Source organism: Haemaphysalis longicornis, unplaced genomic scaffold, assembly GCF_048455015.1.
Source record: "Haemaphysalis longicornis isolate Haplotype H1 unplaced genomic scaffold, Haemaphysalis longicornis Haplotype H1 scaffold_12, whole genome shotgun sequence".
Taxonomy (NCBI): Eukaryota; Metazoa; Arthropoda; class Arachnida; order Ixodida; family Ixodidae; genus Haemaphysalis; species Haemaphysalis longicornis.
The window spans coordinates 86,195,888-86,340,066 of NW_027526225.1; the positions used below are offsets into that span (position 1 = coordinate 86,195,888).

At 48.4% G+C, this 144,179-nt stretch overlaps 3 protein-coding genes across 3 annotated transcripts; 1 reads left to right on the forward strand and 2 right to left on the reverse strand.

Annotated features, from left to right (window-relative positions):
• Positions 1-7,391: 7,391 nt before the first annotated feature.
• LOC144161716 (uncharacterized) lies at positions 7,392-9,942 on the reverse strand. The gene has a single exon (XM_077692332.1). The coding sequence runs from the start codon at positions 9,855-9,857 to the stop codon at positions 7,392-7,394; it is 2,466 nt and encodes an 821-aa protein (XP_077548458.1). The 5' UTR covers positions 9,858-9,942.
• A 23,484-nt stretch (positions 9,943-33,426) lies between these two features.
• On the reverse strand, positions 33,427-39,305 carry LOC144162054 (chymotrypsin-like elastase family member 2A). The gene is made up of 4 exons (XM_077692568.1): positions 39,169-39,305; positions 38,272-38,434; positions 34,575-34,726; positions 33,427-33,682 (listed from the first exon to the last, which is right to left on the reverse strand). Exons 2-4 carry the CDS (start codon positions 38,411-38,413, stop codon positions 33,497-33,499), a joined length of 480 nt encoding a protein of 159 aa, XP_077548694.1. The 5' UTR covers positions 38,414-38,434; positions 39,169-39,305; the 3' UTR covers positions 33,427-33,496.
• A 6,315-nt stretch (positions 39,306-45,620) lies between these two features.
• On the forward strand, positions 45,621-102,407 carry LOC144162919 (chymotrypsinogen A-like). The gene is made up of 11 exons (XM_077693645.1): positions 45,621-45,914; positions 58,045-58,223; positions 59,822-59,905; positions 61,948-62,089; positions 64,252-64,365; positions 68,765-68,895; positions 69,409-69,509; positions 78,224-78,326; positions 93,962-94,121; positions 98,639-98,790; positions 102,124-102,407. The coding sequence occupies exons 1-11, from the start codon at positions 45,872-45,874 to the stop codon at positions 102,307-102,309; spliced, it is 1,395 nt and encodes a 464-aa protein (XP_077549771.1). The 5' UTR covers positions 45,621-45,871; the 3' UTR covers positions 102,310-102,407.
• The last annotated feature ends 41,772 nt before the right edge of the window (positions 102,408-144,179 follow it).

A 144,179-nucleotide genomic window follows, 5' to 3' on the forward strand; every position in this document is an offset into this window, starting at 1 on the left:
CTTGAAGGTAGCGAAGCTTTACACTACCTTCACGAGCATCCCACTATTGCAGCCGATTCCTTCTTCTTCGCTGCCGCAACGACCTTGTTGCTACAAGCGTGAGTTTCCTTCATTTTTTATGGAAGTGATAATCATTGCTCATATCACCTTGGAGGGGCGTGCGCTATGACGTGTCTTCCTTGTTCCGAGCAAGTGTTGCCACTATTACGGCGAACGCTCGAGTCTTTCCCGTTCCAAAAAGTGTTGTCACGATTACGGCGAACGCTAGAGCTTGTTGGGGACAATCTTGGCCAATCTCCCTAATGGGGAAATTTGGCTTGACAAACGTGCCCAGGGGCTGCTGGGCGGTCGCCGCGAGGCATGCACACACGAGCACTCGGCACTTTCTTGGTTTTGTTCACTGCCGGGTTGCCTCGAGGCCCGCGCTCACGTGCGCGCTGGTCGATTTCTTGGTATTTTTAACTGCTAAACAGCTTCGCTAAACAGCTTCGCTGTAAAACGGTTCCCGCGGGCGGAATCATCTGGGTCGAATCGAGCCTAGGTTTCTCGCGTTATGAAGCCGGCGTTTTTCCCATTGCTCCATTTCGACATGGGCGACGTGGTTACGAAAACTCAGACGACAACCAAAGAATTCGCCACGAAAAGAATGGAGTTGACTCCGCATGCCGTAAGGCTGTTAGCCACAAGACGTTAGAACTCACTTCCCGATTCGAGGTTTAGGACGCTAGGCCTAACGTCCCAGCTTGGGGTTGAACACCACAAACCGGCACCCACACGAAAACATGCTAACTGAACGCCAAGCAGAAGGTACCGATTCACGCCGTACACCTTGGGGCCCCCACGGAGTGCACACCCGACAGTTGCGGTGGGTATTCTAGGAAGGCCGTGTCTGGAGCGCCGTCCGACGGTATTATAAGCACTCCACTATATCGACGTCCACCGGCGTTTTGTGACAAAAGTGCCGCGTCTGGCACTACATCGCTCTAGATAACGTAAAGCTAGGCAACCTAACCTAAACATAACATAAGATAACCTAACGAAAGCGGTGCGTATTTTCAAGTAGTTCACGCTCGCCGTGTTGAATTCGCCAACCAAGGAGTCCATCACGAGAAGCTGCGTGGTTCAACCGTTGTAGCCGTTACAGTGATGGGGGGCAAGACTTTTCTTATGGGGTAAATCTTATGAGGTAAAACGTGCCGCAACGTAGCGGAATCTGATAACTGACACACTAGCTATGCACTCAACAAATTTGCTTCTGTGGTTTGTCTTGCATGAGGGGTCTTCAGAGCTATTCGGCTTTGTCAATCGCCTGAGCTTTCCTAGCTTCTCGGGAGCAGAAGAAAACTACTTTTATGCTGGAGGGAGAAGCTATCTTCGAGGCTATGGGACAAGCTAGGCAGGTACGGGATCACTGCCACCTTGCTGTTTTCCTTAGGCTGCGTTGCGGCAAGGTTCACGTAGGGCAATCAGACCTGAATGACCGCTTAAAGGCGCATAGCTACAATGTTCGCAGTCAGAATGGGGGCTTCCTTGCTTCACATTGCAAAACGTGTTGCTGTTCTCTCTCCCCACCTCTTTGAGAAGTGTGCTGTTGTAGCACAGCACGGACACACCCTGACAAGCGAAATTTTAGAAGCGAAAGCCATCGCTGGTTTGGATGATCTTTGCGTTTCTAAACCGTCGGTAGCTCTCGGGACAAAAAAAAGTGTTTTTATGGCACACCCGTAATTATTTCGTCTGGAGTGTCTGTCTTTCGCGCATGCGCTCCATGCTTTTCCTTGCGTGCCTCTGGCAACTTTTGGTCTGTAAAGGTATTTATCGGTGTATTTGTATTGCCGTACCTTTATCGATTTGAGACAACGTTGAACTGCTACGCGGTTTTATTTGTGTTGTTGCGATATTTACTACACCCTGGTTGGATTAAATTAGGCGTGTTGCCTGATGAGGGCTGACATATGTGGTGGTTGGGTTTCTCTGTCGTTAAAGTTGGAAGTCAGCGCTCTCTGTGTCTTCTTCTGTGTTGTTGTCTCTCGTCTTGTGCTGCGCTGCGACAGTTCTCAAAGCTTTCCCTTCACGTGCTCCATGGGCGGGTTAGCCATTGTTACGCAGACGGACTCCGCCATTGCGGTTCCACTTACTTGTTTGAAAATCGTCCCTTTGTACGAAAAGTACGGGCTAGACCAGCAAAACTCCGATAGGCGGCATAACTCCTTGGCATTCAGGGGCGCCCTTTCTTTTAAAGGAGCCATGAAGACAAAATACAAGTTGGGTTTATTAGAAAGACTGCTTAGTCCCGATAACAATGATACCAATATCCTCGCAATCTTCGAACAAATAACGGATATATTCAAGAAAACGCGTGAATCAGTCGCGACCCCCAAGCCAATTTCCCGCAACTTTTCTTTGACGTCACGGAACCTTGTTTGTGCAATTGGCGGCCGCTAACTTAGCTGTCGCGACGACACATGACTGGACGTCTGTAATGGGGCCTCTAGTTCCATTTGACCCGCATCACTTGAATGCTAATGTGCAGTTTACGCACTGAAAATTATGTTTTATTGTTGGCCCGTATGACGTCATTCTTGCTCATAACACGTCACTGTGGCGCAAAATTTGACAGTTTTTAAATACTTCTTGCTTTTTTTTCGTTAAAAAACATCTTTTGTGGCTCTAATGGAGCTGAGTGAGATACTGAATCCTCGTTCTTTCAAATTAAACGAAGTTGTATTTTCTCTTCGTGGCTCCTTTAAGGCTGCGTCATTTTCGAGGGAATCACAGGCAGCGGATAGAGCCAATGCTACAGGGACATTGGTGAACAACGACATTCGTGCAGCGACCCAAAACTAACTATTTCGTAATGCAAGCGATACATCATGAAGCAATTTCGCACGAAATAAAGTGACTAGCGATACGAAAGCCTGCGAGGATCTGAAATAGATTCGAAGGTCAAGGTGCACACATCAGTGTCCTGTCCTTATAGCTGTTGGTACAATTCAGCATTTTCAATAAAAGGGGATAAAACTCAATAAATAAGGGAGGGAAATCAGTTGTCAAAAATTTGGTTTCAACGAGTTGATGTCGGTGCTTGAAAAAGAAGTACGGTACCACTACCAAACCGATTGTAACGTAGCGGCGGTTTTTTTATTGACTTCTATTCTGCAAACAGCTGTACCCGTTGTCTTCTAGCTGTAAACATTAAAAAGGCATGTTTGTGGAGGAACTGCTATCTGCAGTCGGTATGGCTCGCGTCCAGTATAACTGCATAGAGTACGTGATAGCTGCGTGCGTAAAGGGGCGAACTATCTGCATCAATTTCATATGTGAAAAAACCTGAACGTATCTCATTCGGAGAGCTTTCCACTTTGCGAGAATTTTGCCTCTTCCTCGACAAGCTATTCCGTCTAGCTGTCTGTAAATTGGCGACACAGCCGCTCAATACCATTGATATTCGGGGGGAGGGGGGCACGGAAAACGGTAAGAAACTGGCGATTGCCAGTTTCTCACTGACTGAAAACGGGGAAAGAATCATTGCGGGAAGCTGTGAACGGTCGAACGAAAAAAAAAAAACACAAGAAAAACCCTGCAGCACGTCGATATATTGCCACTTGAGCATTGCGACAGCTTAGGACAGGGTGCAATCACGACAAAGTTTGACGAGAGCCGTCTCCACTCGGCCGCGGGTTCTAGCGCGTGCTTTCGCGGTAAACTTCGGGAGAGATGTGAAAGGCTGCGGACAAAACGATTTGGGCCTGTCAGTCATGGAGAACTTTGAGCAACCAGTTCGGAAATCCATGTTAGGTGCAACAGCCGGGTCTACGACGAAGGGAGAGGGGCCGCAAGCTCTGCTGTTTCCCCAGCCTTGCACCCCTCGTGCAAGCTACGACAATGTTTACCAGCGGAGCTGTGGTTTCTGGCCGTAATGTGGGCGGTGTGCAGCATCTTTACAAAACCCCGGGTCATCCGGCCTCTTACCGCGCACATGAGCACGCCCCTCACAAGGAGCGCCCGGCGTCGTCCGTGATTGCTCGTGGAACTTACAAAAAATACCAAGAAAACAGTTCACGTGCGTGTGCGCCTCAAGGGGACAGCACAAGACAGTTTGAACTTCAGACGCCCAGTTCGCGAAGCTGGTTGTAGCCGGTTCTAGCGCGGGGCTGAAGCGTTCCACTTTGGGATGTGGGCCCGTCAGTGATGCGTGATGAAGACGGCGATATAGATGGATATGACGATTACTACCACAGTGAAAATCGACGAACATGTAAATAAACAATTTCAAACCTAATGCAATGGCGTGGTGGTGTGTCCTTCAGTGCTTGCATAGAAAGAACTCCTCCAGCTGCGCTATGGTTCAAGCCTTGCTCGACTTAGTGCAAGTTTTTTTTTTCGCAAGTTTTTTCTTTCTTCGCTCTTTCTCTATATATTTACCACTCCTCCTTCTCTCCCTTCACACCCCTTCTACTTCCCTTACCCCGCAATGGGTTGTATGCAGGTGAGCTCCCTGTTGAGCTCAATAATATTGCAGGGAGCAGACTCGGTTGGTGTGGCTGATGTGGTTTCCTACATTTATTTGGAGAGCGTAGAACGGGCCAGCAGTGGGAGCGGCGAAGACGAGCTACCGCCCGGCTGGACAGCCGTGTTCGATCTCGTGTGCGGAGCGTGGAACTGCTGACGCTGGCCAGGCACCACTGATGATGATTGCGGCCCTGATGATTGCGATGACGATGGTTTCGCTACAATATCAATGATAATATCTTGAGTGCTTTTCGTTTCCTTTCTTTCACTCAAACCCCAAAAACTCGTGCAATACGAACACCTCCAGAGATGAAATGTAACGACGGGTGCGAACAAAACGCTCGTGCCGGCGATTCGAGAGCCGAACGAGCTTTTTAGGGCGGGCTGGTGACGCTGTGACGGGCGCGGCCTCAAAGTTCAACAACAGATTAACAGGACGTCTCCTGGCGATGGCGAGGGAAAAGAATAAGTCCAGGGGGAGGTGTATGGATGGGTGCGGTCGTAAAGTTCGCCACAATGTTCAGCAGCGCACCAAGCGAAAATCCAATTAATCTTCTGCTTCCACACCCTTACAGAGATGCAAGCATCCCCCGTATTTTCGGCAAAGAAGCTGCGACGTTTCAAGAAAGGTCAACCTAGCCCTCAACACGTACACTATGCGCTGTCAGCATCATCATCATCCCCATCATCACGACGGAGACTTCTCCATACAACGGCTCATTACAGCGCAGCCCGAATTCACGTTTTGGCTGCTCTATTAAACGTTTATTCCGCCTCCTTATATTAAAATTTACCATTCCCTTTCTCCATCGAGTTAGGTATTCCAAAAGGCTCTGCCCTTACTACCCCAACTTCGAACCCCCATTGTGTGTCGCCATTTTATCGCTTAGCCGTCCGTTTACCCTGGTCATTCGCCTATTGTCCATTCTCAGGATTCCACGCCCAATTACTGTAGCGGGCTGCACTGCATGCTGGACCAGGCGGGCGAGGAATGCCTTCAGCATTCCTCCTGGGTAAGGCGGGGTAGAACTACTTGCCTCGCAAATGCCTCGCAATGATACCGTGATCGCCGTGAGGCGCACAGGGGGTAAGGAGGGTGGGGGAGCAGGGGGGCCTGCCGGGATACATCATGAAACTATTTCGGAAACTTCTTTACCTTCCAAAAGCTGTTTACTTTCAGCCCTGGGAAGAGGGGGGGGGGGCAAAAGCAGGCCGTTGTGGGGCACAAGTTTCACTAAAAATTCATTTTTTTTTATTTAATTGCGGAGCTCGGCCTCTTTCGACTTTTCCTCGTTAATAACGTGCGTAGCACCGAGTTGCAAAGCAGTTGTGTTGCAATTCTATGTCATTGAAATATGTAACCACTCCTCGTCTTTGCACTGCCTTCTGACCGTTAGGCCCTAATCGAGAACACTGCGCACGCCTATGGTGATGGTTACCATTATTACGCTACCATGCACAAATGGCTATTCTATTAGGTTTACACGGCACAAAATTCCCTCGCACTTCCCCGAGGGGGAGAGTGTGTAAGTGCGAATGCACGGTTGTTGATTGCGCGATTACGGTGGATATCGTGATCTTAATGAGTAGTCGAGAGATCACACACACGCACACAACTACAAAGAAAGATATTTCACTCGTTATTGCTGGTACCGTTGCCCGGTCCGCCATCATCGTTATCGAGATGCAGGACCAGCGACCGCTCTCGACGACGGCGCGCGCTCGACTAATACACTCCTTTAAGCGGGTGCATTAGCCCTTCTCACGCCCGATTCCTGGCCAATCCCCCACGTGGGTATGTGCCATGCATAGACACCTATTTGTGTTGTCGTTGTACTTGATTGCTAGAGCGGATCTCAGCTTTGAAATTTCGTGTCAGTACTCCTTTAAGCGGGTGCATTAGCCCTTCTCACGCCCGATTCCTGGCCAATCCCCCACGTGGGTATGTGCCATGTCAGCGGCCAGGCAGCGCGCGCCCATCTCCCCCCGTTGCCAAGGAAGACGAGGAGATTCCTGGCCAATCCCCCACGTGGGTATGTGTCATGTCAGCGGCCAGGCAGCGCGCGCCCATCTCCTCCCGTTGCAAAGGAAGACGAGGAGCGCGCGCACCCGCAGCTGTTGCTATGCGCACGGCGGCGGAATGCGGACGGCGGCGGACGCTTCAGGCTCGCTTAAGAAGTGCATTCGCACTTAAAAAACTAGACTGAAAGCAGCCAGACCCTTAATTTGTACGAGAGGCTTCTAGGGCAGTGCGTTGACCATCGCATAGCACAAACGGAAAGCACCCTGAAGTTGAATGGTAAAGCATTGTCCAGTAGCAATGCTGCAGTATGGTCAGTATATATTAAGTGCAATGCACTTCTTAAGCGACCCTGAACCTGCGTCCACCGGCGATGTCCGCATCACATACCCACTTGGGGGATTGGCCAGGAATCTCCTCGTCTTCCTTGGCAACGGGGGGAGATGGGCGCGCGCTGCCTGGCCGCTGACATGGCACATACCCACGTGGGGGATTGGCCAGGAATCGGGCGTGAGAAGGGCTCATGCACCCGCTTAAAGGAGTACTGACACGAAATTTCAAAGCTGAGATCCGCTCTAGCAATCAAGTACAACGACAACACAAATAGGTGTCTGTGAATAAATGCATCTTTCTTTGTAGTTGTGTGTGTGTGTGTGATCTCTCTTTCGCGAACATTACCGAACCGCGCAAATTCAACTCGTGCATTCGCACTTTAGCATTCTTCCCCTCGGGGAAATGCGGTGAATTTTTTGAAGATAGCTATTCAGACTACGTCAATACGATAAAAACTCCTCCCACGCCGAGCGCGCCTGAAAGGAATTAAGTGTGCGAGTAAGACGAGTCTGGTAGTTGGCATTCTTTAATCCCTTTTGAAGGCCGACGGCTTGCTGTCGTATCTGTAAACAGATCCATGAGAACGCATGCGCTGCGCCTGCTCGCCAAAGCTCCTTGATGGCGGCGTCGTAACGCCGCTGTCGCAGCCCTCCACCTCGCGGCCCAAATTCCTCGATGTCGAAATGGAGATGCTCGTTAACGCCGGCCTCGAGACGCCATTGCGCGCCGTCATCTCGCCGCCAAAATTTCGCGAACGGCTCCTCTCTTCGGTCCCGTACATCGGTAGCGTGTCTACGGTGTTCGTCGATGGCGGTCTGTTAAGACTCGCCTGTTCGCGCGTCCGTATACCCAGAAGGTTTAGGAGGGGGCAGCCGTTGCCACCCCGCGTGGAACTTAGGGATTTTACCACCGCCTCGCAATGCTTACGAATATTCTCCAGGTCCTTCTGCGCTTGTGATGACATCCGCCCGGTGACGCTTCGTTTAAACTCGACCCCTTCGCCTTTTTTCTTCCCCCGTCGAACGTCCGAAGATGAGCTGGAGGACGACGAGGAGGACTCTTTCTTCGCAGATTTGCCCTTCCCACGTCTTCGGCCACCCGAAGAGGAAGAGCTGGACGACGAAGGCGACCTTCTAGTCATAGATTTAGGCCGTCGTTTCGACCGAGACTTCAAGCTTTTGGTAGAATCATCCTTGCGCCACCGAGAGGTGCGCGAACGTCGCAATTTGTCGTCGGAGGATGAGGAAGTCGAAGACGACGACTCCTGCCGCCTCCTCGAGGGTTGTCTCCGTGGCGACGGACTTTTCCTCGGGACGTCGTAGTCGTCCCGAAAGCGCCGAGATCTTCTCGATTCAACTTCGTCGTCGCGGATGCCTCGCGGGGACGTAGTCCTCGGCGGCACACTGCCGACTCGGACCCGGCGTTCCTCTTGTTCATCAATTTCATACTCCGTGACTTCTCGGTGCATTTCATGGGACATGCCGTCCGCGCAATGCTCCTGGATGTCCTCCCGTATCTTGTGTAAGAGGTCCAACGCCGTTTTCGGCGAGTGCTGCTTTGGTGCGGCCCGCCCCGGCAACTCGCCTTCCCAGACGCTTCGCGAATTCTCACCAGGAAAAGCACGTCTTCCATAAGACCTCACATTTGCCGGTGGACCGTCGTAGAGATCTGGTGGACGGCCGTAGCGCTGTGGTGGACCGTAGTAGCGGTCATACTGACCGTAGTACCGGTCTGACGGACCGTCGTAGCGACCTAGTGGACCATCGTAACGATCTGGCGGACCGGCGTAATCGGGAGCCAGTCGCATCGGTGGGTCGTATCCAGGCATGGGCTGTCTTCCGAAGCCCCCGGCCGCATTCATCGGCCTTTCAAAAGTGCCTGGCGTTCTCATGGGCGGCCCGGCGTAGCCGCTGCCGGACTGTACCATTGGTCCCTCGTAATTTCGGGGAAGGTTGATAATGTCTTCCAAACGGCCTCCCCTGTCCATCAGTCTTTTGACTTCAGGCCGCAATTCGGCAAGCTCCGCAAATTTCAGCGCCGAGTGCATTTCCGCGAATTCCTTAAACCCCTCGCTGCTACGCTGCGCGGCCAAACTCGTGCCACTGGACGGTCGTTCTAAGGCTATGGGCTGGCCGTAGCCGCTGCCCATTGGCCTCCCGCCGTCGTAGCCGCCGTCCATTGGCTTGCCGGTGCCGTATCCGCAGGGTTGACCCGGTCCCATGCCCATTGCCGTGTTGTACCCGCACTCCGCTCCGGGCGCCATTTCCGGCACCATTCCCGGCGCCACTGTCCGCGTAGAAAACCTCTGCTCGGGCGGCACAGCATCCGCAGGCATGCTCTCGATGTACATCTTGCCCCGCAGAATGTTGGGCCCCATCTGCTGCTCGTACGCCTTTACCGCCGACAGGTACTCCTTCTTGGCAGACTCGGAAGGCACGCCTGGTACCATGTCTGCGGTGCCGGTTCCCTGCTGCGGCTGCGGCTGCTGGCTGGGCCCGCTCGTCGGTGGCGCGGGTGGCGGTGCAGCGTACTGCGGCGGTGGTTCGACGGGAAAGGCTTCCCGAGACGGCGTGGCCGAAGCCGGGCGGGCAGGACCGAGGGGTTGCCAAGTTGGCGGGGCCGAACCCAGGCGAGCAGGATCTGGGGGTTGCCCAGTTGGCGTGGCCGAAGCCGGGGGAGCAAGACCGGAGGGTTGCCAAGTTGGCGTGCCCGAACCCAAACGAGCCGGATCTGGGGGTTGCCAAGTTGGCGTGGCCGCCGCTGGGGGAGCAGGAGGGGGGAACTGCCGAGTCGGCGTTCCAGATGCTGGGAGGCCAGTGCCGGAGCCCCTCCGACTTCCTGTGACCGAAGCTGGGAGAATGGCACCAGGCGCACCTTGACCTGGCGATGCCGAGAGTGGAGGGAGACGCAAGCTCGGAGATTGTCCGAGTGGCGGAATCGGAGCCGCGTTTGGTAAACCGTCAAGACGTGGGCCTCGGGGAGCTCCAGCCATATTAAGCGGGTAGCAGGCGCGCGGCTTCGATTTTGAACGGTTCGAGGGAAAGGTGCCACAACTCGGCGCGACGCGCTGCCGTTGGGCGAGGAGGACACACAGCAGGGGTGCACCTGCAAGGTAGATATACCAGACGTGTCAAGGCGTAGAGCAAGTTTACTCATTACCTTTCTTCGCTCTTTTCATATTTCTTCCTAAATCCAAACCACTATACTAGTAAGCAGCAAGAGCGCTCGCAATGTTCGCTTTCTTTTATTGCGCCTTTTTGTCACAGGGCATAAAAGGAATGGAAAAACAAGTGCTCAAGTTTACACACAAGTCTACAGAAAGAAACAAAGTAGGGAAAACAAGTGACGGAATGCAGACGGCTTCATGAACTACAGAATACTGTTTAGGCCAGTCTCAGCCAGAAAGTCCAACAGTTGCTTGTAGAGAGGGCCGTGCGACACATGCTTGCGACAAAGAACGCCCATAGGGTAAGCGGTGAAGCACATCGCAGAGCACAGTGGCTGTAATCCTTGCATTAAATAGAAAACAAAATATCCAGTCGTGTCCTGTGTGTAGGCGTTAAATCGCGAAGTTTTTGAGACCATTAAAGCAGATTCACCGCCAGGGGGCAGACGTGGTAGTTCACACTCCACTTCGGCTCCCGTTTAATGTCTCACAATTTGTGAATCTTCGGCCCCAGCTTTCAACCGAACTCATCATCGAGCGCCCAACCACCTTCGGAGCGGATCGATACCTACATCAGCCAGGTGCGACCATCGGAACTCGATTAGTTCACCACGCCAACTTCGACACCTCGCCGGCAAAGCTAGGCCTCGTGCAGGCCTAGCGACACCGACGCACAATGGATGACGACGACGACGCTCACCCGCAGCCGCCGAGCCTGCCGGCTGCGCCTATGGACGCGGACGCTGCCGAGACGGGCTCGAGCGGATCCACCAACCCCTGGATTACCGTACTTCGCAAGCGCTGCAAGGAAACCGCCGACAACCGAACCAAGCCGCCCGCCGGCGTCCGCCCAAACTCGCCGCCGGCAAGACCGACAACCAAACCCGCCGTCCGAGAACCACCCGTCCGCCTACCTCCCAACAACTTCACGATTGTCTACCGCCCGCGCGAAGGCCTCCACGTAGCCACACTCACCACCCAAACCCTTACGTCGGCACTCGCAACGAAATGTGGCCTCTCTCTCCCGGAATTTTTCAAGCAAGTGACCATACTCCTGCAACCTACGCCCAATGTTATGGTGGCCAGCACCGCTGACCCGGAGCTCGCGATCACCCTCAGCGAAATTGAAAACCTTCAGTACGCCAACCGTCAGCTAGAATTCTGTACTTACATGAAACCGCCTCCCGGCACCAGTCGCGGAGTTGTACACGGACTAGACCCTGCCATAACAAGCACTAACCTCATGGAGTACCTTCAATCAAACGGCCCGACTCTTCTGCACGCTCGCTTCATGGGGCACACCAGTTCCGCCCTGCTCACCTTCCAAACGAAGTACGTGCCATTCTACGTGAAGGTGGGCAGCGTAATGCACCGCTGCCGCCCATTCCGACGAACTGTTCCAGTGTGCCGTGCGTGTGGTGACGTAGGACACCGGACGGACGTCTGCCCAACCCCAGAACATTCAAAGTGTGTAGACTGTGGTCTCGCTGACCCACCCACAGACCACTCGTGTGCACCCAAATGTCAGCTGTGTTCTCTCCCACATGCCACGGCGAGCAAGGACTGCCCGCGCCGCTATCTCCCCCAACCACCTACCCGCAAGACCAACACGCATACATCCCGACAGGTAAGCTGGTCTGCTGTTGCCGCGCGCTCCCCCGCTGCTCAACCCTACACTACCACCACCAAACCTACCGATCATTTCCCCCCATTACCATCGACCACGCCTCTACCACCTCCCCAACTAACCCAACCGCACAAAACCCCCGACCTAAATGAAATGATGTCCACATTCCAGGAGCAGATTTCCAAGCTCCTCTGCCGTGTCGAAGCACTTGAATTTGAACGCACCCAACCACCCCCCTCACCCCTCCTCCCCCCACTGCCGAAGGAGTTTACAAACGCCCAAATTGAAGCAATTGTCGACGCACGCTTGAACACAATCATCGACTGCCGTTTCCAGACTGTTCTCATCCCGCAAGTAGAAAAACATCAAGAGCAACTCACGACTAACCTCACCACTTCCATAACCGGCGCCATGGACCTTCTCCGTTCCCTCAACGAACGCATCGGACATATAGAGAGTATAATGCAATCAGACAACCCACCATTAATAAAAAAACAACGAACCCAAGATGGCCAATAGACCCCCCGCCCGCCCACCCTTAACGGTATACCAGTGGAACTGCCGCTCCTTCAAAAACAAAAAGGCCGCCCTCGAACTTTATCTCGCCTCACATCCAGCCGACATCATTGCACTGCAAGAAACCGACACCCCCCACCCCACCCTTCGAGGATTCGGTACATATACCAATCCCCCCAACACCCGTACGGCCATATTGGTATCCCAAACTCTTACCGCCCAAGTGATACCCTCCACGCTTCCTATCGACCACGTGCTCATCGAACTCATTCCCCAGCAACCCACCACCCCCAGCATCTATATACTAAACGTCTATAGCCCCCCGAAGCAACCCCTCACCGATATTGAAGCCCTCCTGAACGTCACAAGCAGCCATGCCAAAACGGACCCCTGCATCGTAATAGGTGACTTCAACGCCCCCCACATCACATGGGGATACCCGCAAGCCACACGGAAAGGCACGGCACTGCTCAACGCCATTCAGCACCACCAGTTCACATTACAGAATGACCTTACTCAACCCACCCGTATCGGCACCAGCGTCACCCGAAACACAATTCCCGACCTCACTTTTTCTCGCAACGTCGCAAATCCAACCTGGACCACGCAGTTAGACACCCTGGGTAGCGACCGCCTAATTATAAAAATTTCCATCCCCTCTCCCCATCACAAACACCGCATAGGTGTGGCCAAGCTAACAGATTGGGAGGCCTTCCGCGTGGACTCACTCCCCCACACCACTCCAGCAGAAGACCTGGACCGTTGGGCACGGAGCATAATCGACACCCAGGCTCGACACACCACAACCATCCACCTAACAGAGGATCTCCCAGCAGCTGACAACCATCTCAACCACATCTTGGAAGCACGACGAAGCCTCCTGAATCGCTGGCGCCGCAATCGACACAACCGCAACCTAAAACGCCGCATCGCTCAATTAACAGAATCGGCGCAGCAATATGCCAGAGAACTTCAACAACAGAACTGGCGCTCATTCTGTGATCAACTAGCGGGGGCTCTAACGACCAAACGGGCTTGGCACATCCTCCGCAAACTCATGGGCACATCCCCCTCCAAAACGGCCACCAACCAAGACATCGCACGTCTGATACACAACCAACGCAAACCCCCAGCGCAGCTTCTCTCCACGCTCCGCCAACGACTCTTCCCAACACCTGTCAAGCCACCCCATCACCCGGATTACCAAGGGGCCCAAAACCCGGACCTCGACGCACCTTTTACCAGCACGGAACTCCTTCAAGCCCTCGCTAAACTCACCCGCAATACCGCACCCGGACATGACCAAGTCACCTACAAACTTCTACGAAATCTCAACGACGAACATCTCGAGGCCCTCCTCAAATACTACAATGACCATTGGAGCCGCGGCACGTTACCACCACAATGGCGCCATGCAGATATCAGCCTTCTCCCAAAACCCAACAAGCCGATCAATTTAGACAATCTTCGGCCCATCGCCCTGACATCATGTATTGGCAAGCTACTGGAATGCCTGGTCACCCATCGGCTCACAGCCCACCTCGAAAGCACTGCCCAGCTCCCCCACACAATGTTCGGGTTCCGGGCCAACCTCTCCGCCCAGGACATACACCTCCAAATTAAAGAAGAAGTCATCGACAAACTGAGCAAGACCCACCCAAGCTCCATTCTAGCACTAGACATAAAGGGGGCCTTTGATAATGTAACTCACTCAGCGATTCTAACTCAGCTCCAACACACCGGATGCGGCGCCGCAACATACAACTATGCCCGAGCGTTCCTTTCGAACCGTACTGCTACCCTGAGCATCGGCCCACACAAAAGTGACTGCTTTCACACGTCAGCGCAGGGCACACCACAAGGCTCTGTCATATCGCCTCTACTCTTTAATATTGCCCTGGCAGGTCTCCCACCACTGCTATCCTCCATACCAGATGTCTCTCATGCATTTTATGCAGATGACATTACTCTCTGGATTCGCAAAGGCTCTCCTGGCTACCAGCAAGACCGGCTGCAAGAGGCCACAGACACTATCACGCACTACTTACGGAACTGTGGGCTCTGCTGTTCACCCAGCAAATCCGCTCTTCTAATACTACGTGACAGAACTAGCGGGCGCCGCCCACAGCCCACCCCCGACCCGACGGTTACCATCGACGCCCAGCCCATACCAACGGTCAGAACTCTACGCATCCTCGGCGTGCAATACCATCACACTGGCTCGGGGGCAGCCTTTCTCCCCAAAATCCGCACAACAGTATCCCAACTGACTCACCTCATCCAACGAGTATGCTCCCGTCGACACGGACTCCGAGAGGCAGACACCTGCCGGATCGTGCAATCCATGATCACGAGCCGCATTGTCTATGGCGCCCCATACCTCGCTCTAAAATCCCAAGAGATCGCCAAACTCGACACACTAATACGAAGGTCGTATAAGGCAGCCCTTGGGCTTCCCAACTTCACTTCGATGGAACGCCTCCTTCGGCTGGGCATCTATAATACCGTTCCAGAGCTTATTGAAGCACACCTTGCAAGTCAACGCCAGCGGCTACAAGCTACCTCCAGTGGCCGCCACCTCCTAACCCGCCTCGGTTACCCCTCCAACCCCACTCCCGAAACCTTCTGCACCCTCCCCCCCACAACCCACGCTGCCATCCAAGTGCTCCCAATACCAAAGCACATGCACCCCATCTACAACAAGGGGCGCCGCTCACACCGCACACTACTACTTAAACGTTATAGCACAGACCCCACCGCCTACTACACAGACGCCGCCCCAAAGAGCACACACCCTGCACACGCCATCGCAATCATACACTCAACAGGCAACACCACCACTACAGCCACCATACGCACCACATCTATTGACACTGCAGAGGAGGCGGCCATTGCACTCACCATTGCACACATGCCTGCTACGCACATCACCATCCTGACTGATTCCCAATCCGCCTGCCGTCGCTACGCTATGGGTCGCATCACCAACCTCTCCCTTTCCATCCTCACCCAGCGACCCACACTACCGGACATCCGTCTCGTATGGATCCCAGGGCATTCGTCTCTTCCCGGGAATGAGGTGGCTCACGCCACTGCCCGCGCCTTAACCTACCGGGCATTGCCGGAGGGGATGAACCACCCACCACCGCCAGACCCTCCTACCCTCCAGCCTTTACCCCCCACCTACGCCGATATACTCTCCCACTACCGTCAGTCCCGCCGCTACTACCCTCCACCTCACCCCTCCCTTCCCACCGCGGACGCTCGGATCTGGCGGCGCCTACAGACCAACACTTTCTATAACCACCAACATCTACACCACATATCCCCAACCACCTACTCCCTAAACTGCACACACTGCAACTCCCCATTGACAACACTCCATTTGGTGTGGCAGTGCCCTACTATCCCTTCACCCCCCACCCACCCAACCTACGAGCAGTGGGAGTGCGTGCTGCGCAGCGGCCAGCTCAAGGACCAGGCTGCACTGGTCGAACGGGCTAGGTCAGCGGCCGTGGCACGTGGCCTACCGGACTAGGATGGCCGCCCTTGCCCGCCTTCTTTTAACACCCTTTTTACCCTCACCCAATTTTCCGAAATAAATGTTTATTCACTCACTCACTCAGACCATTAAAAGAATGATATATTTTGCGAAAACAAATGGCCGCGTATCTGCTTGCTACGCTGCGGCTGTCGTCGAACAACGATTGTCTTCTGCGTCCACTGTGACTATACAGACCCCCCTCTTCCGCTCTCAAACAACGGGCCTTTCACTTCCTCTCGCGCTTTTCCCATAAAAAATGTCACGCCGATTTGCAAAATTCAACTGAATTTTAAAATTTTTTCTACAGTAAAAGCAATTGGACGTGTATTTTTATTACTTTACTTTTGTCTTTTTTTTGGCCCTGCATGAGTGCAGGACCCAGTCCGTAATCTCATTTGGAAAGGTTTGGCCTATACATTACTTCTTGATGAATAAATATTTCGAAATTTGCGGATGATTGGATTTTGCCAGAGACGGTCAGATTTTAGGGGCGAACCATCTTAGGGGGTCGGAGGAACGGCGTCTCCTGTAGTCACGGTACGAAAACACCGGAACACGATTTGCAACGCCTCACACTAAAACGTAACGCGTACTAAAAAAACATACCGCGACACTCGTTTTCTAACCCCTCGCGCTAGAATGTTTCATCTGCATGGGCAAAAACGCGTGCGAGAAGAACACACCGGGGCACTCGTTTTCCAACGCCTCGCGCTTCGACGTTTTATCTGCGTGGACAAAAACGCGTACTAAAAGAACACACCGCGACACTCGTTTTCCAACGCCTCGCCGTACGTTTTATCTGCATGGACAAAAACGCGTGCGAAAATGAACACACCGGGATAGTCGTTTTCCAACGCCTCGCGCTACGTTTTATCTGCATGGGCAAAAACACGTACTGAAAGAACACACCGCGACACTCGTTTTCCAACGCCTCTCGCAACGACGTTCTATCTGCATGGGCAAAAACGCGCCCAAAAAGAACACACCGGGACACCCGTTTTCCAACTCCTCGAGGCTACGACGTTTCATCTGCATGGGCAAAAACGCGTGCGAAAGGAAAACAGCGGGACACTCGTTTTCCAACGCCTCGCGCTACTCAGCATGCTGCTGCGTGTGACACAAAGACAGCCTGTGGCCAGTCTGTCTCATTTAATTGCTTAAGTCCGGTTCAACGCAGTGACGTCGCCACCGTCTTAGCAAGCGCGTGATTGCTCCTCGCACCGGCGCTTCTCCGGCGCCCAATCAGAGCGCGCCGTGGGGCGAGAGAGAGAGAGACTTAGAATTTTTAAATACTCTTATACACTGCATGCTTCGTAGTCCACAGGTTTCACGTTAGTGGAGATAGCCCGTAAATTATTAATCTAAATTTTTGCTTTTAAGTAACTCAAGGAAGAGTCTTTAAAAGACGAAAAAAAAAACCTAGCGCTATAAGCTGTCGCGCCTGTAGCTGGATATATCGCGGATTGTTACATATCGCGGATTGTTAGAGCTATGCTGTTTATATCGATGTTTATCTCGATATGCATGCCCCGCATGCACTCCCAATGGTGCTAACCGAGCCGGCAAAAGACCAAAAACGGAAATCTGGCACGCCATGGCGGCACCCAAGATTTGGAAACGCGGGAGCAGCGGAGACACGGGAGTGGGGTATAGTAGAGAGTTTTGGCATTGCGGCTACTGGGCTCTACGCTAGGGGTGGCGGGAACGGTACCCGACTGCGCATGCACGCGCGGGCACGGCGACAGAAGACACTTTGAACAACAAGCCGCAACTAGCGAGGCAAGACACTTTGATTTTAGCGATCGTTATACAGAGCACCAGCCGGCTACATTTGCGCTCATCTATCACCGTTAGGGCCGGCGAGGAAACACGAACTGGTAATCAGCACTAGTAGGTTAATTTTTTTGCATAAAACATGGCCTAAGTATAAGCAACACCCATTGAAAATGGTTGTAAAAGGCTAATGACACGCGGGACACTAGGATTTGACGGGTGCAGATGTGAACTTTAACGGAAATGAAACTTTTCCTCATAGGGTGTATTCAATGGGCTTTGGTCCACGCGGCGCCGCTACCTGCGCGGCGGCGATGCCGCCATACGTGCAGTTGCACTCCGTCGTGCGGGCAGCGCGTTTCCCGACGCGAAACGAGATTTGCGGTGTGGTGTAGGAAAGAACGTTCGTGTGGACTGTGTTTTACCGGCAAAGCCCTTTAGGACCTCGCAATGTCCGTGCTGATGTCTGGAGTTGTCCGTGCGCAAGGGGCTTTACGTGCGCACAGCATTATACGTCATCTATCAAGAGCGGCGCACAGATCCGCGCGCGATCTGGGGAGAGCGCCGGTAACTGCAGTAGCAAAGAGCGCGAATTTCAAAGGGTACAAAACGCAAAAATAAAGCAAAAACCCTAAATCGTCTAACGTTAATTCACGGATAAAGACGGCGTGAACGATGCCGAGGGTGCGATGTACTGGGACGCAAATTGTCTGTTGTGAGGCGCGTTTCATTTACAGTGCATTTACTGCACCTCGAAATTATTTAGAATTCAAAGTGCATCAGCACGCACGGAAGATGGCACTCATCTCACAGGGAATACACAATTGCGTCCCAGTGCTTCGCACACTCGGCATCGTTCACGGCGTGGAGATGTGATTTTTTTCTGCGTGATTCGTGGTTTTGCGAAAGCCGTCTCATAACGAGTAGCTAGCATTGTTTTCGCTCCGAAATTCCGGACTGCGCTGGACTTCTACAACCGTAGATCTGAGGAAGGCCGCACGACGACATCAATCGCTTAAAATGTTCGCAAATTTAGGTAGCCGGTGTAGTTTATGGATGAGACGAACAACAGTGAATACACCCTATAAGCTTGCACGTGTTCTCCACTTCGCCGGAGGTATTAGCGCTAACCTAACTGCGGTTCGCGTGTTAGAGACACACAAATGTTTTCGAAAGTATAGTGCAAACTATTTCTTCATCTACACCGGCAAGCTTTCGAGATGATTAATATTGTTAATAGGCAGAAGCAAGGGAATAAAATATATTACAAAGTATACAACACTCATGAGTGAAATTTAAGCGCAAACCGACACATGGACGAGAAAGGGTAACGACACCAGCGACACAACAAGGCGCGTGTTTCTACCATCGCCCACAGGACTCCGCAGCGGGCGTAGAATTCCACCGTCTAGTAACAGCACCGACCCTGCTCTGAACAGGGCCCACTTCTTCCCTCCCGTAGCAATATAGACGACTTCTACGCTGATGCAGTCCCACAAAGACCTGGTGTGAACGCAACGCTGCTGGGCCAGGAGTTATCCTCCCGCAGCGGTGTGACCAAGCGCGCTGACCACGAACTCGCATTGTCTTCTAGGAAGCTGACAGAAGCGGAGAGTGCGAGGTAATGGCGGCGAACAGAACACTCTTAGGAACTGCGACTAGCCCGAGAGAAAAAAAAAAAAAACTCTCGGAAGCCGTTCGGCTCCTTGGCGAATTCGCCTGGCGACGGCGTTATGGGGAGTGATGATGGTCCCATAGCGAAAGCTGTTTAGCAGCCCGTTCAATTTGACAAGGCCCCGAGAGGAACGCAGGATAAGAGGCACTCACTCTTGCAGTCGGGAAATTTTGCGGGGTTCCGATCCCTGAGGGGGCCTAGGGGACGCGGGGACTCATTGGACGGCCAGCGGCTGCGGCCCCTGCGTCCTCAGGGCTCGATGTTGGTCCGATACGAACGATGGAAGGCCCCGGTCACCGCCGCCGCCACCACCGCTGCTGCCGAGGAACCAAGTGGCTCGCGCTGAACCCTCGCGATCGTCGTTTCGACCTCGTCTTCTACGCTCGAAGCCCATCCGCGAGCCGGTTGGTGAATCGGGACTGGCGTTAAAACGCGTCTCTGAACCCTTTTAAAGAAGTTATGAAAACAAATCACAACTTTGTTTCGGTGGGAAATCTAAACAAGCCACTGGCAACTCACTCGTCTCCAATCGAGCCACGAAAGACGCCGGAAAAACGAACGAAATATTAAAAAACTTTCAATATTCGCACCATGTGGACGTAATACGAGCAGGAGTGACGCAGTATAGGCCATGAATAAAACATTTTGGTGAGTGTTGACTGCACATTTGCCTTCAAGTGATTCGATCAAACGGAGCTAGAGGCCTTTTTGCGGTGGCTTAGTAGACCGGCGGCCGCCAGTCGCGCAGGGAAGATTCTGTGACGTCACAGAAAAATCGCCGGGGAGCGGCTGGGTAGGGGCCACCGCTACATGCGTTTCCCGCTAATATCTCGGCAATTCGTTCGAAGTTTACGATGGAATTGCTGTCACTATCACCGGGACCAAACTTGTCTATTGTCTTTATGGCTCATTTAGAGATTAATGAGCGCTGCCCTAAAAATTTGTAGATTTGTATTTGTTGTAGTGTCGGTGGGGGAAGAGCAGTAATGGTACTACTACTTTAATAGTAGCAGTCTTATTAAGAGGTGGCGTGCAGGGTGTGGGGCACGTTGCAAGGAGCGTGGTATTGCGAGTGTAGGAGTTCCTTTGCAGCCTTTGGAATATGGTAGCATGGTTTTTGAAAAGGTGTGGGTATTGTTCTTTCAGTCGTGTTGTTCCTTCAATAAAGTTCTTTCAGTCGGTCAAATCCGACCGATCGACTGAAAGAACTATTGAGGAAAGGAAGATGAGAAAGGGGCTAGGGGATAGCACGGGGCGAGGATTTTAGGGTTCCCTGGTGATCTATCTCTCTGTGACCTTGCAGTTTTTGGGAATCTAGTTAGGGTGGGCGCTTTTTGCGCCGAATGGCTACTAACTCCCCTGGCCGGGGGGCTACCCCCTGGTCGGCCAGCCTTTCTCCGCAGGATCTTCCTTTGACAGCCTTTCTCCGCAACGGCTTGACCGACATCCCTGTGGCCTTGGTTCCGACGAATGGTGGGGCGATTCGCCACAACAATCCTGGAAAAATGCAGAACGCCCTTCGTGCCGCTACGGAACGCTTCAACAAAATTTCTAGCGTGCGTCCATTCGGGAAAGGTGGAGTTGTGATTAGATCATCGGACCTGGAGTGTGTACAGGACCTTCTCAAGTGCGAGTCATTTGCGGCGTTCCCGGTGAGCCCCTTTGTTCCTTCTCACCTTGCGTGTGCAAAAGGCATCATCCGCGGAGTAGACACCGAGATGTCAGTCAACGATATGCTAGAAGAGTTTGCTTCCGCGGGTGTCATAGCTGTACACCGGTGCAGCAGAATTGAGAAGGACTCCCGCTATCCCACCGAATCAGTGATTGCTACCTTCGCCGGGGTGTCTGTCCCATCAGAACTGAAAGTGTGGCCCCTTATCTTTCGTGTGGAGCCTCTTTCCTCGCGTCCTTTGCAGTGCAAGAAATGCTGGCGATTTGGCCATAGTGTCGGGGGATGCAAATCTGCGGCTCGCTGCTGTTCGTGTGGGGGTGATCATCCTCCCGCACCATGCAATACGGAGGAGGTAACTTGCTGCCTGTGTGGAAACTCTCATCCGGCGGACTACTCCAGGTGTCCGGTTCGCGAGCAGGAAATGAAAATCCTTGAAGTGATTGAGAAACGTCGGTGCACGCGGAGTGAGGCGATGACAGTGGTTCGCGAAAGATTGTCCGGCTATGCCTCAGCAGTTGCCCGTGGCTCTACACTTGTTGATTCGTCTCTGGCTGAAATAATTGCCTCTGCAATAGAAAAAAGTCAGGCTAAAGTAATGGACAGGTACATGCATGCCATGACAGAACTTTTGGCAGCTCACACATCCCATGTATCCCAGACTGTGTCTGCATTGTGCGGTGTAGCGGTACAAAGCGATTCAACAGACGGGTCCAGTTCAAAAGCTGCAGGGTCACTAAACCAGCAAAGTTTTAGTGAGTCAAATCTTTCGGAATCACCAGGCCAAGTCATCTCTAAAGCCCTTCAGTCCCCTGAACTTCCAGCCTCTCCCCCTAGTGTGCCCCCTTCGCCTCAGTCCTGTTCTGGACGTGATCCATCTTCCTCCAAAATCGTTTTTCGACAGCCCACTTTGCTGCAATCCTCCAATATTCATCCTGAAAACAAACCTAGTGCCACTTCTTTGAACTCTCCGGTGGACATGGAGTATCAAACAGTTCCGTTTAAAAGAACTGGATCTCCGACTGTGGGCTCACTGGAATCGTCTCCCAAACAAAAAGCAAAAAAAGGTCAAAGCGTTCCCAAAACAAATGACATCTTGGAAGCTGCGGTGGCAGCCATCAATTCATCGTAATGTCGCTTCGGGTCCTACAATGGAATTGCCGCTCTGTCATGTCAGCTCTCACAGACCTTGATTTTATAGTCTCTAAAGAACAACCAGACATTATTTTATTGCAAGAAACCTGGCTGACTCCGTGTAGGCCATTTTATTTCCATAATTATCGGATATTCCGCTTAGATCGACTAACCAGAGGAGGTGGATTGTTAATTCTCGTGTCATTGCAATTTTGTCATAAAGCCCATAAGTCATTTGAATTCATGTCGGTGGATTGTGAAATTCTAGCAGTTACATTTAGCCTGCCCGGGTGTTTTGCATTTTCGGTGGTTAACTCCTATTTTCCGGAAGGCGTCATTTCTACCTCTCCTCTCGATGCTGTTTTGCAATCGTGTGAGAATCGCGTTATTATTTGCGGTGATTTTAATTCCCACCATGTCTCTTGGGGGCTCCGCACAGATTCCTGTGGTAGGCGGCTAAGTGGTTGGATGAATGATAACAATATGCATTGTTATAACTCTGGTTCAGCAACATTTTTTCGATGGAAGACTACTTCAGTCTTAGACTTGACTTTTTCAAACTCCGGCATTATCTCTTCGTGGACTACTTTAGGTCACGCGACAAGTAGTGACCATGTTCCTATTTTATTTGAGATAGTGTGCCCTTCTAGGTCCCCACGTGCTCGTATGATTCGGCATACAAATTTACACCTTATGCAAAACAAAGTAAAAATAGCACTTCAATCTGTTCCATCCGGTAACGAGGAACGCAGGGCAGTTCAAGTTACTTCGATCATTTCGGATGCTGTTAGGTCTTCCCAATTCATTATCTCTTCTCAAAAAGATGGCAATAGCCCGTAGTAGAACGAAGATTGCGCACGGGCGTATAATCAAAGGCAGGCGGCTTGGAAGGTACTGCTAAGAAACCAATGTCCGTCTAATTGGACCAATTACAAATTTGCGGCCGCCATATTCAAAGGGACAGTGTCTAAAGCGAAAGAAGCTCATAACACCCAGAAGTTTGCCGCTCTCTCAAAGCCAAAGAATAGGCGTTTGCTGTACCAGTTTCGTCGCTCGAGAAAGGTGGTTCAAGAGCTCCACAATGAAAATTCAGTGGTTCATTCAACACAGGAATCTATTGAAGCTCTCGAACAAATTGCACAAGAACTTAAATCCCGCTTTTCTTCTGTGTTCTCCGCTCCTTTTGTCAGTCAACTTTCTAATGTTGGTTTCAACCCAGTGAAAATGTCGGAATTGGCTGACGTTGTTTCACAGCTGTCTGAGGCTGCTCCGGGGCCAGATGGCATTACTGTGCCAATGTTACAGTTTTTATTTGAGGAAACCCCTGAAGATTTACTCAACATAGTAAACACGTCAATGAAACATAGCTGGATACCTCCAGAATGGAAACTCTCCAAGATAGTGCCATTGCTAAAAAACGAAGGATTAGGTTACGTCCCAGATAACATCAGGCCAATTTCCTTAACTAGCAACTTGGTAAAGCTCGTCGAGAGGATATTGAATGGTCGCCTTATGCGATTTCTTGAAAGCAATAAGATTTTAAGCCCCACTCAAATTGGCTTCAGACCCGGGAATTCCATTTGGAAGGCTCATATTGACATTGAGAGCCGCGTTAAACTAGCCCGTAGCCTAAAACACGTGAGCGCACTTGTTACTCTTGATATATCAAAGGCCTATGACAGCGTAGAGTATACTACCTTAATGTCTCATCTTGAGAGTAGCGAAATCCCTCTATACATTCAATCGTGGATTGGTCAGTTTTTAACTGGAAGGACATTCTTCTGTTCGAAAGGTGGCATATCATCTTCGCACTATCAGCAGTTTCTAGGGGTTCCTCAGGGGTCAGTCCTTTCTCCGGTTCTTTTTAATATTCTTCTCAGATCAGTTCCCATAATGGATGGCATATCAACTTACGTTTATGCCGATGATATTGCTTTTTACTCATCGGACAGAGATATTCATGACTTGTGCCAAAGACTACAAAACTATCTGGCCACCCTAGATAATTGGCTTAACAGGCTACATTTGTCACTTAATGTGGGAAAATGTGCGGTCTTAGTATTTCCGGTGACCATCCCCATTTCTTTATGCCTATTGTACCGACAGCAATCCATCCGTCAAGTTACAGAATTAAAATATCTCGGTATAATCTATGATGACAAGCTTACATGGCGTCCTCATATTAAACATATTGCTACTAAAGGAGAAAGAGCTGCAGGCGTGCTCCGCAGGCTATGTAGCCACAAATTCGGGTTGCGTAGAGATACACTGTTAATGATATATCGCAGTTATGTCCGCCCGGTATTAGAGTTTGGCTGCGTCCTATTTTCTGGTTGTGCGGCGTACAAATTAAATCCCCTATTTATCGTCGAGAGAATGGCTTTGCGACTATGCTTGGGACTGCCAAAATATGTCGCTAACCCTATTTTACACCTTGAGGCACGGTTTCCTCCACTGAAGTTTAGATTCCAATTATTGACCGTACTAACCTTTGTCAAATTGTTTGAACCCCCACTGCATGGCGCCCAGTTCATTTTCCGTCTGAGGCCTGATCTTTTTCAAGGCATTCAGTGGACGCGGTTCCAGAGACCCCAGATGGATCTAGTACGGTCATGGCTCCAGCCACTTCACGCAGACCTTTTCGGGCTCCCCTCTACTTGCATTAGTGTGTCATCTGTTGAAATAATGTTTGATAATATCTTCCCCCCGAATGCCAAGATGTTGCCAGCCCGAATTCTAAATGGATTGCTGGAGGATCATTTGTCAACCCTTCATTCCCATATCGTCATTGCTACCGATGCCTCACAGGTTGATGAAAAAGCTGGAGTCGGGATATTCTCCCAGTACCTCGATTGGTCCTTTTCGATCAGGTTACCTGATTTCACACCTATTTTCCAGGCGGAATTATTGGCAATAATTTTGGCTCTTCAAAAACTTCAGCATAGATTTTCCCATGTAGTTATACTTTCTGACTCCCTCTCTGTGTGTTCCGCATTAACATCCGAAAAAGATTCTCCAATTATCCGCACATTCCGATCATTTGTTCCGCATCAGCTTTGTGAGGTTCGGCTAGTGTGGGTTCCAGGACATGCAGGAATCTCATACAATGAAGTGGCTGATCAATTAGCCAGCATGTCTCTTGGTGGCCCTGTGGTCGTGCAATGTCCAAATGACAGTTTTCTATTGGGGGCGAGATTTAAACGTCTACAGCTACTCCAGGCTTACAAGCAAGACGCCCTTCTATCCTCTAGAGATTATAGCCACCTTCGTCATGCATGGAAGCCAATGTTTTGTGAAACAAGGATATGCGAGGTAGCAATCACTAAACTTCGGTGCAAAATTCCCCCACTAAATTTTTATCTTTATAAATCTCGTCTGGCTCCATCTCCGCAATGTCCTTTCTGCGACGAACTGGAAAATTTAGAACATTTTCTATTTAATTGCCGCAGCTTCTCCCCAATGCGACGCACGCATCTGGAGTCAACCTTTAGACGCCTTAACCTTCCGCTATCTAGTTACGAGGTCCTGTCACTAGGCGCTTCCGCCCTAGGAGTCTGCCACAGGGATGTTGTGTCTGCCCTCCATTCTTATGTTGTGGCGACAGGCAGGTTTTCCTGCTAGCCAGCTAAACATTCACACATACCTCATTTTTCTTCCTGAATCTACTTTCACATTATACATATTTAAAAAATTCTGTTGGGTATTTTCTTTTCTAAATTTTGGGATCTAAAATAATATAGGTCACATCCTCATTAGGCACAAAACTTCTTGGCCAATCCCCCGCGTGGGTATGTGCCATGGTGGGAGGCAACCAACCAACCAACCAACCACGGGGCGGTTTTCGTATTTGAAACACTGGGTCCAAGGCAGTAGTTGCGAATGCTCCCAGCAGGTTGAGTTGGTCCTGTGGAGATGTGCTTGCCAGGGCAGCCCTTCTTGCATCCATTCTGGCAAGCACTTTTGGGGTGTTGCAACTGGTGAGTCCCGGTACGCTCCCAATTCCCTCTACTCGGTCGCCTGGAACACTCTTTCGGTTCTCCAGAGTAGCTTCCAAAATATTCCAGATTTTCGGCCTCAGTAGCCTAGGTATACAATCAAGGAATTAGGCTCAAGAAGGAACACTCTTTCGGTTCTCCAGAGTAGCTTCCAAAATATTCCAGATTTTCGGCCTCAGTAGCCTAGGTATACAATCAAGGAATTAGGCTCAAGCAGCCCGTGTTAGAGCCATATATAGCAATGCTATTTGTTTCCAAGACCCGTGATGTTTTTACTGCACAATACGCAGCCCCCATCCACACCTTTCATGAAGCGAAGCTACCATAATACTCAATCCACATACGATCAGTTTGTGGCACGGCTGACGAGCTCCCATCTCTGCTCCCAGCGTAGCCAGCGCAAGCCATAGAGGAAATGCCACACCAGGCGGATGCCCACACATCCGCACCTAAGTCCCAGCTTAATACAGTTGAGTCCTCCTCCTGTAAAAGTAATTCTTAGCTAGGACCAATGCGCTCTTTTGGTAAATACGGATAGTTTCATATGAAGTTTACGTCGGTTTACGGGTTGCGCGTGGCATATCGACTAGTGTAAAAACGCTCTGCATTGCACCGGTACTATCGCTTATAGGCATGGCCAAAGAGGACCGGCTAGAGGTTATGAGAGAGGATTTCGTCCAGCAGTGGATAGAAGCAGGCTGCTGCAGCTGCTGCTGATAATAAAGTTGACGGTTCTGATGAAGCTTTTTATGACGATGCTGTTGATGCTGATGGTGAAAATTATGACGATGAATAGGTGACGCTTCCCCACAAGAGTCACCGCTGTCGCAACCAACATGAATAGAATTTTTGACTATATCCCGGTCTGCTATGTCAAAAAAACACCCAAAATAAAGTATGGCCGTGCTCTCGGCTTGGCGTCCACTGCAGGAATTGACGCGGAGAACATTTCGGGGCCACACTTGGATTAAAGGGCCAAATTCTGGTTAAAGTAGCTTCCTTCCGGGCAGCTGCTTCGAAGGAAGATTGCTTTGGTTCCAACTTCTGGTAGGAAGGGATTCGAATGATGTTTCCGAAATTTGTGGCACACGTTCGGCAGGGTAGATGAGGGGGAATTCCGGAATTTCTTTTTTTCTCGCAGGGAAAGAGGGGGCAGAGTGTCAGAATTTTGTGCATTTGTGTCGCTAGAAGTTAAGAGCGTGCGCTAGATCATTACTTCAATGAATTCACATTCGGACACTTGAGCGTTTATGTTCACATCTACGCGCGTGTTTCCCTTGGGGCTATCGATACAACAACCGAGCCACGCTGTTCAGTATGGCTTGCAACGCTTTGGCCAATCCCCCTGAGTATCGCTACGCATTACCCCATGCAGAACAACAATCTTTGCTGTTGAATAATACTATTACTGGTAGTACGATTACGAGTACTATTATTACTTGTACGACCCCCACCACCACCATTACAAAAAATGCACGTTGTGGGGATCGCGACTTTCACGCGAACCCCTTTCTGGCTAGCTTCCCAACGCGGCCGGCGTGCACAACGCGCCTCGCTCACGCGACGGGAACCATACGGGAGGGCGCCAGCGACCGAACGGTTTCTTGTCGCCGTGGTGGAGGCGTTGACCCTTTTCCCCTCTGCCTTATCCGAGAACCAGTTCTTCCTCGATAATAGCGCCATCAAAAGGCGAGGTCTGGTGGGTTGTCGGATGACGTGAGGACGGTCTCTTGTCTTGGGGATCCGGTAGCGCGCGGACGTTTCGGCGCGCTGGTCTTGACCTGGGGAACGCGCCACAATGGGACGCGTCCGGGCGAGCTGGGAGACTGCAAACTCGCTCGCACGCGCAGCGCTCCGCTGCTCCGGTATGCCATCGGTGAGTCGAACCATCTCGATCTCTAGCATTGTTTAATGCCTCGCTCACACTCTTACCGTTATGGCCTACGATCAGTCTTTATGCAGTGTATTTGATTCGCACTTTGCAAAAAAAGACAAGCATTTCCCAAGTGAGAGGGAAGATGGCAAAGTTCGAATGCCCGAGTTTGCCCGAAGTTACCCGAAGTTACCCGATTTGACTGCGAAGCCCGCGAAGGATCCATCTAGAACGACGAAGCGCTACGGAAACTCGACTGCTTTACGGAACCGGACGTTAGCGGCGCGCCGTCGCGCGAGCGCCCTCGAGCGTCGGAATGCGGAGCCGACAAGCGAGTGCCCTCACGCGGACGGAACGCGAAGCGAACCGGCGCAGCGGCGCGCCGCCCGCAGCTACGCCGAGCAGGAGATCGTTGCTACGCCGAGACCGTTGCTACGCACGCTCTCTCTCCTCCTCCGCGCCGTTGCTAGGGGAGAGGGGGAGCGCGGACGGCGGACGAGTGATTCAGGGAGCGGCGCGCCGCCCGCAGCTACGCCGAGCAGGTGACCGTTGCTACGCCGAGACCGTTGCTACGCACGCTCTCTCTCCTCCTCCGCGCCGTTGCTAGGGGAGAGGGGGAGCGCGGACGGCGGACGAGTGATTCAGGGTCGCTTATAAAGTGCATTCGCACTTAAAAAATCCTGCCAATGGTGTTTTGCCCTCGCCGCCTCCTGCCTTTGTCTCCGCAGACAACGGACCCGTCCGCAGCCGGCACTCGCAAGGCATGTTTGCTGAGCGCGGATGGCTGCGGGGTGGGAAATCACTAGTGTGTGAAATTTAGAATCCCACAACGTCTACAAATATTTGAGAACAGCGCTCATTAATCTCTAAAGGAGCCATGACGGCAATATACAAGTTTGGTCCTGATGACAATGATAGCAATTCTATCGTAAAGTTCGATCGCATTACCAAGATATTAGATAGATAGATAGATAGATAGATAGATAGATAGATAGATAGATAGATAGATAGATAGATAGATAGATAGATAGATAGATAGATAGATAGATAGATAGATAGACAGACAGCCAGATAGATAGATAGATAGATAGATAGATAGATAGATAGATAGATAGATAGATAGATAGATAGATAGATAGATAGATAGATAGATAGATAGATAGATAGAAACTTTATTGTTCATGAGATGGTAGGGACGGATCAGCCGCCTCGGTCCGGCAGCCGCTGCAGGCCCTGATGATGTGGGCCGCCAGTTCCCGTTGCTGTTGGAGACTCGCCGCAACAGCCAGCCACTCTCCGGTGTAATTGTGTGGTTGGGTAGGGTTGTAGGGCACTCCCGCGGAATGTGGTCCTGGGCAGGGGGAATAACGCAGTGCGGACCGAGTGAGACAGGGGTGTCTGGCGTGCGTTGGAATAGATGGAGGCGAGCGGGTGTGTCACGTGAATGTGTTTGTGCCTGGCGAATGACTACCTGCTCGCGACGGGTAAACCCGGAGTGGAGGGGAGGGAACATGCGACGGATGTATAGAAGGTCTGCTAAGGTGGAGAGGGGAGTGGGAGGACAAGGATTTGTACTTCGGGCGTAGACAGGGGCCCGGAGGAGAGCTTCGCGGGAAAGCTGATGCGGGCGTTCGTTCCCTGCAACGCCTGCGTGACCAGGGATCCAGTGCACGTGAAAAGGCCATTTAACGTTGTTGAAGAGGGACAGTGAGGAGGGAAAGGCGAGACCCTGAGCCAGGTGGTAGCATGCTGACTTGGAATCGGTGTATGTATTGGTCGTGCGGACGGGACATGTGTTGTCAGCAGCGGCAAAAGCGATGGTGAGAAGTTCGGCTTATTCTAGGGGAGGTGCAGCGTTGAGTGATGGAATAGTGAGTACCACCTGAAGTGATGAAGGCGACCGCACCGAGGTTAACTTCAAATGCCACATCTGTGAATACGTGGCGGCTGTCGGTATCGGTTACTTTCTTGGCGTAGTATGCGGCACGAAAAGACGGCGTTTGGGATTGCGTTCTTTGTCCATGTGGCGGGGAATAGGTGCTACGGTAATGTGTTGGAGTATTTTGCTGTCTAGAGGAGTCGGTTGAGGTGGGGGGGGGAGGGGGACGGTGCAGATATTTTAATGTGCGTCAGATATGACGACGGGTTACAGTTTCGGAGAGAGGGAGAACACTAAGTTGCGCAAGTCGGGTGGTTGTAGTGGTGATCGGAAGACCCATAGATATATTTGTTGCTTCACGGATAAGCAATTTCAGTCGACATGACGTGAGGTAGAACAGACTGTGTCAAACCTGCAGGAGGCTGCGCAGGGTGCCAAGCTGAGGCAGAGGTTATGACCGGTAAGCCTACACACTAAACGTTTTTGCACCCTTTCAGCCAAAAAGGGTGTAGCATAAGAGAAAAAAGGGTGTTGGGAGGCCTTTACACCTTTTTTCTTGAATCTCAACACCCTGTTCCTAGCTCTACACCCTTTTCGCGTAAAAAAGGGTGTTAATCAACTTCAACACCCTTGGTTTTTCTTAGGGTATTGAAAGGGTGTGGAAAAGGTGTTCAGCTGTTCATTGAATAAGGTCATGCTTGGATGCATAATAGCACTGTAAAGAACAAGACATCCCCTCATATACTTCTCTACTCGCAAGAAATTTTTGAACGCAAAAAAAAAAATTGCTCGTATGCAATGATCGCTCGTTTCCATATGCGGTGCACGTCATGCCCTAAGTTTAGCTTTGGCACATGAAACACCAATTTGAACCTTCAAAATTAAAAGACTATAGTCGTGTGGCGAAAAGGGTGTTTACCGACTGGAACACGCTTGGCTTTCTGTCGAGTGTTGAAACGGTGTGAAATAGATGTTCAGTTGTAACAAAAGAACAGCGGAGCTGGGGGCCGAGCTAGTTTCTTCCTGTGTTGCCAAGGTTTGTTATGTTTGCTAAGCTTTGCAATGTTCTTGCTAAGCTAGGATGACCGCTGAGGGGTGAGGCCAAGTTTAACAGGATTTTACTATGCTGTCCAAGTGTGCCCCCCCCCCCCCCACCCACACACACACACACACTGCCAGGGGATCTAAGGGGGAAACAAGCTAGATCGGCCCCCAGCTATGCTGTTTCTCCAGCCTTGCACCACTATTCCAAGCTGCGACAATTTTTTTGCCTTTGTGATCCCGTTTCCGGCGTTTTCCGAGCCGAATGGCTCGCTTTTTCTCAGTCTCCAATGCTAGCCACGCGAGCTTGGTGTTCCTCTAGTGAAGCAGCTCGCCGGGCGATATCCGAGGGGAGTTTCAGACGCCGCTTGCCGACGACAGCACAAAGCCTCTGGCTCCCACGCAATGCTCAGAGAAGGGAAGACGGCCAGGCGCCGCTCTCACCCACGGCCAAGCTCGCATGCACGCGTCGAGTCACGTGACAAGGCGGCGATCCAGCCGCGGGAGAGCGCATGCGCAAAGCTTTCACTGGTGGTGGAGCCCGGGCGGCTAGTGAAAGCGGCTGACCGCGGAGCTCGGACCGGCGAGTCACGTGATTCGCTGCCAATGGTGTGCCGTAGCTGCGGTCAAATGAAGGTCAAACCTCCGTGACGGCGACACCGCTCGACGGGATTACTAAAGCTTCGCTTTAAAATTTTAACCGTAGTCAGCGGCGTCGGCAAACGACCAACTGCCGTAAAAGCGACCATGACATCCACTGAAAATGCTGATGTAATCACCATAGCCAAGCAGCAATCAAACAGCAAAATAGCCACAATCTTAACAGACTAGCAGTCCGCATGCCGAAGCTAGCAATTGGGCAGAATTTCTACACCTGGCTTGCGCATCCTACTGCGATGAAGTGCCCACAATCTAGGAAATCTGAATATCAAGCCACGCTTTCATCAACTGCAATGAAACGGGTCGTGCCGCTGCTCGCCAATTGGTACACCGAAACACTTCAAATATAACTACACATTAGCACAGTCCGTTGAAGTCTCGCTGCCATTTAAAACATGCGCAGACATTTTGGCGCGTTATCGTCATGAACTTTGCACGTTCTCAGATCTGCACTGGCGGCTCACCAGAGAAGACACGCCCACGCTCAGACGGCTCCAGACCCCAACCCCCCCAACTCATTTCAATCTTACTTTCCCAACCCAATACACAACCACCTGACCCCACTGTCAACCACCCGGTATCCTATACCGTACGGTGTGAGAGTGCCGGCAAACTACAGACCTCGCTCCAGTCCCTAGCTTTTCTAATGAACCGTGGACGGCTCCCCTGGGAAGCCCGGATCCCGACGTCCAGTACACTTCGGTGAACAGATTGAAGACTGACAGATGTCCCGAAAGTATCCCAGAAAAATGGTGCTTTTCACACGGCCAGCTAGACCCGCCACAAAAGTCCCTTGGTTGTTCAAATAAGTTTATTTATTAGGGGCGAAGCTCCTCTTGCTCGGGCCCTGTCCCGGCGGTACACGGCACATTGTACACGGCACATTGATGATGATTGTGGCAGGATCCCCGTAGGGATTGGCCAACCAAAGATTGGCCGAAGAGGTCGAAACGTTCAACGCGTTCGTTGCTACCCAAGAAGGAGGAGAGGCAGAAAAAGAGGTTGTCGTTCGTCGTCTGCGAGCTGAAGACACGTACCGGGGGTACGCGACACAAGACGCCCTGCAGAAGGCGACGGCCAAGGTGGCTAAAATGTCACACACCGAATTCGCCAACTTACCCATGGAAATTTTCATCGTCCTAAACAAGCCCTACATAATCACCACAAACATCGACGTCGTCGATGAGCTTGTCAACGGAGCGGTGGAAAGCTTGACGTGTCGAGTCTTTATATGATGTATGGGCGTATGTTTCACGGTTTTTCCGATAAGCGTTTTAGCTTCGCCCCTCTCATCATCATTCACTTCGTGGAGATGGCGGGATTTTTTATATATATTTACCTTTTTGGGGGGAGCAGTTTTTCAAGACTATTTTTGTAATGTATCACTGTATAAAAATAATCATGCATCCCTCCGCCTTGTCACTCCAAATTCTCGCGCTTAGTCGAGCCGAGTCAGTGCTCATCCCAGGCTCTACTGAGAGCGTTGCTCTGCCCGTTTAGCTGCCATGCTGTAAGCGCGCCCTAATTCTGTGTCATCGCTCTTCTCTTCTCGCCATGGATTAAACAATTTAAGTTTTGCTTTTGGCTCTTCCTCCTCAAAACGGAGGCAACTGTTCTGCAAGACGCTCATTCACCACGCTACTACTACATGACGGAGGTCGGTTCTGGGATGCCGTTACCAATGTAACACCACATACATTTTATATTCCTTGTTTGTTCAGAATAAATGCTTTCTTGCAACGGTACTGTCTCCGGAAGCTCAAAACGGCTTCAAAGACGCGACACAAACAAAGCGACAACCCCCCCCCCCCCGGATAAAAATCTGCGCCATAACACCGGTCGAGGTTCTCATCTAAATCATATCGAGTCAGATCACTCCAAGCGAATTCAGGCCGCTTGCACGGAAACAGACCAGACGAGTAGTAAAATCGTATTCTTGTGTACCAGAGAGAGCGTTCCGCTTTAATAGGGTGTGTCTATATACATCTGTAGCGCACTACTAGCGGTGAGTTCGAACTTGGCGCCAACCCTCCGTTGGGAGCGAGGCGCTCCGTACGCGGGCGTGCCGGTGAAAACCCTTCAGAATCTGCGCAATGCACCATCTATCCAGGCTCGGTTGGCGATGGTGGAACTCCATATGGTGCCCGTGCCCATGCCACACAGGGCGTGCGTTGACGTCAGGTGCGTGCCCTGACTTGTCATGCCCGCCAGGGTCCAGTTGGAAGACGAGCCGATCTGGCAGACGAGGGGTCCTCCGCTGTCACCCTGCGGGAGTGCAAAGACGAGGGCCAAAAGACGGGACCGGTGAGATATCCACAAATTATCTCGAATTTCCATAAAAAAGCTGCTGCTCTTCGAAGTATCCCAACAAGTTAACACAAGAGAAGGAAAAGATACTTAACACTACAGTCGAACACCGATACAGTCGAACACAGTCGAACACCGATACAGTCGAACACTGCAGTCGAACACAGACTCGGACTGGGAAAAATTCTGTATACTTAAAACAGCGCGAGTGACCCAGAACCGACTCCAACTCGTTAGTGTGGTAATGTATCTACCTTTGTTTGGCATTCTCCTTTTCTCTGCACCATCTTGTATTGAATTTTCTTTTTAGCATTTCCTTAAATCTCATTTTCAACGTTTTTTTTTTCTTTTCTCTCTCACTGCATTTTCCGGAATGTCCTACACTCAGCTACGTCACTCTAACCATCCCAATCTGCCGTAGCAAGCCCTGCCTCCAGCACGGCTTACTTCACCAGTTCATGTTAAAGATCTCTCTCTCTCTCTCTCTCTCTCTCTCTCTCTCTCTCTCTCTATCTATCTATCTATCTATCTATCTATCTATCTATCTATCTGTCTATCTGTCTGTCTCTCTCTCTCTCTCTCTCTCTCTCTCTCTCTCTCTCTCTCTCTCTCTCTCTCTATCTATCTATCTATCTATCTATCTATCTATCTATCTATCTATCTATCTATCTATCTATCTATCTATCTATCTATCTATCTATCTATCTATCTGTCTATCTGTCTGTCTGTCTGTCTGTCTCTCTCTCTCTCTCTCTCTCTCTCTCTCTCTCTCTCTCAGGTAACTACAAAATGCAACATGCGAGCCAGCCCCTTGAAGCCGAAACATCGTTAGCAGCGCAGATGGGCTCACGTGGCAGGGTCCGGAAGAGTCCGCGTCATCCGTAGCGCACACCATCTCGCTTCCGCGCAGGGTCGGCTGGAAGCTGAGGATGTTGCTGCAGCTTTGGTCGAAATCACGCACGGTCAGGCGAGTCTGTTTCAGCAGGAACGAGCTGCCAGTGCCTGCGCGTACGTGTGAGTCGCATTACGCAAACGGGATCTCGGTTGTAATTTTTTTTTCAAAGCAAGCTATAGTAAATGGGCCATGAAGACAAAATACACATCTGTTGAATTCGAAAGAACTAGCTTTTGGTGGTAGCTCACTCAGTTCCGTTCGAGCAGCAAAAGGCGTTTTTCTAACAAAAGAATCAAATCCCCTTTGCCAAGACAAAGGTTTTTCCAAAAGAAAGGTAGTTAAAACACAAAGCTTTCTCCCATGCAACCTAAGTCAAAGTCAAAGTCCAAAATCCAAACTTCCTCAACCGTGTCGAAATGGCGCAGTCGGATGTCATCGGCTTCATAACGCGAGGAACCCTGGTTCGATTCCTACCACGCGAAGCGTTTTGGTGAGACCTGAAACGTTATCAGTGAGGCAGGGTTTGTAGTTGGGCAAGTTGGTACATAACTTTAACAAAACAGCGCGAAGCACGGGACAAAGGGAAGACGAAGACTACACAAGCGCTCACTAACAACTGTTTATTTGAAAGCAAAGAACGAAATATATAGGCGAAATGTTATCAAAGAGTAGCCGCGCGCATGATCAGTGAATGAATTAGGCTATTTGCTAACTAACTTCCCTTTGTCCCGTGCTTCGCGCTGTTTTGTTAAAGTTATCAGTGAGGCATACAAAGTTTTGCCTTTAAAAAATCCGCCGTGTATCTGCTCCTTTCGTTGCAAATGTCGACAAAAGACAATATTCCTTGTCGACATTTGCCAAGTAAATGCCTCCCTTCGCATTTCCGCTCACTTCTCACGCTGTTCCTCTTCCGTCGCGCTCTTTACAAAGTAAACAAGCTAGAGGTTTGTTCCAGTCAATTTAAATTTACCGCGTTCCACTGCTCCAGGCCGGGTGCCGCGATGCCAGCGCTGCCGCACGGCGGAGACGCGAGTGAGTCGAGGCGCCCTGCTTCAACGTTTATAGAACCGCGTTGCCCTACTCCACGTGCGTTCCAAACAGAACGTAGAACCTATCTAGTGGAACCTTTCGTTATTGTTGCGGTTTGATGTCTTAAAATTCCGCCAGGATGCTATAGTGGCGCGGGCAACAGCAGGCGACGATTTTCTGCAGTTGATGTAGAATTTCATTTGATATCGCAAAAACCAAGCATCCATGAATTTTAATAAAGGGACACTGTATATATCACTTATATATTAATTTACGGTCTTATATTTGCGTAATCTCTTGTTCTTGTTCAACAATGTTGACAAGTATGAACATTGACACCAGACTCAGGCGTTTAGTTTTGGCGGTGAGTATATAAGACTTTTGCGCAGATCTCGTTTCACTTTGGCCGGCTTGCTGAATAGAGTCACAGACAGACAGACAAACGGACATACAGACAAACCAAAATTTCTGGGTTTAAGTAGCCCAAGGTAGACTATTGTCTTTAAAAACCGCAAGAAATGTCGATAAATGTTCAAATTTCGCGCTACCGTGACGTGACATTGGCAGGAGTGACGTAATATGGACCAGCACTAAAACAATTATCAAGTGTTTTAAATGCAGAGCATTTCAGTAACTCACGATGTCACCCGCGTTGGCGTCCGTAGTCCGCATCGCTCCCCCTACACTATATAAAAAAATAATACTTGCCGGCGCCAGGTTTCGATCGAACGACTCTGCGGGCGGGCAGTCGCCACTGCTTCATACGTTTTTCTAATATCTCTATTATTTGTTCGAAGTTTGCGATAAACTTGGTATCGTTGTTATCGGGACAAAGGAGTCTTTCTAATGAACCAAGCGTGTATTTTGTCTTCATGGCCGCTTAACGGAAGAGGGAACGTACCTATGAGGCATCACGCCGAAGTTAAGCGATTAGATATTGTTATAACAACCCATGCTTCTATTGATTAAAAGCTGTTGATATAATTACAACCACAGCCAAGTTATTCAAAACTCTTAAACAGCTTGTACTCGAGATATGCGCGGCCTAATTCCCACATATACCGTATTTACTCGATTCTAAGCACCCCCCCCCCCCCCCGCCGTTTTTTTTTTTTAGAATCGCGATACCAAAAGTGAGGGGGGTGCTCAGATGCAAAAAAAAAGACCCCCCCCTCCCCCGCCATTTTTTTTCGCAGCCGTACCTCTACGAGTCTGGGAGGAAGGAATAATGTTTTATTTGGCAAACATTAGAGAAAATAGGTACACATAGGGAACCCACCGCTTACGTCTGACACTCAATCACCTTCACTACCACTCGAGTCCATTGTCGCTTGGGCCACCGCTTTGCGTATCCCCTAGCAGGTCGTCTTCTGTTCCGTTGAAGTGGTTTGTAATTGAAAACTTTATAAATTACTTGGACGCATTGTCAACTCGGGCCAGCTCCCACACGTCTGAAGTCCACCTTGCGATGGTTACTCAGAAAAGGGGGTGCTTAGATTCGCATGCGAACTTTTTTTTCCAGTTTTTCTTCCAGAAAGTAGGAGAGGGTACGTAGAATCGCGAAAATACGGTATGTTTGCCGCCATCCCTTGTTCACCAAGACTGAAAACAAAACCCAGGCAGCCACTGTTTATTGAGACCTGTATCTGGCTTAAAGCGACACCGTGTAGATAAGAAGGATGCAACTAGTAGAGACACCATTTATTTGAGCCTCCGAAAGGTGACGCCTGTCTAGCGCTAAACGTGGTCACTCACACCAGCCTTGTGGCCTCCTATCTAGAGATGTAAGCTTTCATAAAATTTTGAGGGGAGTGAAAAAAGAAGTTTTTCATGTTTTTTTTTCTTGGAAAACTAAAACAATTTGAGAAAAAAAAATGATTCCACACATATCTATGAAAACTTTGATATACTCCTTAAGGCGGAACCCTTAGACGTCTTATCAAACACGAAAAGGGACCGTAGTTGCTGGCGACTATACGAATGAAACCAAATTATGGCCGCTGTAAAAATAAAGATGTAAAAAACATATATTAAATCTTATTTGTGTTCAACTGCGATTTGAACCCGGGTCGCGAAGAGCCGCAGCCAAGTGTGGTAACTACAGCACTAATCATGTACCGTGCCGGGATGGAACAACAATTATCCGGACGCCTGCCGCATGAGAGGTGAACGTGACCGCACCGCAAACACGATGGAGGAGTGAAGAAGTCTTCAATAATAGCTGGTTTTTGCTTTCAAATCACTTAATAGACATAAGTGCCCGATAATTTTTTTTTCGTTTACTCTGAAAGAAATATAATTCTTTCATGCTGCATCACAAAAAGCCCAGAAGAGCCTTCGCTGTCAAAATCTGCTCACGATTTCACGTCAAGGCATAGATTTCACAAAGCATTTCCCTCTCTGCAGATTGGTCGCATCAAAACGAATTTCCCGGAGAAGCTCTGTGTTTTTTTTTTTCAATGTTACCCTGGTTTCAGAAAACGAAAAAAAAAACCTGTTTTGTATGCTTTTTTTGTTCAACCGCTCACATCTCTACTCCCAGCGGCGACTCAAGCACGATTCACTCTTCACTCGAAGGGGTTGCCCAGATATACGCTGATAAAAGTCCAGCTCTGCAGCTTACCCCGAGTGGTTCCCCAGCCCGTGGTGTAGCAGGTGGTACCCAGGGGAAGCGTCTCTCCTGGACCGGGCAGGCAGACAGGTCGCACGTGGTCCGTGAAGTTCACCGGTAGCGTCAGCTTCAGCACCGCCACGTCGTTGGTCATGTTGCGCCCACCAAGGTACCACTGCGGGCGAGGCAATCGCGGACATGTCTCTCGTTCGTTCGCTCGTCTGCTCTGTACTTGTCACAAAATCCGTTAATTCGCTGGCTATCAACACTTTTAATTCAATTTTTCACTGCATTTTATCGAAACGTTTCACTGTCAACAATCTTTTATCTCGCAAAACTACGAGCGAAGACTATCTGTGGTGGGTAATCTAGGCTAACGCATACTCCTCCCGTAGTAACAGTGAAGGTTTTTTTATAGTGCGAAGGTGAAATAAAACAGCGAAATCAAGCTAAAACCAAGTTTTAGTGCTAAAAACTTATTATCTTGCGAACTAAAAACTAAAACCAAGTTTTAGTTTTTAGAACTACAACTTGGTTTTAGTTTTATGCTAAAACTGGTCTTAGTTTTATTTTACAAAATCTTTAGTTTTTAAAACTACAACTTGGTTTTAGTTTTTAGAACTAAAACTTGGCTTTAGTTTTTAAAACTAAAACTTGGTTTTAGATTTTGAAAATAAGACCTGGATTTAGTTTTTAGAGCGCAAAATCTTGCGTAAGTACGATAACGCTGTTTAGTGAACCTTGGGCTTCCTTCTATTTCACCGTGGCTGCAGGAGTTTATATCGCGCTTTCAAGTTAACATTTTCGAGAAGCCAACCGAAACATCTCATCCATTTTTGGAAAGCTTCTGCGGCCTTCTCGCATTTTATTCGCTGTATGTTACGAAGCAAATGGTGGTTAAAAATATACGTTGTGCCTTGCGATGATATCCACGCTGCAAATCTGAACCCCGCCTCGTCTTCAACGATGTTGTGGCTGCCGAACTTCACCACCAATTCCTCCGGACGCTTACTGCCGAGGCGAATAAACGCAATAGTGCGCCAAATGACTGAACGGGAATATAGAAAGCGTTTACGCCGTGCCCTTTCTTCGGTGAGACTGCTTGGAGCTGCCACGAAAACAAAATAGAACTTCGTTCAGTTGGAGATAACCAGCCTTTGGTAACTCACTCAGCTTCATTCCAGCCATGAAATAAGTTTTTTAGGGAAAAAAGATGCAAGAAATATTACAAAACATTCGAATTTCGCGCCACATCGACATCATATAGAAAAGGAGTGACGCGCTGTATGGGCCAGAACTAAAAACAGTTATAAGTGTGTTAACTGCCCGTTAATTTACCCACGCAATGTGATTAAACGTAACTAGAAGGCCCAATAAAATCAACCCTTGGTGCTGGCTTAGGTCGACGGCCGCCAGTCACACAAGCAAGACTCGATGACGTCATAGAAAAATTGCCGCAAAGTGGCAGGGGAGTCGCCACTGGTTCGTTAGTTTTCTCATTTATTTCGATTATTTTCTTGAAATTTGCAATAAAATTGGCATAATTACTAACGGGACAAAAGAGTATTAAAGCAAAGCTTTACTACTTTCATCGAGCGGTTTCGCGGAGGATGCGCAAGTTAGCCTTTTGCCAAGCGCGTCGCGTGATTCCCCGGGCCCGCTGCACATAAGGCACCGCTTTCAGTCGTTCTGCTCACGTAGCGGCGGTGGCCGCGACGGGAGAGGCCGCTCAGCTGATTGGCAGCCGACCAAACCCGCAACCTCCCAGGCATGCGTCGCTGGGTCGCCTCGGGCTAAGCGCCTCATCTTGCGACGCGTTCGCTGTGAAAGAGGAACGCCGCGTTCGCCGTGAAAGAACACCGCGTTCGCCGGACGTCCTTCTGTGAGCGCTGCACGGGACCGAGGAGCTTTGAGCCATGGTCCGCAATGCAGCTACATCAAAGGTTAACCAAGCGAAACCAAGACTCAACCAGAAGAGGCCAAGCTTTCGCTTTGCATATCCAAGGTTAGCTGAGCCAAGCCGCAGCCATTTTTTTAATGAACTATCATTCAGCGTGTCAGCATTTTGATTTGAGCTTGTGTCGTCGCTTCGGGCCGCTGGGCATACAAGAACGAACACGTCAGCACCCAAGTAACGCTCTCGTAGGAGCGATCTGAGGCTGCAAAGCTGCGTTGGTTTCGCTGATACATAGACGCCCTGCAATGTCAAAGCTAAAAACAAAATCCTTTGTTTACTGACTTGAGTGTCACTTGCTAACGCTGGCCTCAGATCGCTCCGAGTGGTACGGCGAGTATTGTATCCCCTTTATCTGAAGAATTTGAAGAGTTTAAGAAATTTGATGGGAAAACAACTGCGTTCTCTTACTGACGAGTTGACCTCTTTGAAGGCTGTCGCAGGACATAAATCGTGATGTTTTTGCGCACACCGTTCGATCGCTGCTGCTCGAAGGGGCGCAGCACCTTAGGACCTCGCTTTGTCCGGGGCTCGGTGTCCGTGTACACAGTGTTGCGCATGCGCGAGGAGCATTGGATTGGATTGAATTGGAATGAAATGGATTAGATTGGATTGGATTCAATTGAATTGTATCGGATTGGATTGGATTGGAATGGTATATACAGTACACACGCGTTGTCACTCATTTACATGCGCGATTTGGCATTGCCACGGGTGATATTTACGGTAAGAACGATCCCCAGTGCTTCGCCCACTCGTCATGATTCACTTCGTGGAGATGCGTGAATTTTTTTTTGTCATGGTATACCACGTATAAAATGTGCTTTTGCATGCCGCTGCCATATACGTCAGAGTCGCAGAGGGGCGGGCGTGTTATTCCGTATAAGTGGTTTGCATGTCTCGGAAAAAATCCGAATTCCCTCCGTCTAGCGACGACGGTGGCTGAAACGCGAAGCTTTCTTGCGTGCGAAAATCAAATGACGAAGTGCGAAAGTCAACGCCGCTGCGACCAGTCAAAGTGTCAACGAGAAAAGTGCAAACTGCATGCGAGTCAAAGTGTCGGTTCCAAGTTAAAACATGCGAAAAAGCGACTCATAATATTCAGCTTTTATTACATCATGAATTGCCCTGTTCTATAAGCAATATTGAGCGTTCAAAGGTTCATCTTTGCAACATAATTGAGCGTATCTTCATTTGGAGGCGTTCAAGTTTTATGCTGCAGAGCAAACTTTCGCAATTAAAAAAAAAAGTTGGTGAGCCGTTGCCAAATGGAAATTTCTCCAAATTACACTGCGAAGAGACGCTATCACTATCAACATTACTTTCCCTGTATAAAACAAAATGAATCGGCAATAAGTCTAATGTGTGACGTTATGCCAATGCCTATATCATTTATAGAAACCCAGAAGAGTGAGTCAAGAACTGACCCTTGGGGTACACCACATGGTACAGAAATGTCTGTCGAGTCAGCGCCATTGATAACAACTTTCCGCAATTATCCATTCAGACAATTTTGAAGCTCAAGATAAACGTTACCTGGCAGCTGAATAGATAATAACTTGCTTAATAAAAGGCGTAAACTTTATATAAGGCCTTTGAGTAATCCATATCAAATGAGCATGAGGGGCCTCATCTAAATCCATGGTGATCGGGAACAAAGAAGAGATTATTTTAAATATTTTAGTATACGCATTACTAATTTTGTTACGAGTGCAGGGACGAACGAAGGCTATTTTACTTCATCAAGTTTAGTGGCGCCAACTTGAGCTCCCAATGAATTATACGCCTCGAGCGCTTCCTGTAGGGGCGCCACTGAAATCCCCCTAGCGGCCCGTTCAGAAAGCAGTCGCGGGAGTGGCCGGCCCGCTCACCACTGTTGCCGTTGCTTTTGAGGCACGTTCGCGACTGATATTTTCCGTTTGCATGCATTGGAAATACATATTTATGTGGAGCAGTCACTCTGTTCGCAAACGTGGTGCATTTACGAGAGTGTAAATGCTTCTGACCCGATCTTACTGTGGTACATTCGGTCCGCATAAGCGCCAGGTGTGTGTCACAAGACGGCGTCACGAAACCGGCATATATATGGATCTTATTGTAATTCCACTGCCCTGAAATTTACTAACAGTAACTCCGTAAGCAGCGTTCGTTCAGATGCTCATTCTACGGCTATACACTGCGATGTAAATCGGTTTCGTGTGGTTCCATAATCTAGCGGAGCACTCATACCTGACAGCCCGCCAGTTACGCTTCATATCTCGGATATTGATCACTACCCTGAACAAGCCAATGTGGCATAAATAACACGGACATTCTACGCAATAAGTAACATCGATAATAATGCAAAATTACATGCGAGAGTCAGCACAAAGAATTTCCGGCTGGGTCGTCTTGTCGCGAGGTGAGCTTCCCTAACAGTCATCTGTTACATATATCATCCGCTTATATCCGCGGCCGTGACTCAACGCTTTTTCGAAACATCATCATATGACACAGGAAGCCTGCAGAATTGAGCACCAAAGTGATATCAGGGGGCCTTATCAGATACCACACTCAATCCAACGACACCTTTTATCGCTTGTGAACTTCGCTGTACATCAAAAAATGTCTCCGCCGAGTGATTCCTGTTCGTTAAAATCGAAAAACAAAATAAAGGTGAACGCGAAGCTTGTGTGTGACTTACTAAAACGACCTTTCCTTGATTTCGCTCTGCATTTGTACACAACGATAGTTAAGCGCCCCCCCCCCCCCCTCCCCCTCCCTGTCTTGGAAAACATCAGTGCATTTCGCATCTAGTTGGTCTAGTGAGCTCAACCTTGCTTAAGGTAAGACGAACGTCTCTAGGATTTGCGAAGCTGCGCTGTTTTTTTTTTTTTTTTTCATTCTCGCACGAACTATTACATTGCTTCCGGACTTGGCAGACCATTTATTTTTCCGTGGTTTCATTAACTCTCCTTGGTCCGTTCTGTCAGGTAGAGTGGGCACATATTTAACGACCCAACAACTTGGAATATACTTAACATGTTCGCGTGCCTGTATTTCTATAAAAGGCACAAGTTATTGCCAGGTAATCACCTCCCCGAATGATATTTTTGGACGATGTATACATTCAAAACAAGTCCGAATTCGTTGTCTGCGCTGCAAAACGAAACCTACCTATCACTGTGCAAATATAACGTCTAAACGAGGCGTCAATAGAATTCACTTGCGCCTGAGATATTCGGAGGTGACAGTGGTGATATGCCGCTGCCGTCGCCGACGCGAAGCGCGCAGTACCGCGTCCCCGGTTAGCTCTTGTTGGCGTTAGAGCACTCAGTCAGGACGCAGCTGTTTTTTTAAAATACCCTAAACGCACTATTTGCTTACAGACATCACAATAACAAAGTGTTTAGGCCGCGGAAAAGCAAAAAGAAGCGAAAGAGAACCAAAACACTGCATGAGCCGCTATCAGCTGCGCTGCGGACATCCCGTAAGCGCGGCGGAGAAGTGGCGGCAGGCGGCGCAGCGATCGCAAAGCTCGAGGCGTATAAGCAAGAACAAACCCCGAGGAAGCACTCGAACAGGCCGAGGTGCACAGTCTAAAGTCAGCAAATCGAATTCCAGCGCGTTCGGTACGCGTGTATTACTAATTACGGACAATATTGGGCTGTGATCTGCAAGCTTATTTCGACGTCCGGATTTATGATCCCGACGTTTCTTACTTTCAAATGATCTGGAAGTGTAAAACTTGCAAAGGAGATGTTATACCCTTTTTTATGTAAGAAGCTTCGACAACATAGGTGAGCATGCTTTAATAACGAAATTCAAAAAACATTCGAGCTGTATACTGAGGGGGTTTTTGCTTTTTGCGGTGCTTAACGTCACCGTGTACACGTAATGCGTCACCAGGCATTATCGCCAAAACATGGGATGATTGAGGAAGAAGTTAACTGTAGCTGTATACTTTGAAAATGATTCCAGGTATACTCGTCAAAGAGATCCTGCAACAAATTTTCAACTTTTTTTTGAAAACTTGAACGTTTGCAGAACGCAGCCACCCAACACACCCAGTACTCAGATTAGGGGGTCGCAAAGTACCCCAGCCTTAAATTACTGCTCTATGCACATCAGATAACTGTCAACTCGCTCAAAAGATTTTTTTTCTCTTTCTCGGTCTTGGCGTTCTTCGACCGCTCGAATTTCGTCATTAAGGCCATGTAGCGGCTGTTGGCCTGTTTTCCTTCAGTTGCAGCAATGAACGCATTCGATAGCAACTTCAAAAATGAAGCCACAAAAACAATGCAGAAACGGAAGGCGTATCTGCTGCGACGAGCAAATCATGCAGTGCCGCTCCGTGCTGGCGATAACTATAGCTTTTGCAGTGCTTCCAGACGTGAAGGAAAGAGCGCAACCGGTTATCTAAAGTGTTGCAGGGTCCCTTTAAAACAGCCGTCTTGCCATCATCTCTTATCCGTACAACATTGGCCTCTATAAGTGGTGGGATGCCAACTCTTTAGAGCTCTATTTCACAAATTTCGAATACTCCCTAGGTTTTCTCTCAATTTTAAAGCCTGGCAAGAAAATTAAGAAACGTGTGTCCTTTATTTCATCTAATATTTATAATCTCCCAGCCTTCCAAGCGTCGCAAATAACTCCTATACTCGCTATGCTTTAAGCTGCCTATCAAAGCGCTTTTCGTCATTTATTACTGATTTTATTTGCCCCAAAACTACGGCTTACTGGATCTTTTTTAACTTAAGAAGGACCCTCAATTTGTAGTCTGACGTAGTCTACCTATATACTGACCACAAGTTTAAAACGCTGAATTTACTCTTCAGGACTCATACAGCGGAAAACAATTACAGTTTCTAACGCAATGTTATCACAATTCTCTGTGCCAATGAGATAAACTTTACGTGGACTCTTTACTCTCTAGACGGTAAGCTGAGATGTTAGTGCAACACCTGGGGCTGCGGAAACATGTTGAACCGAGGAGGGACAATTTGAAATACAAACATAAATTAGTGGTATGCAGTAGAGCAATGAGTGGGAGTATTTACGAATTTAACCTATTCGTCGGCTTGCCGTAAGGTCGAGAAACCACCTCCGTTCCACAAACTGCCGGCCACCCATCATGCTTTTATGCGTATCAAAGTCGCCAGCTAGGGAGAAAAAAACATATATTCTGTCGTGACTTTGCCGCACTTCTGATCACAAAAGAAGATGACTGCACTGAATATTCCACATTTGCAACCTGCAGGAAATCGCGCCACCGATATGATTGTTACCTCGCTTATCGTTTAGTTTGTCTTTCACGGCCGTCATCGTTATCTCCACTGAGATCACCCGAAGCTGGAGCACTTAAAAGGATATTGCGTCTCGCCAGTGACTGACACGACCGCAATCATTGGCGACAGAACAATGCGTGGGATCCGCCTCTGATCTGCCATCGAAAAACCTCACAACGAACCTGGACGCAACGGACGAAACACATCCGCAAAGTGTTTGCGCCTATCCCACAAGCACAAGCATGTGAATCGCTTAGCAGATAAGGAGACAACAAAGCCCGGAGTTGATAGCGGGGAGCGCAAGTGAATGGAAACTTTCGCTGTATAAAACGGCAAGTCCGGTATACAGGTTGTAAGCGGTCTACTTGCTCGGAGTGGTGAGCCATCGGAAATGGGAACGCGACGTTTGAGTCTCGCCTCCGTGTTTCTCGCAGGTGAGTTGCCTCCAACTACAGTCACGTTGTCCTCGTCTAAAAAAATGGCTTTAAAGGGGCCCTGTAACACGTTCTTTTTCAACTTATTTTGAAATCTCAAACGCTTGCAGAATGTAGTCACCCAACACACCCAGTACGATGATTAGGGGGTTGCAAAGTACCCCAGCCAAAAATTACCGATCTATGCCCATCAGATAACTCAGAAACTCGCTCAAAAGATTTTTCTCTCTTTCCCGGTCTTGACGTTCTTTGACGGCTTGAATTACGTCATTAAGGCCATTTAGCAGCTGTTGGTCTGTTTTCATTCAGTAGCAGCAATGAACGCTTTTCAATAGGAACTTAAAAATAAGCCACAAAAACAAAGCATAAATGGAAGGCGTATCTGGTGCAAGATAATCACGTAGCACCGCTCCGTGCTGGCGATAACTATAGCTTTCGTAGTTGTTCCAGACACGAAGGAAAATGTGAAAACGCTTATCGAAAGTGTAGCAATGTCCCTTGAAATTTGCCGTCTAGCGTGTGTGTGCTACAATCCGCCTCTTTCACAACCCCATTGCGCATGCGCAATCCCCTAGCGGCCAAGTCCCTAAGCAGTCCAGTAGGGGCAGCAGACGACATTCCCCACAGCTCCCGCACAAGCGGGAAGGAGTCGTGGTTGTATTTACATCGTTTGATTTTTTGTGTGTGCTCGTTGTGCGCGGAACAATGCCCACAACTTGTGCTGCGTTCCGCTGTAACTCGGAGTGCCGAAAAGGGAACGGTGTCGGCTTCTATCGCTTCCCGTCGGCCGCACGCGATCGGCTACGGCGGCTTGCGTCGCTCGCGTCGGCTCGGGTGTTGGGAACATTAGGCTTGGCATCCTGGCGGATATTTGATCGCTGTTATCTGTGCAACTGCGAATAACAATCCGCAACACAACTTTTCACTACACTATCATCCCCTTTCTCGCATGTGGAACTCCATTTAAGTTATAACTGCCGTTTGAGAGATCGGTGACCGAGACATCTGCGTAGCCTGTTTCGATGCTTCCGCGCAGGTATCGCCATCTCTGGGCCGCTCGGCGCAACGCGCGCCGCGGCGACCGGTCTGATCGCCGCTTTTAAAATAAGCCCTGACAACAATCCCTAGCACAATTTTTCACCACACTAACACCTACTTTCTCGCATGTGGAACTTTTTAGCGATCAGGTTGACAGAGTAGCGACAAGCGCGGTTGCTACCGTGGTCTGCGCCGGTTCGAGCCGCTGAGTGCGTCGAGCTGGCAGGCGCGGCCGGCGTGTGCGCGGACTGTTTCCGAAGGCAGAAAACGCTTCACGATTGCTTGCTTTATCCATTTCTTGCGAACAAAAGCGCAGAATCTACAAATTCAGCTCAGCGATCATCGTAGTTGACCGTGGAGCAAAAACAGTGGGCGGAGCGACGCCGACGACGCATCTCATGCGCGCATCGGGCCGTCTCAAATTCACGCGTACGACTAGTCGTGGCGACAGTCGTAACGATCAGTCGCATGCGAATCGCGTGTACCAATCGTACATGTGTCCAGCGCTTAAAGGCATTTTGCGAACTGCCGGCCTTTGTTGAGCTGGCGATCGCACTTCATGCCAGGCGACTCCAAGTACTGCTCGCTCTGCTACTCGGCCGGCACACCGGGCACACGGATCTGTCCGAGATTTCTTTGCCAGCCCTCATTCAGTGATAAGAAGCCGCCTGGTATTATGTGATGACCAGGGGCTGTCATCTTAAGGCGTTATAACACCAACACAGAAGAAAAACTTCGGCTGCTCCTCGCCGTAATGTGGGATTGCCGTGCATACAACGAGAACGCAGCCGGAGGAAACGCCGGCAAACCCTACGGCTTCAACTTCCGCTAGGCACGCTAGGTGGCAGCACACCGCAATGAAACAGGCGGATTGGTCCATGAAGCATGTCTTTGTGGAAGGTTGAAGGCCGGTTTTGCAACAGTGGAGACTTTTAAACTTTAACCGGCACAACGCTTTGCGGAACAAATGTTAGTGTATAGCAAATAATAGCAGTCTACAAAATAGTCTACAAACACAGTAACAGTCCAGACTTTGCTTAATTGCTTCGCGCCCGAGAGAACAGTTGTGGGGCGTGTCGAGTCCTCGGGCTAGAACTGGCTCTTATAAATTTCTTCCGCTCAAAAGAAGCCGATGTGAACAAGACAATGTTGACGTGACCTCTGTGAGATCCCAGAAAGGAAGGGTGCAGTTTTGTCGCATAAAATGTGTCAGTGAGAGGGTCTATAGCTTTTCGCTGCTATGCCGTATGACTGCCGGTAGGGTTTAGCCATTCAAATGGCCGCTTGTTCGAGGCGAACATTCATCCTAGCGGGAAAGAGAGCTCACCCTTCTTCTCAGTGGCTAAGGCGTTGCGCTGCTGAGCACGAGGTCGCGGGTTCGATTCCCGGCCGCGGCGGCCGCTTTTCTGATGGAGGCGAAAAGCAAAAATGCCCGTGTGTACGAGATTTCGGCGCACGATAAAGATCCCCAGGTGGTCAAAATTAATCCGGAGCCCTCCACTACGGCGCGCCTCATCGCCTGCGTTGCGTCGGCGCGTTAAAACCCCACAATCAATCAATCAAGTTCACCCAACTTATGTACATTGGTTTTTAAACTTGTGGTCGTCAGTTATGCTCGCGTGAGCCTAGAATAGAGAAAAATTGTCGTTATTGTATATTATACATATATACACACACACACACATATATATATATATATATAAATCTAGAGAAAGATAAACTCACAAAGCGCGCAGAAATAGTATAAGTAAAGAGTCGGATACACAGCAAGAACAATAACAAACAATGTTTACTTACGTAGCGGCAATGGGACTTGCCTTCATCAAACTAAAGTTACATGATTTTACTGTCGCAAACATTTTGAACACATTTCTTATATAGGTTTGCATAAAACTGTGAGAAAGAGCGGAAAATGTTTCGGAAATGGGGAGTGTGCATACAGTCAGGCTACGCCTATGTTACAACATCAACAAACAAACAAGAAAAATAAAAAAGGGGGGGGGGAGCGAGAGAAAGAAAAAGGGGTCGTGTTAACAATGCAGCGTTCAAGGTTGCACCATGACGGGTCAACGTATGCCGCGCGGGCTGCAAGTTCAGACAATGGGAGAAACTGAACAACCGCGGTTTGAAAAGAAAGGGAAGAGTATACAGTAAGGTATTCAGTGACTGCGGAGACTGGTTCGGGGGAAGCGAAGATGGGTGTGCCCCCCGCGGGTCAAGAGAATAGATAGGGGGCACAAAAGAGCATTTCACAGAAGCTAGCAATTGAACAGGAAATAGGTAGGGTCACAAAAGGTTAAACATGAATACATCACAACGAGTTAAACATTCTTAAGTGGTGGTGGGAACGAGGCCTCCCTCCCCAGGACAAATGGCATTGTTGAGCCGCATTAGGCTAATAAAGCTGCTGTATTAGGAGAGTTTCTGCGAATTCTGATGGCAAACTCGAGGGTAGGAATAATGAACATAGTTATTAAAATTATGAAGCCGCTAATTTTAATCGAGGGATAAGCACGTTAGTTTTCCGTAACTTTCATTAATTCCAAGCGTGGCTGACCCAAACTTATAAATGAGATAAGATTCCCGAACCTCGCGGTCGTGGTGCGTTTTGAAGGCGGATTCTGAAATCGTTGCTTTAAGATGTTCAAATGCATGCCCGGGACTGTTCACATGTCTTGACAGGGGCAAATAAGGGCAGCTTTTTGCATGAGAGCGGTGATTATTGAACCGTATTCGGAAGGGCGTTTCAGTTTGGCCGATATATTGTTGCCTACAAACAGTGCACTCTAGAAGATATACGACATTAGCGGAGTCACAGTTAAAGTTACCTTTTATATTTACGTAGTAGTCTGAAGCCGTGCTGGTGGCGCGCTGTGTAGTGGTCATGTGTGGGCATACTTTACATCGGGGTTTATTGCAGGGCATGCAGCCAGTAGTTGCCGGTCGGTTGATACGAGAGTCACCTAAGTCTTACGAGAGTAAGAAAGTCACCTAAATTCTTATTACGCCGGTAGACAACGCGTGATGGTTCGGGGAATATGCTTTTTAAGCGGTCACTTTGCATTAGGATATTGTGATGTTTTTTAGCACGGTTGACACTCTTGGAGCGGAGGATGAGTGGGTTAAAACTAAGTTAGTTTGCGGGTTCCCGTTCGGGGCTTTTTTCTTACAGATTTCGTTACGGTCTAATTGGTTGGCTCGCACAATAGCGCGTCCGCCGGACCTTCCAGGGTCCAAAATCCAGCCCTCCGTGCCACATGCCCTTACAAACTTCGAAAGAATCGGCATAGCAGCAACTGACTACAACACAAAAAAACAGGTAACGCGGCCTCCTTCCCCGTTTCAAGACAGTTTTTAAAGCTAAGAAAAATCACCGAAAAGCGCATACGTTCCGAATTGCACGTTTCCGCTCTTGCACAGTACTTGACTGCCGCGGTCGCTCCCAGGGGTCTTAGGATTAGAATAAAACCTGCTACTACCGAACTCTCCCCGTCCAACATGAATAAGTGGAAAAACAGGTACTCGATAAAGCATCCTTACAATTAACTGAAATAATCCTCAATCACTACGAAACTACGGCCCATTCTCTCCGAAAGAAAGAGGAACTACTTAGTCAGGAACTAAGCAAAAGAGAGTTCAACCTTTTAAGCAACTACGAATCTAAGACGGCCTCCGCCATATCCCCAACAAAAGACCGAAAGTTTAACCGAGATAGGATTTCTAACACTGGCCACATGCGTAAGAACCTAACAAGCTCCGGCACTAGTAACTGCCACAACTCTGACAATACGGCCAATAATGTCACTACGACTGTAATAAATGCTTCGACTACTGCACCCCAAACAGTTCAGTTAAATCCCTGTACTAATATTTTTCCCTCGCCTGCTGTCACAAAAGAAAACCTTACCGGGAATGTAATGAACCTTTCAAGTATAACCCTCTCCCCAGCTCAGATGAACGTCTTGTCAAAGGGCCTAAAATTTTGCCCGGCTACTGGTGGTTTTCATGAATTTCAACTTTTTACGGACTTCGATAACTTCGCCAGAAACATGAGACTACGAGAATACTTCTACGATCACCCCGCGCCGGAAGAAGCCCGCAGAACCCTACCTAGCTATAAGCACTGGACCCCACCCACACAGCGTGATAGTTGCCTCGACATGTACATCAAAGCTGTCCAACGCGATGTGCGAAAAGCTTACCAAACACAAATTTCGTTTCACCACAACATGACTACCAACGAAAAGAAAGCCCTAGAGGAACTCGCAAGCTGTCCCGACATAATTATTAAACCTGCCGACAAGGGAGGCGCAATCGTAATCCTTGACAAAACCGACTATGTTAACGAGGCCAATAAGCAACTATCAGTATCGACGTTCTATAAAGCACTACCCAATGATCCCACTCAAGATTATAAGCAAACTGTCAAAGATAAACTTGCTGAGCTTGTTAAAAATAAAACAACAAATGAAACCACGGCTCGTTCCCTGATCCCCTTAAGCCCAGTAGCCGGTAAATTCTATCTTCTCCCAAAGATTCACAAGGTGAACAACCCAGGGCGCCCCATTGTTTCTGGCATTGGCACTGTTACCGAAAACCTCTCGCGCTATGTGGATAATCTCATTTGCGACATTCCGCCCAGCTTTCCCTCCTTCATTAAGGATACCAATGACTTTCTCTCAGACATCCCAAAAATTGAAATTCCTGATAACTGCCTTCTAGTAACCCTTGATGTTGGGTCACTGTATACTAACATCCCCCATGAAGATGGCATCGCCGCTGTATCCCTGGCGTATGAGCAGTCATCGTGCGACAAACCTATCGATTCTTCTGCTCTCCAAACATTCCTTAGGCTTATTCTTGAACTTAACAATTTTGAGTTCGACGGAGTTCATTACGTGCAAGTCAGCGGAACGTCAATGGGAACTCGAATCGGACCTAACTACGCTAATATCTTTATGGCTCACCTCGAATCAAACTTTATTGACACCCAAAATTTAAAGCCAATGTACTATAAAAGGTATATTGATGACATATTCATGATCTGGCAACACGGTGAGGCGGAGCTCCTCACCTTCATTGAGGCATTTAACCTAGCCCATCCTAGTATTTCCCTTGCTCATTCCTATTCGGAACACAGTGTAAACTTTCTGGACGTCACCGTTACTACCTCCCAAGGTCGGCTTCAAACTAAACTGTATAGAAAACCGACAGACACGCGGCAGTATTTGCACTTCCGAAGCAGCCATGTCAGACACTGCAAGACAGCAATACCTTACAGCCAAGCCCACCGATTTAGGAGAATTTGCTCAAACCAAGCCGACTTTGACTCCAACTGTCGAGAACTCAAGACCGCCCTGTGAATAAAAAATACCCGGAAAAAGTTATCGACGACGCTATTGTGCGAGCCAACCAATTAGACCGTAAAGAAATCTGTAAGAAAAAAGCCCCGAACGGGAACCCGCAAACTAACTTAGTTTTAACCCACTCATCCTCCGCTCCAAGAGTGTCAACCGTGCTAAAAAAACATCACAATATCCTAATGCAAAGTGACCGCTTAAAAAGCATATTCCCCGAACCACCACGCGTTGTCTACCGGCGTAATAAGAATTTAGGTGACTTTCTTACTAACTCTCGTATCAACCGACCGGCAACTACTGGCTGCATGCCCTGCAATAAACCCCGATGTAAAGTATGCCCACACATGACCACTACACAGCGCGCCACCAGCACGGCTTCAGACTACTACGTAAATATAAAAGGTAACTTTAACTGTGACTCCGCTAATGTCGTATATCTTCTAGAGTGCACTGTTTGTAGGCAACAATATATCGACCAAACTGAAACGCCCTTCCGAATACGGTTCAATAATCACCGCTCTCATGCAAAAAGCTGCCCTTATTTGCCCCTGTCAAGACATGTGAACAGTCCCGGGCATGCATTTGAACATCTTAAAGCAACGATTTTAGAATCCGCCTTCAAAACGCACCACGACCGCGAGGTTCGGGAATCTTATCTCATTTATAAGTTTGGGTCAGCCACGCTTGGAATTAATGAAAGTTACGGAAAACTAACGTGCTTATCCCTCGATTAAAATTAGCGGCTTCATAATTTTAATAACTATGTTCATTATTCCTACCCTCGAGTTTGCCATCAGAATTCGCAGAAACTCTCCTAATACAGCAGCTTTATTAGCCTAATGCGGCTCAACAATGCCATTTGTCCTGGGGAGGGAGGCCTCGTTCCCACCACCACTTAAGAATGTTTAACTCGTTGTGATGTATTCATGTTTAACCTTTTGTGACCCTACCTATTTCCTGTTCAATTGCTAGCTTCTGTGAAATGCTCTTTTGTGCCCCCTATCTATTCTCTTGACCCGCGGGGGCACACCCATCTTCGCTTCCCCCGAACCAGTCTCCGCAGTCACTGAATACCTTACTGTATACTCTTCCCTTTCTTTTCAAACCGCGGTTGTTCAGTTTCTCCCATTGTCTGAACTTGCAGCCCGCGCGGCATACGTTGACCCGTCATGGTGCAACCTTGAACGCTGCATTGTTAACACGACCCCTTTTTCTTTCTCTGGCTCCCCCCCCCCTTTTTATTTTTCTTGTTTGTTTGTTGATGTTGTAACATAGGCGTAGCCTGACTGTATGCACACTCCCCATTTCCGAAACATTTTCCGCTCTTTCTCACAGTTTTATGCAAACCTATATAAGAAATGTGTTCAAAATGTTTGCGACAGTAAAATCATGTAACTTTACTCTGATGAAGGCAAGTCCCATTGCCGCTACGTAAGTAAACATTGTTTGTTATTGTTCTTGCTGTGTATCCGACTCTTTACTTATATATATATATATATATATATATATATATATATATATATATATATATATATATATACACACACACTTTCGCAACGCGCGAGAACACGGGACCACAGAAGAACTAAACAACAATCAGCAGTTTCTGAAATCACTACTGTCGTCGCCATTGTAATCCTTGGAAGCTGTTATGATACTTACGTCTTGAATGCCACAGCGGTGGTTTGGTGAATGCCTCTGAGCTCAACTGTTGGATTTATTAAAGGCTTAAGGGTTCCAACGAGGAAGCGCGTCTGTGTGTCTGCGGCGACTAGTGTGTCACACTTTCGCATCGTGCGAAAACGCCAGGAAAATCTTCTTGACGGGAGAGTCGGTGAATAGTTGCCGTGATTTGAAGCGCAACAGAAACAAAAATTGGAAGTGGCTTAGCTCGGCTATGCCAGGATATACGTACCGTGAGCTAAGGTTAAGCTGGTTATTCTTAGGTTTCCTGGCTGTCTAGGATTAGCTGATTATCATGCTTACTGCTGCTAAAACGATTTGCAATACAATTTAATCCAATCCACTCGAATCTAGTCGCGGCGGTGGTGGCTCCGGCCATAGCTTCCTGTATGCTATGCTCCGGCGCGCCAGCTGTGCGCCGTAAGACGTCACTGCTTCTCGCGCGTGCGCAGCACGGCTCTCCAGGAGCCACGCGAAACTGCTCAACCTCGACCAGTGTAGCTCACGCTACAAAACACGGACGAAGAAACATAGTAGACGAGACAGGCGCTAACTTCAAAGCTGTAAGTTGGCGCCTGTCTCGTCTACTGTGTTTCTTCGTACGTGTTTTTGTTGCGCTTTAAATCATGGCAACTATTCACCAACTATCCCAGCGAGAAGTTTTTCTCGGCTACATTTCTTTTACTGCGGCCCGACCTTTTGTAACCCTGCCAGTTGGAAGTTACGGCCTGATCTGTTTCTTCGTCTGTTTCTTTTTTGTTTTTTGAGCTTCAAACTGGCAGCGTGCGAAAACGCCCTTGTGCCGCCAGGCTTTGCCATCCTAATCCTCCTGAAAAATAACTTCCAGCAATGCATGTGCGCGCATTAGTGAAGCCAACTTTAAAAGGGTTCGGTGCAGTGTTTTATAGGGGTACCTGGGGCCTTATAGAGGTACAGCTAAAACCCGATCTAACAAGGTCACCGGAAACTGCGAAGTATTTCGTTATATCGAGATCTTTGTAAAATCGGGACATATATTACCAGCAGTTGTTTCCAGAAATTCAACATCTAAGCGGAGCCGCATCCCAGTAGGTATACCATGACATCGTAATCCACCTAGCGTGCCTAGCGGAAGTTGAGGCGGTAGGGTTTGCCGGCGTTTCCTCCGGCTGCGTTCTCGTTGTATGCACGGCAATCCCACATTACGGCGAGGAGCAGCGGAAGTTTTTCTTCTGTGTTGGTGTTATAACGCCTTAAGATGACAGCCCCTGGTCATCACATAATACCAGGCGGCTTCTTATCACTGAATGAGGGCTGGCAGAGAAATTTCGGACAGATCCGTGTGCCGTCCGAGTAGCAGAGCGAGCAGTACTTGGAGTCGTCTGGCATGAAGTGCGATCGCCAGCTCAACAGAGGCCGGCAGTTCGCAAAATGCCTTTAAGCGCTGGACACATGTACGATTGGTACACGCAATTCGCATGCGACTGATCGTTACGACTGTCGCCCCGACTAGTCGTACGTGTGAATTTGAGACGGCCCGATGCGCGCATGAGATGCGTCGTCGGCGTCGCTCCACCCACTGCTTTTGCTCCATGGTCAACTACGATGATCGCTGAGCTGAATTTGTAGATTCTGCGCGTTTGTTCGCAAGAAATGGATAAAGCAAGCAATCGTGAAGCGTTTTCTGCCTTCGTAAACAGTCCGCGAACACGCCGGCCGCGCCTGCCAGATCGGCACACTCAGCGGCTCGAACCGGCGCAGACCACGGTAGCAACCGCGCTTGTCGCTGCTCTTCTGAATCAATCTGATTGCTAAAAAGAAGTTCCACATGCGAGAAAGTAGGTGTTAGTGTGGTGAAAAATTGTGCTAAGGATTGTTGTCAGGGCTTATTTTAAAAGCGGCGATCAGACATCTGCCGCGATGCAAGCCTACGCTGACCGGTCGCCGCGGCGCGCGGTGCGCCGAGCGGCCCAGAGATGGCGATACCTGCGCGGAAGCATCGAAACAGGCTACGCAGTTGTCTCGGTCACCGATCGCTCAAACGGCAGTTATAGCTTAAATAGAGTTCCTCATGCGAGAAAGGGGATGATAGTGTAGTGAAAAGTTGTGTTGCGGATTGTCATTCGCACTTGCACAGATTGCGGCGATCAAATATCCGCCAGGATGCTAAGCCCAAAGTTCCCATCACCCGAGCCGACGCGAGCGACGCAAGCCGCCGTAGCCGATCGCGTGCGGCCGACGGGAAGCGATAGAAGCCGACACCGTTCCCTTTTCGGCACTCCGAGTTACAGCGGAACGCAGCACAAGTTGTGGGCATTGTTCCGCGCACAACGAGCACACACAAAAAATCAAACGATGTAAATACAACCACGACCCCTTCCCGCTTGTGCGGGAGCTGTGGGGAATGTCGTCTGCTGCCCCTACCGGACTGCTTAGGGACTTGGCCGCTAGGGGATTGCGCATGCGCAACGAGCTAATTTAGCAACGAGCTAAAAGCCTGCGGTGAAAATAACGAGCAAGCCTGGGCTTTCCCTGAAGTCGTCGCACCCCAGCAGACGCGAGAAACACGGAGCTTTTTGTTGAAACGCGGAGCTTTTAGATGCGAAGCATCTCATGCTCGGGGCTGTGTCCCTACCTCCCTTGTTGTCGTTGTCTGCCGTCCGCACTCTACTGCGCATGCGCGTCTCTTCAGCCCCGTCAGCATTTGGGCTGACGTCAGCGCAGTCCACTATAAAAAGAAATAGTTAGGCGGCGCCCAGTTTCGATCCCACGACTCTCTGGCCGCAACGGGAGGTACATGCATTCTTCCCACTGCGCTGCAAACCGAGACGGGAGCATGCGCTACGAACGCGCCTTATGTCCTTCAATCATTCAAACTACGTCAAGAAGCTACTGATACAACGAAGGCACGCGAAGCTGAACGTCAACGGAAACGACGAACTGAAAACTAATGGGAACTTCAGTCGACCCCATGGCTGCTTCGCATACTACTCGGGGTTCCCCTACGGGAAGATGGTGTAATTTTTTTTTAAACACAGAAAACCAAGAACGTTCTGTTCTTGGCACTCATATCCTTCACCCACATAAACGGATTTTCCAACTCCTCGTGCGGGGTGGTCTTGAGGTTCTTTTTCCTCAGCGTGATTCCAGGCGAAGTTGCATGGATGATGGCGTTCTCTTATTTTGGGATTGTTGAAAGCGTGCTGTCCTGGATGTTGTGTTCTGCGGCTACAAAACTGCTGAGTTGATCTCAAAACAAAAATAGATCTCAAACAAAACCAGATGCCTCGTTTTTTTTGTTAGTTTTCTGACATGGTGCAATAACGTCCATGGTGTCCTCACAAAAAAACTTCCAACGAAATTGCCCCGTTTTTTAATGTGTCTTCATCGAAATACTTCGCTGAATCTCATTCGCTAGTTCGAGTTCATAAAAACATTGCGCCGCATAGGCACCCGCGGGGGAGTTTGAATTTGTTCGTTAGGTCGAGAAAATTGTAAGATCGGGTTTCGGTAGATCGAGTTTTGACTGCATATAATAAAATCCTGGGCTATATCCTGAAGCATGCAGTGGATAAGTGCATTCTTAGCGCCTTGGAGTTTTTGCCAACGGAGAAGGAACCGTTGGGGGGTACAGGTATACAGCTTTTCTGTAAAAGTATCTTCTCTTTGAAGCACGAAGCTCTCTAGCGCGAGGCGCAAACGAGTGTCCCTGTGTTTTTTTAGTACTCGTCACGTTCAAACGCGAGGCGTAAACAAGTTTCCCGGTGTTTCAGTACCGTGACTACAGAGACGAACGGCGATTACGACGACGACGATGGCGACAGGAGATGCCAATACCCCAGCCCCTATGGGGCTTCGCCCTTAAAAGGGCCTAAGGCCTCCATACCTTATTATTAGACTGCTTATATGGTGCCTAAAGAAATGTGTTCTCAGCAGTGCATGTGTGTGTATTAGTGAATACGACTTTAAATGGGCTCGCCGTATAGCAGAGCGGCTTAAGAATGTATTCAATACCCATTTCGGACTTTCGACGAGTTCTTTTTCGTCCTACGTGCCGTTGTATCTTGCAGCTGTGGCCTGCAGTCTTGCGCAGGGGCGCCAGGTTCAAATGACGCTTAATGCCGGTAAAGATATTCGTGTCACGGGACGAACCACCGGCATCCTGGACACCCCAGGCTTCAGCAGTGGCCAACCGGTGCCCCACAATTTTAAGGGCGTGGTGACGATCCAAGCACCAAGTTGGTTTAACGTAAGTCGTACTGCACCAACCTCTCCCGTCTTTACTGGGGCCTTGCAGGCGGAGAAAATCTGGAGATTTCGTACCAGAAAGCCATTATCCTTGCCTTTATCACACTTGGTACAAAATTAGGCGTATAGATGACTTGCATGCGCGCTGACTTCGAAGAATTTCCCCGCCACAAAGATTCTAGGGTACTGTTAATTAAAATTATATAAGAATTGCTCAAGGAAAATATCTTACGTCAGCAGTGAAAAAACGCGTTTTCGTAGGATGTTTGGCTGAAAATAGCGTTAGGTTCGAACGTACTTGTACTGTGCGGCGTTGAGACTCCTAATATCTCTTACTAACCTTCCCTCACTTTATCCCTTCCTAATATTTCACGCCACGAGTCGTGAAATATCAATGACAGAAATCCATCTATAGCTCCTTATATCTGATGTGGATGCATACCGAATAAATATTTAAAGAATTTGATATACCTGGTTAGGCAAGAGAACATGATGAACCACTTCCCATATGCCTTCCTTGATGTGTGTATGTTGTATGTTGTATATATATATATATATATATATATATATATATATATATATATATATATATATATAGAGAGAGAGAGAGAGAGAGAGAGAGAGACTAAGGCACGGGAGAGCAGCGCGCGACTGTTTATTCCGACCTTGCGAACAGCCTAGGGCTGTTCGCAAGGTCGTTGGCTACGGCGTAGGTGACAATCGCGCGAGGCACGGGACGTGAAGGCGACAGGTGGTGGCGCGTGGAAGATGATGATGCTGGTGACGTTAGCAGCGTTTGTGGCTGACATGTGTGGGAAGAGTGGTCACCGTAGCGATCAGTATGACGGCAGCGCTCACAATATAGTATATAACGCTGAAAGTAGCGGTGCCTGTATTTGCAGTGCGATTTACAGTTGGGTGACGAATTGGTCGTGACAGACTGAAGTCATTTCAACCACTCACCCACCTTCCTTCTTGCACCCTCGCGGCGTGTTTTTCTGACTGCACTTTTAAACTATTTTTGATATTTATACCCAGTCTAAAATCGCGACAGGGATACAGCAAAAACCTAACAATTATTCCTATCGCACGAGAAAAAAACTTTGTTGTGACAACAGATGTCCTGTTGTTACGACAAAGCCATCTGTTTTAACTACACAACTTTCTGTCGTACTGACAAAGTCAATTTTCTCAACGACAAACATTCCTGTAGTCACAACAGAACGGCCATTTACGCTGCTCTTTAGAGTCTTAGCAATGGGCAATAACATTCAAACCATGTGCAACTACTGATAGAACATCAGGATCACGACAAGACAGGAATTGGAACAAGACAGGCACGACGGAAAATCAAAATAAGGAAAGGAATACGACGCACGACAGAACATCAGAATTCCGACACGACAAGGATACGACAAGACGACAGTACGACACGCGGAAATACGACAGACTACGGACATTTTTCTTGTCCTATTTTTCGGCTGGGATATATCTTTGAAGAAATAGAATGTTTTGGCAGTGCTTGATTTGTTTCATGCTGTGAAGGTATATGCGGATTTCTTTTACCATCTTATGCTCATCAACGTTCTTTTACTGCAGCGGATTCTCCTGGAATTCCAAGAATTCGACCTCGAAACGAGTCTCCATTGCAGGGGCGACAGACTCGTTGTCCGGGAAGGCAATGTACGTGCGACTCAATTATCTTTTTTTCTTACTTACGCATGCGTGCAGGAAGCATACATACATACATACATACATACATACATACATACATACATACATGCATACATGCATACATACATACATACATACATACATACATGCATACATACATACAAACATACATACATACATACATACATACATACATGCATGCATACATACATACATACATACATACATACATACAAACATACATACATACATACATACATACATACATACATACAAACATACATACATACATACATACATACATACATACATACATACATGCATACATGCATACATACATACATACATACATACATACATGCATGCATACATACATACATGCATGCATACATACATACATGCATACATACATACATACATACATACATACATACATACGTACATACATACATGCATACATGCATACATACATACATACATACATACATACATGCATGCATGCATGCATGCATGCATACATACATACATACATACATCCATACATACATACATACATACATGCATGCATGCATGCATGCATACATACATACATACATACATACAAACATACATACATACATACATACATGCATGCATGTATACATACATGCATACATGCATACATGCATACATACATACATGCATGCATGCATACATACATACATACATACATACAAACATACATACATACATACATACATGCATACATACATACATACATACATACATACATGCATACATGCATACATACATACATACATACATACATACATGCATGCATACATACATACATACATACATACATACATACATACATACATACATACATACATACATACATACAAACATACATACATACATACATACATACATACATACATACATACATACATACATACATACATGCATACATACATACATACATACATACATGCATGCATGCATACATACATGCATGCATGCATACATACATGCATGCATACATACATACATACACACATACATACATACATACATACATACATACATACATACATACATGCATACATGCATACATACATACATACATACATACATACATACATGCATGCATGCATGCATGCATACATACATACATACATACATCCATACATACATACATACATACATGCATGCATGCATGCATGCATACATACATACATACATACATACAAACATACATACATACATACATGCATGCATGTATACATACATGCATACATGCATACATGCATGCATGCATGCATACATACATACATACATACATACATACATACAAACATACATACATACATACATGCATACATACATACATACATACATACATACATACATACATACATACATACATACATACATACATACAAACATACATACATGCATACATACATGCATGCATGCATACATACATACATACATACATACATACATACATGCATACATGCATACATGCATACATACATACATACATGCATACATACATACATACATACATACATACATGCATGCATACATACATACATACATACATACATACATACATGCATGCATACATACATACATACATACATACATACATACATGCATACATACATACATGCATGCATACATACATACATACATACATACATACATACATACATACATACATACATACATACATACATACATACATACATGCATACATACATACATACATACATGCATGCATACATACATACATACAAACATCAAGTTGTCGCAAAAGAGAAGTGTAACTAGTACTTTTGGAGTTCTCGCTCTAAAAGCGTAGCGCTTATGTACTTTTGCATATGTCCAGAATGGCACTCCAGCACCACCACACCCCCCCTCCATTTTTTTTCTGCATGTGTTTCCATGTCGGTATCAAGGACATTGGAGCACATAAATAAGAAAACAAAAACACTCGAAAATCGTGCGTACAAAGTCCGCCAGCCTTGGAGCGTGCATTTCCCTCGCTTTCCTCGTTGCCGCAGATGTCTCGAGAGATCTTCTGCTCAAACCAGCGACCAAAGGCGTACCTGAGCAAGTCTTCCCTTGTGACCCTACTGCTTGTCACCAACGGCCTGAAGCGTAGCCGCGGTTTCCGCATCCGATTTACAGCCACCAACAGCCGAGGTGAGGACCCTCTTTACGGATAAACGAACATGATATTTCTGACGGAACTAAGGCGAATTTTCGACAGACCTAAGTCGAATCTTCGGCCGACCTAAAACGCCTATAGCCTGTTCTACATGGTACGAATTTCGCCTGCGAATTCGCAGATGCGGCGCCACTCGTGCGGCAAAACAACCTATTTTTCTATTTTCATCGCTGCGACGAATTGCCGAATGGCAAAGTGCGTTCCCAGGAGTAGTTCGACTGTTTCAAACATTTGAAAATCTGTCACTGCAACGAGAATAGAACCTTTTGCCGCACAAGCGGAGCCGCATCTGCGAATTCTCAGGCGAAATTTGCGCCATCTAAAACGGGCTTAAGTCGAAGCATCAGAAGAAAAGAAGTCGCGGGTAATTCCTATCGCACGAACTCCTTCAATAAAAATAGACAGGGACTCAGAATTTCATGAGAGAGAGAGAGAGAGAGACAGGAAACAATACTTCATTCCGATTGGAAAGGGAAAGAGAAAAAAGGAAGGAAGCTCACACTAACGCGTCATAATTGAATGTAGCGAAGCTGGACGCAACAGTAGCGTGTTTCCTCTTTTTTTCCTCACGGCGTTGTTTAAGCGTCGCCGCTGAACGAGCGACCACAGCAGGGTGTGCGTCCTACTCCATCGCACACGGCTCTGTGCGCACGTCGCCTTCTTTTGTCGCGCGCACTTATCGCTGCGGCAGCGGCGTCCTCACCTTCCTCCGCCAGGTGGCGGCACGGGTCCCGCGCGCTTCTCCGTTCCCTCCTCGCCTATCTCTCCCCGCCATCTGGCGCTGCTTCAATCAGGGCGCCTGCGGAAGGTGGTGCGGTTCGACCTCTAGCTCTAAAGGTAAAAACTGGTAACCCCGTGAAGACTACCCGAGGTAACGTACTGTAGCGTTCGCTACAAAAGAGGGTGGCGGGGGAGTCTGGGAGCTGCCTCATTACATGTAGCCTTCCTAGTAGCCTTCATGATCAAGCCCGCCAGGCTCCCCTGCTTCTCCAGCTTGCTTGTATTAGTCAGCCACTCCCTAGTGTCATGTGCACTGAATGACTTGACGTTGGGGCAGCCCTACAGGATATGGGCTTGATCCTGTGGTACTGTACTGAGTGCACAGTTTGGGAGGGGTGTGTCTGCTGTTTCTTCAGAGGTGGAGTCTAGCTGGTGTGAGCAGCGTGTTTGTCTGTGCTTGTCGGAGGGTTGCCTGTTGTTGCTGGGTCAGTCTGCGGAGGGGAGCTGACGGCAGAAGCCTCTCATTGGATATATGCAAAGATAGGAAAAAGGGGTAACACACAGACGAATTACCCTGCGTAATCCCACACTTCAAGAGGAGAAACTGGCAAGTCCTTACTGTACTATCAAACTTATCTACCACTGTTCTGTTTTCGCTTGCACTGACCATTATGGGCCCTTATACGTACGGCTGCGTGTATAGGAGGCGGCGGCGGAGGGGGAACAACGGGAAGACCGGAACGAGGATGGGAACAAGGCGAAGGAGGGGGAGTAGGAGGAGGAGTGGGCGTTTAAATTCTATCACATTAAAGGACCCTGCAACACTTTCGATAAGCGCTTTCCCCCTTTATTTCGCGCCTGGAACCACTACGAAAGCTGTAGTTATCGCCAGCACGAAGCCCACTGCGGAATTTTCTTATCGCGCCAGATACGCCTTCCATTTGTGCTCTGTTTTTGTGGCTTTCTTTCTAAGTTGCTATAGAAAAGCGTTCATTGCTACAACTGAAGGAAAACCGACCAACAGCTGTTATATGGCCTCAGTGACGTAATTCGAGCCGTCGAAGAACGTCAAGACGGGGAAAGAGGGAAAAACATTTTTCAACAAGTTTACAAGTTATCTGATGGGCAAAGAGCAGCAAGATTTGGCTGAGGTACTTTCGACCCCCTAATAGTGGGTGTGTTGGGGGATTACTTTCTGCAAGAATTTAAGATTTCACAAAAAGATAACAAAAGTGTTGGAGAATCCCTTTAATTTGCCACTTTCGCCTAACTTTTCCTTCAACTGAATTTTTTCTGCATTCCGTCTCGTGAAGTGGGGCGTTCATGAATAGCTGTCGGTAACAAAAGTTGTCTAAGCATGAGTGTGTTATATGTGTAGAGTGAATTGATTAGATAATTTTGCTTCCTTGGCTTCAAGACTTGCGCGACAACCAAAACCAGTACCAGTGCAGAAATTCGGAGTGCATTCCAAGGTCCAGGCTGTGCGACGGGAACTTTGACTGTGCTGACGGAACGGACGAGCAGTATTGCAGTAAGTTGGTCCAACTCCGTTGGGGTAGGTGGTTTTAAACGCATAACGCGAAATTTCTGACGGAAGGATTTGTTATTGATTTACACCTATTTACAGAGTCGTTAAAGAAGAAAGATACGACCGTAACTAAGATAAAGCTTTTGCAGTAATTTATTCTAGTCGACCAGGTGAAAATTATTTGAGAGGGAGTATTTGAATTTAAGATTAGTGTTTGTACAGAATTTATGCAAATTTATCATTTATACCGGCAAAAGTGTAAGAATTTTCGCTAAAGAAGAAAGATGCGGCCATAACACGGATAAAACTTTTGCAGCTTTTAGTCTGTCGATCAGGTGAAAATTACTTGCACAGCAGTATTTGAATTCCAGATTAGTATTTGCACGGAATTTATGAAATATTATCATTTATGTGGGCGAAACTCCGCTAAAGATATCAGCCGGAAATTTTTTGGCTGCCAGGTTGCCCTATTCCTCGTTTGCGGCCGTGAAAAATGCCGGACGTCAAAAAGCATCCGACTCAAACGGGTAACAACACATGATCAGGCGCTAGTCACGGAGTGTGGGAATTGATTTTAGTAGCTGAAATCTTGCCTCCAGTGTGTAGTGCATGTTCTTGGGCATGAAATGGCATCTCGTGCTCTCTCTCTTCCTCAAACCAGTCAAACCTTTGGCATAAAACCTCGCAGAAGAGGATGTGACGCTTCTAAAAAGACAGGAGTTGTGGAACTTGGGGCGAGGAATTCGATGCGTTTTTGCTGCAGAAAGTGTTAGATCAGGCACATGAGAGGGGTAACAGATGCTTATGTAGGATAGACGTAACTGAAGGGAAGTGATTGAGACATGAAACAAGTCAGAAAGGACAGAAGGAAATCAATCTACGGAATGAGGGAAACAGAAAGTAATAGAGTTGTGGGACGAACATAAGCTTAGCGAGAGAGATAACGGACAGAAAACGTTAACGAGATTTTTAAAAAATCCCCGGCCATCTCCACTATTTTGAAACCTGGCGAGGGACGAAGCATGCAATGTACAAGTGTATTCTTGGCGCCTTGGCGTTTTTTGCAACGGAGATGAAACTGTTGGGGGGCAGGGGTACACAGCTTTGGTATAAAAGGGCCCTATTCTCGACTGCACAAATTGCCGGCAATTCAGGCAATTTTCCGGAAGGTTTTTCTGATTGGCTTTCAATTTTGGTCACGTGCTTCCGGTTGACAAAGCGGTTGTGTGCTGTCGTCATTTTGACGTTTCATGTCGTCTACGGACACCAGTTTTAATGTTTGCCTTATTTCTCGTTACTAAAGGCGCATAATTCTTGGCCGGCAATGAAAAACCAGACAAAATGCGGCGGACATGACAACGTAAGCCTGTCTTTGCTTTTCAACAACAATACTGCTTGTAATCCACACCCCTTCTGTGGTTGGCTGTGAAGGCGTGACGTATTTAAACAGTTGGCGGGAACGATTACGTCATGCATTGGCAACTTCAGCCTGCGTAAAAGTGACGTAATGCTACGTAACAGCTTGAAAATAGCGGCTGTTTTTGTCGCAAAATACAAGCAAAATAGGGCACAATATTGCCCCGGCTTACGGCGCCGCGAAATGTGCGGCAATTTGCAGCAGGCGCAGTTTCGCATGCGCGCTGTTTAAAGCATGTTTCCTACCGAAACAAATTATAGTTTCAACTGCTTCCAAGTCAGCGATCATGGGACATACAAATAACATGCAGTATTTTGCTTTTATGTTTGGCAATGAAATAAAAAATTTTTGTTTGGCGTAACCGCAACATAAGAGGGCAGTACTAGCCTTTCCATGACAAAGAGAACCCAATGCATGGCATTTGTCCATACTTGTCCTAGTAAGCTGTTGGGTCACATGATCGAACTCAAGAGAAAAATAACAATGAAAAGTGACTATTTAGTTCATTACAGCGCTGATTGCAGTCGAGCTTGACGAATGAGTGAATCGGCGACATCGGTGCGCTCCGCGGTTATCAGGCGTAGCGCTTCGCTGCTCTTATGTGTAATAGAAGCGGTGGTCGCGGCCGTCTTTTTCTGGGATCACGCCATAAACTTGTAACATAGCAGCAGACGATGGCGTGGCGGCGGTGGCGGCAGGGAAGGTGATAACGCAACAAAGCTTGCATTGAAGCAGAGAGCCCAGCTATGTTAATAAAAGCGATTGGAAGAAATAAATAGATACGGTGAAAAAATGGTGTGATGTTCTTTAGCTCGACATCCGCCTTTCGCTCGCTTTTGGATCAACGTTACTCGATCGCCTTGTGGTGTTGGCGCCAAGTTTGACCTCCAGAAATGTGTTTTTCTTGTGAGCCTCAGCTACCGTCTTAGGGCCCTATTCTCGACTGCACAAATTGCCGGCAATTCAGGCAATTTTCCGGAAGTCTTTTCTAATTGGCTTTCAATTTTGGTCACGTGCTTCCGGTTGACAAAGCGGTTGTGTGTGCTGTCGTCATTTTGACGTTTCATGTCGTCTGCGGACACCAGTTCTAAAGTTTGCCTTACTTCTCGTTACTAAAGGCGCATAATTCTTGGCCGGCAATGAAAAACCAGACTAAATGCAGCGGACATGACAACGTAAGCCTGCCTTTGCTATTCAACAACAATACTGCTTGTAATACACACCCCCTCTGTGATTGGCTGAGAAGGCGTGACGTAATTTAAATAGTTGGCGGGAACCATTACGTCATGCATTGGCAACTTCAGCCTGCGTAAAAGTGACGTAATTCTACGTAACAGCTTGAAAATGGCGGCTGTTTTTGTCGCAAAATACAAGCAAAATAGGGCACACTATTGCCCCGGCTTACGGCGCCGCGAAATGTGCGGCAATTTGCAGCAGGCGCAGTTTCGCATGCGCGCTCTTTAAAGCATGTTTCCTACCGAAACAAATTATAGTTTCAACTGCTTCCAAGTCAGCGATCATATAACATACAAATAACATGCAGTATTTTGCTTTTATGTTTGGCAATGAAATTAAAATTATTTGTTTGGCGTAACCGCAACATAAGAGGGCAGTACAAGCCTCTCCATGACAAAGAGAACCCAATGCATGGCATTTGTCCATACTTGTCCTAGTAAGCTGTTGGGTCACATGATCGAACTCAAGAGAAAAATAACAATGAAAAGTGACTATTTAGTTCATTACAGCGCTGATTGCAGTCGAGCTTGACGAATGAGTGAATCGGCGACATCGGTGTGCTCCGCGGTTATCAGGCGTAGCGCTTCGCTGCTCTTATGTGTCATAGAAGCGATGGTCGCGGCCGTCTTTTTCTGTGATCACGCCATAAACTTGTAACATAGCAGCAGACGATGGCGTGGGGGCGGTGGCGGCAGGGAAGGTGATAACGCAACAAAGCTTGCATTGAAGCAGAGCGCCCAGCTATGTTAATAAAAGCGATTGAAAGAAATAAATAGATGCGGTAAAAAAATTGTGTGATGTTCTTTAGCTCGACATCCACCTTTCGCTCGCTTTTGGATCAACGTTACTCGATCGCCTTGTGGTGTTGGCGCCAAATTTGACCTCCAGAAATGTGTTTTTCTTGTCAGCCTCAGCTACCGTCTTAATTTTTATAGTACATGCCAAGTGTTTTTACATCTTTCTTGCACAATATTTGATACCTTGGTAGCGATCTTTATGAGTGACTCGTCAAATTACACTGCATGTCGTCATAGCTATAGGTGCAGCACGTCACTGATTGCTTACGTCGTGCTTACGCAAAAAAACATGGGCGAAATGCCGGCAATTTGTGCAGTCGAGAATAGGGCCCTTAATTTTTATAGTACATGCCAAATGTTTTTATATCTTTCTTGCACAATATTTGATACCTTGGTAGCGATATTTATGAGTGACTCGTCAAATTACACTGCATGTCGTCATAGCTATAGGTGCAGCACGTCAGTGATTGGTTACGTCTTGCTTACGCAAAAAAACATGGGCGAAATGCCGGCAATTTGTGCAGTCGAGAATAGGGCCCAAAGTGTCTTGTCTTTGAATCCCGAAGCTCTCTAGCGCGAGGCTTAAACGAGTGTCCCGGTGTTTTTCTAGTACGCGTTACGAAGCGCTCCAGCGCGAGGCGTAAACGAGTGTCCCGGTGTTTTTTTGGTACGAGTTACGTTGTAGCGCGAGGCGTAAACGAGTTTCCCGGTGTTTTAGTACCGTGACTACATAAGACGACGATTACGACGACGACAGGAGACGCCAGCAGCCCCAGCCCCTAAGGGGCTTCGCCCCTAAAAAAGTAATCAGTTCAGAAAAGTTTGGAGGTGCATGGGAACGCTTGCTGGACCTGCGCAGTACGTACAACAGCTGCTGCTGCTTCTGCTTCTAATGATGATGACTGCAAAAATAAGAATCAACGACATTTTGCTCGCTTGCTGTTCTTTGCAGAAGGAAAACTTTGGCGTCGCAACCTGGTCACCGACGTCTCCTGCGGCAGCCCCGTTATTCAGCCGCTCACAGCGGCCGGGGATCGCATCGTGGGAGGCCGGGAGGCTGTGCCCCACAGCTGGCCCTGGCAGGTAACTGTCCCCCCTGCCGGGTAGAACTGATCGGCGGGTTAGCTTTTTGAACAGCGAGCCGCGACATTCCTTATGTGGTTATCAGTGACGGATGGGTCACTCCGCCCGAATTGGCCATCCAGCTGTATCGGTGAATAGGCCCCGTGTAGTGTCATTATTTCGGGAAAAGGTTCTCAAGGTAGCGACTGAAGTTCGACGAAGTGCCACCAAAAGCCGTTGGCTGCTTTACGAAAAAGCAACTCTGATAAACCTGCGAGTCTGACAAGCGAGATTGAGTTAGCACGCCTGCGGGTTTTACGTTGTCTCCAGGGTGGTTACCATAGCCTGTGGGGTTCCGCCAGCGCTTCCCGCAGATATTGAGCAGAGGTGACGCCGTGGCGGCTTTCAACGCGCGGCCGAAAAAATCGTAGCTTGCACGCTGTCCATAACAGTGCTAAGATGGGAGAAAGAGTTTTTAAGCGTTGCCGCTTGGAGAGCTCTAACCCGGCGTCTTCGTCGCTGTTTCTTTCGCAGCCCAGCATCCAGTTGGCCGGAATCTTTCCAATGGCGCACTTCTGCGGTGGAGCCCTGCTGCGCAACGATCTGATCATTACGGCAGCCCACTGCGTATATGAGTGAGAAAGTCCTCCCCCTCCTCCTCCTCCTCACCACCACCATCATCATCATAACCATGCTCCCGTTTCTCTCCATCCGCCTAATCCTCATCACCATCATCCCCATTTTAACCACACTCCTTTTCTCTTCTTCTTCCTCCGTCTTCTCCTTCGCTCCTCCTCCTCATCATTATCATCATACGCCTTTCCCTCTTCTTACTCCCGGGTTCGTCTCCTCTTTCTCCACTGATGATGATGATCATGACGCTGAAGCCCTGTGACACTCGCGCGTACGAATAAATTTTGTCAAATCCCAATCGTGTCGCGTGGACTTAAAGGAGCCATGAAGACCAAATACAAGTTGGGTTTATTAGAAAGACTGCTTAGTCCCGATAACAATGATACCAATATCATCGCAATCTTCGAACGAATAACGGAGATATTAAAGAAAACGTGTGAAGCAGTCGCGACTCCCTGGCCAATTTCCCGCCACTTTTCTATGACGTCACGGAACCTTGTTTGTGCGATTGGCGGCCGCCTAACTGACCTCTCGCGACGACACATGACTGGACGTCTGTAATGGGGCCTCTAGTTACATTTGACCGCATCACTTGAATGTTAACGTGCAGTTAACGCACTGAAAATTGTGTTTGATTGTTGGACCTTATGACGTCATTCTTGCTCATAACACATCACTGTGGCGCTAAATTTGAAAGTTTTTAAATACTTCTTGCTTTTTTTTCCTTAAAAAACATCTTTTGTAGCTGTAATGGAGCTGATTAAGATAATGAATCCTACTTCTTTCAAATTAAATGAAGTTGTATTTTCTCTTCATGGCTCCTTTAACGCTTTCTCGATTTTACGAAGCTCCTGTTCGACAAAATAATTGTGCGGGTTGGGGTCTGTCTTTCAAATTTCGCGCCAAAAAACTTCCACAGTGACGTAATCGCGGAGATACTAAGTGGGCACGATCCATAGCAGTACAGTACGTCGTTCAAACGGAACCAGAGGCACCACCACGGTTGTACAATATTTCTTAGCGGGGGCTTTAGTCGGCGGCTGGCAATCGTACAAACATGTCTACGTGACGTAATAAGGATGGAAGAGAAAAGGGCTGGTGAATAACCACTGCATCAACTATTTTCTGCATCAACTGTTAATTGGTCTAAGTTTGCGTTGAAATATGAATCGTTGCTCTTTGGGTCAATAATATTTTTTTTCAATGCATCAAACTTTTTTGTTCATTTTTTCTTCACGGTTTCTTCAAACAGGCGTGGAGAGGATTGCGCTTAGCGAACCTGACGGTCGCTATCACTGATCTCCACTGGAGATCAGTGGTCGCTATACCCGGATACAACTTAAGAACGAGAACGTTGATGATTGATGATGATTGCTATTGGTTTCCCCTTTGTAGCGGGGTGATGATGTGTCATCTTACCAAAAAAACTAATATACCAATGTTTTATACTCTCCGCTTAATACTAACGCTGCTCTTAGGGCAGGCACAAAAATACTTATTACGCACAAAATACTTAATTATTACGCACAAAATACTTATTACGCACAAAATACAACTTAAGAACGAGAACGTTGATGATTGATGATGATTGCTATTGGTTTCCCCTTTGTAGCGGGGTGATGATGTGTCATCTTACCAAAAAAACTAATATACCAATGTTTTATACTCTCCGCTTAATACTAACGCTGCTCTTAGGGCAGGCACAAAAAAACTTATTACGCACAAAATACTTATTTTACGCACAAAATACTTATACGCACAAAATACTTATTACCACCACGGTTGTACAATATTTCTTAGCGGGGGCTTTAGTCGGCGGCTGGCAATCGTACAAACATGTCTACGTGACGTAATAAGGATGGAAGAGAAAAGGGCTGGTGAATAACCACTGCATCAACTATTTTCTGCATCAACTGTTAATTGGTCTAAGTTTGCGTTGAAATATGAATCGTTGCTCTTTGGGTCAATAATATTTTTTTTCAATGCATCAAACTTTTTTGTTCATTTTTTCTTCACGGTTTCTTCAAACAGGCGTGGAGAGGATTGCGCTTAGCGAACCTGGCGGTCGCTATCACTGATCTCCACTGGAGATCAGTGGTCGCTATACCCGGATACAACTTAAGAACGAGAACGTTGATGATTGATGATGATTGCTATTGGTTTCCCCTTTGTAGCGGGGTGATGATGTGTCATCTTACCAAAAAAACTAATATACCAATGTTTTATACTCTCCGCTTAATACTAACGCTGCTCTTAGGGCAGGCACAAAAAAACTTATTACGCACAAAATACTTATTTTTTTTTCTGTTCCAGGTGGTAGCTGTCCTAGGCAATGTTCACCTCTCCGCTTTTCATCCACCAGCATTCTAATCTTCAACGGTATTGCCGCTGTGCCTCATCACCGCAGCCAGATGTTAATCCGCGAGGCGCAAATAGTGCGTTAGTGGGAATATTTTGAGCACGGTACGGGCCGTTTCGGTGATTTTTTGGACCTCCCTTACAAAAATGGTTATTGAGATTGAATTGAAAGTCAATTGACTTTACTCAGTACAATGTGTTGACAGTCAATTGACTTTGAATAGAAATTTTGTATTGAGTTCTCGTTGAAAATTGGCCGCCGTGTTTCAATTCAAACTTAACGCTGTGTTTCAATTGAAAGTCTATTGACTATATTCAACATATCTGTTGATTTCCAATTGAGTTTCTGTTGACTCTCAATACACTTTTTCTGTTGAGTTCCTGTTGTGATGTATCAATTGAAAGTCTATTGAGAAAAGTCAGTGGAGTTCCAGTTGAGTCTGTGTTGACTATCTATTGATTCTCCCGTTGAGTTCCTGTTGAGAAATGTCAAATGAAAACCTATTGAGCATATTCAAGACAGCCCGTTTGATTTCATTTTAGTCTTTTATCAAGTTATTTCAACAATGCCTCGTAAAGTTCAGTTGACTGTACTAAATATATAGTGAGTCTGCTTCAATAATGCAAAAAATGAAGGTGTGCATTGAGCAGGTGAAATAGTGGGGTGTTTCATGGCAACGCTTGCTTTATTGCTCACGAAAGCAGCACGGGAGGACTGGAGCCTTGCAGGGTCCACTTGGCTACTTGACTGTGTAGCCTGCAAAATACAAGAAACAGACTTGTTTGTTTCCACCAGTATAGTACGAAATGATTGCGTCCCTTCTTATTAAGCATGCTGGTCTAAGTAGCTTCCTATTTTATATGTTAGATGGTTTGTATTTTTGGAAAGCAAGGCAAGGAGACAGCAGTTCAACAAATGTATAAGCTTGTTTCAGGTTTTAATGCATCAAGGCAAACTAACCACATCAATTAATTCTACAATGGGTAGGGAGTGGAACGCCTTTACTTGAATGCCTTCCGCATTAAAGCACCTGAAATCTAGAGGAACGACTATGCCCGCAGGAAGCCACAAAATCACTCGCATGGGTTAGTTATCGTGTCTTCCACATCTTTGAGGCCCAAAAGAAATCCGCTTAGGCCTATCAAGACTGGGTGAGCCACTACCAAACCTGTCCAAAAGCATACCTGTCAACCTGTGGATTTGGTTTTGTGAAATTTCAATGCTGGAAATGTCAAAACAAAATTACATAACTGTCAACTTGCATGAGCTGGTTTACAAAATTGTAGCCTTGATTAAAAAAAAAACTAGTGTCAAGAGGTACTGTAAACTAAAGTTACTACAACAGGCAATCATTGCAAATAGCTTTATGAATGAATGAGCGCATAATACTTTGTGCTTACCGACTAGTGGAAAAAAATTACATGACCAGTGAAAGAAAAAAAAACTTGCCAGAAAGAACCTGACAGAAAAAAATATGTAAGTTGAATTTCGCAGTCTTTCACACTCTTGTAACGCTGAAGTATGGTGTGTGCCTTGCAATATGTATAACAAACAAGTAGCACTAAGCAGCAGCTTGAAGGGATCATATGAGATATTGGTATATCGACATTTTTGCCTTAATCGTAACAATGCCAGAGGAGTGTCCCAGTATAACAAGGTCGTGATGCCAGTTTACACACAACGAGAACACGAAACAATTTTGTTTGGTGAGAGGAAAAAACAGCAGAGTTGCTGTAAATGAGAAAAAATGTAAAAGCTTTTTTTTTCCCTTTGCTTGGCAAGATTTTCTATACAGTAGCAGCACTAAAACAGTACAGTGACACCGTGCCGACCAATCATTTGGGTAATTCCTAGAGGCAGAACATTTGTCACAACAGATCGACTAAGCCCTCGCGCAATGCCGGTGTAGCATCAGTCAGTGGCACGTCTGATGCCACGTTCAGCCAAAATGTTATTCAGTGATTTTGCTATTACTCACACCACATTCAGCCCAACTTATTCAAAACTGCTCCCAGAAAGGCAATCAGCAGGTTGTGATTATAAGCAATGGCAAATTTCAATTTATGCTAGCAAGTCGAGCAAGTGCTTAGTCAAAACCGGTATTCATCAGTTTGAAAGTTTGACGCATGTACATGTTCTAGCGCAAGCTGCCTAGCACCTGAGACAAAAATTGGAAAATGAGAAATTCCCTGAAAGATACGTGGAGAGAACTGGCACTTTGTGGTAAAAGACTAATATATAACAGTGTGCAGTCTGTTTCCAACTACTCCTTACGCAGCACATTTTTTTCTTCATTGGTTTTAAAACCAAAGTGTCTGCTTGCCTTTAGGGTGTCAAGGTAACGCATAAGACTTGTGTAAAGATGCTTTGGGTTCAAAACCTAGCTTCTGCGGATACACAGTCTCTATTTTCCAAAAGTAATAAATGAATTTGTTATATTCTTGGGCATTATTTCTTTAGCTGGAATGAAGTACGTTTTAGGCCACGTTTGTCACCTGAGTCACTGCTCTGCACTCAGGGAACGCTCTTTCTCCAAACAATCGTTCAAATTAGGAAGCAAATATATTGCCGGCAGCCAGCACTTTAGCTTGTAAGTATATTTTACCGCCATCTCTCTTAACTGGTTGAACACACTATACTGTTTGTGACTGGTAGATCTGCCTCTCAGCCTAGCGCTGTCAGGTGTGTTTACATAGCGCAGTATTCGTGCGTCTGTTATTGATCCGACAGGCACTTGTTCGATTCGACCTCCATTTTTTTTTTCATTTTCGTTAACTTCGTTCGTCAAACATTTTATTTACCTTAATCATGGTGTTCTTTCTTTTTTTAGCACACTTCGTACCAGGCAATACAGGGCTGCTGCTCCGTTCTGTAGCAGCACTGCATCTAGAATTTTATTTATTCGTCACTTGCCTTCAAAGGTTTTGTTAGACCTTTAGCTTAAGATACATACAAATATATTACACGCGAAAGCAATACAGCAGCGCGGAAGACAGTAAAACTACCGATTGATGTCAAAATGTGTGCCGGTACAATACCCCCTTCAATTTGTTACACTTACGTACAGTATTTTTGAAAAGCTGAAGCGAAATCGTACCCTTTAGGTCGATCTCGAGACGGCATGCGTAAAAACACTGTTTATATAGCGACAAATAACCAAGTCGTGAGTATAGCCATTCAGGTAGGTCTGCACAACGTTAGTCATGATGAAATGTACAGGAGCGCTCGGAAAGAATGAACTTACCTTATAACAACGTCGCTCCCAGCGGGGCTCCCAGCGTGGTGAATTTGACGGATTACAAAGCGTGGCTAACAGGCATGGTAACACCTCACTTCGCAAGCTTCTTCACCGTACGATCATAGCGCACAAACACAACACGACACACAAAGGATGTTCACCGGCGGTAGAAGAGCGCATACGATGGCTTTTCCTTCAATAAATTCGATGTATCGCCAGCTGCACTGCAATGTCTGACCTTCGATGCTGGTTGAAAAGATTCGCACACGGCACATAAATCGCCAACAACACGAGCAAAGCTGTAAATTTTCACAGAACAGTGAGAAAGACCGCACCACGTTGTCGCCCGCACATCCGGGATGGCGAACAAGCGACATTGGCTTGGTTTCAACAGGTTTCAAGTCGGTTTGCGATGGCTATGCTGGCTATGCCACAGCTACGCATTCTTGTGAAAACTGAGCGTGAAAACATTGACACGAGATATCAAAAAAACCTACGGCGGCTTGTGAGTCCTATGTTAATATTTACAATAATTTTTTTATAGAATTATTACCAACCCCTCTAGCAGCAGTAATATTATATTGCAGATAACCGAACTCCGCCGAGGACTCGATGTTTGCTGTCAGCGCCACTGGCGGCAGTGGCAACGCCGCGTACTAGACATTCGTGCCCACGGCCGGGCTGGAGGATAGGCGGGCGCGCACTTTCAAATGAAGTGTGCGCGCTCGCCGCTCCTCCAGTCCGGCCGTGTCGTGACAGCGCGGTCACTTTAGCCACGGCCGCTGGATGAGAGGCGCACTGCTTTAGCTTAGCGTGGGAGGGTGCCAGAGGAACCAAAAGAACTGGTTATCGCCGGGTGTGGAGGTGGATGGCACGTCTTTTGTGTCCGGGCGCCCGCTTCGGCGAACTGCAGCAGGAGAGAGGACGGAAGAATTCTGGAAAGTCCAATCTTTGAAAACAGCTTCAAAGTTCTTGATCTGCTTGCGGGCGCAGGATATTTGCGAGGCGCTTGTGTTTGAGAAACGTAGTCCGCGGACGTGTTGACATCTTTAAAAGACATGCTTTCGTTAGCGCGAGAGCGGTTCGGAGTGTAACAAGCGGCACGCCAGCCCACTAATTTGTTCGGTTTCTCTCTCTCTCTTTTTTTTTTTTGTAGTGGCGTGAAGCAGTGTCAGGCTCGTTCTTTCTTTTTGTGACCCTGTGCAGTAAAGATGAGTTGTTAATCAGCGCTTCAGTTTGTCTTTCTTCATTTTTTTTCTTCGTTTGTTCGTTCAGTGCGGCGCCTTGGACTGGCGTACGGAGTTCTTTTGCAGTGAAAGAACTGTTTTCACCTGTTTTAATAGAGCGTAGATGCGCGTTTGCTCCTCGTGGGATTCTCTACATTCTACATTGCTGTAATACTGTTGTTATCATTGACAGTTCACGGTATCCTCAAGGAAAGTTATGTATGACGGGGAATAGAACTCGCGTCCTTGGGCTCAGACCACGGCGGGGTGCGCGAATGATAACTGGAGTAATGAAGTCCACGAGTGAACGACGAGAGGCCAAGCCTGCGTTCGCTTGATTTGAACGCTTGTTTTAAAAGTTCGCTGTGTACAAAAATTTAATTGTTCTTTTTTCGACATGTAGGGATTTACACCAAAGTGTTGCTGTTTTTTTTTTTCTGAGTATTTATAGGCACAATTTCGTCACTGGAATATTCTTGTGCGTTTGGCTTTGTGAGCTAAGTATTCATTTTTGCAAAACAGCGCTGTTAGTATCGTGCCTCCACAGAAAAACACTGAATCATCGCACTAGGATGCGATGTCACATATGCCTTTTGTAGATGTAGCAGATGAAATCGCGTTTTAAATGTACCTCCTCCCCACCTCCCCTCCCCGGAACACAAGGTATCACAGCATTGTATGTGTGAAAAGAGGTAGGGGAAGTGACGACTTTTTTTTGTCCCCAGCACTGGGACCCGAGATGTGTAGCCTCCCTTCCCCCCCCCCCCCCCTCCTTTCCGTTTTTTCAAGGCCGAGATATGCATGCTTCATGATTCCGCTCCAACTTTCCCGGAAGACTGACTTCGAATATGTCCACTGCCGCTAAAGCGGAAGCTTAGCAGTTGTGGAGATTGCAAATGTCAATGCGTGCTAAGGTATACAGAAGAAAATCCGCTGCTATAGCAAGGAAACGATTCCGCGGGAGTCACGTGCCAGAAGAGATGAGTCACTAGAGTTTTGTCAATGTTTAGTTCCTCCATTGTTTTGTGCAAAGCATGTTGCGGCAGTATTTGAGGAAATGCAGTCAAAAATTGTCCAATATAGTTGATTTCCCCACTTAGCAGGTATAATTATTATTTGGGCGAAGATGCTGCTGGTAAAGGCTACTGGCCTAAGGAGTATTATCAGCTTTGAAAATTAAGCTCGAACCATAAAACATGGACAAAAAGAAGGACACTGGTATAATTTTCAACAACGTATGTTCACCAACTAGCTCGACTCTCAATTTTACTTGATTTTTGTCAGTAGAAACTCTATTGAGTTTCAATTAAACAAAGTCATTTGATATTCTGTTGAGTTTTGTCTATTGAAACCTCGTTGACTTTTTATTGACTGCACTCAATAGAAATGTCAATGTAGAATAAAAATACATAAAAGTCACCTAGTAGTCTTAATTATGTAGACACAGTGGGCAGCGCTGAAAAAAATAGCCCTTCAAAGTGTATGTTTCAGCCTGATGAGTTTTGTAAATTGGTTCTCCAAAGAGTTTCAATAGACTGGTGTCAATTGGTTTTGTATTGCGTTTTCTCAATACAAATCCTTTTGAGTTTCTACTGACACATCTCAATAGCCAATTGAGTTTGAATTAGGTTTCTGTTGACTCAATAAAAACTCAACTGGAACTGAATTGAAACTCAAAATCCATTTTTGTAAGGGCTAATATGCTTATAAACTACTGCAGCGACGACAAACAACCTACGTGATGAAGGGCAGACGACGACATCTCGCATTCATAGCAATGTCCTTTCAAAACGCGCGCGCCGTGACATTCGGGTCCGTCGCTTAGGCGGAAGCACTGTCTCTTTTCCCGTATTGTCATTTGCGTAACTATCATTTGTGTATTCTTTTACGCAGTAAGCGCGCAGAGGACTTGGTGGTGAAGTTTGGCAGCCACAACCTTCTCAGCGACGAGGCGGGAGTTCAAATTCGAAGCGTGGACGTCATTGCAAGGCATAGCGTGAGTGCTTTTCAGACATTTTACTGGTTACAAATCTCAACCGAAACGCAAAAAAAAAAAAACACACACAACAGGTTTTCAAATTGAAAACAGAATTTCCCTTATTTTAAATTCTAAACGGGACGCAGTCTAATGTAGCGTAAAACGACGAAGTACGCTGAAGCAACGCGTTTATTTACTCTACACAACCGATGTCACGAGGCAACTCGATGTCGCGAGGCAACGTGTAGAAGTGGAACTACCCGTTTCGATGTTCGGTCACGAAATTGTCACTTTTGATAGAGCGCGGTTTAGAGCCAGGTTTTTTTTTTTGTTTACGGTTTAAACTAGCGTCGCTAAATAAGCTACGGTTAAGAGTACCGCCACTTCGTGCACCCGGAAGCGTCTGGGGGCAATTTTGTTTCTGGCTTGCAGTGTTGCCATCTCTCCCAACGAAACCGCCGCCGGTTGTGACGGGCAGTGTGTGACCGGCCGCTCTAGCGTCCGCGCAGCGGAGAGAGAGAGAGAGTGAGAGAGATAGGCGCCCAGAAACAGAATGGCTGTGCCCATATGTAAACAAATATCACGTGGTGCCGACCGACCAATGAAAATCCTGGCGGCACATAACAATGAGAGAAAAGAGTGCCGATACTCTAGAAGTTTTTATTTTGTAACGCTACTTTAAACCACCGGGTAGTTTCAACCTTTTAACGTTTGAGGGCGACCCACCTGATCATATTCTAATGGAACCTACTCATTCATGACCCATGAGCTTAAAAAGCATCGTGTACCGATACAAAAAGCTTTGCAAATCCGTACATGTGTTTATAACGGCCTAGTTTGCTTCTTTTAGACATATACCAATTCTTTAATGAAATGAAAAAATGAACAAGAAGCACATTTTGGTTTATCCTGTTTGCACAAGGTGGCGCTAGCTGTCAAGCAAGCGAGAGTTTTATTTTCTTTATTCAAGTGCAGTAGGGACACCTTTCTAAAGTACGCAGTCTAGGCCCCTGTGAATATTTCCACGTATTTGAAAAACCTTTCGTATTGGTGCACGGTGGTTTTTAAGCCCGTGGTTCATTAAGTAGTAAGTTCTTTTGTTTTACGGCCGAATCCCCTCAGGGGCCGGGGCTGTTGTCGTCTCCTATCGTCGTCGTAATCGTCGTCTCATGTATACGTCATGGTACGAAAACACCGGGAAACTCGTTTACGCCTCGCGCTACAACGTAACGCGTATTAAAAAAAAACACCAGGGCCCCAAGCAGCACAGGACTGTTCGGCCTAAAACAGGCCGGTGTACGTTGGCCGGTGATTTTCTGTCCGGCCGTTTTCCGGCAGCCATGTTCGGCCCATGTCCAAATGTGGGCCTTTTGGCCGTATACGGCCGTACTCCCATGGCTGTCCAACGGCCAGTGTCCGTCGGCCAGTTGACCGGCTTACGGTCATACGGCCAGATTCCAGCCGTAGGGCTCCGGCCATTCCAAAGCCACCTGTGTACGGCCGAAGTACGGCCGCCGGATTACAGCCGAGATGCGGTCGTCGGACTCCAGCCGGACTAAAGCTACCGGAAAGACGGCCGTGCTACGGGCATTGGAGTTCAGCCACAGTACGTTAACTGTACTGAGGCCGGTCACTGCATGCCGCGCAAGCAGATGACTCATTCGCGCAGTGCAGAAGCAGCCCAAACCCAGCATTTTGGGTCGAATGCAGCCACATCAAAGTGAGCTCGCGCTCAACCACCAGCCGTCAAGCTTTCAGAGCAGCCTTGCTTAAAGGAGTACTGACACGAAATTTCAAAGCTGAGATAACTATGTAAAACGCTTCCTTTTTATCAGGAGATATCTCCCAGCAAGTTTCAACAGCAACCGTTCAGCGAAACATATTTAAAATCCATTTTAATCTTCGCCCGCACGAGAAAGACCAGAGCGGGCCGACGTGACATCATCTGCTACGTGCCCCAAACTGCCGACGTCGGGGCTCCCGTGACGAAGCCGACGCGCTGGCTGTGGTTGGCGCGCGCTGCTCGGGCGTGTGTACACGTCATGGTTTTGGGACTGACGTCATGCTGCCCGGGCCTGTGGGGACGGCGAAGACCTCGGCCGGTCTGGGCGCGCGCGTGCGCTCGCTCGCGCGCGCTTCCAGAGAGGCAGCGATACGGCAAGAATGGTGACGCCATGTCGTACATGCTGTCATGGCGGCCGCTCGGCGTTTTTTTGTCGAAACCGAAACTGGCACGAATAAACGACGCCGTAAATGAATGTTTACGCTGCGCTCGACCGTCTAATCTGTCAATCTATGATTAGTGGGCTGATAGGCACGCATAGCAGCGAAAAAAACGTAACATAAAAATTTCGTGTAAGTACTCCTTTAATTACCAGCCTCAATTGACAGCAAAATTCATTTATTAAACAGTGCTCACAAATTGTCGTTCCTTTAATTGCAGTGCCTCCTTTACTGCCGAACACAGAAAATATTCAGTTCTTTGTAGAGCTTGAATAGATGTATTGTCCAGGTCCTGATATCCTCTGTGGGGCGGCTTACCTGTAATAAATGGGGAAAGAGGAGGGGCGGGGGGGGGGGGGGGCGGGCGGCGGAGGGCGCATATTTTAGTGGGTTGAATTTCAGAGAGATAAATTGCGCCTCTTTTAGCCAATTTCTTTTAGGGCAATATTCCGGAACACTTTCATGCTATGACTACAGAAACTATTTTTATATATGTTGCTTGACCAATTTTGATGTATATAAAACCGGCGTGAATGCCCTTACGAAGCGTTTTGGTTCTCAACAAAACACTCAGGAGCATTTAATATAACTCCTTCACAAAAAAGTATGCCCAGTTTTTGCCCATTTTTCTTGCAAAGACATTTTCTACTCGATCAACTTTTCTGATGATCTTGCGCAGGGCTGATCCTAAGAAGGGGCGAACAGGTACTTTCATTTTCAATCTATTTTAATGTTGTTTTCATGAGTATAGGTCCACACCACTTAATAGTCCTAAAGAACTTAATTTACTTCTAATGTCATACTACGTTCAAAAAATTCTAGACGCGTTGCGAATGACGCCCTGTTTCAGGTGGCTGCAGTTGTATCCCTCTGTGTTCACGCAAGGAAAGGGGTAAAATTAGAGTTACATAATTTGTTTCAAACCAATAACATAGCAATGGTAGCATGCATACAGGAAACCTTGCATACTGCAACGAATAGGGCAATAAATATTTTATTGGTCAAGGTTGAATCCGCAGGGTTCTCAACCCGTCGGAGACAATCTTGCACCTCTGGAAGTTTATTTATTATTTATTTTTTAATTATTTATTTATTTATTGATTGATTTTTATTCATTTATTTATTCATTGTTTTATTTATTTATTTATTTATTTATTTATTTATTTATTTATTTATTTATTTATTTATTTATTTATTTATTTATTTATTTATTTGATGCCTGCTTGCCTTTGCATGCATTACACAAGGGAGATACATAACACTAAGCATTAAAGATGAGACAAAATAACAAAATAATTCTACAAAGCGCGCTGAAAATCGTCAATATAAACAGTTAATGCAATCATACGTGGAGGATAATTACACTGCAGTATTGATGAAAAATAAAATGAATCGCGCAAGGCGTCACCTTTAAAGGAAAGTTAATTAATAATATAAGTTAATATGTAGAATGGCGCTTGGACATACTTCTCCCCTTCTACTCCAGTTTTCGAATGATAGATATTACGAAAAAAGTTCAACCTATGGTTTTCAGTTTACTTTTACTTTCTCTCATGCTAAGTTGAGCATGACAATTACCTAATACGAATCGCACCGACATATTCTGTATGTTTTCGAACGCATCAACCAGCTCTTTGGTGTAGGGAGCCACGAAAACACACGCGTACTCCAAGATTGAGCGCACATGAGTGAAATACGGTTGTTCTTTTCAGTTAGATGGAGGTTCACTGAAATTTTGTCTCAGAAAGCCAAAAACATATACAGCCGTAACTTTTATGGTATGAACCTGCCTATTTAACCTCTAACCACTCCCTAAATAAACTCCTAGGTATTTATATTCCTCGGCCGTTGTCACAGCAGCATAATTTACGGTATACGTATTCAATTGGAATGAAGGTTTTCTTGTAAAGGTGCCGTTAACACACTGTTTAACATCCAAAAACTTTTCTGGATCAGCACACCAGGATGTTATTAAATTCGAATAAAGCTGCAGGTATACGGAATCACGTTCATTCGCTATAGTCCGGTAAACTACACAGTACTTTTGAACAAAGCTATAGGGCCAATAGTAATAACTGCGAAAACCGATTCATCCAGTTCATAGGATGAAATGTACTACGCAGAAGTAGATATGGAACACCATCATTTGCTTTTTTGCAGTCCAAGAATATACAGTCAACCACTTTAATCTTATCTATTGCAAGAGCCAAATCGTGCGTGAACTCAACAATCTGCGTTGAGCAAGAAAATCCTGACAAAATCCGTGTTTGCTAGGATGCTGGCGATTATGTTTAACCAAATGAGTCATGTCCGAAGAGTAGCTAAGCTCACCTTCAAACATCGGAACTAAATTAACAGATAGGCTTCGTCAGTGACAAGGCTCTGTTGTTATCGCAAATTTAAAATAGTTTTTTTTTTCTAAATAGGCAGTCGTAAAATCCCATGAAGTAACATAGTGCAGGGCATGACGTTGATCCTACCAATGCGCGAACGAGTCTCTTCTACGTTTATCACCAACAACATAGTGCAACATTGCTTGTCGCAGTTTAATTGTAAGCAGAATAACTTGCGCTTTTGCTCGCACTTGCCTTTCTTTGGTGGGGAGTCCTTAACATGGTGGCGTTTTAGCTCCTGCGTGGTGGCCGCTTGCTCGACGCCCTTGAAGGCCAGTTATTCTGGTGAACCATCTCCATCTGGGATCGGACATCTCTGCCGGGTCGATGTCTCCAATGCTCTCCATTTCTTGAGGGGGCGAATAGCCTCGAGCTGATGCGTCGACGAAGCCGGCGGCAGAGGCGTCGTAGCGGCGATGACTGGCGAGGCTTAGCTCACCCGTCGGTGTGGCACAGTCTTCTTGTGGCAATAAATGACATTTCGATGGTCTAAAAGGTTCCGTGCTAATGTCCAGTGAGTCCTTGCACCTTGCCCGTTCACCGAGAACACTCATTACTGTTTGAAAAACGATGTTCGTTCATTTAAAACGTAGAAACACGGAGCGGATGAAAAACGCGTCCCCGTCATTCGGCTCCCTAACGGCTTTTTCTGCCCCCAGGAAAAAACCGGTCGGTCTCCTTCCAAACACGTCTGTGCATGAATTCTCGGCGCCCAGGCGCTAGCCGTTGTTCGGCTGTATGCCGTTTGCCGAAAAAATGACGTATAACCAGATACCTTACGTAGGCCGGTCTCCTCTTGAACACCGGTTGCCAAATATTCGGTGGCCATTCGCTTGCCGTAATTCGGCCGAGGACAGCTAACCGAATGAAAAACGTATATTCTGGGGCCGTACGTCGGCCGGTATCCTTCATAACACTGGTTGCCCGAAGAAAACGAATATTCTACCGCCGGACGCGCGGTTCACCGTTGAAACAACGAATGCACGGCAGCCGCACTCCGGCCGGTCTCCTTTCGAACACCAACTGCCGCAAGAATACGCATATTCTGTGGCCGGTCGCTAGCCGTGCTTCGGCCTGTTGCCAGTTCCCGAAGAAAAAACGGATGCCCTAAGGCCGTACTTCGGCCGTTCTCTTTCTCAACATCGGCATCCGTAAGAGAACTGAATATCTGGCAGCCGGTTAGCTGCCGTTGTGCGTCCGTACACGGGCGGACGGAAAAATACCGAAGCGCTGGTTGCCGAATGTTGGCCGTTCAACGCATGATCAGTGGCTGCCAGAACCTGAATGCTGGCCGGACATGCCAGAAAACGGCCACAGACGGGCCGGTCTTGGGGCACACTTTCCGTGCCGCCTGGGGCACTCGTCTAAGCTTCACGCTGCAGCGCTTCGTAACGCGTACTAAAAAAAAAACACCGTGATCCTTGTTTACGTCTCGCGCTAGAAAGCTTAGTGCTACAAAGACAAGAGACTTTTACAACAAAGCTGTATACCTCTACCCCCAACGGTTTCATCTCCGTTGGCAAAAACGTCAAGGCACCAAGAGTGCACTTATAGACTGCAGGCTTCGTCCCTCCCCGGGTTTCACGTTAGTGGAGATGGCCTGGGATTTTAGTTGCAATATCACTTTGGTTGCCAAGAAACCTAAGGAGATGTCCGCAATTCATGAATACACTTTTTTTTCTTGGCATCACTCGAGCCTGCGCTGCGAGGCAGCAGGTTTTTTTCCTATTGTAAATGTCGTGCTCTCATGTCTCATATTTTAGGCGCCGTTTTCTTTAATTCGGCCTTTTTATTCGTTTGCATACAAACCACACTAAAGTGTACATGTGATGAAAGACGCTTGTATTGTCGGCTATGTGCTTGTCTTCTATTAATTGAGGCTTAATATTGTCACGAAGCCGAAGTCAACAAAAATGGAATATATGCGCAGTGACACATGTAGTTGTAGTTTTGAATGATCTCGCCGTTATATACTTTATGTCCTTTCGCTTTGTTATGACACAAGATCGGTATACCGTCCACCGGGCACAACAAATACGGCCGAATGACGTGTGCTTGTCACGTTTCTTTGATACATTGATAAATAAATAAGCGAAAATATAAGTCGAGAAAAAATCCGCCGTTTTTCCGGGAGCGGGACTCGAACCCACATTTCCGCATAACCAAATATTTCGAAAAAAGCCGAATAGCACTGGCAATGACGACAGCAACCTTGATATGTATATTTACCGAGTCCCTAGTCCCGTATCTTTCTGTTCTGCTACATGCATTACGAGGCACTGGCTCCAGCAGTTCGGATATGCCAATTGCTAACCCCGACCTCCGACCACGGTCTACGTGGCGGCCGCTGGGAAAGAAGACGTTCTACGTCTCCCGCGGTAGTCGAGGGGCGGCGCTGGTTGACCGGCCTCAGAGCTCTTGTAAATATAAACCCCCGCTCTAAAGTCGTGAAAGAAGCCGCTGAGGGATAGCGTAATGGCGAACGCACCGCACCGGTTATGCGGAGATGTGGGTTCGAGTCCCGCTCCCGGAAAAACGGCGGATTTTTTCTCGACTTATATTTTCGCTTATTTATTTATCAATGTATCAAAGAAACGTGACAAGCACACGTCATTCGGCCCTATTAAATATTTCGAAAAAAGCCGAATAGCACTGGCAATGACGACTGCAACCTTGATATGTAGTCCCTCGTCCCGTATCTTTCTGTTCTGCTATATATATATATATATATATATATATATATATATATATATATATATATATATGGATTCTGATAACGTGGATTCTGATATATATACGTTCGCGTCACGCCCCGGGGGTTGAAAAGAAGGTCCCCTCACGGCCGCTGGATGAGAGCGCACGCAAGGTGCGGCCTGCCGCGTCGCCCGGATTTCAACGGGCGAGGGCGTGAGTGGCGGTGTTTACGTTTGCCGCCGCTTGACTCCCTCGTGGCGCTAGCGTTCGGGGACTGGTTTCGGGACGGAGCGGGGCGGTCCCCGTAGGCGAGCGCTTGCGCCGGCTGAGAGACAGCCAGCGCACGGGTTTTAAAGATGTTGTCAGTCCTGGGCTACTCAACCGCAAAAACTGTCTGTCCGTATGTATGTATGTCTGCCACTCTGTCGCTCGATCCAACCGCCCGGCCATGACTGAAGCAGCCCGAAGTTAAAATAATTCTTCAATGAGATATAGGCAATACATTTTAAATCTAACAAATCTAAAAAGATATATCCGACAACATTGTTAAAAATAGATATTATTCAACAAAAAGATGATAACCACCGGTTAGCTTTGTCTGAAAAAGTCTCACACATAGCACGTAAACCGCGTTGCACAGTTTAAAGCCGCAAGTTGGTTAGTTACAGTTCAAGCGGCAGGTATTTGGTGGGACTTTATTTGTCCGAAATTTCAAAAATGTCACCTTTTCTCGGGAAACGCAGTGTCGACACACGAGAGAGCGATGAATATTTGCCGACGACGGATTAAAGCGTGCCTTAAAGACACTTCTTTGCAAAAACATTTTGGCCGGGCGGAATGCGCACCTCGTAAAACGAGGGCACGCGATAGGATGGTTCAAAAAGGATCTGAAAAGACTAGATATTTTGCTATGCGTGTCTTTTGATACTTTGATACTGGCTCGATCATGTCTTGCCGCGCATAGAGATATGGGTTGTTTCATTTTCGCAGGCACGACAATGACTTTAAACGCGCTACTGAAAACTTGATTACAGAGGTTGTATAGAAAGAAAAATAAATGCACCGTGCTGTGTTCAAGAGACAGTGCGTACGGTCCACTCTCCTAGCTGCTAAGCATTTTTCAAACTTTGCGATGAGAACTAGCGCTAGGTACAGTTCCTCCGTTATTTCATCACCGATTCAAACCCATATGCATTTATCCCTGAAGCTAACGGCCGGGCTCCTGGAGCCGCACCAGTATGTTCTCAAATTAGCGCGCTCCAAAAGACGTTGCGGTAGTTTTGCTCTGTGAACATACTGCGCTTCAATTCGAAATAATTTTCGTAGCGTACGAAAATTTTTACATACGTTATCACGTCAGCATTATTTTTTGAGTACCCAAGCATAATCTCTACGTAATGCAAGATGTGTAATGCCTTATATCTGCACAAAAAATGCGTAATTCACGCAGTTAGAACTATTAATAATTATCATATTGAAGACGTAGATTGTTGGTTTAAAATAGCAAAGAAAGGAAGAAAATGTGAAAGGTAAAAGCGGTGTTTGAATGCTTACGCATTATTAGGCAATTTTCGGAATTTCTGTAAAGTTTCGTTTTTTCTTTAGTGTCCGGGCAAAAATTTAGCTTGCCGAGCTCGCCAAATTTAAAAAAAAAATTTTTGTCGACCCGGACATTCCATATACTCTTCTTAATTTTTTTCGAGGCTACAGGGAACAAGTAAAAAGATCAGGTAGAAATTGGAATCGCTTTTCATTCAACTGTATATATATATATATATATATATATATATATATATATACGAGAAGAAAAACTTCGAACAAGGTAAAGGCACGATTGTGGCCTACGTTTCAGCAAAGAGAACTTGCTTTCCTCAGCAAGTTCTCTTTGCTGACACGTAGGCCACAATCGTGCTTTTACCTTGTTCGAAGTTTTTCTTCTCTTGTGTTCTCTACCATCTTCAAAGTTCTACTACTCCCTATATATATATATATATATATATATATATATATATATATATATATATATATATATATATATATATATATATATATATATATATATATATATATATATATATATATATATATATATATATATATATATATATATTGTCAAAATAAAAAAAAGGCCGACATAGCTGTGGTAGTAGTATTACTTCAGAACTAAGTAACGTGTAATCAATTCATACGTGCCATGAGATTAAACGAATTGTGGTGTTTTATTTAGTGCACGAGAAAAAACCTACAAAAAAGTTAGTTATGTCTTAAACATTGCGCAGTGTTGGCACTCATAAATAACAAGCGCCGCCACAAAAACATTGCTTCTGTTTGTCCGGAATTTTAATATATTCTCTGCAGTCGCAGCTTGCAGACAAAACGTAAATCTCTGCCGGGCGTGAGGTCACAAAGAGCATGCCGGGCGATGCAAGACACAACGACACAGCAATACGAGACAGAAGGCACTTATTAACGCGTAATGCTGCTGCTGCGAACGGAATTTAACTTGCATCTTGACCAAATGAAGCTCGGCCGCCGCTAATCGTGTTTGTCTTTTAACAGGCGTAACATTAGTGCTGGTAAATGCCTTATGTGGAGCGTGGAACGCCGATGATAATCCCACACTTCGAAATAAGCGGCCCGAAAGCTGGCGTCCCGCGGGCCGCGCTCGCCGCAACCAGTCCCGGAACGGTGGCGCCGCGGTGGCAGTATTTGGCTCTAGGCGCACTCACGCCGCTTTGGAGGCACGCGGCAGGCCGCACGTCAGTGCGCCTCTCATCCAGCGGCCGTGGTCCCCTTCTCCCCGTGTAGTCTGAGTGGCGCTGGCTACCACCCTCAAGCGTCAGATACTGTTGTAGTAAATATAAATACCCCAGACAGTGAAGGAGAACACAGTCGCCCATATAGCCGCATTGGTAAGGCGTTCGAGATCTAATCGAAAAGCGTGGGTTCGGTCCCCACTCTGGGTGCGTGTTTTTCTTTCTTTCTTTCTCACATAATTAATTAAAAAAATAATGTAACGTCACTAACGGTAAAAATTTGTCTAACCATTCCCCTATGCCTTCTTTGGCGTTGTAGACTGCCGGCATTTCTTTCTGTATTTCCTAACGAGCCCCTCATTTCCAAACCCTATTACCGTGCATAAGCTTGGCGAGGGCCTCGGTTCTGGCAGCCTTGATGCCAAGGTAGCATAAGAGGGTTTTCCCGCCAGTAACCCGCCTATGACAGGCTGTAGACGTTCGCGTCACGCCCCGGGGGTTGAAAAGAAGGTCCCCTTCTCCCTGTGTAGTCTGAGTGGCGCTGGCTGCCACCCTCAAGCGTCAGATATAGTTGTAGTAAATATAAATACCCCAGAAAGTGAAGCAGAACACAGTCGCCCAGGTAGCCGAATTGGTAAGGCATTCGAGATCTAATCGAAAGGCGTGGGTTCGGTCCCCAATCTGGACGCGTGTTTTTCTGTCTTTCTTTCTCACATAATTAATTAAAAAAATAATGTAACGTCACTAACGGTAAAAATTTGTATAACCATTCCCCTATGCCTTCTTTGGCGTTGTAGACTGCCGTCATTTCTTTCTGTATATACATATATATATATATATATATATATATATATATATATATATATATATATATATATATATATATATGTGTGTGTGTGTGTGTGTGTGTGTGTGTGTGTGTGTGTGTGTGTGTGCAGGAGGAGGGACTCGGTAAGGACACATATCAAGGTTGCAGTCGTCATTGCCAGCGCTATTCGGCTGTTTCCGATTTTTTTTAAATGCGAATGCATTTATTAGCCGGGGGTTGTCTTGCTCTGTTGGCCGGCGTGCGCCTGCATTCCTCCAGCGCGAGCGAGCGCAGGTGAGCGCGCGCCTCGTAGTTCTGATTTTGATTGATTGATTGTAGGGTTTAACGCGCCGACGCAACGCAGGCGATGAGGCGCGCCGTAGTGGAGGGCTCCGGATTAATTTTGACCGCCTGGGGATCTTTAACGTGCGCCGAAATCTCGTACACACGGGCGTTTTTGCTTTTCGCCTCCATCAGAAAAGCGGCCGCCGTGGCCGGGAATCGAACCCGCGACCTCGTGCTCAGCAGCGCAACGCCTTTGCCACTGAGCCACCGGGGCGGGTACCTCGTAGTTCTGCCTTCGTCGTCGTCGTCGTCGTAAATGCGAATGCATTTCTTTCGGGGGTTGTGCTCCGTCGGCGTGCGCCCGCAGGTGTTATCTCTCCGCGCTCCTCCTCGCCCCTAGCAACAGCTGTGGCGCGCCTAGCAAGCGGAGCAGGTGGTAGCTCGGGCGGGAGTAGCGGAGGGCAAGGGGAGAGGAGGAGCGCGCTCGGGCGTGTGAGGGCGCTTGCATCGCGGAGCTCGGGCGGAGTAGCGGAGAGTGAGTGGAGAGGAGGAGCGCGCTCGGGCGTGTGAGGGCGCTCGCATCGCGGAGCTCGGCGGGAGAGAGAGCTCGCGCGCGGGGTGGGCGTGTTGCGCGGGTCTCTCTCTCCTCTCCGCGTACCCTCTCTCCGCTCGCTGCGCTCGGAAAATGTATATAAATGCAGTGGAGCGCACGTCTCTCTCCGTTACTGCTTGCCGCAGCGCACTCATCGGTGCACCCAATGCATTCGCATTTCCGCACGATCCCCTTCGGGGAGGTGGGGGAGTTTTTTTTAATAGTGCCGAATGACGTGTGTTTGTCATGTTTCTTTGATGTAGTGATAAAATAAGCGAAAATATAAGTCGACAAAACTCCGCCGTTTTTTCCGGGAGCGGGAGTCGAACCCGCATCTCCGCAGAAGGCGTCCGGTGCACTAGCCGTTATGCTATCCCGCAGCGGCTTCTCTCTCGACTTAACAGTGGGGTTTATATTTACAAGTGCTCTGAGGACGGTTGACCGTCCTCAGAGCACTTCTTGACTGCCAACTCTTATTTCTGTCTTATTTTCAACGAGCCCCTCATTTTCCCATTCTGATTCGCTACATGCATAGCGAGGGCCTTTGTTCTGGCAGTCTTGGTGCCATAGGAGGCTTTTAAGAGGTTTCAACGCTGGTCGCCCACTCTTGACATGTCGTAGACACTCGAGTCACGGCCCGGGGGTTGAAAAGAAGGTCCCCTTCACCCCGAGTAGTTCGAGTGGCGCTGGCTACCACCCCCAAGCGCAGGAAACAAAAACACCTGAACATAAATACCCCAGAAAGTGGAGGCTAAAGTAGCCCCGCCGGTAGCGTAGTGGTTATCGCACCAGAGCGGTATTCTGGAGGTCGTGGGTTCTGATCCCACCTAAGGGCATTTTTTCTCCACGTTCTTATTTTCCAAATTCTTTATCTTGAGCTACTACATCCTCCCCTTTGCTTTCCGAGGTCTTCTTGACAACAAATTCTTATTTCTGTCTTATTTTCAACGAGCCTCTCATTTCCTATTCTGATTCTATATATATATATATATATATATATATATATATATTTATATATATATATATATATATATATAAATATATATATATATATATATATATATATATAAATATATATATATATATATATATATATATATATATATATATATATATATATATATATATATATATATATATATATATGGCGACCTACTATATTGATCGAATAGAGAAACACGCACACATAACTTCTTTAAAATTAATTCTAAGTAAATTGTAAAATAACTTGTTTCAAAAAAGTTTCGATAAAGTAAGAGTTACCGCTACTTTTTGTAACCATGTATATAGGGTTATTCGTTTTCGGGTTTCATACTTTTTTTAAATCGCGGGGTAAAAATCAGGTGGTAATTTTGTAGCTGATAACCGTGGAGAAATTGTTTTTTTTTTGTAAAACCACTCCGTAATTAGAGATGTACTAAGTAATACACTCAGTTTATTTTATCAGACTTAGGTATCACGAGCTTCTTAACTCTAACGCGTTAAACGTGGTGTTTGTTGAAGCTGGGTTTTCTAGTAAATACTCCCCGAAATTTCGCGTTCGTTTGGAATGAATCAGTAATGTTGACAACAAAGAGCAGTGATGACCTCCAAGAAATTAGGTATTTTATTCCCGAAAAGCTGGTCATCGATTTTTTTTCTTCGCATCTTTGTTTACGTACACTACCATCTGCATGCGTAACATGTCGGTCGACATTCGAGACCTGTTCGATCTTGGAACGTATCTCAGCCCCGAGGAAGTTCTCTCAACATCACAGCTTGCATTAGCAAGGCACAAAAATGTCAGCGCCGCATTTCCCAGCTTGCAGCAGCGAGCGGTAGAGGGATGCCAATAATCGCCGAGCTCGAAAGCTGTGTTTCTGGCGCTTGCTTCCAGCAAGTACTGGTCAAGAACGGCGGACCGTTAGCACACAATTGTGGAGATCGCGTCTTTGAAAAGGTGCGTTGGTGGAGAAATCGGATTTAACCCGATTCTCTCGAAACGTGTACGGGGCGTACAAATATGTAAAAATCGGGTTGTGCCCGAAAACGAACTACCCTTCTTATACAGTAAAAGCTAGTTAATTCGAACTCTGTTTATTCGAAATTCCGGTTAATTCAAACTCATGCCCTGATCCCGGCACAGCCCTGTATATAGCCGCGAACCATGTATGGGTTTGTTTATTTATTGTTTGTTTTTACTGCCGGGCCACGCCCGGCTGTGTTATCTGCGTTCCAAGCAAAGCGCGACTTCCATTCTTTATTTTTATGCTGCACGGGCTATCACATTCAGATAAGAGGACGGTTTCGCCCTAACGTCGCTAGCCCAGAATAATCTTCTGTGATCTACAATGTTTTGGATGTGAATCGATGGTTCCAGAAACACTTGCGCCGAAAGATAAAAAAATTCCCCCACATTTCCCCGAAGGGGAGCATGAGGAAGTGCCAATGCACGGGTGATGCTATGAGGGGGAGTTTGGTGAAATTTGGTGGCATTTGCCCGTTAGTGACATTAACACCCCCGCGTGATCACGTTCGGGCCGCGACAGCCTCGCCTTTAAACCCTCGCGCAGCGCGACGGCAGGCGAACGAAGCGGGAGAGAAGGCGAGAGCGCGCAATGGCAGGCGAGTGAAAGGGGAGAGGGAGGCGAGAACGCGCAACGGCAGGCGAGCGAAGGGGGAGAGGGAGGCGAGAGCGCGCAAACGGCAGGCGAGCGAAGGGGAGAGGAGGCGAGAGCGCGTGACGTCACGGCGAGCGGAAGGGGAGAGGAGGCGAGAGCGCGCGACGTCACGTGGCGTACTACGTCATGGCGCCGTTGCTACGCACGCTCTCCCCTCTGCTCCGCGCCGTTGCTAAGGGCGAGGAGGCGCGCGCGCGATAACACCTGCGGCTGAAGACGGACGGCGGCAGAAGCGTGACTGAGGGTAGCGTAAGAAGTGCATTCGCACTTAAAAGCCTGCAGAGCAGACGCCGCGGCATTCGATCGCCGACGCTCGCTGGCGTATACGTCACTTTGCTGACTGCTGCTTCGCCGCCTGCGTATTCTTTGAGTTGTTAGGGGAGCACAAGTTCGCTCCAATAAACTTGTTTTTCTTCAAGACCACTGCGTCGTCTTTGGCATCGTGATAACATTTCAATGGGGGAAAACTCCCGATAATTCTAACACGTTGGTATTTGAACTATTACCTCCTGGTTTCCATCGCTCCTCGCAGAAAAAGTCGGCCCAGAGTGATTACAATGTGTTGCAAATCCAATCCAAACTAGAGAGGCAAAACAACGAAACAAAAACCACGGCGTGGTACGCACGCTACGCCCCTGCAACAGCTTATTCGCCTATATAGAGGCCGCCATGCCACCGGCCCCAGTGCTCCGGCGCATGCCATTCTTATTTACGAAACGTCATTTACGAACTAACCTGCCACAAACGTGTAGTAGCGCCTAATTCGCGATGACGAGTCCAGAGGTGGATTCTTTGTGTTCTGCCCGCGCAGTGTGGCGCGATTTACATTCATTCTAGCGGCCGCCTGCTAATTCGAACTCCGCTAAATTCAAACAATTTTATGGTCCCCTTCGAGTTCGAACTAACGAGCTTTTACTGTATATGCTCTGTCCGCAGACGACGGTCATGGATTGACAGCAGACGGGAGTTTTGTAACGTTTACAATTTTAATGCGTACCAACTAATCATGAGAAGCAAATGCAACTCGGAGTAATGATATATTCGTCCTAGCGGGCAACATCGGTATCATTTTCTTTCTTTCAAATACGTACATTGATTGAGAGTTACAGAGCATTAACCAAGATGATGGCTTTGCCGTCAAAATTGTCGACGCGCTTTCCGTCGACGCACGCAGTTTTGAACGAACGAACGAACGAACGTTTGAGCATTCAACGCGCCGTGCCCAACTGCCATCTATTGCAGAGCTACTCTAAAAACAACAAGACCCACGACGTGGCGCTGCTCAAGCTGACGCTACCGGTGAACTTCACGGACCACGTGCGACCTGTGTGCCTGCCCGGACCAAGCGCGACACTTCCCCTCAACACCACCTGCTACTCCACTGGCTGGGGCATAACGCGGGGTAAGCTACAGTCCTTTCCAACTTCTTCAATCTAGAAGCAGCCATTTTCTGATTGAGTTCAATTCAATTGGCGCACTCGACAGGATTACCTAATTCGTATGCTCAGTGTAGTGCAGTGCATTACAGTTAACCGCATTAAAAAAAAAAACTGGTTGATTCATCTCTCACAGGAATCAGTAAATACGAAAGTGAAATGTGCAGCGAAATCGGCAGCTGGGCATCATTTGCGGGTCGGCGGCTGACTTGTAGGTGTGCTTGGCAAGCGACGTCCTGTAGCGGGTCGCTTCGGCAAAACAGTACTGGCGGCAATCCCGTGACGGATAGGACGTCACTGAAATATTGTGGTATCGTAAAAGAAAACACTTTCGTGTTAAAATATACGCACTGTCTAGAGTGCCGTCTGACGGCACTCTAGCTGGCCGCTGCAGGCATGGCTGGAGTGCCGTCCGACGACATTCTAATATTTAAGACTAGCCTAGCACCGGGCTGAAGAAGTGTCTTGTCTTTTGAAGTTTTATAAAATTTCCATGCATTAAAGAAAAAAAAAACTGTCATTGTCGTTGTAGTGCAGAGGATCCGCATTAGTTTCTTGTTCTCAAGGACGGTGGTTCGAGACCGGTTCTTGCCTCGTTTTTTTTCATCTTTAAATTGAAGTGTAATTTTATGTCGGTTATTTCTTGTGTTTTAAAATATTTCGTTGTGTGCGTCAGGTTATCTTATGTTATGTTTAGGTTAGGTTGCCTAGCCTTACGTTATCTAGAGCGATGAAGTGCCAGACGCGACGATTTTGTCACAAAAAATTCCCCGCATTTCCCCGAGGGGAAGAATGTGAAAGTGCGAATGCACGAGTTGAATTTGCGCGGTTCGGTAATGATCGCGAAAGAGAGATCACACACACACACACAACTACAAAGAAAGAAAGATGCATTTATTCACAGACACCTATTTGTGTTGTCGTTGTACTTGATTGCTAGAGCGGATCTCAGCTTTGAAATTTTGTGTCAGTACTCCTTTAAGCGGGTGCATTAGCCCTTCTCACGCCCGATTCCTGGCCAATCCCCCACATGGGTATGTGCCATGTCAGCGGCCAGGCAGCGCGCGCCCATCTCCCCCCGTTGCCAAGGAAGACGAGGAGATTCCTGGCCAATCCCCCACGTGGGTATGCTATGCGGACATCGCCGGTGGACGCAGGTTCAGGGTCGCTTAAGAAGTGCATCGCACTTAAAATGTCGGTGGATGTCGATATAGTGCACTGCTTATAATACCATCGGACGGTACTCTAGACATGGCCTAAAATATAAAATCCGAAAACGAACAACCCTGGCTCTTGACTCCCCGGCCCAGTGACTGTGTGGACTTTTACGGGTTCCTTTTTTTTTCTGGGCCAGACTTTGTGTGGGTGCGTGAGTGTGTGTTAACTTGTAAATATGCCCCTCTCTCCCCTGTGTTCTGTAAATATGTCACCTCTATCATCTGTCTCTCCTCTCTATGAATCTGTCATCCTCTGCCCCAACTCCCACACCAGCAGGCGTTCCGGTGTCCACCTCTAGGTGTGACAATTTACGCCTGCTGGTGGTCTTTCCTTTCTTTTTACTTGACAATAAATTCATTCATTCATTATAACGTACTCTTTAGTACTAAAGGTTGCTTCCCCGCAAGAAGACCCTGTGTGCAGGGGTGCACCCTTTACAGGCCACTTGCTTCGTTGGTGTGGCGTCACCTCCTTGACATATACGTCAGCGAAATCTTCGTGTATCCGGGAATAAAACACAATCGTGTTAAAATGAAAGGTCTATAGACATTTGCTTTTTATTGGCCTATGGCCACAAATTTCTCGGGGCAATACTTCCCGGGTAAGACCGAAGCGGGCTTGCAACGACATCACTAGCAAGCCATAAGGCTGATGTGTGAAAGCGTGTTTAGAGGCAAGAAAAACGCAACCATGTCAAGAGCGGAACAGGTGGCGTCTCTACCAGTTGTAAGGCAGTGGGAGTAGCATTAGCGCAAAATATGCGGTTTTCTTATCCAGAGGCCGTCGCTTTAAACGACTTTTTTCAGTGCGCAGCACTTGGGCATTCGCCACTGTAGTTTGACGGCGGCGTTGTCCTTGTTACCGAACGAATGAAGGGGAAACCGAAGACGGAAAGGGAAGGGGCAGAAGTGTGGTGAAAGTGCCAGGGGTAGGGCGGCACGTCGTGTGGTGCGAGACGCTCCGTGCCGGCGACGTATGGCGTAAGTGTGAGGGGGAGGCAGGGATACATGCTGGGCGGTATATGACGCCATAGCAGCCCGTGCCGTCGTGCGCTTGAAGATGACGTGTGTTCACTTCCTGAAACACAGTTCCCGCCGCCGGCGCAGAGGCTTATCAGCGCTGGCATTTGCGTGGGAGGATCAAACATGATTTACAACATTATGCTCTGCGGCGGTGACGCTCGGTGAGATAACGGCAGAGCAGTGCGCACCGCCGTGCGTTCGCGCATCATGCGACCACTTCGTGAGACGCAGCGGCTATGCGCCGCGACTGACAGACGCCGTCGAAAATATCCTCTGAAAGCTCCTCTGAAGAAGTCATATTGGCTCACGCCGGGGTTCCAAGGAGGCAATTTGCTGTTCATCCGGGAGGGATTCGCCGCCACTCCACGAGCTGAACTTGAGGCGGTAACGGAGGTGCCAGCAGCTTTGCGTTGCTTTTGCATCCATTCGCGCTTGCATTCGGGCCAACGCTCCGATTGTTGCTCTTCTTCCTCCAAACAAACGGCATGCATCCGTCCCATAACGATTTAAAACCTGGAAGCCCTTGAGGTCTATTCTCGCGTACAAGCATGTGCCTGTTCGTTTTCCTTCCCCATCGTATGATATTACTGTGTGTGTAAGATGTCTGTTTAACACATCAACCCACACCCGAACCACTCGATTGAGGAGGACAGCCAATTAATCGAATTGAGCCATGTAATCCCGGCATTTAAATACCAGCACAACCGGGATTTCATCAGTAGCGGCATAAAGCCTAACTGTGCGTCCACGCCCTCCTTTTTCCACCCGCAAACCGTGCATGCATAAGCCGGCAACCGGTGATGGCACATACTTAGGCGTGAAAGACACCGGCGAAGATGTCGCTCGAAAGGCCTTCAAGCTTAGAAAGAAATATGGGCTCAAGCCGGCGTCCCAACTGGGGAAGTTTCTCTCCTACCGGGAGGAATTCGCAGCTACTTGGCGAAGTGAATTTAAGTGGAAACGGCTACAGCGGGCTTCTGTCGTTTTAGGGGGCAGCCTTTTCGCAGCGGCTACCTAGGCTTCGCCGGAGCGGCGTCTGTTTATGTCCGCATAACCGAGTGAACGAACGCACCAGCGACGAAAGAAAGAAAACGGAGAGGAGCGTCTAGCGAAGGGTGAAGTGGAGTACGACACGTGCGGCTACGGTGTCATCTCACGGCCTTTCCCTCACACATGCTTCATGTGTCGCCACCAAGGTGTGCCCTCCCCCTGACACTTTCCCCAAACGCTGTTCCATTCGCCACTAATCCAAACCACATGACGTTTGCGCGGGTTTCAAACACCATATGCAAAAAAATGCTCGCTGCTCCCTTGGGCGGGGCTAATCTGAACCACGTGACATTTGTGCAGGAGGTTCAAACACGATTTGCAATATGCTAGCCGGCGGCGGCGGCGCATTGCGAGGCAGCAGCAGAGTAGTGCACCGCCGCCGTACGCTCGCTGATCACGCGAATACTTCCTGAGACGCAGCAGAAATGCGCCGTGACCGAGAAGACTGCAACTCGCGCTGCGCACAAATTTCATATTAGGGAGTGCAGTAATCGTCAATGCATTTTTACGCCCATCCGAGATTTCGTTTTAGGTGCGGATTACCTTAGGACCGGAAATGTCCGTCCGCGTCCATGCGCACAGCATTTACAATAGCAAAATATCACACAAGCACCGGCAGGATTCGAGCCTGTATCTGGTCAGCACCCGAGAGTCAAACGGCTTACCCCCTCGCCTTTAACGGCGCGGAGTGCCTTAGGACCTCCGTCCGCGTCCATCCGTGCGCACACCACCATCAAGCGAAAATCAAGCGAAATTGGATCGTAGCCGTGAGTTCCAGGCTCATTTAGAGAATATTCAAGGTGCAACTCACGGCTAAAATGGAATGACGGTCGGGACGCAAATCGGATGTCACTCGGGGCGCAACTTGGATGTCATTTCGAGTCCCCGTACTCCGCACCCTCGCCATCAGCCACGGAGTTTAGATGCTGCCATTTTATTTTCGCAATCATCTCATAACCGCATTCCGCCGTTAGCTACCTACTGCGCAACTTGCCAAAAAGGCATCGGTGGAGGTGAGGGGGAAAATAGTTGTGAAAGAGATGTCAAAAGTGGTGAGGAGAAGCCTTGGAGCGGCGCCGAGTAAATCGATGACTCAGGAATGAAAATTGGGGGGGGGGGTTAGACATATACTGCTTTGCAGTAAAAATAAAACGAAGACACGTTGTATGATGCTCATTTGCACGTACACGCAGGCACTGGCAGCTCCTTCCTGCTGAAGCAGTCTCAGCTGACTGTGCGTGACTTCAATCAAAGCTGCCGAAACATCCTCAGCATCCGGCCAAACCTGCGCCCAAGCCACCTGGTATGCGCTACGGATGACGAGGACTCTTCCGGACCCTGCCACGTACGTACCAACCGCTTTTATGTGGGTGGGCACGCGTATAAACAGCACATATTCCTTTTAGAAAAATATTGGTGTGTTTGAACGCGGTTAAACCGCTGTCTTCGACTGATAGCTAGGTTTCTGTGCCGAGAACTAGTAGTGAACGTGTGCGCAATCGCACCGCGAGACAAAACGCAACGCTGATCGGCGCAGTCGCCACGAGGTGCTGGCTTGACCTTGATGAGCTTGAAGGTCATATTGACGCTACGAGTGGTTGCTTGGTTTTGTGCCTGTAGCTTTCCCTCTAAAAACCTTCAACTGTGCATAGAAAGGCTGGCTAGCATACAACGATCGATTGCGGATTCTTTCCTTGATCACGCTGTCAAACTTCTACTCTTGAAAGCCAGAAGCACTTCTAACCCGTGTGTTAAGTCGTATTAGCAGCATTTGTAGATTGCCATCCCGCACTAAAACTTTGTAAGACGAACGTTGACTTTTTAGAAAGTTGATGATGTAACGAGATCATTTTCTTACATCTTTGTTGACTTAAACCTTTCAAGCCCGGACTCAGCAAAACTCGCGGCCACACGACCTTTTCTTTTTGTATTTTTTTTCATGCTTAGTACAGTTCATTCAAGCAGTGGTAAACTGCGCTTAACGAAATTCATTATTTAACGAACCTATCATTTCGTTTTATAGCGATGTTCCGCGATGAGTTTCCCCCCTCGTGTTTAGTTAGAAAACTCTTAAGAGAAGTAATTTTTGCGGGAATTAACAAAAATTGTGATTGATCCCTTTTTCATGGAATCGGTAAAACAAGAAAGTGAAAGGGGTCTTCACAGGACAAGTTGAATATTAAAGGAACCTCCTTCACGTGCGAAGGGTTAGCGAGCCTGACCCCGCCAGATGAAGTGACGCCGACACGCAAGAAACAAAAAAACCCCGTTTGGTCCGGGTAAACACAAGCAAAAATGACATGCACAGAAACACCAGCTTGAAACACAACGGTCATGGGAACAACGCCACAGCGGAGGGTGCCTCAATTCACGCGCGTACCCCGTACACGAAGGCGCTTAAGGTTCCTGAAATTACTAAGGTAGCGCCATCTTTAGATCTCGCCGCCTTTCGCCCTCGCCCGCGCTCCTTTCCTCCTTCGTTTTTTGCCATTTTCTTTTTCGCCGGCAAACGCCGCGCGCCATTGGCCAACGGCCAGTGACGTAGTACCTTGTCCCAGCGTTGTTTGTTTTTTCTTCTCTTCGCCGCCACTGTCCATTTAAATTCGCCATTTTAGGCTCAGCTGCCTCGGAGCAGGCCTTATCGAAGCCGCCAGCGTATAACAACCGATAACAACCGAAGAGTCAGCTGCTCGTTTCAAACAAGTGTTGCGTCGGCGTCACTTTATGTAGTTTCCCGATGCCGAGTTGTTGTGCCTTCGGCTGCTCGAATAACGCCAGCGCAGTCACGGCCAGCTCGGCTGTAGCAAGCTGTAATTTATCAAAGCCCACACATGAATCAATGTTAGCTGTACATTATAAAAAGGATTCACAATTGCGCTTGTTAGCGCGCTTCTGGCCTTGGAATACGGTAGTTATTATAGAACTTGGCACTACAGCTAATTGAAAGCTGAACGCGTACTTTAACTGCGCGTTCTTTGTGCCAGCCTTTTCCAGATATGCCCGACAGGGCCTTACTCGAAGTAATTGTGAACGCCAATCGCACGAACATTGCTATGCCATGGACGCACTGCCAAAAGTACAGCCGTCATGGGCGAGGCCAACGAGATGACGCGAGAACAAATTTGACCCTTACAGCAGCCTATAACGACGTGAAGGTGACATACATTTTGCAACAGCGTCAAAGCACCGGAAAGTGCACGGAATAAAGGTGGCATGAATGTGAGTAGCTAATGCGGGACGCATACTGAGCGCTGCCTAATGATCTACAACTAACGCAAAAAACGCGAACGCAAAAAAGCCAGTGCAGCGCTCGAACTACCGCGAACCAAGGTAACCGCGAACCATGCGCAAGCCCTCCGTGCAGCGCTTGCACGACCACAACTTAATCACGCAAATGCAAGAACGGAATTACTATAACAGATCAATTTGAAACGTCCACGTTCGATCCTTTCGCGTTCACGAACTATCCTGAGCATGCCGCACACGTAAACAAACACCGCGCTGTCCGTATGCGCTTGCGGCATACACCTCGCAAATATTCCCTTCTAGACAAAAATATACAACAAAACAGCCTCACTTAATGCGTGTTGGTAAAACGGGCTCTAGAAATACTATTAATACTACCAAAGAGCGATTGCGGCGCGAAAACAAGAGCAAACTGCACGAAAAACTGCAGCGAGCGGCCCGAAGCGTTGCGAGGGCATCTGCTCTGAGGAAGCCAACAAACATGGCGGCCCCGCCGCGGAGTTAAAGGGACCGCGGCGCCGCGGGTGAGGGGAGAGAAAAAAGAGGAGGGCAGCGGAGAAGGAGGGAGCAGTTGGCGCTACTTTAGTAATTTTAGGGACCTTAAAGGCGCTGGCATCGAGACGCCAACTGTCGGCGCTCATTAGTGTCATGATGCGCTACTTCGCTTCGCCTCTCCTAGACGGCAGCACCATCTGAATGAGTCATAGGGAATGACATAAGGCGCGTTCGTAGAGCTGCTCACGTCTCTGTTCATAGCGCAGTGGGCAGAGTGCCACGTACCTCCCATTCTGGCGAGCGAGTTTGTGTGCTCGAATCCGGGCGGCGCCGTGTCAATGGCCATAGAGTTTCATACTAATATACACTAGAGGGAAATCTGGCGCCACTGTCTAGGGGAGCCGCGCTTCAGCGAGCGTGCTGTCATGTACCCGGCAGGTACGTACCACTTGTCCTTGGCATGGCTCACGAACAGGCTGAAAAGTTGGCTTTGGCTGCAAAAATGCAACAATATTACTGCAGAAGATTAATAAAATTTGTTCTGTTATTATAAAATTAAAGCTCCAGAAAGATTTAATTGTCAGGGATTATTTAGAAGTTTCATGGATGATGAACAAAAGAACAGTGCTACCCTTTTGGCTTCAAGACGAAAAAGAAGCCATGTGGCTAACCAAGCCAAGGAAGCGAGGAACGTCGCTAGCTGCAATGGCGCCGCCCACGGCGGCACGCGAATGCAGCGCCAGATTTCCCTCTAGTATATATTAGTATGAAACTCTATGTCAATGGCACCTTTTTCTGGCGACGTCACTTCCGTGACGGATATGACGTCACTGAGATCTTGGTGTAACCGGGCATAAACCACTTTCGCGTTAAAAATGCCGTGTCTCATTTGTTCTGTAGTTTAAACACGCTGATCCTCGTCTTCGCACGCGTGCAGGGTGACAGCGGAGGACCCCTCGTCTGCCAGCTCGGCTCGTCTTCCGACTGGACCCTGGTGGGCGTGACGAGCATGCTCACGCAGATTACCGTCACGCACGCCCTGTGTGCTATGGGCACGGGCACCATCTGGAGTTCCACCATCGCCAACCAACCCTGGATAGCGAAAGCAGTGCGCACCATCTGAAGCGCCCTCTTCTGGATGCCCGCGTACGGTGCACCGCGCCATCAACTGAGGGTGCGCTCATAGTGCGTGGCTGATGTAAATAAACATACTTTCATCAAGCAGTACACTTTCTGTTCTCCAAAGATATTCCCGTATTTACTCGATTCTAAGCACCCCTTGTTTTCCACAATCGCGATGCACAAAGTGAGGAGTGTGCTTAGATTCGGAAAACCTCATTGGGGCCCGCTTCCACACGTCTGAAACTTACCTTGCGATAGTTGCTTAGAAAAAGGGGTGCTTATATTCGCATGCAAACTTGTTTTCAAAATTTTCTTCCCGAAAGTAGGGGAGGGTGCTTAGAAGCGGGAGGTGCTTAGTATCCCAAAAATACGGCATTTTACTGCCCATGCGTTTATTTCCGCAAAACACGCCCTGAATTCGCTCGGCGATTGGACTCGACGTGGTTCCGTGTTTTTTTTTTTTGAACCGTTTGTTGCGAGGAAAGGAAAGTAAAGGGAGGAGTGCTTTTATTGAAATGGAAGACTATGGGCCCGTTGGTAGAGAAGGAGGGAGAGGGAGTGAGGGACGCTCTGTGGTGGCATTAAGGCAGAAAATCTAGATGTGTGTCCCCGAGAAAGTTAGTGGGATTTTTTTTAGATTGTGGCCGGGGCCCCTACTCAATGAAAATTCAAAGAATCAACCCCGTCCCTCCATCGAGAGCGCGCGCTTACAGGGGTATCTAGAGCCGACTGCACGTGATCTTGGAGCCAATCAAGCGGTCTGGGCAGACCCACCAGGGGCAGACTTGTCACGCACCCAGAAATTACCTTTCATTACCGCCTAGTCCACCGTAGGCTCCGCCCACCTCACATCGACCTCCCCTTTTCGGAAGAACACGTGGCGTCTGCTTCAAGGAGCCATGAAGAGAAAATACAACTTCGTGTGATTTGAAACAACTAGTATTCAGTATCTCACTCAGCTCCATTACAGCCCCAAAAGATGTTTTTAACGAAAACAAAGCAAGAAGTATTTAAAAACTTTCAAATTTTGCGCCACAGTGACGTGTTATAAGCAAGAATGACGTCATACGGGCCAACAATAAAACATACTTTTCGGTGCGTTAACTACACGTTAACATTCAGGTGATGCAGTCAAATGGAACTAGAGGCCCCATTACAGACGTCCAGTCATGTGTCGTCGCGACAGGTCAGTTAGGCGGCCGCCAATCGCACAAACAAGGTTCCGTGACGTCATAGAAAAGTTGCGGGAAATTGGCTAGGGGGTCGCGACTGCTTCACACGTTTTCTTCTTCAATTTTTCCGTTATTTGTTCGAAGATTGCGATGATATTGGTATCATTGTTATCGGGACTAAGCAGTCTTTCTAATAAACCCAAATTGTATTTTGTCTTCATGGCTCCTGTAAGACTAACGCATTCCAAACTCCCGTTACACGTGCTCCACTGAATCCACCCTTCATACCCTTTCCTAGAATGCCCTGCATGTGGTGCCCTCGCCACCCTTTCCCACTCGTGGAGATGTTCTAAAGACCCCTTCCCCTAATTTCGTGTGATGAGCAATGGGAGGTGGCGCTGGGGAGCTCTGACCTAGAGGTACAAACCTCCTTGGTCATCAGAGCTGCCGAGGTCGCTGCCAGGCACAAGCCAGCGGCCACAACCGCCCCCTCAGCCACATAAAGCTCAATAAATCTCTCTCTCTCTCTCTGGCCTCAGAATGAGATAGTGATGGCTCGTCAGCGGTCGTGCAGGGCAGTGGACATGTGCAGGCCATAACCGGTGCATGTGGCCTGCACATATACCGGTGTATATGGTGTATATGGATCATACAACGCACAGTGTTGCTTCCGTGATGTTTGGAATGGCCTTCCCAGCGCTGCTCCAAGGTTGTGACTCGCGTCCAGCTCGTCACCCGAAGTTGGGAATCAGCCATCCCGACGCTGTCACCACTGTTTGGGACTGGGCCCTGTTGCGTACGGGAAGGCCGACCCGAGCCGAGCTCCGTCGCCTCCGACATACGTATGGTAGCGTGGTTTGATGTGAGCGGCCAGCCAATGTTGCCGCCGTGAAGAAGTCCAGAAGCCGTAGGCTAACGTAACTGTTTACTTCATAGCGAGAGATGAGCCGAAGCCGAAGAACAATGCCCCGACGGGCGAGGTTACAGTACAGGACTCGAGCAGAGTGGCAGCATTGATTTACTGCTCAAACAGGAATGAACTATAGAGCTTGGGGGTCTTATTTATAACCAAAGCGCCAACGGTCAAAACAAGCAGTCGGTAGTAGCGGCGCACGCTGAGTCCGAGAAAGAGGAGAGAGGAGGTCTCCGCAACGGACGCGGGGCTTCTTCGTACTTGCGGCAAGTCTCCGCGTGTTGTGTCGGCCGCCATCGAAGTTTGATCGCTCTAATAACGAGGCGCCTAATCCAGGCCTGTCACAGCTTGTTTGAATTGTCGGTTGCAAGCATGAGTCACCGACAGGGAGGGCCTGCTTGAAAGGCGCACGTAGTGGAGGCTTCGCCGCACAGCCGAGGAGTGTTGAAGCAAAGCCCAGCGGCGGGTTGAGTTGTAACAGCTTCTCCGCCGGGGGTCCGAGATCCCGATGGATAAAGGGTCTTAAATCGTTGTCCGGAGGGATGTTTTCGGAAAGAAGTGCTCGCAGGCGGTGGACTGCAGGCCTAGGCTGTACGACACCGTGCTGGAGCTTCTCCGGGCCGGTCCCTGGACGAATAGTGGCTTGCCAAGAACGTCTCTGGCTTGGTCAGGCAACCAACAGAACAACACAGGAAGACGTACACAACCGCATCGCCGGCAAGTGTGAAGACAAATCCACACTGAAGCTCTAGCAGGCTTTTAGTTGCGATAAATACGCTAATAACTACGCTAATTATATTTTAGCTCCGCAGTACTTTAGCCTAGTACACAAACTTGAAAGGTGACATTTCGTGTGATTGGAAATGTCCCACACAAAAATAAATTTAATCGTTAAGGGCGAAACTTGCTTCAGGAAAAGCAATGGAATTGAGAAAGTCAGGCCACTTCTCGCGCTGAAAGCCGCGATTCAAGCTCTCGTCATTGCCCTGAGCTTTCCCCTTTTTGAATCGCACCTTAGGTGCGCCCGTTTTCTGAAAGATACTGCGACCGGTCGAGAAGACATCGGCCTTCTTCCGAGACGTATCTCGAGCGCGCGGAGAAAACTGCTCTAATTTCAACCGCTCGAGCAAGGCATGCGCTTTCTTTCTCGGCGGCTCCGAGGTCCGCTGAGACGCGGCGCACAACGTGCGCGCGGCGCTGCCACTCGGCAGGCCCACATAGGAGCTCTTGCCACGCTTATTTGCGACACTGTCAGTAATCGAACACCGAAGGGTGGTTTCGCTCTCGTTTCCGGCTGTCAAGGCCAATCTAGGAACTGCCGACCCGGTCTCGCATACGGCTCAACCACAGGCAACACTGGAATCGCTACTAGCTCGGCTTGCCGTGGCTCGACATCGAGTGTCTGAGTTAGCGGTGGAACGCTTTCTATCCTAGAAACAGCTGCACCTCTTGTTGTCTAGCTGTGAACATTAAAAAGGCATGTTTGGGGAGGCACTACTATCTGCCGTCGGTACGGCTTGCGTCCATTATAACTGCATAGAATACCGGATAGCTGCGTGCGTAAAGGGGAGAACTATCTGCATCAATTTAAAATGTGAAAGACCTTGACTTTATTCCATTCGAACAGCTTTCCACTTGGCGAGAATTTTGCCTCTGCCTCGACAAGCTATTCCGTCTAGCTGTCTGTAAATTGGCGACACAGCCCCTCAATACCATCGCAACTCGGGGGGAGGGGAGGGGAGGGGGCACGGAAAACTGGGAGAAACTGGCGCATGTAGAAAGAGCGATTTAACGAAACCGGGAAAATATTTATAATAGTATTGCGGGAAGCTGTGAACGAACGAAAAAAACAAAACAAGGAAAACCCTGCAGCACGTCGATATATTTCAACTTGAGCATTGCGACAGCTTAAGACAGGGTGCAATCATGACAAAGTTTGACGAGAGCTGTCTCCACTCGGCCGCGGGTTATAGCGCGTGCTTTCGCGGTAAACTTCGGGAGAGAAGTGAAAGGCTGCGGACAAAACGATTTGGGCCTGTCAGTCATGGATAACTTTCAGCACACAGTTCGGAAATCCATGTTAGGTGCAACAGCCGGGTCTACGACGAAGGGAGAGGGGCCGCCAGCTCTGCTTTCTCCCCAGCCTTGCACCCCTCGTGCAAGCTACGCCAATGTTTACCAGCGGAGCCGTTGTTTCTGGCCGTAATGTGGGCGATGGGCGGCATCATCACAAAACCCCGGGTCATCCGGCCTCTTACCGCGCACGTGAGCACGCCCCTCACAAGGAGCGCCCGACGTCGTCCATGCTTGCTCGTGAACTTACAAAAAATACCAAGAAAACAGTTCACGTGCGTCCGCGCCTCAAGGGGGCAGCACAAGACAGCTTGAGCTTCAGACGCCCAGTTCGCGAAGCTGGTTGTAGCCGGTTCTAGCGCAGGGCTGAAGCGTTCCACGTTGAGATGTGGGCATATCAGTGATGCATGAGGAAGACGACGATATAGATGGATATGACAATTACTACCACAGTGCAAATCGACGAACATGTAAATAAACAATTTCAAACCTAATGCAATGGCGTGGTGGTGTGTACTTCAGTGCTTGCATAGAAAGAACTCCTCCAGCTGCGCTGTGGTTTAAGCCTTGCTCGACTTTGTGCAAGTTTTAGATTCAAAGCATCTCTTAGTCGACCCTCCGTCGTCCGTCGGCGTCTGGCGACCGCACTTCTCCTCCTCTCTACACCACCTGTGATAACACCTATCTCTCCCCTCCTCGTCTCAACACCACCTGTGCGCTAGCGCGCGCTGCTCCTCCCCTCCACACCATCTGTGTGCTACGCGCGCTGCTCCTCCTCTCCCCTCTCGACACCGGCTATCCAATCAAGCGCATGCGGCTGCTCCTCCTCTCCACTCCCTCTGCTCTGCAAATAAACCCGGTCCGCGCTCCACTCAGTTGCTTCTTCGGTACTGCGCCGTCCGATGACTGGAAATGGACGCCAACGATTCCGTCAGCGAACTGGCTGGCACACCTTCAACTAGCGCCAGCCAGCACACTGTCAGAACCGCGAGCACCTCCGAAGACAAGGCTGCACAGAGGAGAACTCGCGACGCCGAACGTAAACGGCAGCGTCGAGGAGTAGATTCTTCGCTTCGAGAACGAGAAGCCGCAAAACGTTCCCCACTACTCGATAAATAAAGAAGACATTTAATACGCTACTACACGTGTCTTTACACTAACAATCAATTAACACGCTACTACTCCTCGGCTTTGCACCCCCTCAGGGTTCCCACGTGGGAAGATGGTATAATTTTTTCTTTCTTCGCTCTTTCTATATATCTTTAGCACTCCTCCTTCTCTCCCTTCACACCACTTCTACTTCCCTTCCCCCGCAATAGGTTGTATGCAGGTGAGCTCCCTGCAGAGCTCAATAATATTGCAGGGAGCAGACTCGGTTGGTGTGGCTGATGCGGTTTCCTACATTTCTTTGGAGGGCGTAGAACCGGCCAGAAGTGGGTGCGGCGAAGACGAGCTACCGCCCGGCTGGACAGTCGTGTTCGTTCTCGTGTGCGGCGCGTGGAACTGCTGACGCTGCCCAGGCACCGCTGATGATGATTGTGGCCCTGATGATGGCGATGACGATGGTTTCGCTACAGTATCAATGATAATATCTTCAGTGCTTTTCCTTTCCTTTTCCTTTCACTCAAACCACAAAAACTCGTGCAATACGAACACCTCCAGAGATGAAATGTAACGACGGGTGCGAACAAAACGCTCGTGCCGACGATTCGAGAGCTGAACGAGCTTTGGAGGGCGGGCTGGTGGCGCTGTGACGGTCGCGGCCGCAAAGTTCAACAACAGATTAACAGGAGGTCTCCTGGCGATGGCGAGGGAGAGGAATGAGTCCAGGGGGAGGTGCATGGACGGCTACGGTCGCAAAGTTCGCCACAAGGTTCAGCAGCACACCAAGCAAAGGTCCAATTAATCTTCTGCTTCCACATCCTTACAGAGATGCAAGCATCCCCCGTATTTTCGGCAAATAGCTGGACTCATATGGGACTCGTGACTAGGGTTCCACCCCGTCTGACGCCTGCGAGCGTCACCTGAAATGGGCTCAGCGAAAGTTGTTTCTCTCTCTCTCTGCGACGTTCCAATAAAGGTCAACCTAGCCCTCGACACGTACACTATGCGCTGTCAGCATCATCATCATCCCCATCATCCCGACGGAGACTTCTCCATACAACGGCTCTTTACAGCGCAGCCCGAATTCATTTTTGGCTGCTCTATTAAAAGTTCATTCAGTATCTTTATATTAAATTTTACCATTCCGTTTCTCCACCGAGTTCTTTCTACCCCAACTTCGAACCCCCACTGTGTGTCGCCATTTTATCGGTTAGCCGTCCGTTTACCCTGGTCATTCGCCTATTGTCCATTCTCAGGATTCCACGCCCAAGTACCTTACCGATCTGTACTACATGCTTGACCAGGCGGGCGAGGAATGCCTTCAACATTCTTCCTGGGTATGGCGGGGTAGAACTACTTGCCTCGTAAATGCCTCGCAAGGATACCGTGATGGCCATGGGGGCGCACAGGGGGTAAGGAGGGTGGGGGAGCAGGGCGCCTGCCGCGATACATCATGAAACTATTTCGGAACCACTTTTACCTTCCAAAAGCTGTTTACTTTCAGCCCTGGGAAGAGGGGGGGGAGCAAAAGCAGGCCGTTGTGGGAAACAAGTTATCACTTAACATTCATTTTTTTTATTTATTGCGGAGCTTGGCCTCTTTCGACTTTTCCTCGTTAATAACGTGCGTAGCACCGAGTTGCAAAGCAGTTGTGTTGCAATTCTATGTCATTGAAATATGTAACCACTCCTCGTCTTTGCACTGCCTTCTGACCGTTAGGCCCTAATCGAGAACCCTGCGCACGCCTATGGTGATGGTTACCATTATTACGCTGCCATGCACAAATGGCGGAGACATTCTATAGGTTTACACGGCACAAAACTAGACTGAAAGCAGCCAGACCCTTAATTTGTACGAGATGCTTCTGGGGCAGTGCGTTGACCATCCCAGAGCACAAACGGAAATCACCGTGAAGTTGAATGGTAAAGCATTGTCCAGTAGCAATGCTACAGTATGGTCAGTATATATTGAAGTTAGCTATTCATACTACGTCAATACGATAAAAACTGCTCCCACACGGAGCGCGCCTTCAAGAAATTAAGTGTGCGAGTAAGACAAGTCTGGTAAGGCAATTCTTTAATCCCTTTTGAAGGCCGACGGCTTGCTGTCGTATCTGTAAACAGATCCATGAGAGCGCATGCGCTGCGCCTGCTCGCCCAAGCTCCTCGATGGCGGCCTCGTGACGCCGCTGTCGCAGCCCTCCACCTCCCGGCCCAAATTCCTCGATGTCGAAATGGAGATGCTCGTCAACGCCGTCATCTCGCCGCCAAAATTTCGCGAACGGCTCCTCTCTTCGGTCCCGTACATCGGTAGCGTGTCTACGGTGTTCCTCGATGGCGCTCTGTTAAGACTCGCCTGTTCGCGTGTCCGTATACCCAGAAGATTTAGGAGGGGGCAGCCGTTGCCACCCCGCGTGGAACTTAGGGATTTTACCACCGCCTCGCAATGCTTACGAATATTCTCCAGGTCCTTCTGCGCTTGTGATGACATCCGCCCGGTGACGCTTCGTTTAAGCTCGACCCCTTCGCCTTTTTTCTTCCCCCGTCGAACGTCCGAAGAGGAGCTGGAGGACGACGAGGAGGACTCTTTCTTCGCAGATTTGCCCTTCCCGCATCTTCGGCCGCCCGAAGAGGAAGAGCTGGACGACGAAGGCGACCTTCTAGTCATAGATTTAGGCCGTCGTTTCGACCGAGACTTGAAACTTTTGGTTGAATCATCCTTGCGCCACCGAGAAGTGCGCGAACGTCGCAATTTGTCGTCGGAGGATGAGGAAGTCGAAGACGACGACTCCTGCCGCCTCCTCGAGGGTTGTCGCCGTGGCGACGACGGGCTTTTCCTCGGGACGTCGTAGTCGTCCCGAAAGCGCCGAGATCTTCTCGATTCAACTTCGTCGTCGCGGATTCCTCGCGGGGACGTAGTCCTCAGCGGTACACTGCCGACTCGGACCCGGCGTTCCTCTTGTTCACCAATTTCATACCCCGTGACTTCTCGCTGCATTTCATGGGACATGCCGTCTGCGCAATGCTCCTGGATGTCCTCCCGTATCTTATGTAAGAGGTCCAACGCCGTTTTCGGCGAGTGCTGCTTTGGTGCGGCCCGCCCCGGCAACTCGCCTTCCCAGACGCTTCGCGAATTCTCACCAGGAAAAGCACGTCTTCCATAAGACCTCACATTTGCCGGTGGACCGTCGTAGAGATCTGGTGGACGGCCGTAGCGCTGTGGTGGACCGTAGTAGCGGTCATACTGACCGTAGTACCGGTCTGGCGGACCGTCGTAGCGACCTAGTGGACCATCGCAACGATCTGGCGGACCGGCGTAATCGGGAGCCAGTCGCATCGGTGGGTCGTATCCAGGCATGGGCTGTCTTCCGAAGCCCCCAGCCGCATTCATCGGCCTTTCAAAAGTGCCTGGCGTTCTCATGGGCGGCCCGGCGTAGCCGCTGCCGGACTGTACCATTGGTCCCTCGTAATTTCGGGGAAGGTTGATAATGTCTTCCAAACGGCCTCCCCTGTCCATCAGTCTTTTGACTTCAGGCCGCAATTCGGCAAGCTCCGCAAATTTCAGCGCCGAGTGCATTTCCGCGAATTCCTTAAACCCCTCGCTGCTACGCTGCGCGGCCAAACTCGTGCCACTGGACGGTCGTTCTAAGGCTATGGGCTGGCCGTAGCCGCTGCCCATTGGCCTCCCACCGTCGTAGCCGCCGCCCATTGGCTTGCGGTGCCGTATCCGCAGGGTTGACCCGGTCCCATGCCCATTGCCGTGTTGTACCCGCACTCCTCTCCGGGCGCCATTTCCGGCACCATTCCCGGCGCCACTGTCCGCGTAGAAAACCTCTGCTCGGGCGGCACAGCATCCGCAGGCATGCTCTCGATGTACATCTTGCCCCGCAGAATGTTGGGCCCCAGCTGCTGCTCGTACGCCTTTACCGCCGACAGGTACTCCTTCTTGGCAGACTCTGAAGGCACGCCTGGTACCATGTCTGCGGTGCCGGTTCCCTGCTGCGGCTGCGGCTGCGGCTGCTGGCTGGGCCCGGTCGTCGGTGGCGCGGGTGGCGGTGCAGCGTACTGTGGCGGTGGTTCGACGGGAAAGGCTTCCTGAGACGGCGTGGCCGAAGCCGGGCGAGCAGGACCGAGGGGTTGCCAAGTTGGCGTGGCTGAAGCCGGGAGAGCAAGACCGGGGGGTTGCCAAGTTGGCGTGCCCGAACCCAAACGAGCCGGATCTGGGGGTTGCCAAGTAGGCGTGGCCGCCGCTGGGGGAGCAGGAGGGGGGAACTGCCGAGTCGGCGTTCCAGATGCTGGGAGGCCAGTGCCGGAGCCCCTCCGACTTCCTGTGACCGAAGCTGGGAGAATGGCACCAGGCGCACCTTGACCTGGCGATGCCGAGAGTGGAGGGAGACGCAAGCTCGGAGATTGTCCGAGTGGCGGAATCGGAGCCGCGTTTGGTAAACCGTCAAGACGTGGGCCTCGGGGAGCTCCAGCCATATTAAGCGGGTAGCAGGAGCGCGGCTTCGATTTTGGACGGTTTGATGGAAAGGTGCCACAATTCGGCTCAACGCGCTGCCGTTCGGCGAGGAGGAGACACAGCAGGGGTGCACCTGCAAGGTAGATACCAGACTTGTGAAGGCGTAGAGCAAGATTACTCATTACCTTTTTTCGCTCTTTTCATATTTCTTCCTAAATCCAAACCGCTGTACTAGTAAGCAGCAAGTGTGATCGCAATGTTTGCTTTCTTTTATTGCGCCTTTTTGTCACAGGGCATAAAAGGAATGGAAAAACAAATGCTCAAGTTTACGCACAAGTCTAAAGAAAGAAACAAAGTAGGAAAAACAAGTGACTGAATTCAGACGGCTTCATGAACTGCAGAATACTGTTTAGGCCAGTCTCAGCCAGAAAGTGTAACGGTTGCTTGTAGAGAGGGCCGTGCGACATATGCCTGCGACAAAGAACGCCCATAGGGTAAGCGGTGAAGCACATCGCAGAGCACAGTGATAAGGCTGTAATCCTTGCATTAAATAGAAAACAAAATACCCAGTCGTGTCCTGTGTGTAGGCGTTAAAATCGCAGTTTTCGAGACCTTTAAGAGAATGATACATTTTGAGAAAAAAAAAATGGCCTCGTATCTGCTTGCTCCGCTGCGGCTGTCGCCGAAAGACGATTGTCTTCTGCGTTCACTGTGACTTTACAGACCCCCCCCCCCCCCTCTTCCGCTCTCAAACAACGAGCCCTTCACTTCCTCTCACGCTTTTCCCATAAAAAATGTCATGCCGATTCTCAAAATTCAACTGAATAAATTTTTTTCTACAGTAAAAGCAATTGGACGTGTATTTTTATTTAAAAGAACGTTACTTTTGTCTATTTTATTTTGGCCCTGCTTGAGTGCAGGACCCAGTCCTTAATCTCATTTGGAAAGGTTTGGCTTATACATTACTTCTTGATGAATAAATGTTTCGAAATTTGCGGATGATTGGATTTTGCGAGAGACGGTCAGATTTTAGGGGCGAACCATCTTAGGGGGTCGGAGGAACGGCGTCTCCTGTAGTCACGGTGTAAACGCAACGCGTACTAAACGTAAACGTAAACGTAACGTAACGCGTACTAAAAAAAACATACCACGACACTCGTTTTCCAACGCCTCGTCCTACGTTTTATCTGCATGGGCAAAAACGCGTGCGAAAAGAACACACCGGAATACTCGTTTTCCAACGCCTCGCGCAACGTTTTATCTGCATGGACAAAAACGCGTACTAAAAGAACACACCGCGACACTCGTTCTTCAACGCCTAGCGCAACGACGTTCTATCTGCGTGGGAAAAAACTCATACTAAAATAACACACCGCGACACTCGTTTTCCAACTCCTCGCGCTACGACGTTTCATCTGCATGGGCAAAAACGCGTGCGAAAAGAAAACAGCGGGACACTCGTTTTCCAACACCTCGCGCTACTTAGCATGCTGCTGCGTGTGACACGAAGACAGCCTATGGCCAGTCTGTCTCATTTAATTTCTTAAGTCCGGTTCAACGCAGTGACGTCGCCACCGCCTTAGCAAGCGCGTGATTGCTCCTCGCACCGGCGCTTCTCCGGCGCCCAATCAGAGCGCGCCGTGGGGCGAGAGAGAGAGACTTAGAATTTTTAAATACTCTTATACACTGCATGCTTCGCTGTCCACAGGTTTCACGTTAGTGGAGATAGCCCGTAAATTATTAATCTAAATTTTTGCTTTTAAGTAACTCAAGGAAGAGTCTTTAAAAGCAGAAACAAAAAACTAGCGCTTTAAGCTGTCGCGCCTGCAGCTGGATTGCCAATTAGCACATATCGCGGATTGTTAGAACTATACTGTTTATATCGATGTTTATATCGATATGCATGCCCGCATGCACTCCCAATGGTGCTAACCGAGCCGGCAAAAGACCACCAACGGAAATCAGGCACGCCATGGCGGCACCCAAGATTTGGGAACGCGGGAGCAGCGGAGACACGGGAGTGGGGTATAGTAGAGAGTTTTGGCATAGCGGCTAGTGGGCTCTACGCTAGGGTTGGCGGGACCGGTACCCGACTGCGCATGCACGCGCGGGCACGGCGAGAGTAGACACTTAGAACAAGCCGCTACTAGGGAGGCAAGACAGTTTGATTTTAGCGATTGTTATACAGAGCACCAGCCGGCTACATTTGCGCTCACCTATCACCGTTAGGACCGGCGAGAGAGAGAGAGAGAGAGAGAGAGAGAGAGAGAGAGAGAGAGAGAGAGAGAGAGAGAGAGAGAGAAAACTTTATTGGATCCATGCCATTCAGGTGGAGCATCTAGCCGGTGGCATCCACCACTCACCGGCGACTGCCACAGCCCTATCGATTAACTGGACCTGAAGGTCCAGATCGGAGCTGCGGAGCGCGGCGTAGGTTAATTTTTTTGCATGATACATGGCCTAAGTATAAGCAACACCCATTGAAAATGGTTGTAAAAGGCTAACGACACGCGGGACACTAGGATTTGACGGCTGCAGATGTGAACTTTAACCGAAATGCAACTTTTCCCTATTAGGTGTATTCAATGGGCTTTGGTCCACGCGCCGCCGCTACCTGCCTGGCGGCGATGACGCCATACGTACAGTTGCACTCCGTCGTGCGGGCAGCGCGTTTCCCGACGCGAAACGTGGTTTGCGGCGTGGTGTAGGAAAGAACGTTCGTGTGAACTGTGTTTTACGGGCCTTTACGACTTCGCAATTTCCGTACCGATGTCTGGAGTTCTCCGTGCGCAACGAGCTTTACGTGCGCACAGCATTATACACCATCTATCGAGATCGGCTCACACTCTAGTACAATACGCGCACGATCTGGAGAGCGCCGGTAACTGCAGTAGCAAAGAGCGCGAATTTGAAAGGGTACAAAACGCAAAAATAAAGCAAAAACCCTAAACCGTCTAACGATAATTCGCGGAAAAGACGGCGTGAACGATGCCGAAGGTGCGACGTACTGGGACGCGAATTGTCTTATGTGAGGCGCTTTTCATTTACAGTGCGTTTACTAAACCTAAAAATCATTTAGAATTCAAAGTTCATCAGCACGCACGGACGATGACGTTCATCACACAGGGAATACACAACTTGCGTCCCAGTGCTTCGCACACTCGGCACCGTTCATGGCGTGGAGATATTTTTTTTTCTGCGTGATTCGTGGTTTCGCGAAAGCATTCCCATAACGAGTAGCTACCATTGTTTTCGTTTCGAAATTCCGGACTGCGCTGGAGTCCTACAACCGCAGACCTGAGGAAGGCCGCACGACGACATCAAGCGCTTAAAATGTTCGCAAATTTAGGTAGCCGGTGTATTTTATGGATGAGACTAACCAAACTGGGCGCCCAGCCTCAACATGGACTAGTTCGGGTGTTGAGGCGGTGAAAACACGCGTACATGCAATGTCACTTCCAAGGTAATTGCGGGAATCCAATTCTTCGTCGCCTTCGACTTTTCTCTAATGACCAAGCGTGTTGCGTGATAACACACTAAAGCTTGACGCTGGGTACACCGAATACTTCAAAAGCTGCGCATAGACGAAGACGTGTGCAGTGACAAACTAGAACACTGTCACTTGTCTCTGCGCTGCTTTCGAAGCAGCCAAAGCGTGTTTCGTAAACTTGTTCTGCTTCTAATCTCCACTTCGTCTGCACCGAAAGGAAAACACTTGAAAAATCATATCGGTGGAATCTTTGTCGTCGCCCCCATGCCAAATTCTACAACGTACTTATCTCGCGATCTTTTCCTTCCAGACCCTGTGCGTAATTGTTCAGCTTCATTAAGAGCTCACATGGACGGCCTTCGTGCGTTCAACGGATCAGAACACTGTCACCAGATCACCTCACCTCTCGTACTCTTCAAGAAGCGCGCAACATGCCTCGGTGGCATGGTAAAAGCAGCGCCTCGTCTCACACGCCAACACCACATCAAATATTCTCAACTCGAGCTGCGGTCATTTGAAGCAACACCGGAAATAAGGAAATCCGCCCACGGGGATGACACCGAGATAGCGCGAAATTGCCGAAACTGACCGGGTTATGCAAGCCGCTGGCCGCGCCTGTCAAACCATTGGACAGTTGCATTCGTCGCGCGAAGTCGGACCGTCTTCAAGCACTGCCCTAGCCTTCTCTTCTAAACAGCAAATGAAAAAAAAAAAAAATACCCGGCGCCCTTGCGTTCGTCGTTCGGCCTACCTCGGGTCTGCCGTTGTAGGAGACGTGAACAGAGCATCCGGAATTTTGCAGCGGAAACAATGCTGACTACTCGTTACAACAAAACCTTTTTGAAACCCACGAATCACACAAAAAAAAGACCGTTCGAACGTTCTTGCCAAAACCACGCCGCAAACCACGTTTCGCGTCGGCAAACGCGCTGTCCGCGCGGCAGAGTGCAGCCGCAGGTATGGCGTCATCGCCGCTTCGCAGGTAGCACTGCGGCGCGATCCAAAGCCGAGTGAAGTCACCCTGCAAGCTTGCACGCGTTGTCCACTTCGCTGGAGGTATTAGCGCTAACCTAACTGCGGTTCGCGTGTTAGAGACACACAGAAATGTTTTCGAAAGTATAGTGCAAACTATTTCTTCATCTACACCGGAAAGCTTTCGAGATGATTAACAGTGTTAATAGGCAGAAGCAAGGGAATAAAAAAATTATTACAAAGTATACAACACGCATGAGTGAAATTTAAGCGCAAACAGACACATGGACGAGGAAGGGTACCCACACCAGCGACACAACAAGGCGCGTGCTTCTACCATCGCCCACAGGTCTCCGCAGCGGGCGTAGAATTCCGCCGTTTAGTATGTCTAACAGCACCGACCCTGCTCTGAACAGTGCCCACTTCTTCCCTCCCGTAGCAATATAGACGACTTCTACGCTGATGCAGTCCCACAAAGACCTGGTGTGAACGCAACGCTGCTGGGCCAGGAATTATCCTCGCGCAGCGGTATGACCAAGCGCGCTGACCACGAATTCGCAATTGTCTTCCACAAGCTGACAGAAGCGGAGAGTGTGAGGTAAGGGCGGGGAACAGAACACTCTTAGGAACTGCGACTAGCCCGAGAAAAAAAAAAAAAAAACTCTCGGGAGCCGTTGGGCTTCTTGGCGAATTTGCCTGGCGACGGCGTTATGGGGAATGATGATGGACCCATAGCGCAAGCTGTTTAGCTCCCCGTTCAATTTGACAAGGCCCCGAGAGGAACGCAGGATAAAAGGCACTCACTCTTCCAGTCGGGAAATTTTGCGGGGTTCCGATCCCTGAGGGGGCCTAGGGGAGGCGGGGACTCATTGGACGGCCAGCGGCTGCGGCCCCTGCGTCCTCAGGGCTCGATGTTGGTCCGATACGAACGATGGAAGACCCCGGTCACCGCCGCCGCCACCACCGCTGCTGCCGAGGAACCACGTGGCTCGCGCTGAACTCTCGCGATTGTCGCTTCGATCTCGTCTTCCACGCTCGAAGCCCATCCGCGAGCCGGTTGGTGAATCGAGACTGGCGTTAAAACGCGTCTCTGCACCCTTTTAAAGAAGTTATGAAAACAAATCACAACTTTGATTCGGTGGGAAATCTAAACAAGCCACTGGCAACTCACTCATCTCCAATCGAGCCACGAAAGACGCCGGAAAAACGCACTAAATATTAAAACACTTTCAATATTCGCACCACGTGGACGTAATACGAGCAGGAGTGACGCAGTATAGGCCACGAATAAAACATTTTGGTCAGTCATACCCAGCTTTCTTGCTCAAAATTCCGACCTCTCAGGAACCTAGGGAAACCGCTTCAGGAAAGTGATAATTGGCACAAAGCAAGAAGTCAACGTGGAGATGAAAACACTAGAAGAATATTCCAGGATTCTGAATATTTTATGTGCAGTTGGCTGTCAAATCTTACTCCCCATACATTTCTATGGGATAGTTTCCATGGCTCAGGAACCTAGCCGCAAAGCGTGCAAGACTTGAAACTGTGCGCACAGCACGTTTTCACCCCCAATATTAGCAGCGCAAAATAACTTTCAATTACGCTAAATAACTGCAAAGTAATCGCTGTTGAAAGGACTGGCATGAGCGGGAATGCTGCACATGGTTAACTGCACATTTGCCTTCAAGTGATTCGATCAAACGGAGCTAGAGGCCTTTTTCGGTGGCTTATAGACCAGCGGCCGCCAGTCGCGCAGGGAAGATTCTGTGACGTCACAGAAAAATCGCCGGGGAGCGGCTGGGTAGGGGCCACCGCTTCATTCGTTTCCCGCTAATATCTCGGCAATTCGTTCGAAGTTTACGATGGAATTGCTATCACACTGTCACCGGGACCAAACTTGTCTATTGTCTTCATGGCTCATTCAGAGATTAATGAGCGCTGCCCTAAAACTTTGTAGATGTGTATTTGTTGTAGTGGTGGTGGTGGAAGAGCAGCAGTGGTACTTCTACTTCAATAGTAGTAGTCTCATTAGGAGGCGGCGTGCAGGGTGTGAGGCACGTTGCAAGGAGCGTGGTATTGCGGGGGTAGGAGTTTGTTTGCAGCCGTCGGAATATGGGAGCTTCGGTTTTTGAAAAGGTGTGGGTATCGTTCTTTCAGTCTTGTTGTTCCTTCAATAAAGTTCTTTCATTCGGTCAAACCCGACCGACCGACTGAAAGAACTATTGAGGAAAGGAAGATGAGAAAGGGGCTAGGGGATACCACAGGGCGGTATTCGTACTTGGAACCCTAGGTCCAAGGCAGCAGTTGCGAAGGCTCCCAGCAGGTTGAGTTGCTCCTGTGGAGATGTGCTTGGCAGGGCAGCCCTTCTTGCATCCATTCTGGCAAGCACTTTTGGGGTGTTGCAACTGGAGACTCCCGGTACGCTCCCAATGCCCTCTACTCGGTCGCCTGGAACACTCTTCCGGTTCTCCAGAGTAGCTTCCAAATGTTTCCCGATTTTTGGCCTCAGTAGCCTAGGTATAGAATCAAGGGATTAGGCTCAAACAGCCCGTGTTATAGAGCCTTATATAGCAATGCTATTTTTTTCCAGGACCCGTGATTTTTTACTGCACAATACGCAGCCCCCCATCCACACCTTTCCTGAAGCGAAGCTACCATAATCCCCAATCCACATACGATCAGTTTGTGGCACGGCTGACTAGCTCCCATCTCTGCTCCCAGCGTAGCCTGGTGGAGAGGTCCCGCGTAGCCAGCGCAAGCCATTGAGGAAATGCCTCACCAGGCGGGTGCCCACACATCAGCACCTTAGTGCTGGCTTAATACAGTTGAGTCCTCCTCCTGTAAAAGTACTTGTTAGCTAGGACCAATGCGCTCTTTTGGTAAATACGGATAGTTTCATATGAAGTTTAAGTCGGTTTACGGGTTGCGCGCAGCATATCGACACGTGTAAAAACGCTTTGCATTGCACCGCTACTCTCGCTTATAGGCATGGCCAAAGAGGACCGGCTAGAGGTTATGAGAGAGGATTTCGTCCGGCAGTGGATAGAAGCAGGCTGCTGCAGCTGCTGCTGATAATAAAGTTTACGGTTCTGATGAAGCTCTTTATGACGACGCTGTTGATGCTGATGGGGAAAATTATGATGATGAATAGGTGACGCTTCCCCACAAGAGTCACCGCTGTCGCAACCAACATGAATAGAATTTTTGACTATATCCCGGTCTGATATGTCAAAAAAACACCCAAAATAAAGTATGGCCGTGCTCTCGGCTTGGCGTCCACTGCAGGAATTGACGCGGAGAACATTTCGGGGCCACACATGGATTAAAGGGCCAAATTCAGGTTAAAGTAGCTTCCTTCTGGGCAGCTGCTTCGAAGGAAGATTGCTTTGGTTCCGACTTCTGGTAATAAGGGATTCGAATGATGTTGCCGAAATTTGTGGCACAGGTTCGGCAGGGTAGATGGGGTGGACTTCCTCAATTTCTTTTTTTCTCGCAGGAAAAGGGGGGGGGGTTGTCAGAATTTTGTGCCTTTGTGTCGTTAGAAGTTAAGAGGGTGTGCTAAATCATTACTTCAATGAATTCACATTCCGACATTTGAGCGTTTATGTTCACATTTCTACGAGCGTGTTTCCCTTGGGGCTATCGATACAACAACCAAGCCACGCTGTTCAGTATGGCTTGCAACGCTTTGGCCAATCACCCTGAGTATCGCTACGCATTACCTCACGCAGAACAACAATCTTTGCTGTTGAATAGTACTATTACTGGTAGTATAATTACGAGTACTATTAAGAGTACGAACCCCACCACCATTACAACAAATTCACGTCTACAAATATTGGCAGCGCTCATTAATCTCTAAAGGAGCCATGAAGACAATAGACAAGTTTGGTACTGAGACGGACGGACGGACGGACGGACGGACGGACGGATGGATGTATTGATGGTTGGGTGGGTGGATGGATGGATGGATGGATGGATGGATGGATGGATGGATGGATGGATGGATGGATGGAGAAACATGTTGCTTAGTGGTCTCGAATGGCAAATGACAGGGGAGTTTGGGAAAGCATGAGCGATTTGACCGACCAAACTGCTTGGTACGTGGTGATGTTATATTCAGTTGCTTCTATACTGCTATTATTACCGTTGCTTCACTTGCTTCCGGTTTATCCTGATGCAAACAGCGACTGCAGTCGTGTTTGCGTCACGTTTGATGAGCATTTGAACAGCGATTTCTGAGCATTTAAGGCATCTTGGCACTAAATGAATGCTGAAATGGGTTTGGGGAGTAAGTTGGTGAAGCAAGTTGGTTTCAAACTTCCATTTGAAACCAACTTGCTTCAGTGACCCTTTAAGAACAACAAGTTACCCTTATGACTCATCACTGCAACCGATTGTTCCTCAGTGCGGTGCAGTGTGTGTTACTGTGAGTATTTTCAACGTGAAACGAGCCGTTCCTGTGATTTGTAGGACTGATTCTGCTATTAATTACTTAAGCGACAACAAACTATGCAAGAAAAAAAAAATCCCGCCCTCTCCACGAAGTGAATGATGATGAGAGGGGCGAAGCTAAAATGCTTATCAGCAGGCAATGTGACGCATTAGGTGCAAGCTGCTTTCATAGTGTGTGCATTGACATTAGGATATGGCCCCCTGGCAGAATGATGCGCTGCGCGAGATTTCGCCATATCTAAAAGGACAGGTAACTCATTTTTACGGAGTATATTGTCTACATTCGAAATGAAAGGTTTTCAATTGAAACACCTTAGACCGTAACGGTTTTCCTGATAGGGACCTAGAACATTTGAGAGTGGAAAGAGGACAGCAAGTTGGTTTCAAATGAAACAAACCTTCCCATAGCCATTTTAGTGTTAAAGGGAAGCTGAAGCGCTTTCCAAAAATTTTGAGTTAGATTAACAGTTATATAGTTTCTTGCGCGCCGATTCCGAATATCACATTGAAATTTATCGTACATGAGTCCAAGCGGCATTTATCTTGCAAAAAGCGCGGCCCCGTTTGAAATACGCGCGCTTTTCGTCTTTTGACGCCCCTGATTGGTTGCGCCCGTCATGACGTCAAAGGAGGACACCCTTCGGCCGCGCGGGTTGTCGGAAGCATTGCGAACGATCGCACGGTTGCCTTTGCGGCAATTTAGCTTGCAGTTTAATTTTCGCACATGACTGGAAGTTTGTTTTATAATTTCCCGTGCTGTTGGTTCAATTATCTTGGAGCTTAAATTTGCTTTACACGACAGAGAACCCCAAAGCAGTGACTGTGACGTCGACTAGTGGGTTCCATCAAAATATTTTTGAATTAGGCAACCAGCATAGGGGGATTTTATACCTTATGTTAATATTAGGTACCGCCTTAACTGTTTCTTATTATACACAAAACCATTTATGCCGAAGATTATTGGGCGTTTTATAAACAATCTACCAGCGAAAAGCACGTACGTGCACTGCGCGAAAAAATAGCGTTCATGCGCTGTAAACGTATATGCGAGACACATCTTGCCGGTACACGCATAAACCAACAAGCAGACTCTGCTTCCGCATTTCCTTTGTTCGTTGTCGCCCACCCCAGCCCCGTTACTCATCCCCGTACACATACCCACACGCGCGCGCCATTTCGGCAGCGGCACTACGGCGCCTCCGCGATTGCTAGCTGCACTTCGATGAGTGGCGTCTTACTGCTTCACATGCATTTATTCTAAAAACACTGCAGCATACTAGTGCCTGCTCAGCATTATTGGCTGTAGTAGGGCTTGATTTTCGCTTGTACGTTGCGCATTCTGCTACAATATTACGGCCACCTCGTTATAATTAACAGACCAGTCGGACAAGGCAGTTACGTTGTAGTTACGTTACTTTAGGTAACAATCACCAAACGTTTGTGATAATGAATCGTTGGCCTGTTTCAGCATTTCTAGATTTAAGCATTTACCGCGCTAGTCGGACAGAGGCCGTATGTTTACTATTCGCTCCTAATTTTTTTAGTATCATCATTATATATATCACCGACTATCACTGGAGCACACTTGAGGTTCAGTGACAACAAGTGCTTGCTAGGTTATAATATGCAGCCACACGGAATCTTGGGCAAAAAATTAGGCCCCTGCAGTCAACACAAATTATGGCACGGTGGTGGTTCGGAGTGGTGTTTTTTTTTTAATTCCAGACAAACATCACCTTATCGTGACATGTATACTTGCAAAAGAATTATTCTGGTTGTCTTGGTTCTTTTACTTTGTAGGAATACTGTTTACCTCTTAGCCGGGAGAGAACTTCTATCAGGATTGGCCGCTTGTTTTAGTTTCGCCAAAAAATTGTTTTTTTTTAACACTGTCGTGAGCCCATAGGGAAACAAAACCGACGCGTTTAACGAGTATTTCCTGAACAAATGTGACTTGGTTTCTGGAATGGAACGAAACATCCCCGGCCAAAGTACAGCAGTATTCCCCATCCTTCGTAAATCTAGAATATAATGGGAAGATTCACGTCCGTCGCATAAAAAAAAAACCGCATTGGAGCGGTTTACAAAGTATTTAACGTAGTGTAGTATATTCTCTGTCATCAAGCACAGCCACCTCGGCTGTCGCTTCCGAGCATCCCGGCGTGGCATTATTCTGCTTAGGAATACGGCATGATAACGTATGCCTCGTTTGGCGTTCATGCATACTTTTTGAACACGAAAATTGTACAAATGAGTGCTATCAACCACAACAACAAGTATCATTCACAAGGAAACACGGCGAAAAGAGCATGGCCGAGGCGGCCGATCCGGCCGGAAGTCCAGGTATGACGTTTTTCAGCCGGTTTTCGCCCGCGCTCTTCGGTCTTCCGGCTTCGCGCGGCGAAGTTGGGGCGGGGCATCGGGCCACTTTTGTTTGCTCATTGCGCCGCTTCTATTGCATGTATTGCGAAAATATTTCGTACACATGAACTATTCAATGTGTACTTGCTGCTAGTCAACTTTTCTTTTAATTCTAAAACCGCTTCACCTTCCCTTTAATGTGCTTCCGAAGGATGCTTTCATTCCTAAAAAATCTTTAATCCAACAATGCATTTCCGTCATTTCCTTCACAGCAGTTTCATGATGCAGCCCGTTTGCATTAGAATAAACAGGAAGTGAGCCAGGCAGCTGTGATGTATGGCGGTAAAGGGCAACTGAATTCAACGTTACCATGTACCAAGAGGTTTCGTCACTTTCAGCTACACCAGTCGTGCTTCCCCAAACTCCCACGTCTTTGGCTGCTCTAGAAAATTACAAAAAAATTTTTTTTAAAGGAACCCATGATCATTAGTATTGACGCTTTGTTAAAGAAAAACATATTGCCATTTTGAGGCCCCATGAATGTTGAAGCCGATCTAACAGTGGCCCCCACACAACGCCCCCCACAGCCACACAGCCATTCATAACTTGTGCCGAGTAGAGGCGCATTTATGACCAGTCTCAGTAGCCATCTCAGCTTGAAATGTAACCACAGAAATGGTTGAACGTGTCGACTGTACCAATGCAACCTGATATTCACAGAGAGACGACTTGCCCCTAGGAGAGGAACAGGAGGAATAAGATCGCTATGCTCTAAGAGAGATAGTGACCGTAGTCATTGTTTCGCTCCTTAGTTTTATGAGAATCAGAATCACGACCACAGTTTTGATGGGTCGGTGGCTGATGAGCAGACGGCTGATGACGATGAATATGACTAGCCTTGTTATCTCTCGAGATGCAGGATGGCAATTATTATTTGTCTGGATGAAAAATCATGATACCTCTTCAGCAACGACATCCCTTTCCTAGCAAACGACTGCTCTTTTGAGCCATTATTGAGTGACCAGTCAGCAATCTCCAGCTGAAGCCCAGAATCTATGCTTCTGTTACTGTTTGTGATATACCTGTATGAAATAGATGATTGGCTTTTTGTTCAGCCTAGTAATGGCCATGCTTTAGCCATTTGGAATAATCGGTGTCAACAGCCCATCACATTCGTCGCAGCAAGGCAAATCAGTCTACCAGTTATGCTAAATTTATCTAATAGCATCCTTTTAACTCTCTGCTGCACTTAGTTCTTTACGCCTAGGCTCAACTGTTACCTAAAACTTACCTCGGTCAAAATGGCCTCGACTGAATCACCACGTCGACAATGAATGCCAGCAAGGCCCGAATTCCATCCTCTGCAAATGTTTTGAAAGGCAGTTTTGTAATAAGACTAAACTTCATCAAGATGTTCCACTTGCAATCGTGCCAGGTTATGTACAGTTAAAAACAAAAACAGTGGCTTGTCATATTTTTAAAAAGCATGACATCATATATTCCAATTTCAAAACTGAACTCCATACCGCTGATCTATAACAGAATATAATACAAGAATGCACCCATTGCAGTGCTTGCTTGTAATACTTTGGAATACAATGAAAGCAGTTTTACTGCTCCTGAAAAGTCTTAAAGTTCTTAAAAAGCCATAACGAACCTTCTAAGCAAGCAAGCAAGTCGGCAGAAAAGTGAAAATATGTGAGTGTCTATCAGCAACAGAATGCAAGGAAGCAAGCCAGCAAGTACTCATGCCAGCAAGAAGAGCACGTTTTAGAAGATTCGTTAGGGACTCAGGTGTGTTAGTAGAGACAGCATGACCCAGCCTGCTTCTACTAACCCCCCACTCCCACCCAAAAAGAACTCCAGCCTGAATTCAAACCCACACAGAGCGATACCAGATGCCTAGTGCTCCATATTGACTAAGCTGTGGGCACATGCACAACCCCTCAAAGATAACACATATACATGCCAAGGCCTATCCAATGTTGCACATTGCTGTTTACTTGTTCACCTTTAGCACTCCGAGGTGCCTATCTGAGGATTTCTTGAGCAATGCTTGTGCAGTAAGCATCCCTATAGTAGGCACAAATATCTGATTACCAGCGAATGCATTCCTTCAGGCAGCAAAAGCAATCACAAATGTATGGTCGTGCAGAAGCTAGTCTGCTACTTCACCCTGCGAAGAAGTGCTTCTCATACTTAGGTTTTACGCCTCATGATAAAATATTCAGTTTATTTTAAATCCTTAGTACCCAGATCAGCGGTTCTCAACTATGAATGTGCTGTGGAGCTTTCTCAAGCTTGCAAAACAATGGAGGGCTCCACGATGAACTATATAGATTCAATTCGTAATGTAGAGGAATTCGCAAATGCAGCCGAGGTCCCCCACGCAATTTAATGTCTGCCTTTTGAAGCTGACTTCTATGCTGATGCATCTCAAATTGCCAAAAGATTTGCTCTTGCAACTAACAGTTGCCTAAACACCTATATGCTGCTTCTTGTGTGTCTGGCTTTTTGCACCGCTGGCATGTTGTGCAAAAACCAAGTTCCCAGACACACTACAAAAATTTCCAATTAAGCAAGGCAGAGAAAAAGGATGGGAAATGCACAGCCCTTGAAGGTGCGTGCAAGAAATGTTTCCATGATTTCGTCCCACGTTTAGATGCAAAAAAGTGCAGCGCTGCAAGTATGCTCTGAAATGACACCGTGATTCATGTCTATATGGCCTGACAATTCCTGCCAGGCTTGTTTGAGACAAACGTGCGTTATCGTTTTCGAGGTAGAATGGGGTTCTTTCAGAACACGTGCAAGTTTTTCTGTTTTTGACTCAAAAACACTGGTATTGCATGATTTTGTTGAGTGCTGTTTCTTCCTTTAAGATGCCAGCTTGCATCTATTCAAGTGAGTGGGCACACAGTTAAAGATGCAAACCCTCACACTGCTTCTCCCCTACCGTGGTGGCTCACTTTCATAGAAAAAGTGCAGCTTTTGCGAGCTGGACGGCTGTTGCGAGCCGTGGCAATACTCACTTCTGCTGGAGGGGCCAACCTCGTTTCCAAATGCAGCTTTGCCTTGTACAGCACAGCCTACCACGTCTTAAGATCTATGAATTCATTCAACTCGATCATGTATCAGGATCTGCAATAGAAAATCGTGTCAGCAAATAATGAATTCATGCCGGACAGGCACACACTGTTTCAGTTATACTTGCAGATACCTCCACCTATTTCCCTCGTGGTGTTACATACAAAGCTAATGTGTTACGGATTGTCTCATCAAGTATGGTAATCTGTCATAACACAGCTAGTCATACAGGAAAGTCATTCACTGCGTCAGAAAACACTTTCTTTTTTTACAGGAGTGATAAAATAGGCGACTCAGTCATTCGTATTCCGACACCTTAATATTGTGTGTCACCGTGCTGACAACCATGATTGGTGCATAAGGTCATTTGTAGCCGCAATCGTTACTACAGCCTTGTTAGCTAACGTAAACCTCGTTCATGGCACCAAATTACTTATGATTGCATGGCAACAAATAAAAACAGTTGAAATGGAAACACTATTCTCGCAAACTTACCAACGCTGCAGGCCACACACACCTGCCTTAGTTAATGTTAACGTGATTGTAGAAGTTGCCGTCACGCAAAACCACAGTGCATTTTTTTGGAGCTGCAAGCTCCGTGTCAAAATCGAGTGTCAGATGATTCCAGCAATTTTTGTGTATGGTCTTACTATTGATTATGACATAACGTTATTACCATCAAAAAAGTGTGTGCATTGTTCTTCTGAAAAATATATCCCTTTTTATGCCCGGCAGACTTGTGTCATGCTACGGCAAACTTGGTTCTCTTCCATGAGGGCATAAATTTTTGTTTTTAATTACGTGGCCTTACCTGGCGACTGACAGGCCCCGATTGTATACCGACCCCTCATTATCATCCGAAAGGGAATAAAAACATTTCGGTTTCGAACCACGTCGCCGTCGTGGACCACACTATGTGCATTTAATCGTTCGATAGGCTCATAGCACCTTTTACGCACGTCACCGATTCCTTAATAGGGTGCGCTGTTAGAAGATGTGAAGAGTCGACTCAAGCGAGCAAACAACCCCACCGAATCTACAGGGCACAAGTGTCGAATGGGGTGGCCGACCAGAGCGGTAAGAATGAGTCAGAGCCTTGAACGCGTAAACAACTCAAAGTCCTATATTTGGACAAGCAAACCACCAGGAGCGTTAACAAATAGATATTACAAAGTAGAGCAGTTAACTAAAAAGAACACGAACAGTTCGATGCATATGAGAGACAGAGTCCCACAATATTCACCGACCGGCCCGGACGATGCACCGCTGTCGGAGGCGATTCGGCTACCTGTGAAGCGTGGCTTCGTCGTAGGACAGGCCGTCCGAGACGATCACGGTGATTCTAGGCCCGGGGGTACGTCGGAGTCCTCCAGGGCTTGCATTACGCGTTCTTTTAAATATGAGCGCCCTGACTGCGCTGATTTTCGCCAACACAAAGTAACCGCCACGTTGCTTCGAAACGACGCCGCGCGCGAAAAACGATTTTATCTCGAATGCCCTGTTACAAACCCGCCTACAAAAGAATGCGAATGCATGCCCCAAAACCCACAAACAAGTAAAATAAAACGAGTGTGCGCTTTTTTTCTTTGCCCGCGCGTGTACGTGCTGTGTGCGGCACGGGTACCCAGGTACTTCGCTGTTAACCCTATCCAAACGTTTGACAGACGCATCGACTGATGACAGACCACTTACCAGCGAGCTGTCCACAGCTGTCGCCGAATCCAAATGCTGTTAGGGGCCGTTCCTCGTGTGACAGGGGCACATGAAAATCTTTCCACCCAATGGCACTACTAGTCCTTCTCAAATAAGAAAAAACGAAGGCCCAAGACGAAGCTTGAAGCTCCGGCCGCACCGAGCAACAGGCCGCGCTGCTGGCGCTGCGTTGATAGCACGGCGACGGAGGTTGTTTACATCCGGGCAGCAAGTCGCGCCTCCAGGGCAAGTTGAGTCGCTGCAGTAGGGTGCGTTGGCGCGCTGGCACGAGAATTTAAATCGTCTATATATCCGCAAGCAAGCAAAGCAGGTGAACATTGCAATTGTTTGCAACGGCGAGAATTGTCTCTTTGTTAGCAGCAGAGTTTGACAACACCTATCGACAAAATAAACCGATTGAAACAACACGGCCGCGCTGTCTGCCTGTGATCGCGCTGGCTGAAGCATCTATACGGGTATACGTACGGTATCGGTTTTGTAGCTGCATGCAACCGTCGTGTCCTGCTTACTCGTTCTAATTAGCATTAAGCAACGGTTGAAGTGCTGATACACGGAAACAACACAAGACTAACATGGCGACCGCCCGCTTGAGATGATTACCGCCGATGGGGAGTTTATTGTGGACGTTGTAGTATACAAGGAACCGAACGCCATCTCACAAATGGTGCTATGTCGTTTTAAATCCTCTCTTTACCTACACGGATGGGCAACGGTACTACCATGGAAGTTCGTCCACTTTTTTAAACCATGCCTAGGGAGTACATTTTTTGCTCTAGGTACTTTTCATGGCACATTACTTGATTAAAACTCCATTTCCGGCTAGTTTGCGTTTACAGTGCAGGGTAAATTTGTATTTATGCACCAGGGTAAATTATTTCCACTGGTTATGACTACAGCTTCCACATCAGCCTTAACGTTAAGGTTGGATACCTGGATATATGTGCTTTGAAGACAGAGGCACTCGCGTATTAGTTCGATTATCATGTGACCATGGAAAATTCGCGGCAATAAACAATTTTTTTCTGTAACCGTAAGCTTGTGTCTGTTTCCATGAGTGACACCATGGGAGTCTGACAGCTGAAACGGAACTCCCGAGTTTGAAGTGGTCATTTTGTCGAGAGTCAAATGCCCAAGCTACAACCCTCCTTCCCTCCCCCTTCACCACCTCATGTGTGAAATAATGACTGGCAGCGATAGACCAAGGCGTTAAAAAATGTGGCAGAGTGTTAACGTTAACCTGTGTTTTTTAATGCGCAAGCACCCTTTGTCGAGTACCTCAACGCAAACGGTGTAATGCCTTGTCAGGGCAATTTATCGTTATTAAAGTAAATGCAAACCATTGAAGGAAAAAAAACAATAATATAACCAAACGGAACAAACACCGCTCAATTTGGATAGTGACAGCTAAATCTGGAGACCCCCGTCCGTTGCAGCAAACAAAAAAAAATATGTTGGCACTCAATTAGTAAATCATAGTTCTGCGTAATCGTGTGCTTTCATGGGTGTCTAAAAAGAAGAGAACTGAGAATAAACTGACGAAACTAACGTGTATTCTGATCCCACGCTCTCACTTGGTTGTTAAGGCAAGGTTGGGGAAACGGAAAAGCCTCAAAAATGTTTTTATGTATTAATAGACAATTCTCAAAATTTCTGCATCTTTTTTTTTTTTTGTGCCGCGGGCTTTGTTCAGTCACACAATTTGTGACAGCGGTTTCAGTGCGGCGCAAGCGACACAGTTTATTTTATTCAAGCGTAGGTGGAAGCTTGTGTTAAAACGCGACAGCAGCATTCAGTTGTGAAAATGAAGGCGGGTTTTTGGCACCCTGCTGCCTCTCATCGTTCAGCCACACGGTAATTGTTTGTTTGATAAGCCATAAATCAACTCGCCAGCAACCAAGGCTTATTACAGGCACAAATCAATGCTTTTACACGTCGAGCAATACTGCGATGTGGCATTTATTCTGGAAAAGATTCCGGATGGCTGTTGTAAACGTATTTTAAGGAAATAAACCACGTTTCTTCCGTAAGTAGTGAGGTTACGTCGCGCCATCCCTCAGCCTTTTAAAGCGAAGCTTGATGGTCCTCACTGATGCCGTTGTATGCCAATACGCCCTGCAGGAAAGCAACCTTTCACTAATGGTGATGAATGATCGTGGATGAAGTGAAGGGAAAAAAATGAAGGAAGCTCACATTAACTCGTAAGACTTGAAGGTAGCGAAGCTTTACACTACCTTCACGAGCATCCCACTATTGCAGCCGATTCCTTCTTCTTCGCTGCCGCAACGACCTTGTTGCTACAAGCGTGAGTTTCCTTCATTTTTTATGGAAGTGATAATCATTGCTCATATCACCTTGGAGGGGCGTACGCTATGACGTGTCTTCCTTGTTCCGAGCAAGTGTTGCCACTATTACGGCGAACGCTCGAGTCTTTCCCGTTCCGAGAAGTGCTGTCACGATTACGGCGAACGCTGGAGCTTCTTGGGGACAATCTTGATCAATCTCCCTAATGGGGAAACTTGGCTTGACAAACGTGCCCAGGGGCTGCTGGGCGGTCGCCGCGAGGCATGCACACACGAGCACTCGGCACTTTCTTGGTTTTGTTCACTGCCGGGTTGCCTCGAGGCCCGCGCTCACGTGCGCGCTGGTCGATTTCTTGGTATTTTTAACTGCTAAACAGCTTCGCTAAACAGCTTCGCTGTAAAACGGTTCCCGCGGCGGAATCATCTGGGTCGAATCGAACCTAGGTTTCTCGCGTTATGAAGCCGGCGTCTATCCCATTGCTCCATTTCGACATGGGCGACGTGGTTACGAAAACTCAGACGACAACCAAAGAATTCGCCACGAAAAGAATGGAGTTGACTCCGCATGCCGTAAGGCTGTTAGCCACAAGACGTTAGAACTCACTTCCCGATTCGAGGTTTAGGACGCTAGGCCTAACGTCCCAGCTTGGGGTTGAACACCACAAACCGGCACCCACACGAAAACATGCTAACTGAACGCCAAGCAGAAGGTACCGATTCACGCCGTACACCTTGGGGCCCCCACGGAGTGCACACCCGACAGTTGCGGTGGGTATTCTAGGAAGGCCGTGTCTGGAGCGCCGTCCGACGGTATTATAAGCACTCCACTATATCGACGTCCACCGGCGTTTTGTGACAAAACTGCCGCGTCTGGCACTACATCGCTCTAGATAACGTAAAGCTAGGCAACCTAACCTAAACATAACATAAGATAACCTAACGAAAGCGGTGCGTATTTTCAAGTAGTTCACGCTCGCCGTGTTGAATTCGCCAACCAAAGAGTCCATCACGAGAAGCTGCGTGGTTCAACCGTTGTAGCCGTTACAGTGATGGGGGGCAAGACTTTTCTTATGGGGTAAATCTTATGAGGTAAAACGTGCCGCAACGTAGCGGAATCTGATAACTGACACACTAGCTATGCACTCAACAAATTTGCTTCTGTGGTTTGTCTTGCATGAGGGGTCTTCAGAGCTATTCGGCTTTGTCAATCGCCTGAGCTTTCCTAGCTTCTCGGGAGCAGAAGAAAACTACTTTTATGCTGGAGGGAGAAGCTATCTTCGAGGCTATGGGACAAGCTAGGCAGGTACGGGATCACTGCCACCTTGATGTTTTCCTTAGGCTGCGTTGCGGCAAGGTTCACGTAGGGCAATCAGACCTGAATGACCGCTTAAAGGCGCATAGCTACAATGTTCGCAATCAGAATGGGGGCTTCCTTGCTTCACATTGCAAAACGTGTTGCTGTTCTCTCTCCCCACCTCTTTGAGAAGTGTGCTGTTGTAGCACAGCACGGACACACCCTGACAAGCGAAATTTTAGAAGCGAAAGCCATCGCTGGTTTGGATGATCTTTGCGTTTCGAAACCATCGGTAGCTCTCGGGACAAAAAAAAAAGTGTTTTTATGGCACACCCGTAATTATTTCGTCTGGAGTGTCTGTCTTTCGCGCATGCGCTCCATGCTTTTCCTTGCGTGCCTCTGGCAACTTTTGGTCTGTAAAGGTATTTATCGGTGTATTTGTATTGCCGTACCTTTATCGATTTGAGACAACGTTGAACTGCTACGCGGTTTTATTTGTGTTGTTGCGATATTTACTACACCCTGGTTGGATCAAATTAGGCGTGTTGCCTGATGAGGGCTGACATATGTGGTGGTTGGGTTTCTCTGTCGTTAAAGTTGGAAGTCAGCGCTCTCTGTGTCTTCTTCTGTGTTGTTGTCTCTCGTCTTGTGCTGCGCTGCGACAGTTCTCAAAGCTTTCCCTTCACGTGCACCATGGTCTGGTTAGCCATTGTTACGCAGACGGACTCCGCCATTGCGGTTCCACTTACTTGTTTGAAAATCGTCCCTTTGTACGAAAAGTACGTGCTAGACCAGCAAAACTCCGATAGGCGGCATAACTCCTTGGCATTCAGGGGCGCCCTTTCTTTTAAAGGAGCCATGAAGACAACATACAAGTTGGGTTTATTAGAAAGACTGCTTAGTCCCGATAACAATGATACCAATATCCTCGCAATCTTCGAACAAATAACGGAGATATTCAAGAAAACGCGTGAATTAGTCGCGACCCCCAAGCCAATTTCCCGCAATTTTTCTATGACGTCACGGAACCTTGTTTGTGCAATTGGCGGCCGCCTAACTGACCTGTCGCGACGACACATGACTGGACATCTGTAATGGGGCCTCTAGTTCGATTTGACCGCATCACTTGAATACTAATGTGCAGCTTACGCACTGAAAATTATGTTTTATTGTTGGCCCGTATGACGTCATTCTTGCTCATAACACGTCACTGTGGCGCAAAATTTGACAGTTTTTAAATACTTCTTGCTTTTTTTTCGTTAAAAAAACATCTTTTGTGGCTCTAATGGAGCTGAGTGAGATACTGAATCCTCGTTCTTTCAAATTAAACGAAGTTGTATTTTCTCTTCGTGGCTCCTTTAAGGCTGCGTCATTTTCGAGGGAATCACAGGCAGCGGATAGAGCCAATGCTACAGGGACATTGGTGAACAACGACATTCGTGCAGCGACCCAAAACTAACTATTTCGTAATGCAAGCGATACATCATGAAGCAATTTCGCACGAAATAAAGTGACTAGCGATACGAAAGCCTGCGAGGATCTGAAATAGATTCGAAGGTCAAGGTGCACACATCAGAGTCCTGTCCTTACAGCTGTTGGTACAATTCAGCGTTTTCAATAAAAAGGGGATAAAACTCAATAAATAAGGGAGGGAAATCAGTTGTCAAAAATTTGGTTTCAACGAGTTGATGTCGGTGCTTGAAAAAGAAGTACGGTACCACTACCAAACCGATTGTAACGTAGCGGCGGTTTTTTTTATTGACTTCTATTCTGCAAACAGCTGTACCCGTTGTCTTCTAGCTGTAAACATTAAAAAGGCATGTTTGTGGAGGAACTACTATCTGCCGTCGGTACGGCTTGCGTCCATTATACCTGCATATAATACCGGATAGCTGCGTGCGTAAAGGGGAGAACTATCTGCATCAATTTAAAATGTGAAAGACCTTGACTTTATCTCATTGAACAGCTTTCCACTTTGCGACAATTTTGCCTCTTCCTCGACAAGCTATTCCGTCTAGCTGACTGTAAATTGGCGACACAGCCGCTCAATACCATTGCAACTCGGGGGGAGGGGGGGAGGGCAGGGAAAACGGGGAGAAACTGGCGCATGTAGAAAGAGCGATTGACCGAAAACGGGGAAAGATTTATAATAGTATTGCGGGAAGCTGCGCACGAACGAAAAAAAAAACAAGAAAAACCCTGCAGCACGTCGATATATTGCCACTTGAGCATTGCGACAGCTTAGGACAGGGTGCAATCACGACAAAGTTTGACGAGAGCTGTCTAACCCCCAGTAGCCCGAGCCGCAGGCCAGGCCCATTGCCTCGAGGTCAGCCCGATACCTAGAATAGGTAGATAGACAGGGGTGACGGCGAAGCCTTGCGTGGCCTGACCCGCACCCCCCGCCGGACAACGCAATAAAGGTAATTTCTCTCTCTCTCTCTAGCGCGTGCTTTCTAGCGCGTGCGTCTCTAGCGCGTGCTTTCTAGCGCGTGCGACTCTAGCGCGTGCGTTCTAGCATGTGCTTTCGCGGTAAACATTGGGAGAGAAGTGAAAGGCTGCGGACAAACGATTTGGGCCTGTCAGTCATGGAGAACTTTCAGCACCCAGTTCAGAAATCCATGTTAGGTGCAACAGCCGGGTCTACGACGAAGGGAGAGGGACCGCCAGCTCTGCTGTTTCCCCAGCCTTGCACCGCTCGTGCGAGCTGCGCCAATGTTTACCAGCGGATCTGTTGTTTCTGGCCGTAATGTGGGCGGTGTGCGGCATCATCACAAAACCCCGGGTCATCCGGCCTCTTACCGCGCACGTGAGCACGCCCCTCACAAGGAACGCCCGGCGTCGTCCATGCTTGCTCGTGGAACTTACAAAAAATACCAAGAAAACAGTCCACGTGCGTCCGCGCCTCAAGGGGGCAGCACAAGCCAGCTTGAGCTTCAGATGCCCAGTTCGCGAAGCTGGTTGTAGCCGGTTCTAGCGCAGGGCTGAAGTGTTCCACTTTGGGATGTGGGCCCATCAGTGATGCATGAGGAAGACGACGATATAGATGGATATGACGATTACTACCACAGTGAAAAGCGACGAACATGTAAATAAACAATTTCAAACCTAATGCAATGGCGTGGTGGTGTGCCCTTCAGTGTTTGCATAGAAAGAACTCCTCCAGCTGCGCTGTGGTTTAAGCCTTGCTCGACTTTGTGCAAGTTTTAGATTCAAAGCATCTCTTAGTCGACCCTCCGTCGTCCGTCGGCGTCCGGCGACCGCACTTCTCCTCCTCTCTACACCACCTGTGATAACACCTATCTCTCCCCTCCTCGTCTCCACACCACCTGTGCGCGAGCGCGCGCTGCTCCTCCCCTCCACACCATCTGTGTGCTACGCGCGCTGCTCCTCCTCTCCCCTCTCGACACCGGCTATCCAATCAAGCGCATGCGGCTGCTCCTCCTCTCCACTCCCTCTGCTCTGCAAATAAACCCGGTCCGCGCTCCGCTCAGTTGCTTCTTCGGTACTGCGCCGTCCGATGACTGGAAATGGACGCCAACGATTCCGTCAGCGAACTGGCTGGCACACCTTCAACTAGCGCCAGCCAGCACACTGTCAGAACCGCGAGCACCTCCGAAGAGAAGGCTGCACAGAGGAGAACTCGCGACGCCGAACGTAAACGGCAGCGTCGAGGAGCAGATTCTTCGCTTCGAGAACGAGAAGCCGCAAAACGTTCCCCACTACTCGATAAATAAAGAAGACATTTAATACGCTACTACACGTGTCTTTACACTAACCATCAATTAACACACTTCTACTCCTCGGCTTTGCACCCCCCTCAGGGTTCCCACGTGGGAAGATGGTATAATGTTTTCTTTCTTCGCTCTTTCTATATATCTTTAACACTCCTCCTTCTCTCCCTTCACACCACTTCTACTTCCCTTCCCCCGCAATAGGTTGTATGCAGGTGAGCTCCCTGCTGAGCTCAATAATATTGCAGGGAGCAGGCTCGGTTGGTGTGGCCGATGCGGTTTCTTACATTTATTTGGAGGGCGTAGAACCGGCCAGAAGTGGGAGCGGCGAAGACGAGCTACCGCCCGGCTGGACAGCCGTGTTCGATCTCGTGTGCGGCGCGTGGAACTGCTGACGCTGCCCAGGTACCGCTGATGATGATTGTGGATCTCATCATTGCAATGACGATGGTTTCGCCACAATATCAATGATAATATCTTCAGTGCTTTTCCTTTCCTGAAACCACGAGAGAGAGAGAGAGAGAGAGAGAGAGAGAGAGAGAGAGAGAGAGAAGTATCTTTATTTCAGCCCAAACTGGTAGAAGGAAGGGGGGGACCGGGAGGAAGTCTACTGGCCTTCCCCGTTAGATGGCGGCCATGAGCCCGTGGGCCCTAGCGGCATCTTCCGCCAGCTGGACGAGTAGTTGCTGTAAGTCGGGGTGAGAGCTGAGCAAGGCGGCCTCTCATTGCTCTTGAGTCCTGAAGTTTATTGCTCCATTAGGTGAACTAGGTTTCTGTGGGCATTCCCTGTAGGGTGGCTTTGCCTGCACACCACTTGCATCTGTCGGAATACGTGTCTGGGTAATATCGGTCGTAGAGAACAGGGTTGGGGAAGGTAAACTCTTGCAATACGAACACCTCCAGAGATGAAATGTAACGACGGGTGCGAACAAAATGCTCGTGCCGATGATTCGAGAGCTGAACGAGCTTTGGAGGGCGGGCTGGTGACGCTGTGACGGGCGCGGCCGCAAAGTTCAACAACAGATTAACAGGAATTCTCCTGGCGATGGCGAGGGAGAGGAACGAGTCCAGGGGGAGGTGTATGGACGGGTGCGGTCGTAAAGTTCGCCACAAGGCTCAGCAGCACACCAAGCGAAAATCCAATTATTATTCTGCTTCCGCACCCTTAGAGATGCAAGCATCCCCCGTATTTTCGGCAAAGAAGCTGCGACGTTTCAAGAAAGGTCAACCTAGCCCTCGACACGTACACTATGAGCTGTCAGCATCATCATCATCCCCACCATCACGACAGAGACTTCTCCATACAACGGCTCTTCACGGCGCAGCCCGAATTCATTTTTGGCTGCTCTATTAAACGTTCATTCCGCATCCTTATATTAAATTTTACCATTCCGTTTCTCCATCGAGTTCGGTCTTCCATAGAGCTCTGCCCTTACTACCCCAACTTCGAACCCCCATTGTGTGTCGCCATTTTATCGGTTAGCCGTCGGTTTACCCTGGTTATTCGCCTATTGTCCATTCTCAGGATTCTACGCCCAATTACCGTACGGGCTGTACTGCATGCTTGACCAGGTGAGCGAGGAATGCCTTCAACTTTCTTCCTGGGTATGGCGGGGTAGAACTACTTGCCTCGGAAATGCCTCGCAAGGATACCGTGATGGCCATGAGGCGCACAGGGGGTAAGGAGGGTGGGGGAGCAGGGGGGGCCTGCCGCGATACATCGTGAAACTATTTCGGAACCTTCTTTACCTTCCAAAAGCTGTTTACTTTCAGCCCTCGGAAAGGGGGGGGGGGCAAAAGCAGGCCGTTGTGGGAAACAAGTTATCACTTAACATTCATTTTTTGTAATTTATTGCGGAGCTTGGCCTCTTACGACTTTTCCTCGTTAATAACGTGCGTAGCACCGAGTTGCAAAGCAGTTGTGTGGCAATTCTATGTCATTGAAATATGTAACCACTTCTCGTCTCTGCACTGCTTTCTGACCGTTAGGCCTAATCGAGAACCCTGCGCACGCCTATGGTGATGGTTACCATTATTACGCTACCATGCACAAAAGGCGGGGACATTCTATAGGTTTACACGGCACAAAACAAGACTGAAAGCAGCCAGACCCTTAACTTGTACGAGAGGCTTCTAGGGCAGTGCGTCGACCATCGCAGAGCACAAACGGAAAGCACCCTGATGTTGAATGGTAAAGCATTGTCCAGTAGCAATGCTGCAGTATGGTCAGTATAGCGATGTTGGCTATTCATACTACGTCAATACGATAAAAACTGCTCGCACACCGAGCGCGCCTGCAAGAAATTAAGTGTGCGAGTAAGACAAGTCTGGTAGTTGGCATTCTTTAATCCCTTTTGAAGGCCGACGGCTTGCTGTCGTATCTGTAAACAGATCCATGAGAACGCATGCGCTGCGCCTGCTCGCCAAAGCTCCTCGATGGCGGCCTCGTGACGCCGCTGTCGCAGCCCTCCACCTCGCGGCCCAAATTCCTCGATGTCAAAATGGAGACGCTCGTCAACGCCGGCCTCGAGACGCCATTGCGCGCCGTCATCTCGCCGCCAAAATTTCGCGAACGGCTCCTCTCTTCGGTCCCGTACATCGGTAGCGTGTCTACGGTGTTCCTCGATGGCGGTCTGTTAAGACTCGCCTGTTCGCGCGTCCGTATACCCAGAAGATTTAGGAGGGGGCAGCCGTTGCCACCCCGCGTGAAACTTAGGGATTGTACCACCGCCTCGCAATGCTTACGAATATTCTCCAGGTCCTTCTGCGCTTGTGATGACATCCGCCCGGTGACGCTTCGTTTAAACTCGACCCCTTCGACTTTTTTCTTCCCCCGTCGAACGTCCGAAGAGGAGCTGGAGGACGACGAGGAGGACTCTTTCTTCGCAGATTTGCCCTTCCCCCGTCGTCGGCCGCCCGAAGAGGAAGAGCTGGACGACGAAGGTGACCTTCTAGTCATAGATTTAGGCCGTCGTTTCGACCGAGACTTCGAGCTTTTGGTTGAATCCTCCTTGCGCCACCGAGAGGTGCGCGAATGTCGCAATTTGTTGTCGGAGGATGAGGAAGTCGAAGACGACGACTCCTGCCGCCTCCTCAAGGGTTGTCTCCGTGGCGGTGAACTTTTCCTCGGGACGTCGTAGTCGTCCCGAAAGCGCCGAGATCTTCTCGATTCAACTTCGTCGTCGCGGATGCCTCGCGGGGACATAGTCCTCTGCGGCACACTGCCGACTCGGACCCGGCGTTCCTCTTGTTCATCAATTTCATACCCCGTGACGTCTCCGTGCATTTCATGGGACATGCCGTCTGCGCAATGCTCCTGGATGTCCTCACGTATCTTGTGTAAGAGGTCCAACGCCGTTTTCGGAGAGTGCTGCTTTTGTGCGGCCCGCCCCGGCAACTCGCCTTCCCAGACGCTTCGCGAATTCTCACCAGCAAAAGCACGTCCTCCATAAGACCTCGCATTTGGCGGTGGACCGTCGTAGAGATCTGGTGGACGGCCGTAGCGCTGTGGTGGACCGTAGTAGCGGTCATACTGACCGTAGTACCGGTCTGACGGACCGTCGTAGCGACCTAGTGGACCATCGTAACGATCTGGCGGACCGGCGTAATCGGGAGCCAGTCGCATCGGTGGGTCGTATCCAGGCATGGGCTGTCTTCCGAAGCCCCCGGCCGCATTCATCGGCCTTTCAAAAGTGCCTGGCGTTCTCATGGGCTGCCCGGCGTAGCCGCTGCCGGACTGTACCATTGGTCCCTCGTAATTTCGGGGAAGGTTGATAATGTCTTCCAAACGGCCTCCCCTGTCCATCAGTCTTTTGACTTCAGGCCGCAATTCGGCAAGCTCCGCAAATTTCAGCGCCGAGTGCATTTCCGCGAATTCCTTAAACCCCTCGCTGCTACGCTGCGCGGCCAAACTCGTGCCACTGGACGGTCGTTCTAAGGCCATGGGCTGGCCGTAGCCGCTGCCCATTGGCCTCCCGCCGTCGTAGCCGCCGCCCATTGGCTTGCCGGTGCCGTATCCGCAGGGTTGACCCGGTCCCATGCCCATTGCCGTGTTGTACCCGCACTCCGCTCCGGGCGTCATTTCTGGCACCATTCCCGGCGCCACTGTCCGCGTAGAAAACCTCTGCTCGGGCGGCACAGCATCCGCAGGCATGCTCTCGATGTACATCTTGCCCCGCAGAATGTTGGGCCCCAGCTGCTGCTCGTACGCCTTTACCGCCGACAGGTACTCCTTCTTGGCAGACTCGGAGGGCACGCCTGGTACCATGTCCGCGGTGCCGGTTCCCTGCTGCGGCTGCGGCTGCTGGCTGGGCCCGGTCGTCGGTGGCGCGGGTGGCGATGCAGCGTACTGTGGCGGTGGTTCGACGGGAAAGGCTTCCCGAAACGGCGTGGCCGAAGCCGGGCGAACAGGACCGAGGGGTTGCCAAGGTGGCGTGGCCGAACCCAGACGAGCAGGATCTGGGGGCTGCCCAGTTGGCGTGGCCGAAGCCGGGGGAGCAAGACCAGGGGGTTGCCAAGTTGGCGTGGCCGCCGCTGGGGGACCAGTAGGGGGGAACTGTCGAGTCGGCGTTCCAGATGCTGGGAGGCCAGTGCCGGAGCCCCTCCGACTTCCTGTGACCGAAGCTGGGAGAATGGCACCGGGCGCACCTTGACCTGGCGATGCCGAGAGTGGAGGGAGACGCAAGCTCGGAGATTGTCCGAGTGGCGGGATCGGAGCCGCGTTTGGTAAACCGTCAAGACGTGGGCCTCGGGGAGCTCCAGCCATTCTAAGCGGGTAGCAGGCGCGCGGCTTCGATTTTGAACGGTTCGAGGGAAAGGTGGCTCGACTCGGCTCGACGCGCTGCCGTTCGGCAAGGAGGACACAGAGCACGGGTGGCCCTGCAAGGTAGATACCAGACTTGTCAAGGCGTAGAGCAAGTTTACTCATTACCTTTTTTCGCTCTTTTCATATTTCTTCCTAAATCCAAACCGCTGTACTGGTAAGCAGCAAGAGTGCTCGCAATGTTCGCTTTATTTTATTGCGCCTTTTTGTCACAGGGCATAAAAGGAATGGAAAAACAAATGCTCAAGTTTACGCACAAGTCTAAAGAAAGAAACAAAGTAGGGAAAACAAGTGACTGAATGCAGATGGCTTCATGAACTACAGAATACTGTTTAGGCCAGTCTCAGCCAGAAAGTGAAATGGTTGCTTGTAGAGAGGGCCGTGCGACACATGCTTGCGACAAAGAACGCCCATAGGGTAAGCGGTGAAGTGCATCGCAGAGCACAGTGATAAGGCTGTAATCCTCGCATTAAATAGAAAACAAAATACCCAGTCGTGTCCTGTGTGTAGGCGTTAAAATCGCAAAGTTTTCGAGACCATTAAAAGAATGATATATTTTGCGAAAACAAATGGCCGCGTATCTGCTTGGTCCGCTGCGGCTGTCGTCGAACGACGATTGTCTTCTGCGTCCACTGTGAGTATACAGACCCCCCTCTTCCGCTCTCAAACAACGGGCATTTCACTTCCTCTCGCGCTTTTCCCATAAAAAATGCCACGCCGATTTTCAAAATTAAACTGAATTTTAAATTTTTTTTACAGTAAAAGCAATTGGACGTGTATTTTTATTACTTTTGTCTATTTTTTTGGCCCTGCATGAGTGCAGGACCCAGTCCGTAATCTCATTTGGAAAGGTTTGGCCTATACATTACTTCTTGATGAATAAATGTTTCGAAATTTGCGAATGATTGGATTGGAGACGGTCAGATTTTAGGGGCGAACCATCTTAGCGGGTCGGAGGAACGGCGTCTCCTGTAGTCACGGTACTAAAACACCGGGACACGATTTGGAACGCCTCACACTAAAACGTAATGCGTACTAAAAAAACATACCGCGACACTCGTTTTCTAACCCCTCGCGCTAGAATGTTTCATCCGCATGGGCAAAAACGCGTGCGAGAAGAACACACCGGGGCACTCGATTTCCAACGCCTCGCGCAACGTCGTTTTATCTGCATGGGCAAAAACGCGTACTAAAACAACACACCGCGTCACTCGTCTTCCAACGCCTCGCGCTTCGACGTTTTATTTGCATGGACAAAAACGCGTACTAAAAGAACACACCGCGACACACGTTTTCGAACGCCTCGCCCTACGTTCTATCTGCATGAGCAAAAACGCGTGCGAAAAGAACACACCGGGATACTCGTTTTCCAACGCCTCGCGCTACGTTTTATCTTCATGGGCAAAAACGCGTACTGAAAGAACACACCGCGACACTCGTTTTCGAACGCCTCGCCCTACGTTCTATCTGCATGGGCAAAAACGCGTGCGAAAAGAACACACCGGGATACTCGTTTTCCAACGCCTCACGCTACGTTTTATCTGCATGGGCAAAAACGCGTACTGAAAGAACACACCGCGACACACGTTTTCGAACGCCTCGCCCTACGTTCTATCTGCATTGGCAAAAACTCGTGCGAAAAGAACACACCGGGATACTCGTTTTCCAACGCCTCGCGCTACGTTTTATCTGCATGGGCAAAAACGCGTACTAAAAGAACACACCGCGACACACGTTTTCGAACGCCTCGCCCTACGTTCTATCTGCATTGGCAAAAACGCGTGCGAAAAGAACACACCGGGATATTCGTTTTCCAACGCCTCGCGCTACGTTTTATCTGCATGGGCAAAAACGCGTACTAAAAGAACACACCGCGACACACGTTTTCGAACGCCTAGCCCTACGTTCTATCTGCATGGCCAAAAACGCGTGCGAAAAGAACACACCCGGATACTCGTTTTCCAACGCCTCGCGCTACGTTTTATCTGCATGGGCAAAAACGCGTACTGAAAGAACACAGCGCGACACTCGTTTTTGAACGCCTCGCCCTACGTTCTATCTGCATGGGCAAAAACGCGTGCGAAAAGAACACACCGGGATACTCGTTTTCCAACGCCTCGCGCTACGTTTTATCTGCATGGGCAAAAACGCGTACTGAAAGAACACACCGCGACACTCGTTTTCGAACGCCTCGCCCTACGTTCTATCTGCATGGCCAAAAACGCGTGCGAAAAGAACACACCGGGATACTCGTTTTCCAACGTCTCGCGCTACGTTTTATCTGCATGGGCAAAAACGCGCACTGAAAGAACAAACCGCGACACTGGTTTTCGAACGCCTCGCCCTACGTTCTATCTGCATGGCCAAAAACGCGTGCGAAAAGAACACACCCGGATACTCGTTTTCCAACGCCTCGCGCTACGTTTTATCTGCATGGGCAAAAACGCGTACTGAAAGAACACACCGCGACACACGTTTTCGAACGCCTCGCCCTACGTTCTATCTGCATGGCCAAAAACGCGTGCGAAAAGAACACACCGGGATACTCGTTTTCCAACGCCTCGCGCTACGTTTTATCTGCATGGGCAAAAACGCGTACTAAAAGAACACACCGCGACACACGTTTTCGAACGCCTCGCCCTACGTTCTATCTGCATTGGCAAAAACTCGTGCGAAAAGAACACACCGGGATACTCGTTTTCCAACGCCTCGCGCTACGTTTTATCTGCATGGGCAAAAACGCGTACTAAAAGAACACACCGCGACACACGTTTTCGAACGCCTCGCCCTACGTTCTATCTGCATTGGCAAAAACTCGTGCGAAAAGAACACACCGGGATACTCGTTTTCCAACGCCTCGCGCTACGTTTTATCTGCATGGGCAAAAACGCGTACTAAAAGAACACACCGCGACACACGTTTTTGAACACCTCGCCCTACGTTCTATCTGCATTGGCAAAAACGCGTGCGAAAAGAACACACCGGGATATTCGTTTTCCAACGCCTCGCGCTACGTTTTATCTGCATGGGCAAAAACGCGTACTAAAAGAACACACCGCGACACACGTTTTCGAACGCCTAGCCCTACGTTCTATCTGCATGGCCAAAAACGCGTGCGAAAAGAACACACCCGGATACTCGTTTTCCAACGCCTCGCGCTACGTTTTATCTGCATGGGCAAAAACGCGTACTGAAAGAACACACCGCGACACTGGTTTTCGAACGCCTCGCACTACGTTCTATCTGCATGGCCAAAAACGCGTGCGAAAAGAACACACCGGGATACTCGTTTTCCAACGCCTCGCGCTACGTTTTATCTGCATGGGCAAAAACGCGTACTAAAAGAACACACCGCGACACACGTTTTCGAACGCCTCGCCCTACGTTCTATCTGCATTGGCAAAAACTCGTGCGAAAAGAACACACCGGGATACTCGTTTTCCAACGCCTCGCCCTACGTTTTATCTGCATGGGCAAAAACGCGTACTAAAAGAACACACCGCGACACACGTTTTCGAACGCCTCGCCCTACGTTCTATCTGCATTGGCAAAAACTCGTGCGAAAAGAACACACCGGGATACTCGTTTTCCAACGCCTCGCGCTACGTTTTATCTGCATGGGCAAAAACGCGTACTAAAAGAACACACCGCGACACACGTTTTCGAACGCCTCGCCCTACGTTCTATCTGCATTGGCAAAAACGCGTGCGAAAAGAACACACCGGGATATTCGTTTTCCAACGCCTCGCGCTAAGTTTTATCTGCATGGGCAAAAACGCGTACTAAAAGAACACACCGCGACACACGTTTTCGAACGCCTAGCCCTACGTTCTATCTGCATGGCCAAAAACGCGTGCGAAAAGAACACACCGGGATACTCGTTTTCCAACGTCTCGCGCTACGTTTTATCTGCATGGGCAAAA

What these genes read in the sequence shown, in the direction of transcription:
- LOC144161716 (XM_077692332.1), bottom strand. Translation starts at nt 9,857, where the DNA reads ATGGCTGGAGCTCCCCGAGGCCCACGTCTTGACGGTTTACCAAACGCG.
- LOC144162054 (XM_077692568.1), bottom strand. Translation starts at nt 38,413, where the DNA reads ATGACCAACGACGTGGCGGTGCTGAAGCTGACGCTACCGGTGAACTTC. An exon ending in GGGCTGGGGAACCACTCGGG is followed by an intron (nt 34,727 to 38,271) that starts GTAAGCTGCAGA and finishes ACGTACGCGCAG; the next exon opens with GCACTGGCAGCTCGTTCCTG. An exon ending in ACTCTTCCGGACCCTGCCAC is followed by an intron (nt 33,683 to 34,574) that starts GTGAGCCCATCT and finishes GCACTCCCGCAG; the next exon opens with GGTGACAGCGGAGGACCCCT.
- LOC144162919 (XM_077693645.1), top strand. Translation starts at nt 45,872, where the DNA reads ATGGGAACGCGACGTTTGAGTCTCGCCTCCGTGTTTCTCGCAG. An exon ending in CGCCTCCGTGTTTCTCGCAG is followed by an intron (nt 45,915 to 58,044) that starts GTGAGTTGCCTC and finishes TGTATCTTGCAG; the next exon opens with CTGTGGCCTGCAGTCTTGCG. An exon ending in GCAGCCCACTGCGTATATGA is followed by an intron (nt 69,510 to 78,223) that starts GTGAGAAAGTCC and finishes TCTTTTACGCAG; the next exon opens with TAAGCGCGCAGAGGACTTGG.